The sequence below is a fragment of the Cololabis saira genome, chromosome 20 (genome assembly GCF_033807715.1).
Source record: "Cololabis saira isolate AMF1-May2022 chromosome 20, fColSai1.1, whole genome shotgun sequence".
NCBI classification, from domain to species: Eukaryota; Metazoa; Chordata; class Actinopteri; order Beloniformes; family Belonidae; genus Cololabis; species Cololabis saira.
This window is the reverse complement of record NC_084606.1, coordinates 38,003,984-38,134,585: the sequence shown is the minus strand read 5'-3', so window position 1 is coordinate 38,134,585 and position 130,602 is coordinate 38,003,984. Positions and strand designations below refer to the sequence as shown.

The 130,602-nt window shown below is 41.6% G+C and overlaps 3 protein-coding genes across 3 annotated transcripts; all 3 read right to left on the bottom strand.

Annotated features, from left to right (window-relative positions):
- Positions 1-14,241: 14,241 nt before the first annotated feature.
- Positions 14,242-33,986, bottom strand: LOC133420879 (protein C-ets-2-like). The gene is made up of 8 exons (XM_061710760.1): positions 33,929-33,986; positions 31,431-31,640; positions 29,833-30,036; positions 28,274-28,393; positions 26,177-26,338; positions 24,815-25,003; positions 20,843-20,961; positions 14,242-14,457 (listed from the first exon to the last, which is right to left on the bottom strand). The coding sequence occupies exons 1-8, from the start codon at positions 33,984-33,986 to the stop codon at positions 14,242-14,244; spliced, it is 1,278 nt and encodes a 425-aa protein (XP_061566744.1).
- Positions 33,987-42,151: 8,165 nt separating this feature from the next.
- Positions 42,152-89,752, bottom strand: LOC133419980 (glycogen phosphorylase, muscle form). The gene is made up of 20 exons (XM_061709503.1): positions 89,388-89,752; positions 83,617-83,718; positions 82,195-82,273; positions 81,292-81,395; positions 79,302-79,433; positions 78,493-78,604; positions 77,305-77,387; positions 73,423-73,566; positions 67,558-67,650; positions 65,199-65,345; positions 57,136-57,299; positions 56,234-56,348; positions 55,302-55,403; positions 55,070-55,217; positions 54,921-54,979; positions 54,150-54,291; positions 53,150-53,357; positions 49,715-49,849; positions 49,423-49,489; positions 42,152-43,277 (listed from the first exon to the last, which is right to left on the bottom strand). The coding sequence occupies exons 1-20, from the start codon at positions 89,628-89,630 to the stop codon at positions 43,128-43,130; spliced, it is 2,529 nt and encodes an 842-aa protein (XP_061565487.1). The 5' UTR covers positions 89,631-89,752; the 3' UTR covers positions 42,152-43,127.
- Positions 89,753-90,866: 1,114 nt separating this feature from the next.
- sf1 (splicing factor 1) lies at positions 90,867-118,056 on the bottom strand. The gene is made up of 12 exons (XM_061710720.1): positions 117,657-118,056; positions 115,184-115,318; positions 111,810-111,885; positions 108,268-108,420; positions 105,596-105,685; positions 105,318-105,501; positions 102,663-102,778; positions 101,460-101,567; positions 101,178-101,370; positions 98,411-98,633; positions 95,538-95,702; positions 90,867-92,475 (listed from the first exon to the last, which is right to left on the bottom strand). The coding sequence occupies exons 1-12, from the start codon at positions 117,919-117,921 to the stop codon at positions 92,141-92,143; spliced, it is 2,043 nt and encodes a 680-aa protein (XP_061566704.1). The 5' UTR covers positions 117,922-118,056; the 3' UTR covers positions 90,867-92,140.
- Between the last annotated feature and the right edge of the window lie 12,546 nt (positions 118,057-130,602).

The following is a 130,602-nucleotide window of genomic DNA, read 5'->3' as shown; positions in this document are numbered from 1 at the left end:
AATATATTACCTAGTCTTATTACATGCAAAGCAAGATATTTTGAACCTTTGTTATAATTTTGATGATGGAATTGTTTATTGATTTCATAAAATATTCTCTCATTTATTTTGTATTTGGGGTTTTCAAACTGTGAGCCATAATCAGAGAGCAGCGTCTTGCTGGTGCAGGAAACTGCTGCACGGAGATGAGTGAAGGACTTGGCTGATTTATGGTTCCGCGTTGCACCAACGCAGAGTTTACGGGGTAGGATACGCGGGGACGCGAACGTACGGTGTGCGTCGCACGCGTACCCATCGCCGTAGCCATGCCGTCGATTTAACGCGGAACCATAAATCGGGCTTAACGCTGGCTGCATTACAGAAAATAAAGAACTTTATCACAATATTCTAATTTTCTGAGACATTCCTGTATGGAATTAGCTTGAAATACCTAAAACAGCTTAAATGTCCGTTAGTTTCTGCTAAAAGTTCAGAGTAGTTCCAAACCGTACTGAGCTGTTGCACCTGATCCACTGACAACTGAAAAATAAAACTGAGAGAAAAATGATCATAAATGAATTATAAAGGAGAGATTGAATATGACGTTACAACTGACTAACAATCCTGGATCAAGATTGTTTTCTAGGTTTAGTTTTGTCTTTCTTTAAGTGCATATTGAATAATAGCATTCATAACAGACACACCAACTAACAGAGAAAGATACAGTGATTAGATGCAAGGATGCAGTCTGGACAGGAGGATTGTTCAGTACTCTGGTTTGGATGGGCTGGTTAAGAAGATGAAGCCATCATTGCTGCAAAGTACGACGGAGTATTAGGGCCAAACTAAGAAAAAAAAGAAGGAAATTACGAAAATAAAATCATACTAATATGAGAATAAAGTGGTAAAATTACGAGAATAAAGTCATAATGTTGCGAGAATAAAGTCGTAATATTAAATATATTATAAATATATTTTTTATTTATTTATTTCTCAGGACAATGCACATTGATGAACATATATACATATGTAAATGTGCCAGATTGTAGCACAAGGCTAGTTTCCATCCGTAGTCCAGTATAGGCAGGTAAGGTGTTAAAAGCAGAAAAGGTAAAAATGCAATAAGAAAAAGAATACAGAAACAAAGACAAGTACAATTAAAGCTGCAAGCAGCGATGAACGGGACCTCGCACGTACAATTTTTACCAATTGAGGTCAAGGACTCAAAACCAAGTCTGATGACACCACCCATGACGCTCTATGTCAAACCATTCAAAGGTTATAGCAGAAAATAAGGAAAACCAATCAGAAGAAGGGGTGGGGCTAATTTTCACCAATGATGGTCAAGGACTCAAAACCGAGTCCGATGACAACACCCACGACTCTCTATGCCAAACCATTCAAAAGTTATAGCAGAATCACATGTCGGCCAATCAGCTACTAGTATCACTTCCTGTTTAGCGTTGAAGTTTGACGCGGCGCCACGGCCACTCCATTTCACGAAAACTCACGATTTTGATAACTTTTCATCGTTAACCTCTTTTGTGTCTCCTGAGCGAGTTTTATGCTGAACGGACGATATTGCTAGGAGGAGTTCGTTAAAGTACGACACGTGAAAATGGCATAAAATTGCGCCAAAATGAGACGATTAATTCAAAATGGCCGACTTCCTGTTGGGTTTTGGCCATGGTGCCAAGAGACTTTTCTTTAAGTTGCGACATGATACAGGTGTGTACTGATTTTCGTTCATGTACTTCAAACCGTATCGTGGGGCTTGAAGCACAAAGTTTTCTAGGGGGCGCTGTTGAGCCATTAGGCCACGCCCCTTTTTGACACTATTAGAATACATAATTTTTTGCCACATGAGACGTGCTTGCCAAGTTTCACAACTTTTCGAGTAAGTTATGCAGCTCAAAAACGCAATTGTTTTCGGATAAAAGAATAATAATAATCTTAGCGATTTCAATAGGGCTTCACACAAGCCTCGCTGGTGCTCGGACCCTAATTAGTAAAGACAAGTTCAATTAGTAAAATGAGAATGATAAAAAAAAGGTAGTAGGTAGGAGGAGGCCCAAACACACATTAGTTTAATATTACGACTTTATTCTTGTAATATTACGACTTTATTCTCATAATATTACGACTTTATTCTCGTAATGTTACGACTTTATTCTCGTTATATTACGACTTTATTCTCGTAATATTACGACTTTATTCTATAACGACTTTATTCTCGCAACATTATGACTTTATTATCATAATTTTACGACTTTATTCTCATAATATTACGACTTTATTCTCATAATATTATGACTTTATTCTCGTAATTTCCAATTTCTTTTTTGTCTTAGTTTGGCCCTAATACTCCGTCGTAGCAAAGAGCTCAACATGAAACAGTTCAGATATAAATCACTTTCCACTGTGATTTCACTAACTGTTGACACAGACATCAGAGATTGTTGAAGTTGGAACGATGCCGTGATTATTAATTAGTTATGGCTGTATCATAAAATTGATTTTTTACTGGATGAAATCACATAGTTTAGTAATGTAAGACTTCATAAAGATCTATCATAACCATGAAATAAGCATGAATGGTGTATGGATTTATGTATGCTTTATTTGAAGCAACAGATAAAGATCTGGAATATGTATGACATGTAAAAGAGGGACTGAATATAAATGAGATGGATAAGTCCTAATATAAGTCAGCTCTGTTAAAGTGCAGATTTATGTGTTCAGTGCACAAGGTGGCGAGGTGTGAGGTTATTACAGCACACACACCCCCTGCTGCTCTTCACTGCTCACACACTTTCCTGCGTCTGGACTGAGGACAAACCCCCGAGCTGAGACCAGCCTGTCCCTGAGGACACAATGGTCCAGTCCCAATCCCCCCTACCCCGACTTTTCAGCACTACCCCTAAATTCTGCGCGTTCCCGTGAGGGTAGTGGTGTCCCAATTCCTCTTTGCATGTAGGGCTAGTGGACATAAGAGGGCTAGTATGTATCAATCTAGCCCTTCAGAGAGAGGGATTTCAGATGCTGACTCGCTGACAGAGGGCTAGAAAAATTTCCCAGAATGCTTTACGTCATCATTTACAGACTGAATCAAACAAAAAAACATGGCGGACATTTCTTATTTTTTAAGTGAATAAAATCAATATTTTGAGTTAGTTTCTGCATAAAAATGCGTTTTGATTACATTTCTAGCGAGAAATATATATTTTACTTTCATAATATTCACTCTTGGTCGTTGTTGCGAAATCTTTTTCAAACCTCGCCACAATAAAGGCTGATTTATGGTTCCGCGTTACACCAACGCAGAGCCTACAGCGTAGGTTACACGGCGACGCGCACCCTACGCCGTACGCCGTACCCTACGCCGTAGGCTCTGCGTCGATTTAACGCAGAACCATAAATCAGCTCCGGAGCCGGCGGCTCTTCTCATCCCGAAATTTTCAGATCAAGTTTCTTAACAGGCGTTATTTGGATAAACTGAGCCCAGGTTGGGGATCTTAACGGTTACTTTTACGCCTGAAAAAATATTAAAACTTAATAAAGTGCCATATCAACAGCGCTACAGCTGAAATTAAAACAGCTTTCATCTCTCAGCTTCCTGATATGGTGTGACGTATGTGCAAACGTAACTACGCAGTCGCTTACGCACCCGAACCTAAACCACGCAGTGACGTAGCAAGCTAAATTTAGGGGTGGTGCTGAAAAGTAGGGGTAGTGGGAGTATTGGGACAGGACCCTGGGAAGATTACAAGGGCCCTAAAATCTGTGGCTTCTTTTTTAGGGGTAGTGGTAGAAAGTAGGGGGTGTATTGGGATTGGCCCAAACAGTCATGGGACAAAGCAACACCTTCATTCTCCTCATTTGAGTTGTTACACATCTAAACATATCAAAAGAGGTTACCATTACCATTGGTAGTGGACCATTACTAAATACACTCCACACAGACGGCGGCATCGTCGTCTTAACTGGACCGGCGTGTGGAACAACTGAGGTGCATGACAGCAAAATCTCCCGCCACGTCTCCCGCCACGTCTCCTGCCACGTCTCTGCCACTGCCACGTCTCCCGCCACGTCTCTGCCACCGCCACCACGTCTCCTGCCACGTCTCCTGCCACGTCTCTGCCACCGCCACGTCTCCCGCCACGTCTCCTGCCACGTCTCTGCCACCGCCACGTCTCCCGCCACGTCTCCTGCCACCGCCACGTCTCCTGCCACCGCCACGTCTCGGCCACCGCCACGTCTCCCGCCACGTCTCGGCCACCGCCACGTCTCCCGCCACGTCTCGGCCACCGCCACGTCTCCCGCCACGTCTCTGCCACCGTCACGTCTCTGCCACGTCTCGGCCACCGCCACGTCTCCCGCCACGTCTCGGCCACCGCCACGTCTCCCGCCACGTCTCGGCCACCGCCACGTCTCCCGCCACGTCTCTGCCACCGCCACGTCTCCCGCCACGTCTCTGCCACCGCCACGTCTCTGCCACCGCCACGTCTCCCGCCACGTCTCTGCCACCGCCACGTCTCCCGCCACGTCTCTGCCACCGCCACGTCTCCCGCCACGTCTCGGCCACCGCCACGTCTCTGCCACCGCCACGTCTCCCGCCACTGCCACGTCTCTGCCACCGCCACGTCTCCCGCCACGTCTCTGCCACCGCCACGTCTCTGCCACCGCCACGTCTCCCGCCACGTCTCGGCCACCGCCACGTCTCCTGCCACGTCTCCTGCCACGTCTCCTGCCACGTCTCTGCCACTGCCACGTCTCCCGGCACGTCTCTGCCACCGCCACGTCTCCCGCCACGTCTCTGCCACCGCCACGTCTCCCGCCACGTCTCTGCCACCGCCACGTCTCCCGCCACGTCTCTGCCACCGCCACGTCTCTGCCACCGCCACGTCTCCCGCCACGTCTCTGCCACCGCCACGTCTCCCGCCACGTCTCTGCCACCGCCACGTCTCCCGCCACGTCTCTGCCACCGCCACGTCTCCCGCCACGTCTCGGCCACCGCCACGTCTCTGCCACCGCCACGTCTCCCGCCACGTCTCGGCCACCGCCACGTCTCTGCCACCGCCACGTCTCCCGCCACTGCCACGTCTCTGCCACCGCCACGTCTCCCGCCACGTCTCTGCCACCGCCACGTCTCTGCCACCGCCACGTCTCCCGCCACGTCTCGGCCACCGCCACGTCTCTACCACCGTCACGTCTCCCGCCACGTCTCGGCCACCGCCACGTCTCCCGCCACGTCTCTGCCACCGCCACGTCTCCCGCCACGTCTCTGCCACCGCCACGTCTCCCGCCACGTCTCTGCCACCGCCACGTCTCTGCCACCGCCACGTCTCCCGCCACGTCTCTGCCACCGCCACGTCTCCCGCCACGTCTCTGCCACCGCCACGTCTCCCGCCACGTCTCGGCCACCGCCACGTCTCTGCCACCGCCACGTCTCCCGCCACTGCCACGTCTCTGCCACCGCCACGTCTCCCGCCACGTCTCTGCCACCGCCACGTCTCTGCCACCGCCACGTCTCCCGCCACGTCTCGGCCACCGCCACGTCTCCTGCCACGTCTCCTGCCACGTCTCCTGCCACGTCTCTGCCACTGCCACGTCTCCCGGCACGTCTCTGCCACCGCCACGTCTCCCGCCACGTCTCTGCCACCGCCACGTCTCCCGCCACGTCTCTGCCACCGCCACGTCTCCCGCCACGTCTCTGCCACCGCCACGTCTCTGCCACCGCCACGTCTCCCGCCACGTCTCTGCCACCGCCACGTCTCCCGCCACGTCTCTGCCACCGCCACGTCTCCCGCCACGTCTCTGCCACCGCCACGTCTCCCGCCACGTCTCGGCCACCGCCACGTCTCTGCCACCGCCACGTCTCCCGCCACGTCTCGGCCACCGCCACGTCTCTGCCACCGCCACGTCTCCCGCCACTGCCACGTCTCTGCCACCGCCACGTCTCCCGCCACGTCTCTGCCACCGCCACGTCTCTGCCACCGCCACGTCTCCCGCCACGTCTCGGCCACCGCCACGTCTCTACCACCGTCACGTCTCCCGCCACGTCTCGGCCACCGCCACGTCTCCCGCCACGTCTCTGCCACCGCCACGTCTCCCGCCACGTCTCTGCCACCGCCACGTCTCCCGCCACGTCTCGGCCACCGCCACGTCTCCCGCCACGTCTCCCGCCACGTCTCTGCCACCGCCACGTCTCTGCCACCGCCACGTCTCTGCCACCGCCACGTCTCTGCCACCGCCACGTCTCTGCCACCGCCACGTCTCTGCCACCGCCACGTCTCTGCCACCGCCACGTCTCCTGCCACATGCACAGGACTGTTACTCAGAGGTACTGTAGCATCAGAACGGTATCAGTTGAAAGACGAATTACAGCCTTTCTATGTTACCAAACACTTATAAACAGATAACTAAACACAAGTACATGAACCTGTGAACCTTTGACTTAGTGCAGGGGTGGGCAACCCAAAATGTTTTAGAGCCATATTGGACCAAAAACACAAAAAACAAATATGTCTGGAGCCGCAAAAAATGAAAAGTCTTGTATCAGCCTTAGAATGAAGACAACACATGCTGCATGTTTCTATATTAGTTAGAACTGGGGGAAGATTTGTTTTTTCATTATGCACTTTGAGAAAAAAGTCGAAATGTCGAGAAAAAAGTCGAAATGTCAAGATTAACGTTGAAGTACAATTTTGAGACAAAAGTCGAAATGTCGAGGAAAAAGTTGAAATGTCGAGATTAAAAAGGAAAGGAAAAAGGAAGAAAAAAAGGAAAAAAAGAGAAAAAAGGGTACAAAAGAAAAAGAGAAGAAAAAAAGGAAAAAAAAAAGGTCAAACATTTTTGAAAAAGTTCCAGGAGCCACTAGGGCGGCGCTAAAGAGCTGCATGCGGCTCTAGAGCCACGGGTTGCCGACCCCTGACTTAGTGTAATGAGTGACCTTGATCTACTAGGAATATGATTAATGCTGCTCACCTCTGGCGTATAAGTGTTCCCGCAGTATGAAAGCAACCACATCAGTTGACTGGTGTGGTAAACTAAGAGCAGGATCGTCCAGCCGGACAGACCCCCGTCAGGGGGGGTGGGCAGAGATCAGCTGCTGGGGGCTGAGCTAATGGAGACCCCCCCTCAGCCAGCTATCTCAGCTTATTTGGGCGACTGCGATGGGTGTCCCCCACTGAGAAGTCAAGTGGTTTCATCTAACCCCGGTGAAGCAACACAAGGCTGCTTCATTGATTCTTACTCCAGCGGGGGTTGAGATGGTTCCTTGTGGTCCAATGAGTTTCCTTTACTGGACTGGTTTGTAATATAATATATTCATGTAAATAATCCATATAAGATTGAAGGGAAGGTTTATCAAGTTTGAATGAACTGACTCCTTATATTGGACATTTATGTTAGCAATGGAAAGACTGTGTGAATACGGCTCCTTCTTTGTTGGTGTTGATGGTTTTTACAGGTAAGGTAGAGGATCGGCTTACAGTTAGAGTTAAAAAGTAACAAAGAATAAAGGTAACTATATGAGAACTACGGAAGAGTATTAGGGCCAGGCAGGAGAAAAATAAAAAGAATATTTTAGAGGAGGGAGATTTTCTTTCATTATGCACTTCGAGAAAAAAGTCGAAATGTTGAGAAACAAAGTCAAGTTTTTGTGAATAAAGTTGAAATGTTGAGAAAAAAGTCGAAATGACGAGAAAAAAGTCGAAATGTGGAAAAAAGTCAAAATGTCGAGATTAATGTTGAAGTACAATTTTGAGATAAAATTTGAAATGTTGAGAAAAAAGTCGAAATGTCGAGATTAATGTTGAAGTACAATTTCGGGAAAAAAGTCAAAATTTTGTGAATAAAGTTGAAATGTCGAGAAAAAGTCGAAATGTTGAGAAAAAAGTAAAAATTTCGTGAATAAAGTTAAAATTTTGACTTTATTCTCGACATTTCGACTTTTTTCTCGACATTTCGACTTTTTTCTCAAAGTGCACAATAAAAAAAAAATGTTTTTTCTCCTGCATGGCCCTGATACTGTTCCGTAGAGAACAGTTCCTGAACAGTTCCTGAAAAATCCAAACCCACGGTGCCAAATGACCTGACTACCTCTGAAATCAGACGGAATGGAGACGAACGGGAACAACCGGAGGGGTAGGGGTGGTGGAGAACTGCTGCAGGACGCTGGAACCAACCTGGAATCACACATGACAGAGAGAGAGAGAAGAAGAAGAAGAAGGTGCTAATGCCTTTAATTTAAAATGGTCAGATGTGTCCTACATTAACCTTGTAGTGTCCTTGGATCAAAATGACCTCATTCTCCTGTTCCTTCTTTCCTCTTGCTCTCTCCTTCCTTCTTCCCTTCCTCTTTCCTCCCTTCCTTCCTTCCTTCCTTCTTTTCTCCCCTCGTACATTCTTTCCTTGTTTTCTCCTTTCCTTCCTTCCTTCTTTTTTCCCTTCCTTCCTTCTTTCCTCCCATCCTTCCTTCCTTCCTTCTTTTTTCCCTTCCTTCTTTCCTCCCTTCTTTCCTTCCTTCCTTCCTTCCTTCCTTCCTTCCTCCCTTCTTTCCTTCCTCCTTTCCTTCCTTCTTTTCTTCCTTCCTTCCTTCTTTTTTCCCTTCCTTCCTTCATTCCTCCCTTCTTTCCTTCTTTCCTTCCTTCCTTCTTTTCTCCCTACCTTTATTTCTTTTCTTCCTTCCTTCCTTCCTTCCTTCCTTCTTTTTTCCCTTCCTTCCTTCTTTCCTCCCTTCTTTCCTTCCTTCCCTCTTTTCTCCCTACCTTTATTTCTTTTCTTCCTTCCTTCCTTCCTTCCTTCCTTCCTTCCTTCCTTCCTTCCTTCCTTCCTTCCTTCCTTCCTTCCTTCCTTCTTTCCTCCCTTCCTTCCTTCTTTTCTTTCTTCCTTCCTTCTTTTCTTTCTTCTTCCCTTCCTCCTTCCTTGACCTGAAGACAGCACAAGGGTTAAAGGAAACAGTAAATAAGGCCTGCAGCTAGTTTCCTTAGCATTTAGATAATGTAATCAGCCTTTCCAGGTCAGTTTTGATACTTAGATGCTCATAGACAATATTTCTACTAGTTAGCATCAATTGCTAGCAGACATGTGAGAGAGATGTAATATTGTGGTGTTTTATTCACTTGTGTTTGACTGCTCACTCCAGAAATTAGATGTTTTTTCGTTTGATTGTGAATGAAAATAGATAATTAAAGTAAAATAACACTATCAGATATTACATTGCGTCTAGATCCAAGAAGAGTATGTGTTTTTCTATCCCTGATCCTCTGGTGGGGGATTGTGCTCTCTGGCCTGAGCTATAGCTGGGGTGGACTGCCATAAACGTCACAGAGAACATGCTTTAGTGGTTATGGTGGTCAGTCGTAGAGCACAGATGGAACTGGAAACTAAAAGGAAAGTGATGACGGTATAAGTCTTTGGTATAATTCAGTGTTGTTACACACTCACAGTCAGACAAAGACACACCACACACACCACACACACACACTCTCCCCCTCGCAGGTTCTTCCATTAGACGCTCTCGGGAGCATAAATAGTGGAAGTAATCCTCCCCTGTTCAAATCTGCTTTTCTGTGATGGATGAAATCACATCACAACTCAGGGCTTTGTTAGCAGAAATATTCTCCATATGTCCAAGCAGGTCCTTTAACTAGATCAGGGGTCGGCAACCCAAAATGTTTTAGAGTCATATTGGACCAAAAACACAAAAAACAAATTTGTCTGGAGCCGCAAAAAATGAAGTCTTGTATCAGAATTAGAATGAAGAAACACATGCTGCATGTTTCTATATTAGTTAGAACTGGGGGAATATTTGTTTTTTCATTATGCACTTCGAGAAAAAAGTCGAAATGTCGAGAAAAAAGTCTAAATGTCAAGATTAACGTTGAAGTACAATCTTGAGAAAAAAGTCAAAATGTCGAGAAAAAAGTCGAAATGTTGAGATTAAAAAGGAAAGAAAAAAGGAAGAAAAAAGGAAAAAAGAAGAAGAACAAAAGGAAAAAAAAGAGAAAGAGAAGAAAAAAAGGTAAAAAAAGAAAAAGAGAAGAAAAAAAGGAAAAAAAAAGGTCAAATATTTTTGAAAAAGCTCCAGGAGCCACTAGGGCGGCGCTAAAGAGCCGCATGCAGCTCTAGAGCCACGGGTTGCCGACCCCAGGTCTATATCATTTACATGCTGGAATAAACAGCGTAAAGCAAACCTTTATGCACTCAACTGGTTTTGATCACTGTCATTTTAATTCCCACCCTCCAAAAGCATGTTGGTTGCAGCAGGGCAGCATGGGGGAGTTGTTTTACATTTCAGCTGGGGTCTTACCGTTAAGAGTACTGTATGTTCTCCTCTCTGGGCACTCTGGCTTCCTCCCACGGTCCACAGACATTCATGCTTGGTTGACCGTGACACTCGTGAACGCAGTTGGTTGTTGAGGTGGATGAACACAAAACTAATGGCTTTTTCTTTTTTGTAATGGTGAAAAAAGCGATTGCAGGAACTACAGGGGCGGCAGTAGCTCCGGTGGTAGAGCGGGTCGTCCAATGATCGGAAGGTTGGCGGTTCCATGGTAAATGTCCGTTTTCCTCTGTTTACCAGCAAACGTGAAGACGGAGTTTTTGCAAATCTCCACTTTGGCCGGAGTTTTCAGGAATGATGGTTTTTGGAGACTTTGAGCTTCGTTTTCGTGTAAATGAATGGCCAAAACGCATGAAAACAGCACAGTTTTTGCTACGTGGAAACGGGGCCTAAATCCTCCACGGAGCTGGAGCTGGTGTTCTTTCACCTCCTCACAGACGGTTCTGGTTCAGATCATCATCACAACTCCTGTGACTCCAGCTGAATCTGAGAGCTGCTGATAGAAGAGAATCCAAACCTTCCTTAGGAACGCTGACAGCACCATCGTGCAGCGTTCCTGCTCCCTATGGAGAAGAAACTTGTCAAACATCCCGGACTTTAACCAGAATGTTATGGAGATATTTGCTTCTCTCAAGGATAGAAGGGCAAAATGTAGGTGGGTCAATGACGAATAAGGATTTTCAACAGGTCAATTTTAAAATAATAAAAAAAATATCTATTGCAGTAGTTCAAACATTAAGAATGTTGTGTACACATAAAATCATATGAAACTTTTAAATTAAGTGATTTCAGAGTTTTTTGTCAAGATGAATTGGCACTAGCCTTAAAAAAAAGTAATGTGGTGCAACCATGATTCATATTAAAATAAATTAATTTCCTTAACATCTTGACATCTTTTTTTTAATAGTTTTTAGTATTATACAAAAATGGATGTTTTTTTAATGTTCGCGCCACATGATATTTCATAAAATAGATATGAGTCAAACTTTGTATATTATGATGGAAATATAAATACAAATATGTTGCAATCCTACACACTACAAGACATTTCGGAAAGATTGACTTAAAAACATTTAGTGATTTCAAAAAAGGTTTTCAAAACCAGAGTCCTGGTTGGACGGTCGCACCACATGACATTTTGACGCTTAAAACAACAACAAAATCCCAAATAACTAGTATTTTTTGTAAAATTCAAGTGAGTCCATATGTGGGACAGGTAGGTCATATATATATATATATATATATATATATATATATATATATATATATATATATATATATATATATATATATATATATGGTATTTTTTATCCATTTAAACCTTTGTTGAATTGAAAAAAAATCTGTTTTTCAGAAAATATAGGCGTCACATCATTGACCCAGGTACAAAAAACCCCTGCATGTCATTGTTGTTTATACATTTCATTTATTCAAATACACTGATGTGATACTTTAGTACATTCTTTTCTTGTATGTCCATTTTGGAGTTTGGTATAGCCCCACCAGCCACCACTGATAAAACTGAGTTTATGTACAGTAATAAAATCATTGAGAATGTCGTGTTAAGAGTTGCGAACATTTAGAAGAGCCACCTTTTTTGTCAGTGGTGGGGACCTCACTACGACGGAGTATTAGGGCCAAACTGAGACAAAAAATAAAAAATAAAGTCGTAATATTACGAGAATAAAGTCGTAGTATTAAAGGAGCATGAGGCTCCTTTTAAGAAATGAGACTATCTAGCGCCACCCTTCACCACGACGGCCGTTGGGGGTACTGCAGCCAACAGCGAAGCCGGCACGGGAGAACGGGGAGAACACACATGCAGCGTCATGTGACGTCACATCCACAGGACAGTGCGGGAAATTTGGGCCCCTTTGTTCAAGGCAACGGAGAGATACACTAGAGGGCTCATTCTTTTGGGTTTGGAACGCTTCATCTGACATTATTACTAGAAAACCTAAAACGTATACGAATTTTTTTCATAAATCCTGCCTCAATCTCCTTTAAATATATTATAAATATATAAATATAACTTCACAAGATGCTCAATATTCCTCATTTTAACACAGGGAGAAGAAGCTCTTCCTGTTAGTTCTCATAAATTATATTCTCAAATATTACGACTTTATTCTCATAATATTACGATTTTATTCTCATAAATTACAACTTTATTCTCGTAATGTTACAACTTTATTCTCATAATATTACACCATAGTTTGGCCCTAATACTCCGTCGTACCTCATAGAGTTTATGGCAAAGAATGTTTAGCAAATCATTTCTCAGACCAGACGTACAAACACAGGAACAGAGACGACAGCAGATACTGCCCTTTAACCTGGGGCTCAACCTGTTCTACCACTTCTGACCTCCACAAACTTTTTACTTTACTCTTTACTAATAAAGACTAAGTCTTTATTAGTTGATTTCCAGCTATGTTATAAGCCCTGGGAAATGTGTCATCACTTTAATTTGTAATTTATGCTACACAATTCCATTTATTTCTTTTTTATACTGTATATAAATATATTTTAAGACCAAAATCAAATCCACTGGACAAGTAAGTTCAGTCTTGCGTAATAACCTAAACTTGTGAAACATGAGCCTAAGAGCTGATTTCATTATTATAAAATCTTTAAATATGAGACAGCTCTGCATAGTGGACTTTTCTACTGTTCCTTCTGTAAAATAAAGGAATGTCTGAAAGGTTTTGCTGTTAACCCAATGTTCTGGCATCAAGATGTTGCATCTCTGTTAATTATTTCAGATCAGAGAAATAAAGTAGTGACATCTATGGTGGACGAGACCCGCCATGGCTGAAAATAAAAGAAACGCTGCAAACAGAAACAAACGCCGCTGAAAATAAAATAAACACTTAGCAAATAAAATAAACGCTGCAAACAAAAAGAAACGCCGCTGCAAATAAAAGAAACGCTGCAAATATAAAGAAACCCCGCTGCAAATAAAATAAACGCTGCTGTAAATAAAATAAAAAAACGACGCAAATAAAAAAGCCACAACGGAAGTGATTTACCGGGGACTATTTATGCCGATGCACCGGTGTTGCACATTAAAAATGACACGTAGCGACGTTGAACACTAACCTTTTCACTTATTTTCTCATTCGTTGTTCTTCTTATTCCTCGCTCTTCTTATTTCTTCCTTTTCACTTACGTCTTCTTCGTCTTCTTCTTCTCCTCTCATGTAAAAAACACCGGTGCATCAGCAAAAATAGTCCCCAGTAATTCACTTCCGTTGTGGCTTTTTTATTTGCGTCGTTTTTTTATTTTCAGCAGTGTTTCTTTATATTTGCAGCGTTTCTTTTATTTGCAGCAACATTTGTTTTTATTTGCAGCGTTTATTTTATTTGCTAAGCGTTTATTTTATTTGCAGCAACGTTTACTTTTATTTGCAGCGTTTATTTTATTTGCAGCAACGTTTGTTTTTATTTGCAGCGTTTATTTTATTTGCAGCGGCGTTTGTTTTTATTTGCAGCGTTTATTTTATTTGCAGCGGCGTTTCTTTATATTTGCAGCATTTCTTTTATTTGCAGCGGCGTTTGTTTTTATTTGCAGCGTTTATTTTATTTGCAAAGCGTTTATTTTATTTGCAGCGGCGTTTGTTTTTATTTGCAGCGTTTATTTTATTTGCAGCGTTTATTTTATTTGCAGCGGCGTTTCTTTATATTTGCAGCATTTATTTTATTTGCAGCAGCGTTTGTTTTTATTTGCAGCGTTTCTTTTATTTGCAGCAGCATTTGTTTTTATTTGCAGCGTTTTCTTTAATTTTCAGCAATGGCGGGTCTCTGCCACCGTAGATAGAAACGTAATTTGCTATTAGTTTCATTTTTTGAAAATAGAAAAAAGCTGATATCAGCAGCAGGAGCGCTGAGGCTGCAGTGGGTTAACGTCCCGTCTCACGAGGGTTTCTTATCGCTGGAGTCCAGCATGGCGTGCAGCTCCCCGGGTCCGTATCCCAGCAGGCCTTGCAGGTTGCGGACGAAGCGGTAAACGTAGCGCTTCCCAGCCGTCTTGCGGATGATGTTCTTGTCGTAGTAGTAACGGAGGCCACGACTCAGTTTCTCATAGTTCATTTTAGGTTTGTTCTTCCTCTTCCCCCACAGCAGCGCCACCTGGAAACCAAACCACCAGCACTCCGTCAGCGTGTGTGTGTGTGTGTGTGTGTGTGTGTGTGTGTGTGTGTGTGTGTGTGTGTGTGTGTGTGTGTGTGTGTGTGTGTGTGTGTGTGTGTGTGTGTGTGTGTGTGTGTGTGTGTGTGTGTGTGGTCACAGTTATGTCCAGCTGTTACTCTTTTCATCAGTTAGCTTTCATAAGAAAAATAAATACTACAAAATATCATGTGGGGTAGGCCAATTTTTTTATTAAAAAAATGTTGCTTTTTTTTATCCTGTTTGATCCTCCCAAGCTTCATGTGCTCAAATCACTGAGTTCAAACACAAAATCAATATCTCAGATCTTTACAAATATAGGACTGTCTCAGAAAATTAGAATATTGTGATAAAGTCTTTTATTTTCTGTAATGCAATTAAAAAAACAAAAATGTCATACATTCTGGATTCATTACAAATCAACTGAAATATTGCAAGCATTTTATTATTTTAATATTGCTGATCATGGCTTACAGTTTAAGGCTATGTCCACACGTAGCCGGGTATTTTTAAAACCGAATATTTCCCCCCTCCGTTTATTAAATAATTTGTATCCACATTACATCGTTTAAAAAAAAAAAACCTTCCACACATAACCGAAGATCTGCGTTTTCGACCACATTCATAAGCATTCCAAACCTGTAGATGGCATTATTTCCGATATTTTCCCCAAATCCTACCCTATCAGAATAGCCCTCACGCCATTCCTCTGGGAGTACGACTTCAGTCTGGAAGTTTTCCCACCAGCTGGCAGTGCGTCCCGGTCTGACCCAAAAGCGACGTCGACGATTACGGCGAGGTTCATGCCTAGGTGGAGTGTCTAAGAGGGGGTAAATTACCGACCGCTATCTTGTCTATCGCCTGTGCTCTTGGAGCAGGAGTTGGGCGTGTAAAATAAAAGTAAACAACGCCCGCACAATAATTAGAACCACCGCAGTTTTCAAGGCATTCATGCTTCTGTAGTTCTGTAGTAAACAAAGGTCGCACGTTAGACGGCAGAGCAGATTTGTTGTTGTTTTGGCACATAATGTGACGTTCGAAAACGCAAAACTCTGGTTGTCTCTCTCTACACCAGGGGTCCGTCTCACAAAGCAGGTTCAACAAACTCTGAGTCTAATCCTGAACTCTTAGTTGATCTACTCTGAGATCGGAAACTCTGAGTTTTCGGTTCCAGAACAGCGGATTTGAGGTAATTTACTCAACTCTAAGGGCCTGATTTACTAAGATCCTAAATAAAGAGTACTAAATTGCGTGTGCACTGAAAAAGTTTGCACGTGCTGTTGTTGTGTGTTTTGCCGGTGATCAACTAAGAATGCTTGCGCAATTGATAACAGGTGCAAACCTCGGTATTTAAATGAGGTGTTGCGTGTCTTACGGTTTGCGCCATGGAGAGTCTGGATGGAAAGCAGGATAGTCGCAAGCGCAAAATGAAATTTGACGAGTTGGAGTTAGAGTTATTAGTGGAAGAGGCAAATAAACACATTCATGAACTACAGCAAAGACATTTAAACATTACCAAAAGAAACGCAATATGGGAGAAAATCTGCGATAGAATAAATGCAGTTGGTAAGACAAAAAGAACGGCAGATGAAGTTAAAAGAAGGTGGCAAGATATAAGGCGAAGAACTAAAGAAAAAGTGGCCTTTAATAAAACTTGTGCAACCATTTTTAAAATAGCATGCAGCAGAATAAAGACTCTCTCTGCGTATTCTTTGATTTTGGCGATGTCGCCTCCTTGCCACAATAACAGCAGCCATCGGTGCGTAATGCTGGGCAGATTAGCACCTTCCTTTTGAACGTATTAAATACAGACGCAATCACAATCCCCGCAGTAACTTTCAGGCTTGGTAAATCTCATTGCGTGTGGTAAATGAACCTATTTGCATTTTCCCCTCCCAGTATTTAGCGCTTTCTGGCGGGTACGCCCCATATTGATTATTCATCAGGGCAAAAGTACTAAATGAACAGCGTGTGCTATTTTGCTCATTTGAGAGGCGCAGTCCTCTTTGCACGCTGTTAGTAGATCAGCTGGCACTTTGGTTTGTGGGTGATGTCAAGTTTGCACACGTTTTTACGCACGCAAACCTTTAGTAAAACAGGCCCTAAGTAGTTTCACCTGGAGGTAAGCGCGTGCGTCACAACTATCAAAAGCCAGTATCTATAGAGCCCTTATACAACGATTCACCATGGCAACCGGTGACAACAACGGCAAAAGATCCACATACTTCACACCGTGTCCTTTTTCACCCAAATGGAATTAGAGATTTTAATGCGCGCATACGGCGAATTTGAACAAGTTTTTCGAAAAAAGAGTAACACTGCAGCACAGAATATAATATAAAATTAATTTAACAGATCTCTACATCATTCACCTGCTATCCTGTGGAACTCCTTGATGGCTTGGACAGGTTTATGATAATAGGCTCGCCACCCGTCCCTTGAAATACGTAATTATTCCGTAATTGGGAATTAAAAGTTGCGTTCCGTATTGAACCAATACAGAGACATATTATGCCAGGGTTCTCCAACTCCGGTCCTGGAGAGCAGCTATCCAGCATGTTTTAGATCTTTCCCTGCTTCAGAACACCATGATACAAGGAGCTGTGTCCGCAACAGAACTGTCCGGACCTTGATGACAAGTTAATGACGACCATTGATTAGAATCAGGTGTGTTCATGCAGGGAGACACCTAAAACATGCTGGATAGGTGGATCCAGGACCGGAGTTGGAGACCCCTGTATTATGCTCTTATTTATTAGAATTCAACCAGGTTAGATTCAGAGAGTCTGTTACTACGGTAACTGACCAGGTTAGGTTCAGAGAGTCTGTTACTACGGTAACTGACCAGGTTAGATTCAGAGAGTCTGTTACTACGGTAACTGACCAGGTTAGGTTCAGAGAGTCTGTTACTACGGTAACTGACCAGGTTAGGTTCAGAGAGTCTGTTACTACGGTAACTGCCCAGGTTCAGAGAGTCTGTTACTACGGTAACTGCCCAGGTTCAGAGAGTCTGTTACTACGGTAACTGACCAGGTTAGGTTCAGAGTCTGTTACTACGGTAACTGACCAGGTTAGGTTCAGAGAGTCTGTTACTACGGTAACTGACCAGGTTAGGTTCAGAGTCTGTTACTACGGTAACTGACCAGGTTAGATTCAGAGTCTGTTACTACGGTAACTGACCAGGTTAGGTTCAGAGAGTCTGTTACTACGGTAACTGACCAGGTTAGGTTCAGAGTCTGTTACTACGGTAACTGACCAGGTTAGGTTCAGAGAGTCTGTTACTACGGTAACTGACCAGGTTAGGTTCAGAGTCTGTTACTACGGTAACTGACCAGGTTAGGTTCAGAGAGTCTGTTACTACGGTAACTGACCAGGTTAGGTTCAGAGAGTCTGTTACTACGGTAACTGACCAGGTTAGGTTCAGAGTCTGTTACTACGGTAACTGACCAGGTTAGATTCAGAGCGTCTGTTACTACGGTAACTGACCAGAGCCACTTTTGCACTAGTATCGGATCAGCCCGGCTCTGCTCGGCGCGGCACGGCACGGTTCCACACGTGTGTTTTTCCACAGCCAGGGGAGAAGTGGGCAGGTTGGGGTGAAGCTGCTGTGACGTACTCGATTACGCAGCACCTTTGTTTGTCGGCGCTGATGAGAAATCAGCTGGAGCCGGGAGCGGCTGAGAGTAAAACAGCCCGTCTACATCGCTTTTTTATTTTTTTCTCGACAGCCACCAGGTTTATGAACATCTGCACCTCAGAGTTGGATCACCAAACAGACGTTTTATGCTTTATAATAAAATCGCCGCGAGTCCCCTCGCGCTGACTCCCGCTTCCTGATTCAAATGTCTGACGGCCCCGCCCCCGACCAATCAGAGGCGCGGAGGGTGGTGACGTCCCCGCCCCCCGACCAATCAGTGGCGAGGAGGTGGTGACGTCAGAAATAGTCCCTGCTCAGCCCGCTTTCAGAACCTCACTGAAATGGTTACAGAAAAAGGTATCGACTTGGAGCGGCTCTACTCGTCTCAGCCCTAATGCAAAAGCGCAAAACGGGTAGAACCGAGCTGAACAGATACTAATGCAAAAGCGCCACTGTTAGGTTAGGTTCAGAGCGTCTGTTACTACGGTAACTGACCAGGTTAGGTTCAGAGCGTCTGTTACTACGGTAACTGACCAGGTTAGGTTCAGAGAGTCTGTTACTACGGTAACTGACCAGGTTAGATTCAGAGAGTCTGTTACTACGGCAACTGACCAGGTTAGGTTCAGAGAGTCTGTTACTACGGCAACTGACCAGGTTAGATTCAGAGAGTCTGTTACTACGGTAACTGACCAGGTTAGGTTCAGAGAGTCTGTTACTACGGTAACTGACCAGGTTAGGTTCAGAGAGTCTGTTACTACGGTAACTGCCCAGGTTCAGAGAGTCTGTTACTACGGTAACTGACCAGGTTAGGTTCAGAGTCTGTTACTACGGTAACTGACCAGGTTAGGTTCAGAGAGTCTGTTACTACGGTAACTGACCAGGTTAGATTCAGAGAGTCTGTTACTACGGTGACTGACCAGGTTAGGTTCAGAGTCTGTTACTACGGTAACTGACCAGGTTAGATTCAGAGAGTCTGTTACTACGGTAACTGACCAGGTTAGATTCAGAGCGTCTGTTACTACGGTAACTGACCAGGTTAGATTCAGAGAGTCTGTTACTACGGTAACTGACCAGGTTAGATTCAGAGAGTCTGTTACTACGGTGACTGACCAGGTTAGGTTCAGAGCGTCTGTTACTACGGTAACTGACCAGGTTAGGTTCAGAGAGTCTGTTACTACGGTAACTGACCAGGTTAGATTCAGAGAGTCTGTTACTACGGCAACTGACCAGGTTAGGTTCAGAGAGTCTGTTACTACGGTAACTGACCAGGTTAGGTTCAGAGAGTCTGTTACTACGGTAACTGACCAGGTTAGATTCAGAGAGTCTGTTACTACGGTAACTGACCAGGTTAGGTTCAGAGAGTCTGTTACTACGGTAACTGACCAGGTTAGGTTCAGAGAGTCTGTTACTACGGTAACCAGGTTAGGTTCAGAGCGTCTGTTACTACGGTAACTGCCCAGGTTCAGAGAGTCTGTTACTACGGTAACTGCCCAGGTTCAGAGAGTCTGTTACTACGGTAACTGACCAGGTTAGGTTCAGAGTCTGTTACTACGGTAACTGACCAGGTTAGGTTCAGAGAGTCTGTTACTACGGTAACTGACCAGGTTAGGTTCAGAGAGTCTGTTACTACGGTAACTGACCAGGTTAGGTTCAGAGAGTCTGTTACTACGGTAACTGACCAGGTTAGATTCAGAGTCTGTTACTACGGTAACTGACCAGGTTAGGTTCAGAGCGTCTGTTACTACGGTAACTGACCAGGTTAGGTTCAGAGAGTCTGTTACTACGGTAACTGACCAGGTTAGATTCAGAGAGTCTGTTACTACGGTAACTGACCAGGTTAGATTCAGAGAGTCTGTTACTACGGTAACTGACCAGGTTAGATTCAGAGAGTCTGTTACTACGGTAACTGACCAGGTTAGGTTCAGAGCGTCTGTTACTACGGTAACTGACCAGGTTAGATTCAGAGAGTCTGTTACTACGGTAACTGACCAGGTTAGGTTCAGAGAGTCTGTTACTACGGTAACTGACCAGGTTAGGTTCAGAGAGTCTGTTACTACGGTAACTGACCAGGTTAGGTTCAGAGAGTCTGTTACTACGGTAATTGACCGAGAGCTTAAGTTACCTCTCTTTGTGAAACAGGCTAGAGTTACTCCTCTTTCTCTGGTTTGAGTTACCTCCCTTTGTGAAACGGAAAACTCAGAGTTTCCCTCATTTCAGGGTTAACAGACTCCGAGTTCTCACTAAACCTGCTTTGTGAAACGGACCCCTGGTCTACACGCATGTACATAAACGGAGTTTTCAAAAATCTTCACTTTGCCCAGAGTTTTTTTAAACATTCGTTTATTTGTGTTTTCATGTGGATGACAGGTCCAAACGTAGGAAAATATCTTTGGTTTAGCAGATACCCTGCTACGTGTGTACGGGAAAACTAAGAAAACTCAAATATCCTATCTCAAAAAATTCACAAGAATATTCTGGGAATCTTAATCTTAAACTGTAAGACATAATCATCAATATTAAAATAATAAAAGGCTTGCAATATTTCAGTTGATTTGTAATGAATCCAGAATGTATGACATTTTTGCTTTTTTTAATTGCATTACAGAAAATAAAGAACTTTATCACAATATTCTAATTTTCTGAGACAGTCCTGTGTATATTTTGTCATAGAAAGTTGGTACCAACGGTAAAATGTGATTATTGTGCTATCACCTCATCCGGGTCCTTGAGCTTGAACTCCCAGCCGTCTCCGGTCCAGCCGATACACGACTGGCAGCTCCGGTCGGTCAGCAGCTCCAGCAGGAACTGCCACAGCTGGATAGGACCAGTACCTGGAGAAACACCCACAACTTCATTAGGAATCTATCATCTACTGCTCATTTACCGTATTATCCACACTATAAGGTGCACCTTCAATGAATGACGCATTTTAAAACGTTTTCCATATATAAGGCGCACCGCATTATAAGGCGCTACAGTAGAGGCTGGGGTTACGTTATCATCCATTAGACCGGGGGTCTCAACCCGCGGCTCCGGAGCCTCTTTCATCCTTATACTGATACTCCGAGTGGCTTGGGAAAATAAATTACAAAAAAAAAAAAGTATTTAATGGAAGTGTATTTTATTTGTGTTAGTTCTTTAATATTTTAGTTCTAAATTGGAAGATTATTGTGATCTTGACATATTAGAATAAATATATTTTATTGTTTTTCGTCGCTCAAAATAAACGTCATACTCGCAAAATCCAAAACGCCATCCATTCGTCGCGACTTTCAACCCCAGCAAGGCCAAGTATGGAGAAATGTATGAAATGAATGTAAGAAAAGAAAAATATCTGAAGAAAATGGAACATTCCTTGGTGCCTGGGCAGATTCATTTGCATTTAGCTCTGATGAGAGCGGCCTACCAGTATGACTCATTTGTGGAGAAAAACTGTCTAACAATAAACGGTCAAATGTCGCAAGACATTTCAACAATACACACAGAGCCTTTGCTCAATATTGATCCATATATAAGGTGCACCGGATTATAAGGCGCATGGTCAGCTTTTGAAAGGCTTTTAGGTGCGCCTTATAGTGCAGAAAATACGGTATATTAAATCAAATAACTTATATTCTATTTTTATAAAAAAACATTGGGAAGGACATGCTCACAGCTAAAGTGCATCTTTATGCAGATGATACAATAATGTACTCTGTTGCCTCCAGACCTCCAACAGCTGCAGGCCTCATTATATGGTCTAAAGTTGGTTCTTAACGCTAAGAAAACCGAATTTATGATCTTTTCTAGAACTGGCTCCCAGATCTCAGGTAATGTTGGCATTCATACCTTAGGAGAGGACTCAATTGAAAGAGTATCATCCTTCAAATACTTGGGTTTTTGGGTGGATGATAGGCTCTCTGGGGGATTCTATGCAAAATAAAGCTGCATATTCTGAACAACAAATCACTGCAAACACTGTACTGTACACTGTTTTTACCATATCTGACTTATTGTGTTGAATTATGGGGGAACATCTACAGAAGCAACCTACAGACAATATACAACATGCAAAAGAGAGTAATAAGAATAGTAAATAATATAGAATATCATGAACACACAAATGCTCTGTTTTGAAAATCAAAGGCACTGGAATTCTGGGATTTGGTTGAGTACAAAACCACTCAAATTTTGTATAAAGCACAAAATAATTTACTTCCTGGCAATATACAAAAAATGTTTAGTAATAGAGAAGGAGGATTTGAGCTTAGAGGGAGATGGAATTTCAAACAACCGATTGTACATACTACTGGGAAAAGCATGTGTGTATCTGTGCATGGGGTGAAGCTGTGGAATAAGTTACCTGACAAGGTCAAAGAAAGTACAAATATTGTGCAATTCAAAAAATAATTTAAAAACAATATTCTGGATATGTACTGTATAGACATGATGGTATATAATCACGATTTAGGGGGCAATTGAACTGAATCTCTGGTATTACTGTATGTTTGGTATTAGCTGTGTTTGTGTATTTGCATGTATAGGTGGTAGGTATGTGTGTACGTGTGAAAATCTATGTGTATATGAGTATGTGCACTTTATATGGGTGTAGATGCATGAATGTATCAATGTGTATGTGTGCATACTGTATATACGTATGCTATATATGATTTGATGGTATAAAGGTTAGGGCATCTATAAGCTCGTTAGCTTAACCCCTTCGGTCAGACTTATGTACCCTTTCTTGTTTTGTTGGATGGACATTTTTTCAATGATTGCTGATCAAAATAAACTCAAACTCAAACTCAAACTGTCTTTCAGAGTGCATATTGAGAACCTAATGAAAAAACTAAAGTTTAGGCTGGGTTTTTATTATCAAAATAGGGCCTGCCTTAATTTAACAGTTAGGAAAACACTTATACAGGCTACGTTCTTAAGTGTTCTAGACTATGGGGATATTATTGACATGCGTGCTGCCTCCTCTACACTTCGCTCCCTCGACTCTGTGTATCACAATGCTTTACGTTTTATATCCAAGTCATTGTCCCAGACACATCACTGTGTACTTTAGGAGTGGGTTTCCTGGCCTTCATTAAGCCTAAGGAGGAAGCAGCATTGGGATGTTTTTATGTACGAAGCCACACTGGGTAAACTTCCTTCGTATCTGTGGAATCTCCCATCACTCACCAACAGTTGGTATAATCTTCGTTCCACTAGACCAGGGATTGGCAACCCAAAATGTTGAAAGAGCCATATTGGACCAAAAACACAAAAAACAAATATGTCTGGAGCCGCAAAAAATGAAAAGTCTTGTATAAGCCTTAGAATGAAGACAACACATGCTGCATGTTTCTATATTAGTTAGAACTGGGGGAAGATTTTTTTTTTCATTATGCACTTCGAGAGAAAAGTCGAAATGTCGCGAAAAAAGTTGAAATGTCGAGAAAAAAGTCGAAATTTTGAGATTAATGTTGAAGTACAATCTCGAGAAAAAAGTCGAAATGTCGAGAAAAAAGTTGAAATGTTGAGGAAAAAGTCAAAATGACGAGAAAAAAGACAAAAATGACGAGAAAAAAGTCAAAATGTCAAGAGAAAAGTCGAAATGTTGAGGAAAAAGACAAAAATGACGAGAAAAAAGTCGAAATGTCGAGAAAAAAAAGTCGAAATGTCGAAAAAAAGTCGAAATGTCGAGAAAAAAGTCGAAATTACGAGAAAAAAGACAAAAATGACGAGAAAAAAGTCGAAATGTCGAAAAAAAGTCGAAATGTCGAGAAAAAAGTCGAAATGTCAAAAAAAAGTCGAATTGGCGAGAAAAAAGTCGAAATGACAAGAGAATAGTCGAAATGTTGAGGAAAAAGTCAAAATGACGAGAAAAAAGTCGAAATGTCGAAAAAAAGTCGAAATGTCAAAAAAAAGTCGAAATGTCGAGAAAAAAGACAAAAATAACGAGAAAAAAGTCTTAATGTCAAAAAAAAGTCGAAATGTCGAGAAAAAAGTCGAAATGTCGAAAAAAAGTCGAATTGGCGAGAAAAAAGTCGAAATGTCGAAAAAAAGTCGAAATGTCAAAAATTAGTCGAAATGTCGAGAGAATAGTCGAAATGTCGAGGAAATAGTCAGAATTTCGTGATAGAAAAAAAAGAAAAAAAAAGAAAAAAGGAAAAAAGAAAAAGAGAAAAAAGGGAAAAAAGAGAAAAAAGGAGAAAAAAAGAAAAAAAAAAAGGAAAAAAAGAAAAATAAGAAAAAAAAAAATCTAACATTTTTTAAAAAGCTCCAGGATCCACTAGGGCGGCGCTAAAGAGCTGCATGCGGCTCTAGAGCCGCGGGTTGCCGACCCCTGCACTAGATGGATGTTCTACCAGGAACCAAGGATTTATACAGAACTTGGTAGAGCAGCTTTCTCCTATTTTGGTCATGGATCAATCTTCAGAACACATTACAGCTTAATGATTGGGTCTCCCTGTGAGAGTTCAAAGCTCTGATAAAAAACTGTGTAACTGAAGATTGCAATTGCTATTTCTGAACTGGATTTTGTTCTAGGCTATGTGTCTGTTTTTAACGTGTTTTTTAAAGTAATTTTTGTAACTCTGTAATGGTGTGCTATCTTGGCCAGGTCTCCCTCAAAAAAGAGATTTTAATGTAATTTAAGGACTTCCTGGTTAAATAAAAGTTAAATAAAATAAAATAAAATAAAGAATGTGCATTTACCAGTGTAACCAGCGAGCATCACCGGCATCACCGCCAGGCCCACATCAGCTGTGTGTCCTGCATATTCCTTGAAGCTCTTGTGTTTTTGCAGCAAAGCAAAGGCATCATCACACAGACTCTCCCCCGTTTCTGACTCCAGGTAACGGAGAGGAGCAGTCCAAGAGTCCCCGCTGAGAGAAACCTTCTCTTCTGAATGTACAAGAGCAGAAAAACACGACAAAGCCTTTCAATCTAGTTCTAGTTGTGAGGACAAAGTCATCAACTCCTGAAAAAGCTTTAAAGAAATGTTAGCATTTAACAAGTTAGTAAAAACTTTGCTATTTAAACATTTTAAACATTTTACGGAACATATCCTGACATATGACTTCACATCAAACAGAGTAAGTGAATACAGAGCAGACCAGAAATGACGACTTAGATCTTAGGTAGAGAAAAGTTTTCTAGGGGGCGCTGTTGAGCCATTTTGCCACGCCCATTAATGCAAACCATGAAATATCAAATTTATCACCAGGCCTGGCTTGGGTGCAAAATTTGGTGACTTTTGGGGAACTATCAAATATGGACCAATCAGATGAAGGAGGGGCGAGCTTTTTGGCGTCTAGCGCTGCCACGGTAACATTTTTGAAAGAGAAAAGTAATGTGCGTCGTCGCAGGATGGAAACGCACATTTTGATGTATAACACACCTGGGTGCACGTTACTGTTCGGGCCGTATTAACTGCCGAAGAAATGGCATAAATTGCTTCAAAATTACGCGATTAATTCAAAACGTTCAAAATGGCCGACTTCCTGTTCGGTTTGGGCCATGGCGCAAAGAGACTTTTCTTTAAGTTGTGCCATGATACAGGTGTGTGCCGATTTTCGTGCATGTACGTCAAACCGTATTGTGGGGCTTGAGGTACAAAGTTTTCTAGGGGGCGCTGTTGAGCCATTTTGCCACGCCCATTAATGCAAACCATTAAATATCAAATTTTTCGCCAGGCCTGACTTTCATGCAAAATTTGGTGACTTTTGGCGCACGTTTAGGGGGAAAAAAGGCCCTCCTTTTCATCAGAAGAAAGAAATAAAAGAAAGAAAGAAAGAAAGAAAGAAAGAAAGAAAGAAAGAAAGAAAGAAAGAAAGAAAGAAAGAAAGAAAGAAAGAAAGAAAGAAAGAAAGAAAGAAAGAAAGAAAGAAAGAAAGAAAGAAAGAAAGAAAGAAAGAAAGAAAGAAAGAAAGAAAATAAAAGAAATCCTACAGATACAATAGGGCCTTCGCACTGTAAGTGCTCAGGCCCTAATTATTAAAATTCATATATAAATGGTCTGTGGATGAGGTCCAGTAATGATGCAGTAAATGAGGGTAAAACACTAGGTTTTTTTACCAGGGTTCCAGCCCGTTCCGGGCGTCTCAGCAGCAGAGTTGTAGCCATCGTGCTCCGCAGCCACCGGCTCCAGAATCTGGAGGTTTGTGGCCTCCATGGGACGATACTGAATCTGGTAATTAAGTTCGTCTGAATAATCCTGAACATAGTCCGAATAGTTTTCTGAGGGGGGACAAACACATGCAATCTTATGTTATTACGTGTAATAAATCAGTTATATGTAAAAGTTATGAGAATGAAACTGAGAACAGGACATTTTCTACAAGGAAAGGTGCAACAATAGGTTTAAGACACCTTTTTATTAACAATGTTTTTGGTAATATTATTGACAGTTACTTCCTTCCTTCCTTCCTTCCTCTTTTCTCCCTTCCTTCCTTCCTTCCTTCCTTCCTTCCTTCCTTCCTTCCTTCCTTCCTTCCTTCCTTCCTTCCTTCCTTCCTTCCTTCCTTCATTTTTCCCTTCCTTCTTTCCTCCTGCTCTCTCCTTCCTTCTTCCCTTCCTCTTTTCTCCCTTCCTTCCTTCTTTCCTCCTGCTCTCTCCTTCCTTCTTCCCTTCCTCTTTTCTCCCTTCCTTCCTTCTTTGCTTGTTTTCTCCCTTCCTTCTCCCTTCCTTCCTTCTTTCCTCCCTCCCTTCTTTTCTCCCTTCCTTTTCTCCCATCCTCCCTTCCTTATTTTCTCCCTTCCTTCCTTCCTTCCTTCCTTCCTTCCTTCCTTCCTTCCTTCCTTCCTTCCTTCCTTCCTTCCTTCCTTCCTTCCTTCCTTCCTTCCTTCCTTTCTTCCTTCCTTCCTTCCTTCCTTCCTTCCTTCCTTCCTTCCTTCCTACCTTATTTCCTCCCTTCCTTCCTTCTTTCCTTCTTTTCTCCCTTCCTTTTCTCCCATCCTCCCTTCCTTATTTTATCCCTTCCTTCCTTCCTTCCTTCCTTCCTTCCTTCCTTCCTTCCTTCCTTCCTTCCTTCCTTCCTTCCTTCCTTCCTTCTTTCCTTCCTTCCTTCATTCCTTCCTTCCTTCCCTCCTTCTTTTCTCCCTTCCTTCCTTCTTTCTTTCCTTCTTTTCATTCTTCCTTCCTTCTTTCCTCCCTTTTTCTCTTCCTCCTTCCTTGACCCGAAGACAGCACAAGGATTAAGCAAATTGACAATAGTTTAGAGCTGCGTTGCTTGGAGGTAATACTTTTTGGAAAGAACAAATAGTGGTATTTGTTCTTCAGAAAAACCGATCTGAGGAGCTGATTGTGTCTGATGGTACAGTTGGAGTTACAGCACATTCAAGGTGACAGAAGTTAGTTTCCTTAAGTTTGGCTTTTGTTTTTCCTATTTTCTGAAGTATAGACTGCTACAGTACCAATACTAAGACTCAAACTAAGACGTACCATCGACATATGTAGTTAATAATGAATATTATGTTATTGATTGTTAGAGTAAACAGTGTTAGGCCTGTTAACCGGCTTCTATATATATCGGCAGCCCCCCATCAGAGCCTTTATGGACGATCTCACTGTCACCACTACATCGGTTCCCGGTGCGAGATGGATACTCCAGGGCCTGGAAAAGCTAATCTCCTGGGCAAGAATGAGCTTTAAACCAACAAAATCCAGGGCCATGGTGCTGAAGAAGGGAAAGGTGGTGGACAAGTTTCGCTTCTTTGTGGATGGCACAGCAATCCCATCAATCACCGAGAAACCGGTCAAGAGCCTGGGCAAGGTATTTGACTTTAGTCTCAGGGACACTGCAGCAGCCCAAACAACCATCAAGGAGCTTGAGACGTGGCTAACGGCTGTTGACAAGTCTGGCCTACCTGGGATGTTTAAGGCATGGATTTACCAGCATGGCGTCCTACCCCGGGTTCTCTGGCCTCTGTTGGTGTATGAAGTGCCCTTGTCTACAGTGGAGACTCTAAAGAGGAAGATCAGCAGCCACCGCCGTCGTTGGATGGGCTTTCCACGGAGCCTATGTAGTGCAGCTCTGTATGGGAAGACCAACAAACTCCAGCTCCCTTTCAGCAGCCTTGAAGACGAGTTCAGGGTCTCTCGCACAAGAGAAGCTTTGCTCTAGCAGGACTCCAAAGACTCGAAAGTGGCATCAGCGGGCATCGTGGTGCGAACCGGTAGGAAGTGGAGGGCTCAGGAAGGCCTGGAGGTAGCTGAGTCTTGGCTGAGACACAGGGCTCTGGTGGGCACTGTTGCAACAGGCCGTGCAGGACTGGGAGCCATTCCTCAAGCTCGCTATGAGAAGGTTCGAGGTAAGGAAAAACGCCAGCTAGTCCTGAAGGAGGTGCGGGCAGGGGTTGAGGAGGAACGGACCAGCAGGATGGTGAGCATCCAGCAGTAAGGAGCATGGACAAGATGGGAGGGAGCGTTGGAGAGGAAGGTGACCTGGTCTGAGTTCAGGCAGGCTGAACCCCAGCGCATCAAGTTCATGGTCCAAGCTGTCTACGATGTCTTACCCAGCCCAGCCAATCTCCATCTCTGGGGCATGGTTGACTCTCCTGCCTGTGCGCTGTGTTCCAGGAAAGGCTCTCTGGAACACATCTTAAGCAGCTGCTCTAAAGCCCTGGGGGAGGGCCGCTACCGTTGGCGGCACGACCAAGTGCTGAAGACAGTAGCTGAAGACATCTCCACCATCGTGGCCAAATGCAACAGCAGCAAGCAACAACCTGGCAAGAGGAACATTGCCTTCATCAGGGCTGGAGAGCAGCAGCAGTCACAGCCAAAACCAGCAGCCGGTCTCCTCACCCCAGCAGTTGACTGGGATCTACAAGTGGACTTGGGCAAGCAGCTCAAGTTTCCAGACCACATCACAACAACGTCTTTGAGGCCACACATCATGCTTTCATCAGTGTCTTCAAGGCAGGTGCTACTGATAGAACTGACAGTTCCCTGGGAGGACCGCATAGAGGAGGCGAAACGAGCGGAAGCGGTCGAAGTACCAAGAGCTGGTCGAACAATGCCAAAGAAGAGGCTGGAAGGCTGTGAGCCCATTGAAGTTGGCTGTAGAGGGTTTGCTGGCCGCTCGCTGTGCAAGGTGTTCACCCTACTTGGCATTACGAGGGCTGCAAAAAGGGAAGCCATCAAGTCCACCATGGAGGCAGCAGAGAGAGCCTCGAGATGGCTTTGGATCAGGAGGAGCCATCTGTGGGCCAATGCTACTGGGACACAAGTCGGGGCTTGTTCAACCCCGGCTGGGTCACTTGAAGGATGGGGTATGATTGTTGAAAGACCCGAAACCCCCGAAGATCTCAGGCACATCACTGATGATGTGTCCCAGTGCATCCTAGGATGTATCTTTTAGTAATTATATATATATATATATATATATATATACAATTTCAACTAAAAAAAGCCTAAGCTTATGACACCTACCCTTTTTTAATTCCATACAGTATTTATATAAGCAATAATACAATAATACAATAGTACATACACATACCTACACATATACATACATACCATACCATATATACATATACAGTACAAACACATACATAACATATATACATATATATATATACATACACCTACACACACATACATACACATGTCCATAGGTACATGCCTATGTGTATTATACCTTTGTTTTATATGTATTAATCATTTTGTATATTTGAATTGAAATAACGTGCTCCACATGTTCATGTCTGTATCCAGCTGTTCCCCAGGTTTACCGTCCTTCATGGACTCCAGGTGCTCCCAGAGGATCTCCCCCGCAGCGCGGTCCGTGGTGAGGCCCAGGAAGGCCTCCCTGTCCAGGCTGCACACCTCCCTGCCCTGCAGGCCCCGCAGCTCCGTGTGCAGGCCCTGGAACCCAAACTCAGCCCTGCACCAGTCCAGCCAGTGGCTCACCTCCCACTCAGACCACAGCCCGGGCTCTGCAAGGACACGCACAGGAAACACACTAGTCCCTTGCTTTGCTTTCTTTTCTTTTGCATTTATTTGTTATAGAGCAGGGGTCGGCAACCCAAAATGTTGAAAGAGCCGTATTGGATGAAAAACACAAAAGACAAATATGTCTGGAGCTGCAAAAAAGTCTTGTATAAGCCTTAGAATGAAGACAACACATGCTGCATGTTTCTATAATAGTTAGAGCTGGGGGAAGATGTTTTTTCATTATGAACTTAGAGAAAAAAGTCGAAATGTTGAGAAAAAAGTCGAAATGTCGAGAAAAAAGTTGAAATGTTGTGACTAAAAAGGAAAGGAAAAAGGAAAAAAATGAAAAAAGGAATGAAAGAAAAAAAAGAAGAAAAAAAGAGAAAAAAAGGAAAAAGGAGAAGAAAAAGAAAAAAAGAAGAAAAAAAGGAAAGAAAAGGTCAAACAATGTTGAAAAAGCTCCAGGAGCCACTAGGGTGGCGCTAAAGAGCCACATGCGGCTCTAGAGCCGCGGGTTGCCGACCCCTGTTATAGAGGGACAATGTACAGTATATTAATGAACATTTTAAAAATGTAAATGCACCCAATTGTAGCCGAAAGGCTAATTTCCATTGGCAGTCCGCAGTACTCGAGTTGTAAAAGAAAAATCAGTGGGGATGGTGGATTTTATCATATGGGGACAGATAATTTGTGCTGATTACAAATAATATAATATATTACAAATAATAGCAGTGACCAAAACAGCTGCAGAAATACTGCAGGAATGACATAGCAGCAGTTAAATGCAGCCTTCTGTAAGCTTTAAATATCCACTGGGCTTACATCAAATACATCAAAACACAACAATAAAAAACACTTTTCTGAACTTATCAATATGACTCTGTCCTTCACAGGATAAGTAACATGGATCACTGCAAAAACTCTAAATCTTAACAAGAATATTTGTCTTATTTCTAGTTAAAATGTCTCATTTAGTAAAAAAAAAAATCTCATTACACTTAAAACAAGACTCATCACTGGAAAAAACAACAATTTTTACCTGTTTCAAGTAGATTTTCACTTAAAATAAGTAGAAAAATCTGCCAGTGGAACAAGATTTTTTTGCTTTTACTTGCTTCAGAACGCCCGCCCTCCAAATCTACATACTCTAGGAACTACGAGTAAACCTGCACTCCGAGAACGGAGAACTCTGCCAGGAACATAAGGCACTATCAGGTCTTGCAAATAATGCAGAGCTAAGCCGTTTTGGGCTTTATTTGCAGTTATTCAATTTTAAATTGGATTCTGAATTTTACAGGTAGCCAATGGAGCGACGCTAACACGACTGGACACAAGATATGCAGGCATTAGTTTGCTCTCCCGTTGTCTCCTGACTGAAACCAGAGCTGGATCTCACCACGTGGGAAGTGACAGGTGATCCTCTCCTGGGCAAAGCCGGCAAAGCTGGCCTCCACCGCCCGGCTCAGGACCTCCGTACTGGCCGGGGTGAGAGGAGGGACCTCCAGGCTCAGGACGTCCGTACTGGCCGGGGTGAGAGGAGGGACCTCCAGGTTCAGGACCTCCGTACTGGCTGGGGTGAGAGGAGGGACCTCCAGGGAGGACAGGTCTGGGGCAGAAAGGAGGCATCAAGGAGTCAACTCCTCTGGAGTCACACTAAACCTGTTTCATTGTTTAATTAGGATCCCCATCAGTTACAGCATGACTGCAGCTATTTCCTACTTCCCGGGGTCCGCCAACATTTTAAAATAATATAGTACTAAAACATAACATAATAAAAGCGAACCACATACATTTCCGCTAGATAAAAAGAATATCAAATTAAAAATACTCTGCAAAAAAGAGACATTCCACAAAATGAAGACAGAGAAATGAGAACATAAAGCCGGGCATACACTGTGCGATTATCGGCTCGTTTTGAGCCGATTTCCCAGTCGTGCGACTTTTTTTTGATCGGGCCCGATTTTGACCCAATCGTTGCTCGTCCCTCGTGCAGTGTACGTGGGGTAACGACGAGAGATTAACACCTCACGACGAGCTCCCGATAACAAATCGTGAGGTCGCAAGAAAATCAAGCGTGTTTGAAATCCTGGTCGCTCTTCGTGAAGGAATCACAGTTGAAGCAGCTACGACCCGATTGGACTCATCCTTTCACAGAGAGCATGCGCAATATCTGATGTCACGTCAAAAACTATTATTTGTAGTTTAAAGTGTTGCAAATTCACATTACAAATCATGTTTTAATAGCAGAAAAAAAGACTGCATTTCCACGTACGGTGCGGGTCGCCGCGTACCCTGCGCCGTAGGCTCTGCGTTGGTGTAACGCGGAACCATAAATCAGCCTTTAGTGTGTGCACTGTCTGCTGTTCGGAACACCTATTTTTTCTCTTCTCATTTTGCTGGGACGCCGGGTCCCTCCGCCGAGACACAACTTTTGCAGTATGCGTTCTTTGTTGTGTCAAAAAATGATGCGCAGTTCCCGCCCAATCAGAAACGGTACAGATATTTTGGGATTTTTTTAATATATATATAAAAAAATAAAATTATAAAAAAATAAAGGATCCCCATAACCTTTGATCAGGTGGGCAGGACGCACGTTTGGGTGGACACAGCCCACTCCTGCCCCAAAACCGGCCTCGAGTTCCAGTAACAGAGGTCCGACGGGAGGATTATGATCGTATAGTGTGAGCAGACGTGAGGATTATGATCGTATAGTGTGAGCAGACGGAGCATCCGAGCATCGGGTCGTACAGTGTGAGACCATAAATCGTGGGCTGTGAACTTTTGAACTCAGCGATCTAGTCGTGCAGTTTGAGATGGGGCTGAATCAAACGATTTAAAATATCACACAGTGTATGCCCAGCTTAACAGGAAACAAAAACACTGCTCAGTTAAGAGTTCATCTGTGGTCGTCAAAGAGTCTGAAAAGCAGTCCACTATTTCATTTCATTTGCAGTCTAGAACTTCACAACTAATACAGAAAAAAAGAAAGAAAAAATACATTCAACAACAGTCAAAACCAACTATGTTTCCATTTCCAGCAGGTCAGACAATCAGTCTCAGCAGCTGCTGCTTTCAGTGAACTCTATTTCAATATTCTATAATTGTTACTTAGACTGATTCAAAAGATAATAATAATAATAATAATAATAATAATAATAATAATAATAATAATAATAATAATAATAATAATAATAATAATAATAATAATAATAATAATAATTTGAATGTTCTTATGCCGTTTGTTTGTGTGATGTGTTTGGGAAATGAATTCCACCCATTCATGGCCCTGTACACAATAGTCCTTTTACGAGCATTAGAATCACATTTGGCAGCAGAATATCCTCCAGCTGCATGTCTGGTGATATATTTTACATCTTCTCATGAAATGATCGTAACTAAAAATAAACAAGAGGAAAGATCATTCCAACTATCTACCACTATGTTGATCGATCTATTGGCAAGTTATCTTTTTTTCTTTTTTTTTTCCATTTGTTTGTTCGCTATTTAATTTAATTTTTACAAAATAAAACATTTCTGGTTTTCTCTAAAAAAAAAAAAAAATTAGTTTTGATGTTCTTGATCAACAAAGACAGGCATCAAATTATCATATTTAAGAATCAATATTAACGCTTTCAAACATACATTTAGTACGACGGAGTATTAGGGCCAAACTAAGACAAAAAAAATTTGGAAATTACGAGAATAAAGTTGTAATATTACGACTTTATTCTCGCAACATTATGACTTTATTCTCGTCATTTTACGACTTTATTCTCGTATTATTATGACTTTATTCTCATAATTTTACGACTTCATTCTCATATTATTATGACTTTATTCTCGTAATTTCCAATTTTCTTTTTGTCTTAGTTTGGCCCTAATACTCCGTCGTACCTGTAGACAGGAGACGCAGTATAAAAGTAACATTAACATCAACATCATCCTCGTCCATTTTATTTATACTTACATGACACAGTAACACAGTTCAAGTAAACTGAACGTAAGAAAATTTTTAAGGGTATTGATACATTTGTCAACAGTTTACAAGACAATGTCCTAAAAGATGATGCATCATTAACAAAATCATAAACAGTATAGTTGCATCATACCGTTAGAAAACCTAACTCATATCCTATGGACCTGGAAATAGTGTGAACTCATTAGTCTGACTGTGTTGTGACACAATTACAGTTTCTATACAGTTTATTTATTCATCTATTTGTATTTTACAGTGAGGAGTTAGCACGTGTGCTAAGCACCATAGGCGCCGGAACCGTGGGTGCTTCGGGGCCCGAGCACCCACGGAGATGGCCGAGCACCCACGGGGAGAGCCGAGTAGGGGAGCCCCCATGTCAACAATCACTGATTGGCTAAAGCGGTTTTCAAATAAAGGGCGCACAGCCGCCGCCGGCTTTCCCATTCAAGTGTATGTACTGCCGCTGCGCAAGAGCGCAGGGTCTGAGTGACGCAGAGCCTGCGCGCATACACCTGTGTACACATTTCTTGCAAGTTGCTTGGCGACTGAAAAAAAGTTTTTCCGGTCTGGCGCCGTTTTCCCACTCATTTGGACGTACAGTAGCTACAGCTCGGTTTGCAAAATGCATGTGTCCCTGATTCAAAGAAAAGCCCTGGCTTTAGTTCTTCTTCTGAGGAGGAGGAGACGAGCAGCAGCAGCAAGGAGGGGATGGGTCCATGAAATCCTCATGAAGACAGGATTTGGGGGAATAAAGGCTCGTTCGGGAGCTCCATGATGGCCAGGTCAGGCTGAATCATATTTTATTAAAAAACCTTTCTGAACTATGTTGTTTTTTTTAGCTCATGTCAGTCATTTTAGCGGACCTGTAGTGCTTCAGTTTGCAAAAGTATTGACACGTGGTCTTTTCATAACCATATATGATTCAATTGATCCCCAGATGAGGCATGGAAATGCTATATTTTATTTTAAATTAACATTTTATTGTTAAAAGAGCAAAAGTATATCACATTTCTACCACTTTTAAACACACCAGGTGTGTCCAAATTCTGGGAGATTTCTCTCCACTTTTGTCCCTTTTTATTGATGTCCCGATAGGCCTGCAGTCTCATCCCACAGGTCCTCACAGACTCACAGCCAAGATCATTCTTTCTTCCATGTTGATCGTCTCTGATCTACAAGCTGCAACTTTTTTTTCTCCCTCCACTTTCTCTCCTATTGGACACCGCCCAGATGCCGTCACAGGGCGCACGGTGAAATTAAAAAAATTCAATTCTACTGTTGTAGATTAGAAACGATCAAGATGGAAGAAAGAATGATCTTGGTTATGAACTATAGAAAAATAGCCTCCTTTTTCCTCAGATGAACACCCGAATTTGTTTTAGAATTTGATTATTATTTGTGTGTGTCTGTGTGTGTGTGCGTGCGGCGTTCATGTCCGTTACCGCTGTTAAATCTACGTTGCTGAATTGCTACACTACACTACATGACATTCAGCACCCACCAGCAAAAACATAATTCGGCGCCTATGCTAAGCACACACCTGAAAACCCAAAATAGTTTCACCAAAACAAGAGTTTTAACTTATTACTGACGTCTTTACGAGCTACTTATGCTCTAAAAACATATTTGATAACGCAAAGTGACGTCAGAGTAAATTTATCTATTAGGGACAAATGCCGCGTTCCATTTGTCCTCGGAAGTCGGAATTTCCCAGTTCTGAGTCGGAATTTTCAACTGGAACGCCTTTCGAAGTGGGATTTCATACTGGGAAAGTGGGAGAAAGCTTCACCACCCCCGAGTTACCATTCCCAAAATTGTTGCCATTCCCAGTTCCCAGTTCCGATTTCCGAGGTAAATGGAACGCGGCATAATACTGAACTACTAATATCTAAATACTGAAATGATTAATGTTAATTTTTAATCATCATTCATAGATTTAATCATCATTCATAGATGATATTTTAATAAAATATGAAAAAAAGAGTTAAAGTACGGAAGAGTATTAGGGCCAGGCAGGAGAAAAAATAAAATCATATTTAGGGGTGGAAGATTTTTTTTTCATTATGCACTTGGAGAAAAAAGTCGAAATGTCGAGAAAAAAGTCGAAATGTTGAGATTAATGTCGAAGTACAATTTCGAGAAAAAGTGAAATGTATTTCAACTTTATTCTTGAAATTCCGACTTTATTCACGAAATTTCGACTTTATACACGAAATTTCAACTTTATTCTTGAAATTGTATTTCAACATTTATCTCGACATTTCGACTTTTTTCTCAACATTTCAACTTTTTTCTCGAAGTGCACAATAAAAAAAATCTCTCAAATATTTTTTCTCCTGCATGGCCCTAATACTCTTCCGTATTAAAGTCTACGGCATGTTCTGAAATAAACTTTTATTGTAGATACTCATTATAGTTATATGGACAGTACTGTACTACGTTAAAAACTAGAACACACCTACATTTACAAAATACACCTTGTAAAAACATAAGAAAGATTTAAGAAAGAAATAGTGAGGAGACTTTCCTTGGTAAGGTATTACTTACTGCAATAATTGTAAGCATCTTTGAGATCTTTTAAAAGCGCTCTATAAATAAAATGTATATTATTATTATTATTATTATCATTATTAATTATTATTATTATTATTATTATTATTATTATTATTATTATTATTATTATTATTATTATTATTATTATTTTTACAAAGTTAAGTATTTTCCTTGATTTTAACCCTTGTTGTCTTTGGGTCAAAATGACCCAATTCTTCTATCCTTCTTTCCTCCTGCTCTCTCCTTCCTTCTTCCTTTCCTCTTTTCCTCCTTTTTTACCCTCCTTTACTCCTTTTTCTTCCTACTTCCCTTTCGTCATTCGTTCCTTTATTACCTTCTTTGTTTTTCCTTCCTTCTTTCCTTATTTTCTCCATTCCTTCCTTCTTCCCTCCCTCCTTTCCTTCCTTTCTCCCTGCAAATACCACTCAAGATAAACTGTCCCTAAAGATGCAAGATGCAAGATCCTGTGCAAGAGTTTTATTAGCTGTATGTTTATATTTTTAAGTGAATGATCAAAGAATTAGGGCTGGGCGGTATGGACTAAAAAATGTATCACGATAATTTCTGGCATTTATCCCCATAACGATTAGAATGACGATAAAAAAAATACCAATTCAACTCCATCTTTGTAACTATAAATCTATCTCTCTCTCAGATCCGCCATGTTTGTTACACAAAAACCTCATCAACGGGAATGTATCCTGTTTTCTTTCTTTCTTTCTTTCTTTCTTTTCTTTCTTTCTTTCTTTCTTTCTTTCTTTCTTTCTTTCTTTCTTTCTTTCTTTCCTTCCTTCCTTCCTTCCTTCCTTCCTTCCTTCCTTCCTTCCTTCCTTCCTTCCTTCCTTCCTTCCTTCCTTCCTTCCTTCCTTCCTTCCTTCCTTCCTTCCTTCCTTCCTTCCTCCTGCCCTCTCCTTCCTTCCTCCTTCCTTGTTTTCTCCTTCCTTCCTTCCTTCCTTCCTTCCTTCCTTCCTTCCTTCCTTCCTTCCTTCCTTACTTCCTTCCTTCCTTCCTTCCTTCCTTCCTTCCTTCCTTCCTTCCTCCTGCCCTCTCCTTCCTTCCTCCTTCCTTGTTTTCTCCTTCCTTCCTTCCTTCCTTCCTTCCTTCCTTCCTTCCTTCCTTCCTTCCTTCCTTCCTTCCTTCCTTCCTTCCTTCCTTCCTTCCTTCCTTCCTTCCTTCCTTCCTTCCTTCCTTCCTTCCTTCCTTCCTTCCCGTACATTGTGCGTGGATTTAACACAGAACCATAAATCATCTTTGCACAAAAACGTCATCAACGGGAATTAATCGTTTTTACCACGAGATACAAATTCTTACCGTGAGGAATTTATTTGACGGTAAAATATCACCCATTCCTACAAAGAATCTACAAAAACAGCAACACAGCATCAGTGTGTAAAGGCAATCACACTTATTTTCTTCAAGCCAGGTCCATACAGCCTTTATTTTGTACATTTACACAACTAACCCTACCTGGGAAAAACACAGCAACGCTAAGGATCTATAATCCATACTCAATCATTTCTTGTCTGTTTCTAATTGCAGATGCTTCACAGAAGTGGTAATTGTCGACTAATACAGGACTGTCTCAGAAAATTAGAATATTGTGATAAAGTCCTTTATTTTCTGTAATGCAAAAATGTCATACATTCTGGATTCATTACAAATCAACTGAAATATTGCAAGCCTTTTATTATTTTAATATTGCTGATTATGGTTTACAGCTTAAGAAAACTCAAATATCCTATCTCAAAAAATTAGAATATTCTGGGAATCTTAATCTTAAACTGTAAACCATAATCAGCAATATTAAAATAATAAAGGGCTTGCAATATTTCAGTTGATTTGTAATGAATCCAGAATGTATGACATTTTTCTTTTTTTAATTGCATTACAGAAAATAAAGAACTTTATCACAATATTCAATTTTTCTGAGACAGTCCTGTATGATCCATATTATCAAAAACATGTCTACTACATGTATGCTGCATAGTTATATAAGCAAATTAAGTATTTCCGTAACATCTAACATTCTGTGACGTTTGTTCTAATCTCTAGATTCAATCTAAGGTGAGTTCTTTGCTCTTAATGAAAGATAAAACGGAGAGCCTTACCATAAGCTGTGCTGTCCATCACTGCCAGGGTGAATTTGAGGGATTAGATGGACCAACCGAAGACCACACAGATGATCACGCAGATGATCAACCAGGGGGAATGAGCCTTTATACCTGGGGGGGATGAATGTCAATCATGTGCTTGTGGGTGGGACAGTGGAAATAGATCTGAGGCTTTAAAACGTTACGTCTATGAGATGCTAATACAATAAATAATTTAATTATTACAGAAAGTGACACTTTTGTTTTTTGGTTGTTTTCTTTGTTTCGGTGGGGTTTGTTTTGGAAGACGGCCCACTTCTCTTAGGTGTGTGACCCCACCCCCGGTCATCCCGTTGCTGCTTCCACCTGCCTGCGGTCCCCACCCCCGGTCATCCCACTGCTGCTTCCACCTGCCTGCTGTGCTGTTGACGTCCCCGACCCCCCAGTCTGGCCCTCGGCAGGAGGGTCCCCCCTTATGATCCAGGTCCTGGTCCAGGTTTCTACCCCCTTATGATCCTGGTCCTGGTCCAGGTTTCTTCCTCCTAAAGGGGAGTTTTTCTTGCCACTGTTTGGCTTAAGGTTTTTCTCCCACTAGGGGAGTTTTTACCTGCCATTGTTTATGTAATAACTGCTCGGGGGTTTATGTTTATGTTTACGTTTATGTTTATGTTTATGTTTATGTTCTGGATCTCTGGAAAGCGTCTAGAGACAAAATCTGTTGTATTAGACGCTATATAAATAAAATTGAATTGAATTGAATTGAATTGATTCCATCTTCACGTCCAAATCCTGGCAAGTCCTTGGACAGGAAGTCCCTGGACCCCTAACCCCTGGACCCCTGACCCCTGGACCCCTGACCCCTGGACCAGCCTTCCCTGGTGTGGATCAGAAACTCTTCTTGGACACATCACTGCAGGCTTCGTCCACTTTTACCTACACCTGGATGTTTCTGACAGATGAGCTAAAGCGGGAATTGTCTCTCCACAGATGTGCTGGGATTAAAGTCCTGGACGGATGGATGGACGGATGGACGGACGATGGATGGATGGACGGACGGACGGACGATGGATGGACGGACGGACAGATGGACGATGGATGGATGGACGGACGGATGGACGGTGGATGGATGGATGGACGGACGGACGATGGATGGATGGACGGTGGATGGATGGATGGACAGACGGACGATGGATGGATGGATGGATGGATGGATGGATGGATGGATGGATGGATGGATGGATGGATGGATGGACGGACGGACGGACGGACGGACGATGGATGGATGGACGGACGGACGGACGGACGGACGGACGGTGGATGGATGGACAGACGGACGGACGGACGGATGGATGGATGGATGGATGGATGGATGGATGGACGGACGGACGGACGATGGATGGATGGATGGACGGACGATGGATGGATGGATGGATGGATGGACGGACGGACGGACGGACGGATGGATGGATGGATGGATGGATGGATGGATGGACGGACGGACGGACGATGGATGGATGGATGGACGGACGGACGGACGATGGATGGATGGACGGCCGGACGGTGGATGGATGGATGGATGGATGGATGGATGGATGGACGGACGGACGATGGATCGATGGATGGACGGACGGACGGACGGACGGATGGACGATGGATGGACGGACGGACGGACGGACGATGGATGGATGGATGGACAGACGGACGGATGGATGGATGGACAGACGGACGGACGATGGATGGATGGATGGACAGACGGACGGATGGATGGATGGACAGACGGACGGACGGACGGTGGATGGATGGATGGACAGACGGACGGATGGATGGATGGATGGACGGACGGACGATGCATGGACGGACGGATGGATGGATGGACGGACGGACGGACGATGGACGGACGGACGGACGATGCATGGACGGATGGATGGACGGACGTACGATGGATGGATATAGATAGATAGATATGAACGTATGAAGGATCTTGCAGCAGCTACTTTTCACACATGTTTTAATCTAATAATTCTTAATCTTGTGTTTTAACCTAGCACACATTTTCATTTATCTTGTTGAGTGTTGAGTATTTTATGTATTTTATTGAGTGAGTTGCTGCTGTCTCGGCCAGGCTTCCCTTGAAAAAGAGCTCATTGTATCTCAACGGGTCCAACCTGCTTAAATAATAATAAAAAAATAAAAATCTTTCCTTCTTTATTCACAGTGTAAACGCATCAGACTCTTTTGCTGTTTGAGTTGTGTTTACTTTGTTTGTCTTGTCCTTGTTGTAGTTGTCTGCTAAATGCTCACCTGTCTTCTGAAATCAGCCTTTTTCCTATTGAAATACTTCTTTCCAAACGTCTCCTGAGTCCTGTATTTCTGTATTTGCCTGGTCTTTCCTTTGCATTGCATTTCCTGCAAACAATTCTGTTGCTGTAAGCTTGTAAGCTTTTGGTAGCTTTAATGAAAATAATTCAATACCCATTGTACATATTATATTCAATGTAATTTGTTGACATCTTTAATATGTTACTTGAGGTGTCCTCCACATTCACACACCTGTAATCCAGGAACGGTGTCGCCCTCTACTGGCAACGAGCAGAAAGTAGCTCAGATATGCTGAGAAAGATCAAATATATGCTGGGACAGGAAATAACACAGTTTCATTTCACTTCCATCTTTTGGAAGGTGCTGAGACTTCCAGCATCTACAGAGAAGCATCAGCTGCTGGAGGTAAAGCTTCTCACAAACTGGATTATCTGAATCAGGATACCTGCAAACTATGGTAAAAGAACGGTGATGTACAGAGCTGTGTCTGCATGGAACCCACTCCCAAACACCTTAAGCAAACTACTAACATAAAACTATTCTAATTGTTAGTAAAGAAACATCTCCTGAATATATATATATATATATAAAGTATTTAATTATTATTAAATGAATAAATAATGTAGATCGTATATGGGTATCATGTGTATATATATATATGTGTGTACTGTATGTATGTATGTACAGGACTGTCTCAGAAAATTAGAATATTGTGATAAAGTCCTTGATTTTCTGTAATACAAAAATGTCATACATTCTGGATTCATTACAAATCAACTGAAATATTGCAAGCCTTTTATTATTTTAATATTGCTGATCATGGCTTACAGCTTAAGAAAACTCAAATATCCTATCTCAAAAAATTAGAATATTCTGGGAATTTTAATCTTAAACTGTAAGCCATAATCAGCAATATTAAAATAATAAAAGGCTTGCAATATTTCAGTTGATTTGTAATAAATACAGAATGTATGACTTTTTTTTTTTTTTTTTTTTTTAAATTGCATTACAGAAAATAAAGAACTTTATCACAATATTCTAATTTTCTGAGACAGTCCTGTATTTCATCATTAGCTTCCCTGAGCCTGCACAGTCCTGTGGTGTCAGTCAGACATACTGTAGATTCATCTTTATTGCTCTCTGAACCCTTCTGTCAAAGAAATGTAAAACATTAGTAAATGGTTTTAGGTTTGTCTTTTAATGACTAAAAACCAGTGACAGTGACAGTGAGCTGATTCTGGATCCTCCAGTCATCAGACAGGAAGTGCATGAGTGGATGATATTACAGTACATTAATGCCGTTACAGTTACGGTGCCATGGAGTCAATGTTTTTACACACAAGTACAGCAGATAACACACATTTTTCAAAGATAGATTCATTTACTAAAGGTTTTAGGCAAAGAAGGTTTCATCATCAGGTCACTTTTGGGAACAAAGAGTACGAGAATAAGACACAAACATGCTGAGGAGGGTACGATCACATTCAAACCTGCACTGAAGGAAGGAAGGACCCGTCAGTCATGAATAACTACATTTATGACGACAACACGGACGTGGAAACATTCAACGAACACCGTCACAGGCCTACAGATCAGTCAAGGGTTTGCTGGGAATATGGACCAATGCCTTCCTCTCAAAGGCAGTGGGTTCATAGTGATGTCATAGTGATGTCACGAGGCTGTGGCCCGCGCAGACCACTTGGTCCCTCTCTCTTCATCGGAGGACGTGTTTGGTTTGAAAGACTTATGTCAAGTTTTGCTGGCTTTCTGCAGAAGAGGAATGTGAGGAATCTTTGTGAAAATGTCCATGTTTGGTTAAAAGGTTAAAAGTGCATCTTTAATCTTCCCCAATAATTATAGTGCTATTTGTAATAAAAATAAACCTTTGTTGTATATTGAGAGTAAGAACATTGCATCTTCTAGGAAACTATCTCACTAAATTAGATTCCTTATTCCTTCTTCTATGTTCAAATCTCTTCAGTGGAGACAGGCTGACGTGGAGCTACAAAGTGCAAGATGAAGTGTAAGCCTGGTTAAGGTTGCACAGAGATAAACAGTGTCAAAAAAATAATACCACAATGAAAAGAGAAGAAGCTACAATGTTTGTCTCCTTGGCTGGACCACGGGGGGAGCTACGCTGCGAGGATGCGAGGGTTTAGCGAGGATCGTCGGGGGCAGGGATCTTCTCCAGGCTGGGCTCGATCCCCCAGATCTCCCGGGCGTACTGGCTGATGGTGCGGTCGCTCGAGAACTTCCCACTGCCTGCAATGTTATGGATGACCTTCTTGGTCCACTCCAGGGGGTTCTGTTGAAAGACAGGACACATGGGGACATAATTACCGTATTTTCCACACTATAAGGCGCACCTAAAAGCCTTTAATTTTTTCAAAAGCTGACCATGCGCCTTATAATCCGGTGCGCCTTATATATGGATCAATATTGAGCCTTATATATGGATCAATATTGAGCCGCAACAGGTCTCGCACCCATAGACATGTATACGTAGACGCCTCATGACATGCTGGAACGTAATCCAGCGTGGCCGCCATATTGGATGGGTCTCCTCACTCCAGGCAAATGTTGTTTTTTTCTTTAGAACTAAGTATCCTTGTTAAATGTATTTATTAAGTGTTGAATGTGCAGTGTCTACAGTGTTATTAAAACCGTGAGGAGGGGAGTGCCGGGCCACGCGGGACAATGCCCCCAACGACCCGGACCCCCCGCCCCTTCGCCTATGTGCGTATGAATCGTGTAGGGGGGGAAGGAGGGGGAGCAGAGGCCGAAGCCAGGAGGCAGGACCAGCAGAGCCGGCCCTGGAAGGACGCCCACGCTCCCCCACCGGCCATCCAGTTGACGGGGGCCGGCCCTCCGAGCCGGGCCAGGGCCCCACCGTACCTCCACGGGCGCCCCCGGAGCCCCCAGACAGAGGGGGAAACGGTCCAACATCCCTCCATTCATACTGACAACATAAGACATAGACACCTGGGAATGGTGCCACCCCGCCGCCGCGCCCGCCTGTGCACCCCCCGGCCACGGGAGGCCCGCCCCCATGCCCACAGCCCAGCCACCCCTAGGAAAACCGGAGATGCCTTAGCCACAACCCCCCGCCCGAGCCCCCCCCAGCCCGAGCCCCCCCCAGCCACCCCCCCCACTGCCATGAGGTAACCCCCCCACAGGCCCCCAAGGCCCCCACCGGCTAGGGACAGGGCCCCACCCACCGCCCCCCAGGGGCCACCAGAGGCCCGTGCCCCAGACCCCCCAAGCCGACCCCCAACCCGAAGGGCTACGAGATCACCACCCCCCCGCCCCCACTAGGTAATGAAGCCAATAATTGGGGACCAGAGAGAGTGCAATTCATCCGAATGTTGTTCAGTGGAGGCAGACATTATCTCACTACTAATATGATCTGATAAAAGATTCCAGGCTAAATTAACTACACTGGAGTTACAGAGTTACAGTTACAGCCAGCACACGCACGAAGCTGCAAAACAGTTATTTTTCAAGGGTTTTAGCTCCCCAGCCCCAGTTGCAAGCCTAACAGGGAAGTATAAGACCCTGGAATTACCTGGATTTATTTTTATTTTTTTTTTATTGATATATTTATTTATTTTAGGTCTAATGGATGCATAACGTAACCCCGGCCTCTACTGTAGCGCCTTATAATGCGGTGCACCTTATATTTGGAAAAAGTTTTAAAATACGTAATTCATTGAAGGTGCGCCTTATAGTGCGGAAAATACGGAAAGTTCTTGTACAAACTAGAGATACTTGCAACTTTAATTAAAAGCCAGTGTTTTTTTGTTTTTTTTTAAAGTTGATATAGAGGGTCTGCAGTGACGTCACTTCCCCACTGGACCACCCCCTTACTCTCACTGAGTGGTAAAAACAGCTGCAACTAGTGGAGAAGACGGAATAACAGCTGATTATCAGCTTAAATTAAAGTCAGTTGGACTTGACAGTGACCCGTACAGTTACCCCAAGAACCAGTGGTCCATGGACATTAATATTTGGTACAGTTACCAAGAACCAGTGGTTCATGGACATTAATATTTGGTACAGTTACCAAGAACCAGTGGTCCATGGACATTAATATTTGGTACAGTTACCAAGAACCAGTGGTCCATGGACATTAATATTTGGTACAGTTACCAAGAACCAGTGGTTCATGGACATTAATATTTGGTACAGTTACCAAGAACCAGTGGTCCATGGACATTAATATTTGGTACAGTTACCAAGAACCAGTGGTCCATGGACATTAATATTTGGTAGAGTTACCAAGAACCAGTGGTCCATGGACATTAATATTTGGTACAGTTACCCCAAGAACCAGTGGTCCATGGACATTAATATTTGGTACAGTTACCCCAAGAACCAGTGGTCCATGGACATTAATATTTGGTACAGTTACCAAGAACCAGTGGTCCATGGACATTAATATTTGGTACAGTTATCAAGAACCAGTGGTCCATGGACATTAATATTTGGTACAGTTACCAAGAACCAGTGGTCCATGGACATTAATATTTGGTACAGTTACCAAGAACCAGTGGTCCATGGACATTAATATTTGGTACAGTTACCAAGAACCAGTGGTCCATGGACATTAATATTTGGTACAGTTACCAAGAACCAGTGGTCCATGGACATTAATATTTGGTACAGTTACCAAGAACCAGTGGTCCATGGACATTAATATTTGGTACAGTTACCCCAAGAACCAGTGGTCCATGGACATTAATATTTGGTATAGTTACCAAGAACCAGTGGTCCATGGACATTAATATTTGGCCATGAATCCAGTTTCCTGATATTTATATGTTCTTAATTTCTACGCCGGGGAAATACACGAAGCAAAGCTTGAAGGCTTACAAAAGTCTTGACGCTTGGTCCGACTTCAAGGCAGGATTTGTTGTAGAAATTAAAGTGATGAGGACACCGAACTTTATGATTTGACCGTTTAACGTTAGCTACCCAAAAATCCAACATTACCCGATACAAAATGGGAACCACAAATCCAAGTTTCGGTGTCTGGAATCCAGTTGTTTCTGTGAATTGCAGCGATCCTTTTGTCTCTCTTAAGCTTATTTTTATCAGTCTGTAAAACGATAACTCCGATTTCTTGCTAAATCTATGAGTACAGTCGATCGCACAACAGCTCTTTCCCATTTTAGATGTTTTCCAGTTGCTCAAACTGAAAGTTTACGCTGACACTCAGTCTTTCCGACACTCAGGGCCAAATCCACAAAGAATAGATTGCGCCCGCAAATAGAGCTGTGAATTGCGTCGCATTTGCGCCCGCAATTTGCCCCGCTTTAAGGTCCTATTCACAAAAGATTTTGCTCTAATGATATGCCGGCGCAAACACGCCCATAAAGTTTTGCAGCTGAGTGCAATTTGCACTTGTCTGAGTAAGTGAGCGGAGCTGTTTCCAGTGTTCTCCATATTTCAGCACACAGATTGGTCCATAATGAAAACTGCAGAAATAAAAAATAAAGCGAGTGAAAATAAAACGCTGTGAGGCGCAAGGGCGCAATTTCCACTGGGAACATGCCCCCCCACTTTTCAAACTCATGCTCTTGTCCCCCACCCCCCTTTTTTTTTTACAGTTTAAGAACGGTAGGCTCAGCCTGTAAATCATCAGGACACTGTGCGAAGATGGGACGGGAGCCCCGCTCCCCCTCCTCCCTCCTCCCTCCGTGCTGCTCAAGGATGATTTATGGTTCCGCGTTAAATCGACGCAGAGCATACGGCGTAGGTTACGCGGCCCGCGCACCGTCTTTCAGGCCCTTTTTGTGCGCAAGCAAGCTTTATAAATGAGGCCCCAGATCAGGATCTGACGGTAATGGCCCTTTGCGGGTGCTTTGTGAATTAGACGCTCTCTTTTTGTCTCATTTGCACCGGTTTAGCGGCCGCAAAAGCCGCGCAATCCTTTTGTGGATTTGGCCCTCAGTCTTTCCGACATTCAGTCTTTCCGACATTCAGTCTTTCCGACACTCAGTCTCTCCGACACTCAGTCTCTCCGACACTCAGTCTCTCCGACACTCAGTCTCTCCGACACTCAGTCTCTCCGACACTCAGTCTCTCCGACACTCAGTCTCTCCGACACTCAGTCTCTCCGACACTCAGTCTCTCCGACACTCAGTCTCTCCGACACTCAGTCTCTCCGACACTCAGTCTCTCCGACACTCAGTCTCTCCGACACTCAGTCTCTCCGACACTCAGTCTCTCCGACACTCAGTCTCTCCGACACTCAGTCTCTCCGACACTCAGTCTCTCCGACACTCAGTCTCTCCGACACTCAGTCTCTCCGACACTCAGTCTCTCCGACACTCAGTCTCTCCGACACTCAGTCTCTCCGACACTCAGTCTCTCCGACACTCAGTCTCTCCGACACTCAGTCTCTCCGACACTCAGTCTCTCCGACACTCAGTCTCTCCGACACTCAGTCTCTCCGACACTCAGTCTTTCCGACACTCAGTCTTTCCGACACTCAGTCTTTCCGACACTCAGTCTTTCCGACACTCAGTCTTTCCGACACTCAGTCTTTCCGACACTCAGGGCCAAATCCACAAAAGGATTGCGCAGCTTTTGCGGCGCTAAACCGGTGCAGATGAGACAAAAAGAGAGCGTCTAATTCACAAAGCACCCGCAAAGGGGGAATTGCTCCACAAACTGCGCTGCCAAGCAAATAGTGTCAGTCTGCGCCGGTACCATTTGCATGCATGCAAATTAGGTAATATTCATACATTCGGCGCAAAATTGCCCCTTCTCTATGCAAATAAGCCTCATTGCAAAAAGCGCCTAATTCAGGAAGGCCAGCGCTATTTGCCACACGCAAAAATAGTGGAGCAAATACCGTCTTTCAGAAGCGTGTATTAAACTGCGCGCAAACTCAGCTCATAAAAGTAACAGGACGGAGTTCAGGATTCATCCATACATAAGGGGCTGCTTTATTACAAACAATTCCACCATATAAACATATAAATCTAGAATGTGTGTGTTTAACAGCTGACCTGTAGGTGTGTGTAGCAAAACAAAGAACATGAATTACCATTAGATCCTGATCTGATCCCGATCCGGTGTTAATGAAGTTACTGGTGCTGTGCCTTGTGCGTAAATGCGCACAGCCTCTTAACATTTGACATTTCATTAGCTTATGTCATACAGACACTGAGGTCTTTTGATGTGTGTGTGGAGATGATGGCTATGTTCTACCACACGATGGTGGCCAGTGCACTCTTTTTTGCTGCTTTGTGTTGGGGGGGCAGCCTTGCAATCAAAAACACCAGGCGACTGAACAAACTGGTCAAAAAAGCGGGCTCAGTGTTGGGCAGGAGTCTGGACCCGCTAAGATCTGTGGTGGAGAGGGGCACACTGGAGAAGCAGGAGCAGCTGCAGCGGCCGGCTCCGCAGCCTCCGCTCACTGCGCTGCAGAACGAGCGGTTCAGGAGATCCTTGCGTCCCCGCAGCAATAAGACTGTTTAACTCGTCCTGAACTCAGTTTCACACACTCACCTCTGCCACAACTGGACTATATTTTAGTTTGCACTTTACATGATATTTGTTTAAAAACCTTATATGTTTATTTTAATATTATGAATGTGCTTGTATTGTCTGAATGGAAGTGTGGTTGATTTTTATGTTTATATTTTGATGAGCTGCTGGACGGTTGAATTTCCCTTTGGGGATGAATAAGGTTCTATCTATCTATCTATCTATCTATCTATCTATCTATCTATCTATCTATCTATCTGCATGCGAAATACTAGTACAAATAGTCTACGTGAAAGTTGAGGCTATTGTGCTCTCTGCAGTTTTCATTAGGGACCAATCTGTGTGCTGAAATACGGAGAACACTGTAAACAGCTCCGCTCACTCAGACAAGTGCAAATTGCACTCAGCCACAAAACGTTATGGTCGTGTTTGCTCCGGTATATCATTAGAGCAAAATCCTTTGTGAATAGGACCTTAAAGCGGGGCAAATTGCGGGCGCTAATGCAGCGCAATTCACAGCTCTATTTGCGGGCGCAATCTGTTCTTTGTGGATTTACCCCTTAGTCTCTCCGACGCTCAGTCTCTCCGACGCTCAGTCTCTCCGACGCTCAGTCTCTCCGACGCTCAGTCTCTCCGACGCTCAGTCTCTCCGACGCTCAGTCTCTCCGACGCTCAGTCTCTCCGACGCTCAGTCTCTCCGACGCTCAGTCTCTCCGACACTCAGTCTCTCCGACACTCAGTCTCTCCGACACTCAGTCTCTCCGACACTCAGTCAGCGTAACCCGCTGTGACGTCTTTCCCTCTATTCCAGCAGGATAGCGAGCCCACTAACCTCTAAGTAAAGGTCGTGGCAGATCACAGAACAGCCGATGCCGTGCTGAGCTGTTGTAGTGGTTCAGGATATCAGACTACCAAAGTTTGCTTCCTGGTTTATTCCTCGTGGACACACTGACCTTGTAGAGAGCGCTGACTTTCTCCTGACATTTGATGTAGTCCTCATAGTCTGCAAACACCTTGAACCTGCAGGACAGACGTGCAGTTACAGGGTTGATATTGAGGCGTCGACAAACATAGTCATTAGAGGCAGTAAAGTACAATCACCTATTCAGACGCCATAGTTCCAGTTTACATGCCGCTAACATGGGACAACTGAGGAAGTGTTCATGGCTTTGGTTCTGTTTTAGCCAGATAACATGTGGTCACCCTCAACATGGTGAAGGTTCCATGTGAGCGGTGACCTCTCACCTGTCGTGGTGGATCAGCATGTTGACCAGGTCTTTAAACAGGCCTGGTTGGCTGGGGCTGAAGAAACCTCCGGATATCTGGTCCACCGCCTGCTTCAGCTCGGGGATGCGGTTGTAGTAGGACACGGCATCGTAACTGGGGACGACAGGTCGTCATGAAACCCTATAACCTACAACACATCCATTCATCCATCCATGCATGATCTTTGCCCTTCCTGCAGATTCCCAGCAGGCGCTACACCCTTGACATTGGAGGACAGGAACAGGATTAATAAACGTATTAAAAAGGCCAGATCTGTCATTGGTATGAGCCCTTCTTCTCTGGAGGACTAGGAGGAAGCTCAGAGTTATCCTGTCCCAAGATGATCATCCCCTGTACAGCTTTTTTTCGAGCAGTAGCAGAAGTAGAAGCTTTTTTTGCCCAGATGCTCCACAGAGAGATTCAGGAAGTCCTTTGTTCCTGCAGCAACCAGACTTTTTAACTTGGACTGCTGATGTCATGTCTTGCTGCTATATTAAAAGGAGCCGTCTGTAAGAAATGGCCAAAACTGGTACTGCAGTCATTTTCAAAATATTGTTGAGCGGCGTGTACCCTCCCCCTCCTCCCCCCGACCAGAGGTTGCCAGGTAGGCTGCAGAATGCAGCAGGAACGTAGGCTGCCATGGCTGCCATAATTAGAGCCGAGCTGGCAACCCGGATGCCGAAACAATACTGACTTGGTGATTGGGAGATAGGTGGAGGGTGGAGCTTCAGAAACAATACTGACTTGGTGATTGGGAGATAGGTGGAGGGTGGAGCTTCAGAAACAATACTGACTTGGTGATTGGGAGATAGGTGGAGGGTGGAGCTTCAGAAACAATACTGACTTGGTGATTGGGAGATAGGTGGAGGGTGGAGCTTCAGAAACAATACTGACTTGGTGATTGGGAGATAGGTGGAGGGTGGAGCTTCAGAAACAATACTGACTTGGTGATTGAGAGATAGGTGGAGGGTGGAGCTTCAGAAACAATACTGACTTGGGGATTGAGAGATAGTTGGAGGGTGGAGCTTCAGAAACAATACTGACTTGGTGATTGGGAGATAGGTGGAGGGTGGAGCTTCAGAAACAATACTGACTTGGTGATTGGGAGATAGGTGGAGGGTGGAGCTTCAGAAACAATACTGACTTGGTGATTGGGAGATAGGTGGAGGTTGGAGCTTCAGAAACAATACTGACTTGGTGATTGGGAGATAGGTGGAGGGTGGAGCTTCAGAAACAATACTGACTTGGTGATTGGGAGATAGGTGGAGGGTGGAGCTTCAGGCCAAAACAAAAAATGACAACATAAACATCAGTTGAGGGCTGCAACTCCTCTTTTTAAACTGGAATATCCTGGCTTGAGTGCTGTTGGCAGTGACATAAGTATTTGAAATGAACATGATTTTTAAATGTCTGTTGACATATCGGGGTCATTTTATGATTCGTTTTATTATTGCTCTTACATACAGCTCCTTTAATATATACTAATACTAATATATATTAACCCTTGAACTGCACATTGCACTTTAAACTGCAGCAACTCTTTTAGACTGTCATAACTTGCTGCCATATTCTCTTGTACAGTGCACTTTTAATTGCAGCTATGTTCATAGCTGTTTAATTTGCTGCTATACTTGTCTTGCACATTGCACTTTTAAATGGATTTGTATTCTTTTTTTCTTTTATCTCACTTTTTTGGGGGGTCATTTTCTGGTTGTTTTCTGTTGTATTGATCCACTGCTGTCCCTAGGTGGAGACATGCTAATGTGTATTGTTGATTGTTTTATGTTGTATTGTTGTGGCCATGGTGGCAATGAAGTTTCCCCTCATAGCTGGGAGGGAGTTCATGAAAATCGTGCACTTGGTGACAAGTTTTTGATATTTGGGATGGTGTTAGTTATGAACATAAGGCTTTCAAAAACCACTGCAACAAATTGGGACGTCCCCCTAGAGGCCGGTTTGCAGAAAATGAAAAATGAATCAATAAGCGAGGCCATAGAGGAAGCATTGTAGGTTTTAGTGAGTTTAAATACGCAGAGCTGATGTTTTTTGTGTGTTATTTTAATAAAATCCTATTCTTTCACTGTGACTTAGTTCTGAGGTTCTGTTCATCTTAAGCCTGAATGAATGAATGAATGAAGCCACTGTTCTCACCCAATGAGATTGAAACTACAGCGATAGTGACCTGTACAATAACCAGAAAATTGCATTCCTTGGGGGTGAAAATATGGGTCTAGAGCCCTCTATAATCTTTCTCTGTAACTTAATTCTTAAGTTTTGGGGGCAAAAAATTACCTTGAAAATTAAAGTTGACCTTCAACAAGACCTTGAAATAGGACATTTATCTCAGAATTGAATTCCTAGCATGTATGTATGTAGAAAATGAAAATGAATGTAGAAAAAGTGACAATATACATCAATCTAGGAAGGAGGAAACAGAGACGGATGAAATCTGTTTTTAGTTTTTCCATTTTCTGTTTTTTTTGGGGGTTTTTAATCTTTGAAAATTTGGTTTTTAGCACTTTATGCAAGTGTAACTAGAGCTGGGTATCATCACTGACCTCCCGATACCGATACACTAGGTCCCAAGACGATACGATTTCCGATACGATACGATATGGATATTCTGGTTACAATAAGGGAATAACATGATCCTTCCACGCGCCACGTCCGGCCAGAGAAACCCCACCCTGCCTGGTGAAAAGAAGCAGCCTGCTCACTCCTCAAGTAAGGAGGAGACTTGAGCTCAGTGCAGGGCCTCCCGGGGTTGGTAGATGGAGCAATGCCCAGGACTGACTTAGGTAGGAGCACTGGGTGATAAAATGGGGGGAAAATCGGGATTAAAAAAAAAAAAAAAAAAAAAAAAAAAAAAAAAAAAAAAAAAAAATGTAAATCGATACTTGGATTTATGTATCGATAATCGTTCCTACACATGCATATCGATAAAATATCGATATTTTTAACCCACCCCTAAGTGTAACCCCAAGAAAGTATATAAAGCAATGAAATATAGACAATTTATGCAATTATAACTGAAAACTTGAATGTTTTCATACTTTTAAACATATTTAAAAGGGAAAAACATGGCAGTAGTTATTCTTGTGTCCAACAAAACATTCCTTTTTTGGGCATAAACAAAAAAATGTCAAAAGTTATTTGTATGAAATAAATAACTAAGAAATAAATAACTCAAATATTCAATATCCATTTAAAGTGAAGTGGATTAAAGTTCTCCAGGCGAAAATGTAATAATGAAAAAAATAAATAAATCGATCTTTAGACATACAAATCGACTTTTAGGAATTAATATGAGAATCGATTTAGAAATGGAAAATTTACTTTTCAACAGAGGCCTAACAGGATCCATTGCGACCTCCGTTGGGTGTAATGAATCTGTGCCACCACAGTGCAGCTCACCCCTTCTTATCCAGGGCCTCCACGTCCTGGACCCTCATCCCAAAGATGAAGAGGTTTTCCTCCCCGGCCTCCTCGGCCATCTCCACGTTGGCCCCGTCCATGGTGCCGATGGTGAGGGCTCCGTTCAGCATGAACTTCATGTTCCCGGTGCCGGAGGCCTCGGTGCCGGCGGTGGAGATCTGCTCCGACAGGTCTGCTGCAGGGATCACTGCAGAGAGAACAGTGCTGTTAGCTCGGGCTGCCTTCTGGGTCTGATGGGACACAATTTAATGCTATGGACCAATTAATCACAGCAGGTGTAAACAGTACTCGAGTTGTAAAAAAAAAAAAAGAATCAGGGGGGATGGTGGATTTCATCATATGGGGACAGATAATTTGTGCTGATTACAAATACTATAATATATTACAAATAATAGCAGTGACCAAAACACCTGCAGAAATACTGCAGGAATGACATAGCAGCAGTTAAATGCAGCCTTCTGTAAGCTTTAAATATCCACTGGGCTTACATCAAATACATCAAAACACAACAATAAAAAACACTTTTCTGAACTTATCAATATGACTCTGTCCTTCACAGGATAAGTAAAATGGATCACTGCAAAAACTCACAATCTTAACAAGAATATTTGTCTTATTTCTATTTAAAATGTCTCATTTTAGTAAAAAAATCTCATTACACTTAAAACAAGACTCATCACTGGAAAAAACAATTTTCACCTGTTTCAAGTAGATTTTCACTTAAAATAAGTAGAAAAATCTGTCAGTGGACAAGATTTGTGTAGTAAGAGTAACTCTATTTATTGTATTCCTTTCTAGCTCTTACGGTGTGTTTGCAGTGTATTTACATCCAAGGAATAAAAACATTGTGAAGCATCAGTTTGAGAGTCATCATCATCAGTCGGGGATGAAACAGCAGCTGCTCATTCAAAACATTACAATCTAACCAGCTATTTTAACCTTTATATGATATATCTTTAAAAAAGTCACCATTCCTTACCCTTCTCAGCCAGAGTAACTTTGTAGTTCTCCAGGAACACGACCTTAAGGCGGTCTCCCACCACAGGGTCGTTGTTGACGATGTCACCGATGGATGTGATCAGTTTGATGATCATCTTGGCCGTGTGGTAACCTGGAGCAGCCTGGAGACAACAACACACATTTATGGAAACCAGAAATACTAATCCATACAGAGGGGTTACTTTGTCATTATTTTGTCATGTTGTCTTTGTATGTTTATATACTTAGATATACGCATTATATTTATATCATATTTATGATAGAACTTACATCTTGGTTATTTTTGTAAAAATGATTTACAGGACTGTCTCAGAAAATTAGAATATTGTGATAAAGTCCTTTATTTTCTGTAATGCAAAAATGTCATACATTCTGGATTCATTATAAATCAACTGAAATATTGCAAGCCTTTTATTATTTTAATATTGCTGATCATGGATTACAGCTTAAGAAAACTCAAATATCCTATCTCAAAAAATTAGAATATTCTGGGAATCTTAATCTTAAACTGTAAACACTAATCAGCAATATTAAAATAATAAAAGGCTTGCAATATTTCAGTTGATTTATAATGAATCCAGAATGTATGACATTTTAGTTTTTTTTTTTTTTTTTGTTTTTTTTTTAAATTGCATTACAGAAAATAAAGAACTTTATCACAATATTCTAATTTTCTGAGACAGTCCTGTACATCCGTGTTAGGCTAGAATAAAAATGTGGTCTATTCTAACTAGAGCAAGCTGCTCCTCACCTTTCCTCCAATCATGACAGTCCTGGGCGTCCACTGCTTGTTGGGCTCCCTCTTGATGCCTAATGGAAGAGATTATTCTGTTTTGATATGAATCCATATTTTTTAAATAAAAGTCGCCATGAAATGAGCGTGAGAAAGCAGACACTCACGGTTGTACAGCGTGATGATGTGCAGGCAGTTCAGCAGCTGCCTCTTGTACTCGTGAATCCGCTTCACCTGCACGTCAAACATGGAGTTGGGGTTGATCTTCACCTTGTACTGCTCTTCCAGGAGAGCAGCAAACTTCATCTTGTTCTCCTGAAAAGTTCAACCAGAAGGAAGCATTTAGAAAACAAGAGTGAAAAATCCAATCGTCTTATTTTTTTTATTTTCAGCTCTCACTTGTTTGACTTTAGCAACGTCTCTAATGAAGGCGTTGTCGTCTACGAAGTCCAGCAGCTGCTTCAGCTGGTCCAGGTCACGCAGGTATTCCTCTCCGATCCTCTGGAGGGTAAAGGAGAGGGAAAACACTTCCTTTGTCAACTCCTGGGTGCTTTAGTACGGAAGAGTATTAGGGCCACTTAAAAGAAATAAAAAGAATTCTGAGAAAAAAGTCAGAATTCTGACTTTTTTCTCAGAATTCTGAGATTAAAGTCAGAATTCTGACTTTTTTCTCAGAATTCTGAGATTAAAGAATATATTATATATATATATATATTATATATTATATTTTTTTGAATATACAGGACTGTCTCAGAAAATTTGAATATTGTGATAAAGTCCTTTATTTTCTGTAATGCAATAAAAAAAAAAAAATAAAATGTCAGACATTCTGGATTCATTACAAATCAACTGAAATATTGCAAGCCTTTTATTATTTTAATATTGCTGATTAGTGTTTACAGTTTAAGATTAAGATTCACAGAATATTCACATTTTTTGAGATAGGATATTTGAGTTTTCTTAAACTGTAAGCCATAATCAGCAATATTAAAATAATAAAAGGCTTGCAATATTTCAGTTGATTTGTAATGAATCCAGAATGTATGACATTTTTGCATTACAGAAAATAAAGAACATAATCACAATATTCTAATTTTCTGAGACAGTCCTGTATTTATGTTAATGGAACCTCGTTGGGCATTATCGTACATGATTATTGGCCAGCTGGTACAGAACTGCACAACTGATGACAGTCTCATTGTTCAGACCCTCAAACTTCAGTTATCCCAGTAATTCAAGTTGAATGAGTTTTTGTCAGATACACAGTTAAGTAAAGCTTGTAGCGTTAAGCGTTACCTCCACATATTTAATATTTATATTTAGATACGTACCTCAGCGATGACCTCGGCCAGGCCGGGGTTGCACATGGCCAGCCAGCGCCGGGGCGTGATGCCGTTCGTCTTGTTCTGAAACTTCTCAGGGTCAATCTCATAGAAATCCTTGAACCTGGGAACGTTTTGAAGAGCCGTCAGAAACTCATGTGGGATCTACAGTAGTGACCCCAAATATTTACATTCAGAAACATTACATCAAATTTAACCCTGGTACTGTCTTTGGGTCAAAATGACCTAATTCTTCTATCCTTCTTTCCTCCTGCTCTCTCCTTCCTTCTTCCTTTCCTCTTTTCCACCATTTTTACCCTCCTTTACTCCTATTTCTTCCTACCTCCCTTTCGTCATTCGTTCCTTTATTACCTTCTTTGCTTTTCCTTCCTTCTTTCCTTATTTTATCCATCCCTTCCTTCTTCTCTCCCTTCTTTCCATTCCTTCCTCCCTCCCTCTCTTCTTTCCTTTTCTCCCTTCCTTCCATCTTTTCTCCCTTCCTTTCTCCTTTCTTCCATCCATCTTTTCTCCCTTCCTCCGTTCCATTTTTTCTCCTTTCCTTACTCCCTTTCCTACTTCCTTCTTTTCTTCCTTCCATCTTTTCTCCCTTCTTTACTCCCTTTCCTACTTCCTTCCTTCTTTTCTCCTTTCTTCCTTCTTCCCTCCCTTCCATCTTTTCTCCCTTCCTTCCTTCTTTTCTCCTTTCTTCCGTCTTTCCTCCCTCCCTTACTCCCTTTCCTACTTCCTTCTTTCTTTTCTCCTTTCTTCCTTACTTCCTTTCTTCCTTCATTCCTTCTTTTCTCCCTTCCCCCTCCCTTGACCCAAAGACATCACAAGGGTTAAAAAGAAAAAGTTGTTTTTTTGTTTCATGTTATCTTGTGTTTTCACAGAGAACTAAAGAGATTCCTTACACAGTCTTCCTGATGATTTCAGAGTGGATGCGAGCCACTCCGTTGACGGCGTGAGAGCCCACGATGCACAGGTGAGCCATGTTGATCTTCTTCACGTCTCCTTCCTCAATCAGGGACATCCTGCGCAGGCGGTCCGAGTCTCCAGGGTAGAGTTTGCTGATGCGCTGGAGGAACAACAACCATGCAGGCAGAAGAGGGAGAAAAATACTTTTCTTAAAGGCTAATTTCTGTTAAAAGTTTATCATGTGTTTTCAGAGGTGGTAGTAATGAGTTACATTTACTCCGTTACATTTACTTGAGTAGGTTTTGGGAAATGTTGTACTTTTAGGAGTAGTTTTGAATCACTATACTTTTTACTTTTACTTGAGTAGATTTGTGAAGAAGAAACTGTTCCTCTTCCTCCGCTACATTAGGCTACGTTGAGCTGTTACTTTTCTTTTATCCCTTTTATCCACGTACGCGTCAATCTCATGACATCACTGGGTGATTCTTTAGGAAAAATTTTTGTTTTTGCATGTTTTGTCACATTTACACAGACTCAAACACACACAGAGTTTCTATGAGTTCATGTTTGTTCTAGTTCTGCTGGTTAAAAAAGAAAAATACAAAGGCTGGAAATTTTGTGCTACTTGTGCTTCATTTATTTTTTTATTCTGTTATTTTATTATTTATTAAAGTACTTGAATTTACTTTAAACTTATTTTAATTGAAGCTATATTTTATTTTGTATTAATTTTAATTTATTTTATTGATGTAATTTGCCTGAAGATGATTATTTTGTACTTTTGTCTGTTTGAATGGTTGTGTTAAATAAATAAATCAGACGTTACTCAACAGTTACTCAGTACTTGAGTAGTTTTTTACTTTTACTCAAGTAATTATTTGGGTAACTACTTTTTACTTCTTGAGTCACATTATTCTGAAGTAACAGTACTTTTACTTGAGTACATTTTTGGCTCCTCTAGCAGCTCTGTGTGTTTTTGATGCTGTCAGTTCAACACTGGTCCTCCCTCCACTGCTGTTGCTTCAGTTATTATTGTTAAACTGCTGCTCTGCTGACCAGCTGCTCAATACCGGTTACTACCGGTTACTTAAGGCAGAATTACTTTGACCAGTTTTTCCTCCTCAGAAGAAAACCCCCAGGCCTTGGGAAACCAGCAGTTTGTGGCCTGCAAACTAGAACTAATGTGTGAAAGACTGGGCTGTGGCACCTCTGATATTGTACACTGTTTGGTCCTGATCTAAGTATTTGATTTGTATAAAAATGTTTGGTTTTAATCAGTACTCGAGTTGTAAAAAAACACCAGGGGGGATGGTGGATTTGATCATATGGGGACAGATAATTTGTGCTGATTACAAATAATATAATATATTACAAATAATAGCAGTGACCAAAACACCTGCAGAAATACTGCAGGAATGACATATAGACTAGACGGGATGTACCAAAAAGTGAATGTAAGGAGCATTTATGGGTACAAGTCGGGAACCGGCCTACTTTACATATTTCAAGGGTGCTGAATCCAAAAAAAACGGTACCCGAGCAAAATTTTGAGTTTTTGACCTTCTAATTTGCATATCAAAATGGCCGCCAAACTGCCTGTCTTGCTCAGTCGTTGGACCATTTTCCCCAAGTTTTTTTGTAAGTAGGCATTCAAAGATGATGAATTAAGTGTTTAGATCTATAGTCTAGGGTCAGAGCAAGGATATAGTGGAGGCTCAGTGCCTTTTTATGTATATATATATGCAAAATACCAACTTTTAAGGTGAAATTAAGCATTATTTGTGTCATTTTTTAAGGCCGACATAAATATTCAGTCAATATCACTCTTAAATGTTACCAGTGTGTATATGATATGTGATGTATTCCATATTACATAATAATTAAGAAAAACACCATTGCAAGTTGTCTGAGAATTCATTTTTTTATGCAAACACAGCATAATGCTCTTAATTCAAAAATCGAAAAATTTAAGTGAATAGGGAAAAAAAAACATGAAACTTCCCTTGAACAGTTCTACAGATCAGATCTTGTGTCTGTATATTTTCTTTCATGTTTCTAGCTGAATTGCTTTGCTTTCATCTCTCTTCTTCTGTAAGTTCCATAGGTCATTTGTTTTGGTAAATTGTTTTTATACCTTTCTAGTTTGCTTGTGTGCCATTTGTCTTTGGAATTTCATTTTGATTAGTATTTCTTTCTGCAGTCCTTTTCCAAGTTCTTTGGTTACCCATTGCCTTGGTATGCTTGAGGACTACAACTCCACATTTAAACAAGGACATTGGTCATCACTCTGACATGTACACATTGCAGTGCATAACAGCCCCAATGTTCGGCATTTGGCTATAGGTGGCTGTAGGTGGTTGTAGGTGGCTGTAGGTGGTTGTAGGTGGTTGTAGGTGGCTATAGGTGACTATAGGTGACTATAGGTGGCTGTAGGTGGCTGCAGGTGGCTATAGGTGGTTGCCGGTGGCTATAGGTGACTATAGGTGGCTGCAGGTGGCTATAGGTGGCTGTAGGTGGCTATATGTGGCTGCAGGTGGCTATAGGTGGCTGCAGGTGGCTGTAGGTGGCTGTAGGTGGCTATATGTGGCTGCAGGTGGCTATAAGTGGCTGCAGGTTGCTGTAGGTGGCTGCAGGTGGCTATAGGTGGTTGCAGGTTGCTGCAGGTTGCTGCAGGTGGCTGTAGGTGGATGAAGGTGGCTATAGGTGGCTGCAGGTGGCTAAGGGTGGCTGCAGGTGGCTATAGGTGGCTGCAGGTGGCTATAGGTGGCTGCAGGTGGCTATAAGTGGCTGCAGGTGGCTATAGGTGGCTGCAGGTGACTATAGGTGGCTGCAGGTGGCTATAGGTGACTATAGGTGGCTGCAGGTGGCTATAGGTGGCTGCAGGTGGGTATAGGTGGCTGCAGGTGACTATAGGTGGCTGCAGGTGGCTATAGGTGACTATAGGTGGCTGCAGGTGGCTATAGGTGACTATAGGTGGCTGCAGGTGGCTATAGGTGGCTGCAGGTGACTATAGGTGGCTGCAGGTGGCTATAGGTGGCTGCCGGTGGCTGCAGGTGGCTATAGGTGGTTGCCGGTGGCTATAGGTGACTATAGGTGGCTGCAGGTGGCTATAGGTGACTATAGGTGGCTGCAGGTGGCTGTAGGTGGCTATATGTGGCTGCAGGTGGCTATAGGTGACTATAGGTGGCTGCAGGTGGCTGTAGGTGGCTGTAGGTGGCTATATGTGGCTGCAGGGGGCTATAAGTGGCTGCAGGGGGCTATAAGTGGCTGCAGGGGGCTATAGGTGGCTGCAGGTTGCTGCAGGTTGCTGTAGGTGGCTGTAGGTGGATGAAGGTGGCTATAGGTGGTTGCAGGGGGCTATAGGTGGCTATAGGTGGTTGCAGGGGGCTATAGGTGGCTATAGGTGGTTGCAGGGGGCTATAGGTGGCTGCAGGTTGCTATAGGTGGCTGCAGGTGGCTATAGGTGGCTATAAATGGCTGCAGGCGGCTATGGGTGGCTGCAGGTGGCTATAGGTGGCTGCAGGTGGCTGTAGGTGGCTATAGGTGGTTGCAGGGGGCTATAGGTGGCTGCAGGTTGCTGCAGGTTGCTGTAGGTGGCTGTAGGTGGATGACGGTGGCTATAGGTGGTTGCAGGGGGCTATAGGTGGCTGTAGGTGGCTATAGGTGGTTGCAGGGGGCTATAGGTGGCTGCAGGTTGCTATAGGTGGCTGCAGGTGGCTATAGGTGGCTATAAATGGCTGCAGGCGGCTATGGGTGGCTGCAGGTGGCTGCAGGTGGCTGCAGGTGGCTATAGGTGGTTGCAGGGGGCTATAGGTGGCTGCAGGTTGCTATAGGTGGCTGCAGGTGGCTGCAGGTGGCTATAAGTGTCTATAAATGGCTGCAGGCGGCTATAAGTGGCTATAGGTGGCTGCAGGTGGCTATGGGTGGCTGCAGGTGACTATAGGTGGCTATAAATGGCTGCAGGCGGCTATGGGTGGCTGCAGGTGGCTATAGGTGGCTGTAGGTGGCTATAGGTGGTTGCAGGGGGCTATAGGTGGCTGCAGGTTGCTGCAGGTTGCTGTAGGTGGCTGTAGGTGGATGAAGGTGGCTGTAGGTGGTTGCAGGGGGCTATAGGTGGCTGTAGGTGGCTATAGGTGGCTGCAGGTTGCTATAGGTGGCTGCAGGTGGCTATAAGTGTCTATAAATGGCTGCAGGCGGCTATAGGTGGCTGCAGGCGGCTATAGGTGGTTGCAGGTGGCTATGGGTGGCTGCAGGTGACTATAGGTGGCTGCAGGTGACTATAGGTGGCTGCAGGTGACTATAAGTGGCTGCAGGTGGCTATAGGTGGTTGCAGGTGGCTATAGGTGACTATAGGTGGCTGCAGGTGGCTATAGGTGGCTGCAGGTGACTATAGGTGGCTGCAGGTGACTATAGGTGGCTGCAGGTGGCTATAGGTGGCTGAAGGTGGCTATAGGTGGCTGCAGGTGGCTATAGGTGGCTGCAGGTGACTATAGGTGGCTGCAGGTGACTATAGGTGGCTGCAGGTGACTATAGGTGGCTGCAGGTGGCTATAGGTGGCTGCAGGTGGCTATAGGTGGCTGCAGGTGACTATAGGTGGCTGCAGGTGGCTATAGGTGGCTGCAGGTGGCTATAGGTGGCTGCAGGTGGCTATAGGTGGCTGCAGGTGACTATAAGTGGCTGCAGGTGGCTATAGGTGGTTGCAGGTGGCTATAGGTGACTATAGGTGGCTGCAGGTGGCTGCAGGTGGCTATAGGTGGCTGCAGGTGACTATAGGTGGCTGCAGGTGACTATAAGTGGCTGCAGGTGGCTATAGGTACCAAAGCGTGTGAAACTGTTACGATCCTCTTTGCTGTTAATTCACCTCAGGCAAAGGGTCCTCAGTGATGGGACTGACCATGCTATGTACTGATCTAAATATTTAACTTGGTACGTTTCATGGTGGTCTCTTTTTGATTATTTTTCCCTATTTACATGGGTTTTTAGAAAATTTAGAGAACAAATGCTTAATTTGAAAAAAAAAAAAAAAACAAAAAAAAAAACATGAAATCTCAGACAACTTGCAATGGATTTTTTTCTTTGTTATCATATAATATGGTGTACATCATATGTCATATCAACAGGGAAAATTTCAGAGTAACTTTTATTTAATATTTATGTCGGCCTTAAAAAATGACACAAATAATGCTTAATTTCACCTTAAAAGTTGGTATTTTGCATATATATATACACAAAAAAGGCACTGAGCCTCCACTATATCCTTGTTTGACCCTTGACTATCGATCTAGAAACTTAATTTCCTCATCTTGATTGCCTACTTACAAAAAAAAATAGGAGGAAATGGTCCAATAACTGTGCAAGATGGGCAATTTGGCGGCCATTTTAATATGCAAATTAGAAGGTCAAAAACTCAAAATTTCACTCGGGTACCGTTTTTTTTGGACTCAGCACCCTTGAAATATGTAAGGTAGGCCGGTTCCCGGCTTGTACCCATAAATGCTCCTTACTTCTTATAAAAGGCCTTTTTTCTGAAATCCGTCTAGACTAATAGCAGCAGTTAAATGCAGCCTTCTGTAAGCTTTAAATATCCACTGGGCTTACATCAAATACATCAAAACACAACAATAAAAAACACTTTTCTGAACTTATCAATATGACTCTGTCCTTCACAGGATAAGTAACATGGATCACTGCAAAAACTCACAATCTTAACAAGAATATTTGTCTTATTTCTAGTTAAAATGTGTCATTTTAGTAAAAAAAACCTCATTACACTTAAAACAAGACTCATCACTGGAAAAAACAACAATTTTCACCTGTTTCAAGTAGATTTTTACTTGAAATAAGTAGATTTTTTTGCTTGTAATGAGAAGATAAATCTTGTCCCACTGGCAGATTTTTCTACTTATTTAAAGTGAAAATTTACTTGAAACAGGTGAAAATTGTCAAATAAGTTATTTTTCTGGTGATGACTCTAAATGTTGAAATAGCAGTAAAACCACATTCATTGATGAAATGACATAAGGGAAGGGATGGAAAGGAGGGATGGCAGTTTTACAGGGGGGGATGATTTGGACCGTTTTTATTTCAGGGGGGATGCCATCCCCCCTCATCCCCCCTCAACTTGAGTACTGGTTTTAATACTAGAGGAAGAAATCCAGTTATTCATCAGTCAATACCTATTTCAAGTGTGCAGATGTTGTTTTTTTATTAGCGGTAATATATAGGGACCTTTCCCTCCCCCACTTGTGAACTGTATTTACGAGCAACAACCTTTGACCAGTAGGTGTGACGGCCCCTATCAATAAATGTGTGAAGGCTGTGCAAACTGTCTCTATAGTGGACACAGAGAAAGTACATTGTTGTACATCTATTTTATTTATCTGAAGTCTGAACATGCTAATTAAATTAAGGTGCAGCAAAACTAGGCCTGTGTTGAAACGTTTTCAGATTCTAAATTGATTCTCATATTAATTCCTAAAAATCAATTCGTATGTCTAAAAATCGATTTTTTTTTTTCATCATTACAACTTTTGATACTTTTTTTGTTTATGCCCAAAAAAATATGTTTTGTTGGACACAATGTTTTTGCCTTTAAATACGTTTAAAAGGTATGAAAACATTAAAGTTTTCAGTTAGAATTGCATGAATTGTCTATATTTCATTACTTTATACAGGACTGTCTCAGAAAATTTGAATATTGTGATAAAGTTCTTTATTTTCTGTAATGCAATTAAAAAAACAAAAATGTCATACATTCTGGATTCATTACAAATCAACTGAAATATTACAAGCCTTTTATTATTTTAATATTGCTGATTATGGTTTACAGTTTAAGATTAAGATTCCCAGTCTATTCTAATTTTTGAGATAGGATATTTGAGTTTTCTTAAGCTGTAAGCCATGATCAGCAATACTAAAATAAAAAAAGGCTTGCAATATTTCAGTTGATTTGTAATGAATCCAGAATGTATGACATTTTTGTTTTTGTAATTGCATTCCAGAAAATCACAATATTCTAATTTTCTGAGACAGTCCTGTCTATGGTCTTGGGTTACATTTGCATTAAATGCTGAAAAAAAAACTTATTCTCAAAAATTTAAAACCGAAATAGACCGAAAATGGAATGTGGGAAAAAATTTAACTGATTTCCTCCGTCTCTGTTTCCTCCCTGGATCTGTTTGATAATTCTGCCCCACGATGTTTCTGTTCTTCAGTTCTATCAGCATTCTGGGAGCTGATTGGTCCTTACAGCATCATTAGCTGCAATACTTGCTGTTGAATCTCAATATAATACTAGTAGTAATATGTTGCAGAACTACAGTCATATCATTCATGCAACAGCTGAAAAAACAGTTTTAATAACACTAACCCAAATCAATATCGGAATCGGATCGAATCAAATCTTGATAATGGATTCTGAATCCACCCCATTGTTCCAATGCTTAAGTATTCTCCCTATTTCTGCTGTAAATGTTTTTTCAGATTTGTCTTTTTGTCTATCAATCCAGCCACGCTACAAGCTACCAACCTGTTTTCATTCTTTATTTCATTTCAATTCCCAAATGCATCACTTTAATACTAGGTCTGCAAACAATCTCCATCCCACCTTTTTCAGGACTACTCTTTATTGGAATACGTTACCACTAAATATTAGAGAATGCTTGAGCACAAATAATTTCAAAAAACAAATCACAACTTTTTTGCAAACCCAGCTTAGCAAAGCTTAACCACTCCTTTCCAGAACTTCTCTGCACATCCTCATCAGATTCCTGTTTTTCTAGTAATTTATCTTATTCTCCTTAGTTGTCCTATGTTTTACATATCTCTGTAGATAGTGTTTGTTTCATTATAGGAGGACCACTCGACAAGGGTTTTTTTGGTTCCTCCTGCACATTTTTTCTGTTACATTGTATTTCTTTTTGTTGTTTCCTTTTTTTTTCTACATACTGTTCGTCTGAATTTTTGGCGGTTGTATATTTTTTTTTTATGTGCAAATAAACTAAACTAAACTAAACTGAATGGATTCTTGACATCAGAGTGGATCCCCAGCCTCTCGTACCTCCAGGTGTCTCCTATTGATCTCGTAGATGATCTCCAGGTGTCGGGGCAGCAGGTTCTGGAAGAGGTCGACGGGCCAGCGCTCCAGGGCCTCCGGCAGCACCGTGTGGTTGGTGTAGGCGCAGGTCCGGACCACCACGTCCCAGGCCTGGATAAGACACAACACCGTTCACATACGCTGTACCCCGGACTGACGTCAACATGGAAACAAACATGGAATTAAAGCTGCAAGCAGCGATGAACGGGCCCTCACGCGTGCAATATTCACCAATGAAGGTCAAGGACTCAAACCTAAGTCTGATGACACCACCCATGACTCTCTATGTCAAACCATTCAAAAGTTATGGCAGAATCACATATCGGCCAATCAGCTACTAGTATCACTTCCTGTTATATATATCACTTCCTAGCGTTGAAGTTTGACGCGGCACCACGGCCACGCCATTTCACAAAAACTCACGATTTTGATAACTTCTCATCGCTAACGTCTTTTGTGTCTCCTGAGTGAGTTTTATGTGGAACGGACGATCCTGCTAGGAGGAGTTTGTTAAAGTACGACACGTGAAAATGGCATAAATTGCGTCAAAATTACACAATTAATTCAAAATGGCCGACTTCCTGTTGGGTTTCGGCCATGGTGCCAAGAGACTTTTCTTTAAGTTGTGCCATGATTGAGGCTTGAGGCACAAAGTTTTCTAGGGGGCGCTGTTGAGCCATTAGGCCACGCCCCTTTTTGACACTATTAGAATACGTAATTTTTCGCCACATGGGACGTGCGTGCCAAGTTTCACAACTTTTCGAGTAAGTTAAGCAGCTCAAAAACGCATTTTGTTTTCGGATAAAATAATAATAATCTTTGCGATTTCAATAGGGCTTCACCCAAGCCTCGCTGGTGCTCGGACCCTAATAAACACACGTGAAGTGACTACAGGGGACACACGCTGGAAACACCAGTGAGGGAGTTCGGCTACGCGTGAATCCTAGTAGATACTAGGGATGGGCGGTATGGACTAAAAAATGTATCACGATAATTTCTGGCATTTATCCTGATAACGATAAAAAAAAAAAAAAAAAACAATTCAACTCCACCTTTGTAACTATAAATCTATTAGATCCGCCATGTTTGTTACACAAAAACGTCATCAACAGGAATTTATCGTTTTTACCGCGAGATGACAAATTCTTATCGTGAGGAATTTTTTTGACGGTTTATCTTGAACGGTAAACTATCACCCATTCCTAGTAGATACAGAGTTGATTGGTTCTCGTTCTGTCACTGTTTTCCACTAAAGACTTTCAATGTAAGCAATTAACTCCTGGAAGTTTTCCGTCTTTTGAAAACTCCAGAGTCCTGTTTCTGGGTGTTTACAGCACAGACATATAAATGTAGACGCCGCATCCAGTGTTCTTGCTGCTGTTGCGATACGTCAACGTCACCGCCATATTGGATGTTCAAGACTGCGCTGTAAACTAATACAAGTAAATGGACTTATTTTCATAAAGCTCCTTTCTACAAAGAAATGTACGTTTTACGTCTCATTTATTCATTCACACACGCACTAATATACTTGGGAAACTGTTAGGCACCAAATATAATATATTTAATTTTCTCAGATGGCAAAAATAAGAACTTTATTGATCCCACATAGGAGTAATTCATGTTATATCAGCTATAGAGAACAAGGTAGTGCCGAAAAACAATATATATCCCCCTCACAAAAATAAGAAACATAGAGAAACATATTTTCTCATCAACAAAACATATTTAAAATTTTTCAAGTAACAAAATAACATATTTGAACCTTTTTAAAGATTTTTTTCAGCTATTTTATTGTCTGAAAAATGGTTCAAATGTTATTTTATTGTCTGAAATTTTTTTCAAATATGTTAAATTAAAATGTGTTTTGTTGATGAGAAAATATGTTTCAACCTATTCTCAGTTGCATTTGAATAAAGATCCAAATCTGTACGTTTACTTTTAAGTGAGTTTCAAAACCAGATCATATTTTAACCATTGATTTTTTTTCAATTGTTCTTTTTCTTTCTGTTTAAATTTTAATTCATGCTTTTCAATAGTTTTTTCTACTATGTGATGATGGTTTAATGTCTCTGTAAAGCCCTTTGAATCAACTTATTGTTGAATTTACTAAACAAATAAACTCGCCGTGCCTTGTGACACTGTCAGACTTGCGTAACAAATGGATCCATGTGCAGTTAAGGTGAAAACTTCAGACTGTTGCTTCAGCAGGGAAAGTGAGCAGGACCGGTAACAGGAGACGTGCAGGCGGGTTGCAGCACAGCCTTTATTTATTTATAAAGCACTTTAAAAACACCAACATGGTCGTCTCTTATTCCCCTACCTTCTCCCAGGAGAGCTTCTCCGTGTCCACCAGGATCCTCATCAGCTCGGGGATGGCCATGGCAGGGTGAGTGTCGTTCAGCTGGATGGCCACCTGAAGAGAAACGAGGAAAGGAACAAGTACAGAACGAGAAGCAAAGAGGAAACAAAGAGATACAGATTAAAAAAAAGGTTAAAAACTACAGAAGAGTATTACAGGACTGTCTCAGAAAATTAGAATATTGTGATTTTCTGTAATGCAATTACAAAAACAAAAATGTCATACATTCTGGATTCATTACAAATCAACTGAAATATTGCAAGCCTTTTATTATTTTAATATTGCTGATCATGGTTTACAGCTTAAGAAAACTCAAATATCCTATCTCAAAAAATCAGAATATTCTGGGAATCTTAATCTTAAACTGTAAGCCTTAATCAGCAATATTAAAATAATAAAAGGCTTGCAATATTTCAGTTGATTTGTAATGAATCCAGAATGTATGACATTTTTTTTTTATAAATTGCATTACAGAAAATAAAGAACTTTATCACAATATTCTAATTTTCTGAGACAGTCCTGTAGGGCCAGGCAGGAGAAAAATAAAAATACTTTTTTAGAGGAGGAAGGTTTTTTTTTCATTGTGCACTTCGAGAAAAAAGTAAAAAAAAAGGTTGAAATGTCGAGAATAATGTTGAAGTACAATTTCAAGAAAAAAGTCGAAATGTTGAGAAAAAAGTCAAAATTTGATGACACATATCACACATATGCAGTTGCATAACTTCAGAAACGTACCCTTAATGTTCCACTGCAAGGATGTAAGTTAGTTAGTTACCATATTTTCTGGACTATAAGCATCCACTCTATTTAAAAAAAAAAAAAAGATATTCAAGCCGCAGATATTTCTGTTGTTAGATTAGATATTTACTACATGTACAGAAGGATTTTGAACTGTAAATGATGTACAAGTTTGTACCTAAATAGATCTTTCCTAACAGTGTCTTTTAACACGGCAGCAACTTTGCTGATTAAAACGGGACAGAACCAATAGAAAATAACCAGTATTTATTTATCTGTTTATCTGTTTGAAATCTGCTTCTACTTCTATCTGCTAAAGAAGAAGTAGCGTATTCTTCTTTGCTTTATTTTGTCTTAGTTTTGATTCTAATTCCGGTTAGAGCGCCCCGAGCGGTGGAAGAAAAATCCACAGAATAGCTGCACCTTTGTATAAGCTGCATGGTTGAAAACCTAAGAAAAAAGTAGCGGTTTATAGTCCAGAAAATACGGTAGTTCCGGCTGCTGCTGCAGAGCTGTCAGTCGCTCTAACTGGATTTGATGGGCCAGAGGAGACATTTACACTTTACTCACCAAATTGTATTTCAACTTTATTCTCAAAATTTCAACTTTATTCTCGAAATTGTATTTCAACATTAATCTCGACATTTCAAGTTTCTTCTCGAAGTGCACACTAAAACAAAAACCTTCCCCTCTCAAATATTTTTTCTCCTGCATGGCTCTAATACTCTCCCGTAAAAAACAAAATGCTGCATAAAAATTTAAATGCGCTGCATGTTTAGCAAATAATATCCAAGCTACAGATGTCTGACGCTGCAGCTTGTACCAAACTAAATATGACATACAGGACTGTCTCAGAAAATTTGAATATTGTGATAAAGTTCTTTATTTTCTGTAATGCAATTAAAAAAAACAAAAAAAAATGTCATACATTCTGGATTCATTACAAATCAACTGAAATATTGCAAGCCTTTTATTATTTTAATATTGCTGATCATGGCTTACAGTTTAAGATTCCCAGAATATTCAAATATTTTGAGATAGGATATTTGAGTTTTCTTAAACTGTAATGAATCCAGAATGTATGACATTTTTGCATTACAGAAAATAAAAGGACTTTATCACAATATTCTAATTTTATGAGACAGTCCTGTACATCCTAGTGATTCAATGCTACAGAGAAAGGTTTTAGGGATGTGTGTGTGTGTGTGTGTGTGTGTGTGTGTGTGTGTGTAGAGCCGGATTAAATAAATGGACTTACACTAGGCAGACTGTGATTTTTGGGCCCCCCTCCATCGATGTTATTTATGAAATCTTAAACTTACCAAAGTTACTAATAAAACTTATTTCACATTTTACATAGCATAGTCATAGTCAAGTTGGTTCTTTGTATTACAAAATAAGTCATGTGTTGTATATTAAACAGTCTATCAGACTATTTTTAGATTTTTATTATTTATACGTTATTACAACGCTCTATTAAATGCTATTAAATTATCCTTATCTTATCGATTGTGAGCATTTTGCAGAAAATCTTAATTAAATGTGTTGATTAAATTGAATAGTTAAATAAGAAGTCAAATCTACAAAGACCAATAAAATTTGCACTAAGACAAAGTGTGCTGTAGTATGTATGTCTGTATGTGTATATGTATGTATGTGTATGCGTATGCAGAGCTGTTTGGGAGATTTGCGAGGCCCTGTGTGAAATGGCCAGGGGGGCCCTCGCGCGTGAGCCTAGCGAGCGAGCGCGCGCGCGCGCGAAATTTTTGGGTTTTTCGGGTCGGCTCGGGTGTCTATATGCGCAATTTTAAAGCAGCACAACGTAACTTTCAGCTTTTCTGGGTTTGGCGGAATCTTTTGGACAAAAGCGGTAGTGTTTTACCAGAAAGAACACTACGTTTCCCATGAGCACCAGCGCGTACTGCCGGAAAACTCCTGTCCCGTCACGTGCATTTGTTTTGATGAGAGGAGACGGGACGCTTTTCTGTTTCACCAAGTGAACAGACAGAACGCAAAAAAAAAGATGTTAAACTGCTGGAAAGGAACTGGAATTTACTGGGATACCTTAAACAAGGAAGCCAGGGAGCGGTATATGGAGAAAATAATGATTATTAATTATTATTAATAATAATAATAATAATAATAATGAATCCCTACTGAAGAGCCATGTGTTTCAATAAATTTGTATAATAGTACAACATACAGTACATGTTTTGTATCCCTCTTACTTCTCTTTTCTTTTTTTTTTGACTGCTATATTATGCTGAAGAGGCTCCGAGGCATGAGCAATATTTTTGTTTTCCTCGTGAGATAATTTTTTTCCTCTGCAGCTACAAATAAGAGTTAATATCTTTTCCTCAACAAACTAGTTTTATCTGAAGATTGGGGTTAATTGCACCGCAGAGAGCTGGCCAGCAACTGCGTTTAGCTGGAGAAGTGGGGAATAAAACCTGTGTTTTGATCCGACGTGTGAGTGTTTGTGGTTTAAGGCTGTTTATGGTTCTGCGTTAAATCGACGCAGAGCCTACGGCGTAGGGTACGCGGCGACACGCACCGTACGTTGCGCGTCGCCACGAACCCTACGCCGTAGGTCTGCGTCGATTTAACGCCTAACCATAATTCAGGCTTTACTGTGTGGAAGGTGTTTGGTCGTTACAGCCGCGATCCAAAGCGAGCCGACGACTCTTTCACTCTTTTACTTTGTTATATCAGATACTTGGCCTCCGTGGTTCTGCCTCCGAGCAGGAAACCGTTGAAAAGTTAAACTATTAGGATCTTTTCCCCACGTCTGTTATGTGGAGCTGCTGCAGCCACAACACAGCAACAGGTTCTGCTGAGCTCTGCGCTCCACGCCCCGCCCATTTTCGTCTCGACTGCGAATCGGGAAGGAGGGGGAAGTGACGTATGTGCCGTAAAGCAGTCAAAGTCGTAAAATTTGTAGTTTTTTAGTGTGGCAGGGTTCCTACCATGCTCCTCAAAGTTACATAGTGCCAGTGAAAGCAATACAGACCCCTCAGACCATGACAGAGGTTCATTAAACCTGTTGGAAGTTGATGTACTATCACAATGACTCTGGAAATATGATATTAAGGTGGAAAAGTTACGTAGTGTCGCTTTAACTCTCCAATTAGCAAAATACTGGATACCTTCCCCTGCCTCATCATCATCTGGGCTTGCCTCGACGCGGGGCCCCATGGCTGCTTGAGACCCGGGCGGATCGGTGATTTTTGTAACAAATTTATCAAACGTGCCTTTCAGAGAGGCATTAAACTCTTCCATTTTCTTTCGTTTTTTTCTTTTTTCATCCCCTGATGGAAATTTCCTGAATCTGTCTCGTTCTCTCGACACTGTGTGACAGTTTGTTCCAACTCCACCGTCTGGATCAGACTAGCTTGTGTCTGCGCTTGGTCTGATCAGTTGTATTGAACAACAGACACGCGCATCATTGCACATATATTTATTGATATGCACAGACTAGTACACATTTAGGTCTGTAATGGAATGTGACTGTTGATATTTATAAGGGAAAAAAAAACGAAAAAAAAAAAAAAAAATTTGGGGAAAAACAAAAATGGCCCATAGCGCCAGGCCCCTTAGGGCGCGAGGCCCCTTGGGGCGCCAGGCCCCGTGCGGTCGCACGGTTCGCACATCCCTTGCAGCGGCCCTGTGCGTATGCGTATGTGTATATATATATATATATATATATATATATATATATATATATATATATATATATATATATATATATATATATATATATATATATATATACTAGGGCTGTCAGCGTTAACGCGTTAATCGCGATTAGATTAATGCAATCCATAATGCGTTATTTTTTTTTAATCGCATTTTAATCGCAAACGTTTTTGTCCCTTCTACTCACCCGTAGTCGACTCTTCTGTAATGATCCAGAAGAGGGCGGTAATGCACCGGAAAAAAACTGGATGCCAACCGCCAATAAACCTCAAGAAGAAGAAGACTCCTCTAGCGCCATGTTTGCTGTTTCCTAAAGTAAACTTCCACCACCACCAACTACAAAGAGACGCCAAACTGAACCACTACCCGTGGATAGAAACAGAAAACGTGTGTTCGCCGAGAAGTGGCTGCATGATGTTACGCGGCGACGCGCACCGTACGTTCGCGCTCCCGCGTATCCTACCCCGTAAGCTCTGCGTTGGTGCAACGCGGAACCACAAATCAGCCAGCGTCCGTCACTGCGTGCAGCAGTTACCTGCAAGACGCTGCTCTGATTATGGCTCAAAGTTTATGAAAACCCCAAATAAAAAATAAATTAGAGAATATTTTATGAAATCAATAAACAATTCCATCATCAAAATTATAACAAATAAAGGTTCAACATATCTTGCTTTGAATGTAATAAGACTAAGTAATATATTGTTTCACCTTTTAAGTTGAATTATTGAAATAGATTAACTTTTACACCATATTCTAGTTGAATTATTGAAATAAATTAACTTTTACACCATATTCTAGTTGAATTATTGAAATAAATTAACTTTTACACCATATTCTAGTTGAATTATTGAAATAGATTAACTTTTACACCATATTCTAGTTGAATTATTGAAATAAATTAACTGTTACACCATATTCTAGTTGAATTATTGAAATAAATTAACTTTGTAAAGGACCATATTGAGCCATTCATCTTTATGCTTAAAACTGCCTTGAAATGCGAAATAACAGAATTTTAAACATGCAATTCAAAATGCGATTAATCGCGATTAACTTTTGAAATTCTGCGATTAATCGCGATTAAAAAAAATAATCGTTTGACAGCCCTAATATATACTAAATATAGTAATAATGCACATATATATGCCTTAGGTTTTTACCGGCATGTTATAAACCATTAATATGTGTGCAGACAAAAAAAAAAAAAAAAAAAAAAAATGTTTTTTTTTTTGTCCCTCTGTCTGGGCCCCCCCTGTCAATCGGGCCCTAGGCACATGCCTAGTTTGCCTTTGCGTTAATCCGGCTCTGTGTGTGTGTGTGTGTGTGTGTGTGTGTGTGTGTGTGTGTGTGTGTGTGTGTGTGTGTGTGTGTGTGTCTCTGCAGAGTCCTCACCTTGTCTGGCAGAGCAGAAAGGTCTAATCGCACAAACTCCGTGGAGCCAAATTGGGAGGCTTTGAATCTGCGTATGATGTCTTGAAGAGTCGCTGCCACGACAAAGTATTCCTGCTTTAGACGCAGCTCCTTCCCTTCAAAGAACTGAGACAGAGAGAGCTGGAATCAGTGGCATGGCATCTCTTTTTTATTTTTTCCATGTTTCTTTATTGGGTAGTCAATGTAATGCATATTACACAATAAACATTTTTTAAAGGATTCAACAGATTACCCCATTTTATATTTTACCACACAAAACAACAACAAAAAAAAAAAAAGTAAAATAAATAAAGACACAAAACTTAACATAACAAACCCCCCAAAACACACACACTGTAAAATATAATTATAAACAGGTCCCAAAGTAAGTACCAATTACCAGTCAAACTCTGACTGAAGACAATAATAATAATAATAATAATAATAATAATAATAATAATAATAAAGTAATAAAATATAGGACACACAAAACAACAAATAAAATAATAAAATAAAATAAATAAAAATTAAAATAAACAGACATAAGAGGAACCCTAAATAATATAGACATGGTTCGCAATATCATACTTCCCTATAATTAAATTAATCTTTCAAGGATGCCAAAGAATTAACAAGAGAAAGAGTGTAATGTCATTTCTGTAACATATACTGTATCAGTAAACTCTGGGAATATTTGGAATTATTGTGCTAGCTCTCCCCAACTAACGCCAACTAACTTCCTGTCATTCAGAAATCTTCTCTTTGGTCTGCAGCTTTGGTAGAAATACTGTAATATTTATAGGGTGTAGGTCAGTTGTGCACTGCAGTGCGCCAGCATCAAGCGTAGGTTTGTGAAAACTTGGACAGATGCTGCATCTGTGCATAAACCTCTAATGTGATCCCATTCGACCTGTATTGGGGGAAAAAAAAAAAAAAAAAAAAAAAAAAAAAAAAAAATCAATTTTCCGATTCTAAATCAATTCATATTAATTCCTAAAAATCGATTCGTATGTCTAAAGATCGATTTTTTTTCATCATTACAACTTTTGGTATTTTTTTGTTTATGCCCAAAAAAGGAATGTTTTGTTGGACACAAGAATAACTGGTGCCATGTTTTTGCATTTAATTATGTTTAAAAGTATGAAAACATTAAAGTTTTCAGTCATACAGGACTGTCTCAGAAAATTTGAACATTGTGATTTTCTGTAATGCAATTAAAAAAACAAAAATGTCATACATTCTGGATTCATTACAAATCAACTGAAATATTGCAAGCCTTTTATTATTTTAATATTGCTGATCATGGTTTACAGTTTAAGAAAACTCAAATATCCTATCTCAAAAAATTTGAATATTCTGGGAATCTTAATCTTAAACTGTAAACCATAATCAGCAATATTAAAATAATAAAAGGCTTGCAATATTTCAGTTGATTTGTAATGAATCCAGAATGTATGACATTTTAGTTGTTTTAATTGCATTACAGAAAATAAAGAACTTTATCACAATATTCTAATTTTCTGAGACAATCCTGTATTATATTATAATTCACGCAACAGCTCAAAAAACAGTTTTAATCACACTAACCGAAATCAATATCGGAATCGAATCTTGATTATCGATTCTGAATCTTAAGAATTGGAACGGACTTGATTCTTGACATTTGAATGGATCCCCAGCCCTCGATCCCGGAACCTTTTGCGTCCGTGGCAGACGGATGTCTCGAGTCGGGAAACTTAATGAATTGATGCAATCGTTGTTGCCCATCAATCTGGGAGGGAGTTAACCCTGGTACTGTCTTTGGGTCAAAATAACCTACTTCTCCTGTTCCTTCTTTCCTCCTGCTCTCTCCTTCTTTCTTCCTTCCTTTCTCCCTTCCTTCTTTGCTTTTTCCCTTCCCTTTTCCCTTCCTTCTTTCATCCCTTCCTTCCTTTATCTATTCCTTCCTTTTTCCCTTCCTTCCTTCCCTTCTTTCCTTCCTTCCTCCCTCCCTTTTTCCCTTCTTTCCTTCCTTCCTTCCTTCCCTTCTTTCCTTCCTTCCTTCCTTCCTTCCCTTCCTTCCTTTCTCTCTTCCTTCTTTTCTCCCTCCCCTCCCTCCCTTCCTTCCTTCCTTCCCTTTTTCCCTTCCTCCCTTCCTTCCTTTTTCCCTTCCTCCCTTCTTTCCTTCCCCCCCTTCCTTTTTCCCTCCCTTCTTTCCTCCCTCCCTTCCTCCCGTCCTCCCTCCCTCCCTCCCTCCCTCCCCTGACCTGAAGACAGCCCCAGGGTTAAGACCATTTCCTAACAATGTGGAGTTCATTATTCTATAAAGGGAAAGATTATTACAATAGAAAACAGACAGTTTTCAGTTTTTCCAGAGTGGACTGTGCAACGCTCAAAGGTTGTGCCTGGGATTTGCTTTGCAGCCTCTGGACTTTCTCCGGAATGTTTTTCTTTAAGCTCATTGTAATGTTGATGCTGCTATGTTTTTATACTGTAACTGTCATTAATAACAGATTGTGTGAGGCAGCGGTGAGCTGGGACCGACCCTCGCTGGAATCTGCTTCTCCTGCTGTTTCCCTCTGGGCGTGTTGCTGGCATCATTCTACATACGTTTAAGATTAAAGTCTAAACCTTATCAACTTGTTCAGTGAAGATACTGAAAACAAACCCATTGTTATTTATCTGTTAAATAAAGGCTCACAAATTATTTACAGACTACGTTTCCATGCAGTCAAAATTGGGGTTAAGGTCAATATTCCGTTTACTGAAACATTGGGAATATTCTGTCTCCACGCAACTTTTCCCTCAGCTTCTTGTAAATCTTCTATCCCGGTACTTTGTACCGTCTACAAATGCAGAAATGTTCATATCCTTCATTACATTTATGAAGTGATTAGTCTCCTCCTGGTCTTGGTTTCTCCGTGTTTATAAGAACTTCCTGGACTCAAAAGACCAGGATTCTTTGTGAACAGAGCATGTGCAGAAAACACATTCCTGTTCCGTTTGATGGGGATATTCTGTTTGGCGTTTACATGACCCAATATTCGGAGTAACCCAGGGGTCATATTCAGGTTTTTAAAAACCGGATTATGAGCAAATTCCGGTTATTCAAAGGGGTTATTGGTGTTTACATGGCCGTGCAAATTCGGATTAGAAAAGGGTTATAGACTGTGTTTCCATGCATCAATAACCCTTTTAAAACCTGAATATTAGCAATAACCCCAATTTGCACGGACATGTAAACACCAATAACCCCTTTGAATAATTAGAATTTGCTCATATTCTGGTTTTTAAAAACCCCAATATGAGCCCTGGGTTACTCCTTTTAAAACCTGAATATTGGGTCATGTAAACACCAAACGGAATATCCCCATCAAACGGAACAGGAATTTGTTTTCTGCACATGCTCTGTTCACAAGGAATCCTGGTCTTTTGAGTCCAGGAAGTTCTTCTAAACACGGAGAAACAAGACCAGGAGGAGACTAATCACTTCATAAATGTAATAAAGGATATGAACATTTCTGCATTTGTAGACGGTAGAAAGTACCGGGATAGAAGATTTACAAGAAGGTGAGAGAAAAGTTGCACAAAGCAGCATTTGTTTTGAATTTGGATACAGGAAGAAGAAGCAGAAATGAGGGGAATTGCGTCATGATGTTCTCCGTGCGTCGCTGGTTTGATCCAGATATCCTGAATGATTAATCACCATGTAAACGGAATATTCCCAATGTTTCAGTAACCGGAATATTAGCAATAACCGGAATTTTGACTGCATGTAAACGTAGGTACAGATTTGTGTTTTTGTTAGAATTTTAAATCTTTTGTAAGCTAGGTTTGTCATGTTATCGTCTCGTGTGAGCAGGTTCAACAGGGACGTGCACTCACGTTGTCGTTGGGGTAGAGGACTCTGGAGATGTTCTCCGCCAGGTTCCTATCCAGCACAGCTTGAATGTAGCCCCCGACGTTAACTGTGGGACGACAGCACAGTCAGCAGCTTATTCTAGTGTTACACTCTTTAAAACATATACAGCAGCCAACGGTTCCTTGAGCAGGAGAGAGAGCGACTAAGAAAACACAATATTCACAACGCAGCCAGCAGGCACACTAGGGAGCACCCACTCCCCGACATCTGGTCCCTGTTGGTATTTAACCCTGGTGCTGTCTCTGGGTCAAGGGAGGGGGAAGGGAGGAAAGAAGGAAGGAAGGAAGGGAGAAAAGATGGAAGGAAGGAAAGAAGGAAGTAAGGAATAAAGAAGGAAAGAAGGAAGGAAGTAGGAAAGGGAATAAGGAAGGGAGAAAAGAAGGAAGTAAGGAAGAAAGGGAGTAAGGAAGGGAGAAAAGATGGAAAGAAGGAAAGAAAGAAGGAAAAAAGGAGAAAAGAAGGAAGGAAGTAGGAAAGGGAGTAAGGAAAGGAGAAAAGATGGAAGGAAGGAAAGAAAGAAGTAAGGAAGAAAGGAAGTAGGAAAGGGAGTAAGGAAGGGAAAAAAGATGGAAGGAAGGAAAAAAGGAAGGGAGAAAGGAAAAAGAAGGAAGGAAGTAGGAAAGGGAGTAAGGAAGTGAAAAAAGATGGAAGGAAGGAAAGAAGGAAGTAAGGAAGAAAGGAGAAAAGAAGGAAGGAAGTAGGAAAGGGAGGAAAGAAGGGAGAAAAGATGGAAGGAAGGAAGGAAAAAAGGAGAAAAGAAGGAGGGGAGTAGGAAAGTGAGTAAGGAAGGGAGAAAAGATGGAAGGAAGGGAGAAAAGGAAAGAAAGAAGGAAAAGCAATGAAGGTAATAAAGGAACGAATGACGAAAGGGAGGTAGGAAGAAAAAGGAGTAAAGGAGGGTAAAAAAGGAGGAAAAGAGGAAAGGAAGAAGGAAGGAGAGAGCAGGAGGAAAGAAGGATAGAAGAATTGGGTCATTTTGACCCCAAGACAGCACAAGGGTTAATGAAATCCGAGCATGTGCAGGACATCAGGAACAGAAATAAGAGAAGGAGGAAGGAAGGAAGGAAGGAAGGAAGGAAGGAAGGAAGGAAGGAAGGAAGGAAGGAAGGAAGGAAGGAAGGAAGGAAGGAAGGAAGGAAGGAAGGACTCACAGTCCTTCAGGTTGAAGTCGCAGGGGGCCTTGGCCGACCAGAGTCTCATGGTGTTGACGATGTTGTTCCTGTAACCGGGGACTGGGGTGTCGTAGGGGAGAGCTAGGACCACCTGCAGCACAACAGAACACCTGGGATCAATGTCAACACACTTTTACTCTGGCTACGTTTTAGTTTGATAATTACAGATGTCAAGCACTTTGGACCCAGTTGATTGTTAACTAATGTAAATTAGCATACATTCCTATGAAAGGAAAATAATAAATTAACTGTCTCTGCTTTCTTTTTTTCGATTACCGTATTTTCTGGACTATAAGCCGCTACTTTTTTCATAGGTTTTCAACCATGCAGCTTATACAAAGGTGCAGCTATTCTGTGGATTTTTCTTCCACCGCTCGGGGCGCTCTAACCGGAATTAGAATCAAAACTAAGACAAAATAAAGCAAAGAAGAAAAGGCTACTTCTTCTTTAGGAGATAGAAGTAGAAGCAGATAAATAAATAGCGGTTATTTTCTCTTGGTTGTGTCCCGTTTTAATCAGCAAAGTTGCTGCCGTGTTAAAAGACACTGTTAGGAAAGGATCTATTTAGGTACAAACATGTACATCATTTACAGTTCTAAATCCTTCTGTACATGTAGTAAATATCTAATCTAACAACAATATCTGCGGCTTGCATATCTTTTCTTTTAAATAGAGCAGATGCAGCTTGTATGCAGGTGCGGCTTATAGTCCAGAAAATACGGTATTTCAACAGTTTCTTCTAATTTAATTATTCTGAATTTTTCTCGTTTGCATCTGTTTCTACGAACCTGAGTGTCGACCCACTTCACTCCCTCGGCGGTGTGGTCCACCCGGCCGTAGAAGTGGACTGGACGCATGTACTCGGGCCGGGCCTTCTCCCAGGGGTTACCGTAGCGCAGCCAGTCGTCCGCCTCCTCCACCTGCCCCAGACAACACCCAGACAACACCCAGACAACACCCGCACCATTAACCGGAGTCACGGAGCCACGTCCACGCTGGAGCAACTAACTAAAACCATTTTGTGGTAGTTTTTGTATTCCAGCTGTCATGAAGCTCTTCATACTGAGCAGGAGCGTGTGGTCAGGGGAGGCAGGGGAGGCAGAGCCTCACCTGTCATCATGACAAGTAAAAAAAATAATTATAACATCAAATTTATACTAATATTTGTCCACTGATCTTTATGTATGTAATTTCGAACATTTTTTATAGTCAAAATCGCTGAATTTGCCTATTTCCTGTTCAAATACGGGGCTGAAACGTGTGATTGGCGCGTGCTGGCTGCTTTATCTCTGCATGTCCCAATATAATGTTTGCAGATACGTTTATTTGACCTGATTTTACACAGTCTGGCTAATGTCTTTAAACATTAAAGTTTAATGTTTGTTAGTGACATATTTAGTTTTGCTGATGGGAAATAAAAGCGCAGTGAAAAAGGCCCAGGGTGAGGCAGACAATACTCTGCCTCACCTGAAGGGGGCGTAGGTGAGTCCACGGGTACAAACACTTTTGATTTCAATCTTATAAAAAAGAGATTAGACTAAGAAAAATACAATAGAATATTTAAAAACTAAATTTTGGCCTCAAATAAAATATTCTTTGTTTTTCTTTTCATGCTTTTTGTTGAGCAATCTGTATTAAATTGATTAAAATATCAGAATTAAACGTTTTAAAAACAACTGAATATTTCACTAAAGGTCAAAATTTAAATGTGTTTTTTTTTGTACACCAGTCTATACTCTCATTTATGTTGTATGAATTATAGAATTGCGACAGCCAACACATGGAGGGTGTAGAGCAAATGCACGTTTTTTCTTACCTTTACGTATCTGTAATATGTACCGTGTGTCCGAGTGTTTTTTTGTGAAGAATGCTGATGAGATATGAAATAACCAGTAGCCAATTGAATAAGCTTCCCTTTTTGGTTTATATATTTGTAAATCTGACAGTAAAGGGGTCAGTGCCTCATCAACCATGAACCTCACTGCACGTCACTGATACTGAGCATTAATTAACTCAAGTAAAATCCTGCCGGATCAATGTGTGCCATGATTCAGAAGTGTGAAACCAGGGCCAGGCCTGACTGATCACCTTAGACTCAAACCAACAACCCAAAACAGTCCCTGGTAAAGACATTAGGAGTTGGAAACCAGCGCTCCTCACAAACCACAATGATTTCAGTAGAAAGAGGAAAACAGAAGCCTGTTACAGCAAAGTGTGTCGAGCATTTGGATAAAGGTTTGCAAACTACAGGACTGTCTCAGAAAATTTGAATATTGTGATTTTCTGTAATGCAATTACAAAAACAAAAATGTCATACATTCTGGATTCATTACAAATCAACTGAAATATTGCAAGCCTTTTATTATTTTAATATTGCTGATCATGGCTTACAGCTTAAGAAAACTCAAATATCCTATCTAAAAAAATTAGAATATTCTGGGAATCTTAATCTTAAACTGTAAACCATAATCAGCAATATTAAAATAATAAAAGGATTGCAATATTTCAGTTGATTTGTAATGAATCCAGAATGTATGACTTTTTTTTTTTTTTTTTTAATAAATTGCATTACAGAAAAAAAAGAACTTTATCACAATATTCTGAAAATATCAAAATCAAAAAAAGTGATCGGATCGGGAAAAATCGGGCTCAGCAGATACTCAAACTCAAGTGATCGGGAGCTAAAAGATCCTGATGGGGACAACCCTAGTGGAAATGATCCTAAATTCAGGAGACGGCAGTCGTCCACTGGAGGACGGCAGGATAAACTGGACGTACCTGCCATCCGTTGATGATTTTCTGATTGAAGATGCCAAACTCGTAGCGGATGCCGTAGCCGTAGGCGGCCAGGCCCAGAGACGCCATGGAGTCCAGGAAACAAGCTGAGGGAAAGCACAATCGCTCGGTGAGAACGGGCCGTCGACCGCTGAGACAAGTCTGCTCAGAGCAAGGGTTAGGTTTGGTCTCAACTTGGTAGGGACGATATAACAGCAGAACCTGCATGTTCACGGGACATTAATAAGACCAAACAGATGGGTGAACGGGGGTCAGGGCTACATTTGTCACGAATATGAACCTAATTAATTGATTGGCTAAATCAGGGGTCGGACGGCAACCCAACATGTTTTAGATCCATATTGGACCAAAAACACAAAAAACAAATATGTCTGGAGCCGCAAAAAATGAAGTGTCTTGTATCAGCCTTAGAATGAAGACAAACACATGCTGCATGTATCTATATTAGTTAGAACTGGGGGAAGATCTTTTTTTTTCATGATGAGAAAAAAGTGGAAATGTCGAGAAAAAAGTCAAAATGTCGAGATTAAAAAAAAAGAAAAAAAGAGAAAAAAGGAAAAAAAAGAAAAAATAAGGAAAAAAAGAAAAAAAAGAAGAAAAAAAAAGGTAATTTTTGAAAAAGGTCCAGGAGCCACTAGGGCGGCGCTAAAGCGCATGCCCGCATTTAGCGCATGCGGCTCTGGAGCCGCATGCGCTAAATGATCAATGCAAAATAAATCTGCATTGACTTATACCAACTTTCATGTGTATTGGTTCACCTGATACACGGTTCCATTCAAACCTTTGTTTTTAAAAACTACTAAAGAAACATTTTGAAAACTTCCAGAATATTCCAGGATTTTATTAGAACTTCAGAGAAGTTTCAGCAGCCGATCCGGAGCTCACCGGCCAGGCGTCCCAGTCCCCCGTTCCCCAGACCAGCGTCCTCCTCGATGTCCTGCAGCTCCTCCATGTCCAGGCCCAGCTGGAGAACAACAACACATGTGACATCAGCTCCACCGGGGACAGGAATGGACAGTAAAGATGTGAGGTTTGTGGAAATAGTATCCGGTTTGTACGCGTGTCTGTGGATAAAAGCCCCAGAGTGCTAGATCCAGAATATTACCACGAGTGTTGGGGCCAAACTAAGGCAAAAAAAAAATGTGGAAACTGGAATAAAGTCGTAATGTTGCGAGAATAAAGTCGTAATGTTGCGAGAATAAAGTCATAATATTACGAGAATAAAGTCGTAATTCATGAGAACTCTAACAGGAAGAGCACATACGTCTATGTGGAAGAGGAGCTGTCTGATATAGTACAGTACAGTACACTGACGGGAGTGGAACTCTGTACAAGCCCTCTGGGCTTCGTTTCCTCCTTGCACTATTTTTTTTAAATTGTGCTAAATAAATAAATAGAAAATACAAATACAGTACAGTACAGTATAGTATAGTAGCGGTGATTCCATCTGCTTCCATTCAAAGAGGTTTTGTTGTTTCTCAGGAAACAATGAGGACGATCAGAAATATTTTCCTCTTCTACAAAAGACACAATTTCTTCCAAGTCTGTGGTTCCTTCTTCAAAATCGTTTCACAATCGTTTAAAGTCCTTATACTGATAATAATTCCATGCTGATGTGCCAAAAGATTAATTATTTCCTTATTTGTGAAACCGATACCTTCACAAGATGCTCAATATTCCTCATTTTAACACAGGGAGAAGAAGCTCTTCCTGTTAAGAGTTCTCAAATTATATTCTCATAATATTAAAACTTTATTCTCGCAACATTACGACTTTATTCTCATAATATTACGACTTTATTCTCGCAACATTACGACTTTATTCTCATAATATTACGACTTTATTCTCGCAACATTACGACTTTATTCTCATAATATTACAACTTTATTCTCGCAACATTACGACTTTATTCTCGCAACATTACGACTTTATTCTCGCAACATTACGACTTTATTCTCGCAACATTATGACTATTCTCGTAATATTGCAACTTTATTCTTGTAATTTTACGACTTTATTCTCATAATATTACGATTTTATTCTCATAATATTACGATTTTATTCTCATAATTTCCAATTGTTTTTTTGTCTTAGTTTGGCCCTAATACTCTGCATTGGTGCTCACAATTTCTCATCTGCTACAAACGATGGTTGATATGACGGATTCTTTAGGACAAGACTCGGCTTTCTCCACATAATTCAATATAAACTGACTGAGATGTACCGGTACACAGACAGAGAAACTTCAGCCTTTTCTCATAGTTTGAAAGCACAGACACTTGGTTGGACATCACTGGCTCTTTGTACCTGATACGTGGCTTCATCACAGGCGTTCTCCAGGGCCAGGTTCACCATGGTGTTCTGCAGAGTCCGGCCCATGTAGAACTCCAGGGAGAGGTAGTAGACGCGCTGAGGGAAACCAGAGAACAACCTGTAAATACCTTGTGCTACTAGGAATGGGTGATATTTCACCGTTCACGATATACCGTCAAAAAAATCCCCCACGGTAAGAATTTGTCATCTCGCGGTAAAAAACGATAAACTCCCGTTGATGACGTTTTGGTGTAAGGCTGATTTATGGTTCTGCATTAACTCGACGTAGAGCCTACAGCGTAGGCTCTACGTCGAGTTAATGCAGAACCATAAATCAGCCTTAACAGACATGGCGTTAGGCGGATCTGAGAGCGAGGAGCTCGTTGTTAAACGAGGCTCTAGCTCCGTTATCTGGAACTGGTTTGGATTTAAAAAGAGACATCATCATCTATTATATGCAGAGTCTGCAAAAACAGAAGGAAATGGTTGTTACATTTTGAACATAACGTTTGACTATTACGAAAAAAAATTGCAATAGTATCTAACTTGTGGCATGTTCCAACCACAGGTTAATCTGCACATTTTATTTATATTAGAAGAGGTCATCACTGATAGGATTTTATTTTCAGTGAACTTTTATTTATTTGTCCTGTTTCTTTATTTATCAGGTTGTATTATTTTCTACTTTGTGATTTTATAAGCTAATAAAACTTGAAGGACAATGATACTTTTGCTGTTTGCACTTTTATCCCACTGTTTAAGCCATACAGTTAGAATAAATGTTGAATCTGTTCTTACATTTCAAACTTGTTTCATTTGAGTCATTCCAGTTTTGCAGTACAGGTGTACTAATTTAATTGGTTTTTATTAATTCAATTTAATTGGTGTAGTTTAGTAGCATTTAGTATCTTTTAGAGCAGTGTTTTGGCTCCAAAGACTGAATGTGGTGATAGATTTATAGTTACAAAGATGGATTTGAATTGGTATTTTTTTTATCGTAATTTTTATCGTTATCGGGATAAATGCCATAAATTATCGTAATACATTTTTTAGTCCATACCGCCCAACCCTACATGCTACGTCCTCTTTCTGGACCTGTTCTCATCAACACTGCTGAAAATTAGGTTGTATTTCATTAAAGGAGCATGAGGCTCCTTTTAAGAAATGAGACTCTCTAGCGCCACCCTTCACCACGATGGCCGTTGGGGGTACTGCAGCCAACAGTGAAGCCGGCACGGGAGAACGGGGAGAACGCACATGCAGCGTCATGTGACGTCACATCCGCCGCCCAGCGCGGGAAATTTGGGCCCGAATTGCAGCACATTTTGCAGCACACAGCCTGTTCAAGGCAACGGAGAGATACACTAGAGGAAACATTCTTTTTGGTTTGGAACGCTTCATCTGACATTATTACTAGAAAACTTAAAACGTATACAATTTTTTTTCATAAATCCTGCCTCAAGCTCCTTTAACTAATGCAAATGTATATGGGTCAATGACGTGACGCCTATATTTTCCGAAAAACTGATTTCTTTTCAATTCAAAAAAGGTTTAAATGAATAAGAAAATACCATATATATGACCTTCCTGTCCCATTTTGTTGTTGTTTTAAGCGTCACAATGTCATGTGGTGCGACCGTCCGACCAGGACTCTGGTTTGAAATCACTCTAAATGTTTTTAAATCAATCTTCTTCTATCTGGCATGATTTCTGAAGTGTCTTGTAGTGTGTAAGATTTATACACATTTCTATTCATATTTCCATCATAATATACAAACAAAGTTTGACTGATGTTTTATGAAATATCATGTGACGCGACCATTAAAATAACCATTTTTGTATAATATTGAAAACGGATGTCAAGATGTTAAGGAAATTAATTTATTTTAATATGAATCATGGTTGCACCACATTACTTTTTTTAAGGCTAGTGCCAATTCATCTTGACAAAAATCACTTAATTTAAAAGTTTTATATGAATTTATGTGTATACAACATTCTTAATCTTTGAACTACTGCAATAGATATTCTTTTTTTTATCATGTTAAAATTGACCTGTTGAAAGTGCTTATTGGTCATTGACCCATGTGTGATGTTTTGCTCCAGAACGGTATTTGAATATTAAACAGATGCTGCTGATAGAGACGTCTGGAGCAGAGCTGCTACGGCCCTTTTTCTCCTTTTCACTTCACCAAGAAGAAAGGGAAAACGCGGCTAATAATAATAAAAATCTGGATTCAAAAACTGCTTTTTGTGTTTACTTGTGTTATCTTTGTCTAATATTTACATTTGTTTGATGATCTGAAACATTTAAGTGCGACAAACATGCAAAAAATAAGAAATCAGGAAGGATCAAACACTTTTTCACACAACTGTAAATCATCACTGAAAGTACGTTGGACTTCCATCTCATCAAGAAACTCAATCAGTTTTTTTTCCTCAAGCTGCGTCCGAAATTCCATCCTTCCTCCTAATGAGTAGCAAACACAGTACGTGAGATTCTTTAGTGCGTCCGACACATTAGAACGTACTCAGTAGTATGTACTATCCATACTCATTCCTGAGAAATGTATTAGTATGGATTGATGGACACTAGCTGAGCAGAAACTTCCCACAATGCAATGCAGCGGTGTTTGGTTGCTAAGTGATACGTATATGTCATAAGTATATTATATAATAATAATTATATAATGTCATCTCGGGATGGGCGGTGTGGACTAAAAAATGTATCACGATAATTTCTAGCATTTATCCCGATAACGATAAAAATGACAATAAAAAAAATACCAATTCAACTCCACCTTTGTAACTATAAATCTATCACCACATTCAGTCTTTGGAGCCAAAACACTGCTCTAAAAGATACTGAATACTACTAAACATTATCAATGGGAATTTATCGTTTTTTCTTTCTTTTTTTATCCTTCCTTCCTTCCTTCCTTCCTTCCTTCCTTCCTTCCTTCCTTCCTTCCTTCCTTCCTTCCTTCCTTCCTTCCTTCCTTCCTTCCTTCCTTCCTTCCTTCCTTCCTTCCTTCCTTCCTTCCTTCCTTCCTTCCTTCCTTCCTTCCTTCCTCCCTTCCTTCCTCCCTCCCTCCCTCCCTCCCTCCCTCCCTCCCTCCCTCCCTCCCTCCCTCCCTCCCGCGTGGATTTAACACAGAACCATAAATCAGTTTTACACCAAAACATCATCAACAGGAATTTATCATTTTTACCGTGAGATACAAATTCTTACCGTGGGGAATTTTTTTGACGGTTTATCGTGAACGGTAAAATATCACCCATTCCTAATATCATCTTGTTTGGGCCAGGATAAACTGGAAAGAGTGGAGCGGTGCTGCTACTGCTGCTGTTACCATGGTAACAGCTGCTACTGCTGCTGTGACAGGAGTCAGCACCACTCAAGGTGACCAAACTTACTTATAATTTTTGAAAAGATCCATGTCTGTAGATGATATTCTGGTATGATAACCTTCCTGAGTGGCAGCTGATCATAGTTATATCAGCTCATGGAGTTACCACCCCCTTCAGGTTAATTGATGATTCTAAATTGGGTGTATTATACATTTCCTGAATCCTTATGGACCTGTGAGTATTCCAGCTTTTGTATTTTGTGTCTCTGTTGTTCTTAGATGACACAGGGCTAAAAGATAGTATATCATTTAGGTGAAAATTGTGTAAGAATGTGTGTTGTTTATAGTTTAAAGAGCTGCAGTGACCTCTATGTTGGTCAGAAAGATTCACATCATAGCTTGAATGAATGCTTTAAAGGTCTCCTTTAAAATGATACCAAAGACAATATAGTGAAACATTGACAGATTTCCTGAACATGAGTCTAAACCAGGACATGCAGCAGCATCTAAAATGTAATTTTCTGAAGGGGTTTTAACTTCATGAGCTGATAACTCTGATCCAGCTGCCACTCAGGAAGGTTATCAGACCAGAATATCTATAGACATGTATCTTTTCAGAAATTATAATAAGTTTGGTCACCTTGAGTGGTGCTGACCAGTGAAATGTTGGGCTCTGGCCCCTGGACTATTGTTGCCATGGTAACACATCCCCCTCTCAACAACAGGAACTACCATGTCTCTCTGAGTAACACGTCCCAATTAATGCACACTACTGATATTTACTCAAAAGTATGCTGAACTTAAATATACTTTCTGAGTATATACTGTTTAGTGTGGCATTTGGGACGCAGCGTCAGACTGTCCTTTTTAGGCCATTTTGGGATGTAATGTTGGAGGGTCGACCAGCCATTACATAATCATGTCTCTCTCTCCTACACACACTAGGGAGTATCTGTCATCTGCCATGGTGCGCGCTGATCAGCTGCGCACACACACACACACACACACACACTCACTCACACACACGTGAGAACAACAGGCTCGAAGGTGACTATAAATGGATAAAGGACAGAGCTGCAGAGGCCGCCTGTCAAGCCTGATTTATGGTCCGCGTTAAATCGACGGCGAGGGGACGCGGCGACGCACAACGTAAGGTGTGCGTCGCCGCGTACTCTACGTCGTAGGCTCTGCGTAGCTGTGACGCGGAACCATAAATTAGCCTTCATACTGCACCACATCTGCGCTGCTGCCCCGCCCCCCCCGGACGTGTTCTGTTGATTTCTGCTACCCGTCGAGAACCGCTACTTTGTGTTTCTGCGCACGCGCAGTCGATTTTCAAAGTTTGATTGCCACGCCCATCATTTCTTGCATCCCTTCAGTGTGTGCAGTTACTTTTATTTCTTATTATTTTATACTTATCGATCAAAAAAATTGTGATTACAATCCAAAAATAGTGATTACAAAATTGATAAATTGGGGGGTGTAAGTTGCTGACATTCATCCTGCAGTGGCAGTGAGTTGATTAGAATCTTACCTGAATGCATTAAGTGATGGGAGCATTATTTGATAGAATGTTACTGGACTATCAAATTTTGCTACCCCTGAAATATTGATAATATGGGATGTTGAGTATTTGATCCTTCAAAATACACTACCAATGATATGAATTGCATTTCACTTTGTGAACATTATACGATAAAGAGAGGGAAAAAACAATTCTATGGCTTTATTTGATATTCATTCAGTCATTCGTCTTTATTTAAGCAGGCAGGTCATTAAGAACATTCTTATTTACAATGACGGCCTGGCAAGAGACAAGGAAGTGGTCTACGGAGTAAAACAGTAAAAATGAAGCCCTACAAAAGGTAGAAAACCATTAGGGAGCATTTTTTGATGGGGTAGCAAAAATCGACAGAACAGCCGGACGGTGTTCTGCCAATTTCTGCTGTTTTGCCAAAAACGCTCACTAATGGTTTTCCACCTTTTGTAGAGCTACAATTCTACTGTGTTTTACCCCCTAGCCCACTTCTCCCCCCCCCCCCCCCAAGTGGTCCTTGTCTCTTGCCAGGCCGTCATTGTAAATAAGAATGTTCTTAATGACCTGCCTGGTTAAATAAAGGCCAATGACTGAATGAATATCAAATAAAGCCATAGAATTGTTTTTTTTCTCTTTATCGTATAATGTGTACAAAGTGTAATGCAATACATGTCATGGGTCGTGTATATTGAAGGATAAAATACTCAACATCCCATATTATTTATTTGACGTCGTGCAAGAAATGATTGGAAACTTTGAAAATCGACTGTGCGCATGCGCAGAACCCCAAAGTAGCAGTTCTCGGCAGGGAGCAGAAGTCGACAGAACACCGGACTGCGGCACCGCAGGACGGTTAGAACCAGAATCCTCTTTATTACCTTGGGGTCCTTGTCGTAGTAGTGCTGCTGGGTGCGGATCCAGCGGCCCACCAGGTGGTCCCGGACCGTGTTGGCCAGGGCGAAGTAATAGTCTCGTTTGGTGGCCACATTGCGGTCCTTCACCAGGGTGAAGTGGAGGTGCCTGTTGAAGTTAGTCTTCAGGTCTGTGACGTTCTCCACCCCGGCCAGTCCCCGCACCGAGATCTGCTTCCTCCGGTCCTGGTCCGTCAGGGGCTTGGCCATAGTCCCGGGTTATACTGGTTTATTGGGGGGGGTTTAAACGTGGAGCTGGAGCTCTGCAGCTTCGACCTTCAGCTGGACAGCTGATGCTGCAGCATCAGCTTCCTTTATATGTCACGCCTCGCTGTTAACAAACCTTTTCCGGTTAGTCGTTTCAAAATAAAGCTTCCTTTATATGTCACGCCCACGCCTCGCTGTTAAACATGTGGGGGAAACCTTTTCCGGTTAGTCGTTTCAAAATAAAGCTAATTTTTCCTGCAAATTCGTAAGTGCGTCACGCGCAGTGCTGGAGTTGAGGGGGGATGAGATCCGCCCCCTGAAATAAAAACGGTCCAAATCATCCCCCCCTGAAATAAAAACGGTCCAAATCATCCCTCCTGTAAAACTGACATCCCTCCTTTCCATCCCTTATGTCATTTCATCAATGAATGTGGTTTTACTGCTATTTCAACATTTAGAGTCATCACCAGAAAAATAACACCAGAAAATAACTTATTTGACTATTTTCACCTGTTTCAAGTCAATTTTCACTTGAAATAAGTAGAAGAATCTGCCAGTGGGACAAGATTTATCTTCTCATTACAAGCAAAAAAAAAAAAAAGCTTGTTCCACTGGCAGATTTTTCTACTTATTTCAAGTGAAAATCTACTTGAAACAGGTGAAAATTGTTGTTTTTTTCCAGTGATGAGTCTTGTTTTAAGTGTAATGAGATTTTTTTTACTAAAATGAGACATTTTAACTAGAAATAAGACAAATATTCTTGTTAAGATTGTGAGTTTTTGCAGTGATCCATTTTACTTATCCTGTGAAGGACAGTCATATTGATAAGTTCAGAAAAGTGTTTTTTATTGTTGTGTTTTGATGTATTTGATGTAAGCCCAGTGGATATTTAAAGCTTACAGAAGGCTGCATTTAACTGCTGCTATGTCATTCCTGCAGTATTTCTGCAGGTGTTTTGGTCACTGCTATTATTTGTAATATATTATTTGTAATCAGCACAAATTATCTGTCCCCATATGATAAAATCCACCATTCCCCCTGATGTTTTTTTTTTTACAACTCGAGTACTGAATATACTCATCTCAATTACATTTGCAAAACTCAAAACATGTTCAAATATAAATTTGCAGTAAACTTAAGTTGCTTTAATTAACCTTAGAACGAATTTCCAAGCCATGGAAAGTCGTATGAGAGAGAAAATACTAATTTCTATAAATTATACAAAAAAAAAAAAAAAAAGACAGTGCACCACACCATTTATTCAACCAAAAGTTCAAATAATTTCTTTCCTCCCATTTTCATAACATCTGATCTTATATCTGTAACTGACAAAACCATAACATTACAAATTCCAATTGACACTAGTTAATGGATTATTTTATCAAAGAAAAAAAAATATCCATGGTGCTGAAACAAGAATCCCCTACTTGTATAACTAAATAAAATATGTCATTCAAAGTAGATATAATTTGGTGTGGCAAGAAGCAGTTGGGTAAATCCTATTTAAGAAAAAAAAAGCAGACAATCTTAACAAAACTGTTTACAAAACAACACACTTTTGGGAAACCAAAGAAATTCCTAGTAAGTGGAAGGATGGGAAAAAAAAACAAAAAACAAACAGACGATATCTGAGTGGATATCTGACCTGAAAAGAGAAACCAGGACACTGGTGATGTAAAAGGGGAAGCTGAAACAGTTTTAATACTAAACCAAGCAGAATTCAACAACTACTCATTCAGGCTAGCGCAATAAGACTGATTCCAAGAAAAACTAACATTTCTTGCTCTAATAACTTGAGGGACAAAAAAATATTACCCCTTGTAGAAGCAACACAAACACTGCACCGTTTCCTCAGAACAGAGGTGCAGAAAACAAGGGAGTATTGTAGCGGCCCCGAGGTTCCCCCCTTTAAACTCAACGTTACAACCAAGACGCAGGCTGGTGAAATCAAGATAGAAATTGTGCATTTTTGAAAAATCAATCTCAGAACTAAAAATGTCTTACAGAACTAAGATCCACTCCACTTATTACAAAAATATTTCTTATTCGGCTCAAAACCAAGACAAGAAACAAGACAGTAATACAAGTTTGTTACATGGAAAGAATGAGGCATTTAAACAGGATCATGCAAGTTGAGCTTCGATAGATTAAAACCAAAGTGTTCCGGTTTTTGCTTATAAGACTGTTGAGCACAAATTAAACCTGGACCAGTCTGAGCAAATTCATTCAGTTCACGAGAAACATGACAAAATAGCATTGCGAACATCTAATAGTGCCAGTGTCTGCACACCAAGATCTTTGTGTTAATAGAAACTTTAAAAAGAACCAACAGAGCCTTTTTGTGTCAGCTAGGTCTTCACAATGAGAAGGATCAATACAAATTAAAGCACTGGTCATATTGGTCTTCCGTGAGCGAATGGAAACTGAAAACATGTGTCTACATCTGTCTTGGTAGCAGGTGTAGAATGTGCTGCAGGATGTGTGAAGACAATTCCTTGTGTGTGGTGGATTCATTAATTCTGCGGGGGCGGAGGCGGCGGTGCAGGCGGCATGCCGAAGGGCGGCATGGCCGGAACCCCCATCCCCATCATGGTCACAAAGTTAGAGGGGTCCATGGGCGGTGGGGGGGGCGGGGGGGCGTACATCATGCTGGTGGAGCCTGGAGGGGGTGGAGGGGGAGGAGGGGGGGCCCCGGGGGGCAGCGGGGGCTGGACTCCCGGGGGAGGAGGGACCATGGACGGGGTTCCCATGGGCAGGGGGGGCTGGGCAGCGGAGGCTGCCGGCTGCTGGGGCTGCTGCCACGGAGGCAGAGATCCGGAACCAGAGCTGCACGTGGTGGTGGGGGTGTCTGCAACCAGGGGGGACAACCGGAGGTTAATACAACATCACTGGATGCTTTTCCAAGTATCGTACAGAAACAAGCCATGCTTTTTGGTCCGTGGACTTCGCGGCCATCCGTTTTTTGTTTTGAAATGACAATAAAAATAGAGAAATAATCCAAAATAATCAGTTTGCCGTTTTTTGTTTTGATAATAAAAAACGAAAAACGGGTCGTTATCCGTTATCCGATTTGTCATTGATGTGTTTGAAAATCTAATAAATGAAGAAAGTTGTTTCTGATTCTTTCGTTGATCAGATTGAAAATGAAAAGTTTTAGATTTTTTTAATGTTGAAACAGAAAATAAATCAAATATGAAACCTGGGAGTGAAACATGAGTTTAATCTGTAATCTGTCTTCACTCCGTCAGGAAACTGCAGTGATGTTGTGACAGTCCGTTCAGCTGCAGCGTCAAAAGAAAGCAGCGTCCAATCAATTACATGTACTGAACTCTAACATACTGCCCCCCCCCGTTGGAAACGAATAGGAAATAGAGAAAAGAGTTTTCCACTCGCTGTTTTAATTCCCAATTTCGATTTTCAAAATAGTCGAAATGTTGAGAAAAAAGTCGGAATGTCGCGAAAAAAGTCGAATTAGAGATTAATGTTGAAGTACAATCTCGAGAAAAAAAGTGGAAATGTTGAGAAAAAAGTGGAAATGTCAAGAAAAAAGTGGAAATGTTGAGGAAAAAAGTCAAAATGTCGAGAAAAAAGTCGAAATGTCGAGAAACGAAATGTCGTTAAAAAAATCTAAATTTCAAGAAAAAAGTGGAAATGTCGAGATTAATGTTGGAGTACAATTTCAAAACATGAGTTTAATCTGTAATCTGTCTTCACTCCGTCATGAAACTGCAGTGATGTTGTGACAGTTCGTTCAGCTGCAGCGTCAAAAAAAGCAGCGTCCAATCAATAACATGAACTTAACTCTAACATAGTGCGCCCCCCTCGTGTTCGGACTGATTTGGGGAAAAAAGCTTTTAGTTTCTCTGCACCCTCTGCGTGGAATATCCTCCAATTTGAACTGAAAATGCCTGAACTTGTTTCATTTGAAGCCTTTCGCTCACTTCTTAAAAACCCACAAGGGGAATCCTTTCGGCAGTGCCCGTGTTCTTAAATTTTAAATTATTTCTGAAGTTGTTGTTTTTACATATTATTGAAGTCACCACTATTGCACTTTATTTGCTAAACAGTTTGCACTCTCATTTTAATGTTTATTTCGTGATTGCTGTTATTTGTGTGTTATTTGTGGACGTGTGCTGCTGCTTCCTTGGCCAGGTCACCCTTGGAAAAGAGGTCTTGACCTCAATGGGTCTTTATCTGGTTAAATAAAGGTGAAATAAAATAAAATTGTGATCAACTGCTCACAGCAACATGACCAGAGAAAGACGACGGAGGCTGCATGTTCCACTACCGTTATTCTGAGCTTCACAGCACTGGGCATGCTCGGGAAGGCAATGCTGTTGCACGTGCCAGGTTATATTTGTTATCCCAAATGTTTTGTTGGTTGTTCCTGCAGGTTATTTTTCCCTTACAGATTGTATAAATGAACAATTTTGGTTATTCTATAACTGCAGTGGGGGAGAACAAAAGGTGGAAATACATGGCAGTGCACTGCCCAAAACAGACTCCACATAACTAATAACTAGGGCTGGAACAATATATCGGGCCATGAAATTTCGCGATACAAAAACATCACGATACGTGTCGTGGAGGTGACAAACTGTAGCTGATATTGGGTTATTAATATGAATATATTGTTTACTAGTAACACCCTATTGGTGCAGCGGGATCACGTGACGACCTCGACCCGCGGAACAAAATCTGACTACACTCAGAAGAAACTAAAGTTCCTTTTGGCCCCGATCACGGGACTCTTGGGGGTTTTGAGCTCTGAACTTTTACTTATAAAAGGTGAGCATGAATCAATGTTTTTAATGATGTAAAAATGTATTTATTTACTTTTATTTATTTATTTAATTTTAGTTGTTAAATTTCCAGAAAAGAAAAAAGTCAAGTCAAACATGAGAGAAACTATTCAGTTTGTGTCTAAATATTTGTACTTGTATGAAACTGAAGATCATAATGCAAACCTGACATTTACTTTTAGTTCAGTTTGTGGAAAATGGTTGGCCTGGCTTTCTCTTTAAAACAGTTATAAAGCATTACAAACTATAATAGGGCAAATTTTGTGTCTTTCAAATAAAAGACCATTTTTTTCAAGTCATATGTTCCTCATTCAAGGTTGTTAAAAAAATACTGCTATAATATCGTATCGTGTATCGTATCGTGAGATTAGTGTATCGTTACACCCCTGCTAATAACACAATGAAACTTTTAACTTATGTAGTGAGGAACATCTTTTTCACTTTCTATAAAAAGAACATTTTCATAGAAAACTGTGCATTGTCATAAGCAAAAAAAAAAAAAAAAAAAAAGTGTAATTACAGTGGCCGAGACCCGCCATTGCTGAAAATTAAAGAAACACTGCAGATAAAAACAAACGCCACTGCAAATAAAATAAACGCTTTGCAAATAAAAGAAACGCTGCTGCAAATTAAAAAACGACGCAAATAAAAAAGCCACAACGGAAGTGAATTACTGGGACTATTTTTGCTGATGCACCGGTGTTGTTTACGTGAGAGGAGAAGAAGAAGACGAAGAGGACGCAAGTGAAAAGGAAGAAATAAGAAGAGCGAGGAATAAGAAGAACAACGAACGAGAAAATAAGTGAAAAGGTTAGCGTTCAACGTTGCTACGTGTAATTTTTAATGTGCAGCATATTTTATTTGCAGCAGCGTTTCTTTTTGTTTGCAGCGTTTATTTTATTTACTAAGCGTTTATTTTATTTGCAGCGGCGTTTGTTTCTGTTTGCAGCGTTACTTTTATTTTCAGCAGTGGCGGGTCTCGGCCAGTGTAAGTAATAGCCTGTAATGTAAAAAGTGTAGGAAACAGCATTTCCCCGTGCATCCTAAACAGGGGATGTGTATGGGCCGTGACTCAGCGCCTCTGAATAAATGCTTTGTGGGCTCTTACTCTGTTGCCAGGGCAGTGGTGAACTGGTGGCCATGCTGCTGGTGGGTGGGGGCGGTGGAGCTTGTTGCTGCCAGGGGGGCAGGGGCCCGGAGGGGGGAGGGGGGGGCTGGTTGCTGGGGGGAGGAGGCGGGGGAGGCATCATACCCATCGGAGGAGGGAGCAGACCTAAAACAAGAGGAAAGTGGTGGAGTCAAAAAGGTTTTACATGTATCCTTTACATATTGTTAGCTCAGAATGACAGTGTCTGTGGCACTTTTCCTGGACTCAAAGAACACTTTTGGCTGATGAGATTCCAGTTGGAGTCATTCTGTGTTTGCATAAGTTTGCATTTTCTCCCCGTGTTTGCATATATGGACTGGTGAGCTGTCCAGGGTGAACCCCTGCCTTTTGCCTGTAATAAGCTGGGATAGGCTCCAGCAGACCCCGTGACCCTGTACAGCAGTGATTCCCCAACCTTTTCTGTACCAGGACCGGTTTAATGTCTGACAATATTTTCACGGCCCAATCTAAAGGTGTAGCTGAAACTAAATAAAATGACAAGATCGGCATTAAAAACTGTGGGATTTTCTCTATTGTAATAATAATAATATTTAATAATACGTCATTTTCGAAAAAATTAAATAAAAATGGAAATTGTAAATTACCTTTAATATGAGTATTTCTGTCAATGTGTTTTTATGTTTGTTTTCTCATTAACATTCTTTAAAGCCAGGCTATTATTTTATTTGTTATATATTAAGGAGACCAATATTTAGCGCTTTTATTTTGAAGGCGTCTCACCGAGACCTTGTAAACATCCGGCGCTTCGGACTTTAACGGTAAAAGTTTAACGGCAGTAGAAAGCGTGTCTAAAAGACTAAACGAGTGTCAGGAATGTTAAAGTGGAGCCTAACTGACACAAAAATCACCTGCTGATGAAGATTTGTTTTCTTTGCAAATGTTATGCCGTATTTATGTCCGGCTTGAGTTTGGTTGCCATGGTTACTGTCATGGTTACTGTCACCGACTGTGTCGGTCTGTATTTAAGTTAAATGAAACTTATATGAATGTAGTAAGACTAACTATTTTATTGTATTCCTTTATAGCTCTTACGGTGTGTTCGCAGTGTATTTACATCCAAGGAATAAAAACATTGTGAACCATCAGTTTGAGAGTCATCATCATCAGTCGGGGATTCTACAGAAATTATTTTTCTCTCTGTGCGACCCGGTACCAAATGACCCACGGCCCGGGGGTTGGAGACCACTGCTGTACAGGATTAAGTGGATATTAAAAATAAAAATGGATTGATGGATGGATGATTCCACTGCTGTTTTTAAATCTAAAATCAGCTCCTTGCATTTCAACAGCCAAATAAATGGCTGCTCAAAGAACAGCAAAAACTCGGCCAATATAGATCTAAATGTACAAACAGAATGGATTACCAATAACTAGGGCTGGGGATCGATTCAAATATCAAGAATCGAATCGATTCCGATTCAGAATCGATTATCCCGATCCAGAATCGATTATCCCGATCCAGAATCCGATTCGATCCGGGTTACAAAATATTCCTTTTTGGACATAAACAAAAAAGTAATGTAAAAAGCTGTAATGTAGTGATGGAAAAAAAGATTTATTTTTTTTTTTAATAAATCGATCTTTAGACATATGAATCGATTTTTAGGAATTAATATGGGAATCGATTTAAAATCGAAGAATCGATTTTTTCAGCACAGGCCTACCAATAACTACCACATAACTATAGAAATACCCCCATGTACTTCAAAGAGCAATTTAAAAATTGGTCTCAACAAAAGTTGGAGCAGCAGCAAAGTCTATAAAGTCATAACATCCATCAATATAATTTGCCATTTATAATTTCCCCATGTAATTTTCCATATTGGGGAAATTACATTTCCCCAATATGTGTGCATAAAAAGTATTTAGTTGCACCTTAGGGACCACACAATAGTTGCATAACATCCCTACTGTCTAGAAATGCTAATGAACTCTCATAGATACTGCCCAGTTTCATAAAAAGGTCCTCAGAAGTAGGAATGGGCGATATTTTACCGTTCACGATGTACCGTCAAAACAATTCCCCACGGTAAGAATTTGTATCTCACGGTAAAAACTATAAATTCCCGTTGATGACGTTTTTGTGTAAAGCCGGATTTATGTTTCTGCGTTAAATCGCTGCATACCCTACGCCGTAGCTCTGCGTCGATTTAACGCAGAACCATAAATCAGGCTTAACAAACATGGCGGAAGGCGGGTCTGAGAGAGAGGAGCTTGCTGTTAACCGAGGCTCCAGCTCCGTTATCTGGAACTGGTTTGGATTTAAAGAGTGACGAGGAGCAAACATCATCTATTATATGCAGAGTCTGCAAATAAACAGTGAGTGCAAAGGATGGCTTTTACTTATTTGTCCTGTTTCTTAATGTATCAGATTGTATCTTTTTTCTACTTTGTGATTTTATAAGCTTGGAAAACTTGAAGGACAATGATACTTTTGCTGTTTGCACTTTTATCCCACTGTTTAAGCCATACAGTTAGAATAAATGTTGAATCTGTTCTTACATTTCAAACTTGTTTCATTCAGTTTTGCAGTACAGGTGTACTAATTTATTTGGTTTTTATCAATTTAATTGGTGTAGTTTAGTAGCATTTAGTATCTTTTAGAGCAGTGTTTTGGGGGCTCCAAAGACTGAATGTGGTGATAGATTTATAGTTACAAAGGTGGAGTTGAATTGGTATTTTTTTTATTGTTATCGGGATAAATGTCAGAAATTATCGTGATACATTTTTTAGTCCATACCGCCTATCCCTACTCAGAAGTACCAATTGCTGATGTGAACAGTGTTGAACAGTTAATCCAGCTCAGCTCCTACCTATTGGGTGTCCGTGAGGTCCAGGGGCCTGGCCCATGGGAGGTGGAGGGGGCTGCATCCAGGGGGGAGGAAGGCCGTTGGGGTTAGGGGGCATGGGTGGACCCCCCATGCTGGGGATGGGCGGGGGGAAGTTATGAGGTCCTCCAGGGCCCGTGGGCCCTCCGTGCATCCCATGATAGTTCCTGCTCTCACTGGGACTGGAGTTCATCCAGGGAGGCCGGTTCTGGGGAAAACACAAGAAAAGGAATCTCAGACATTTGTGTGTGATAATGAGGATGCTGAATTGTGTATCTAATGGTGGTTTTCCACTAGTACCTACTAGGGTTGTCACGATACCAAATTTCTGTTTCGATACCGATACCAATATGTATTTCGATACTTTTCGATACTTTTTGTAAAAAGGTGGAACACTCTCAAATGTCAATATTTTCCTTTATTTTAAAGCAGACTTTGGCAACAATAACAACAATGAATATAATAAATAATTGGCATGGGATATTAAAATGTTCAAACCTTTAGAACAGTGTGAACAAGTCAAATAAAGCAATGCCATTCAAATTAAATTCACCATGTTAAATAAAATACTGTAGCAGCAAAAACTCCTGCTTCTGAGTGGGTGGTGTCACCCTCTTTGAGCCAGGAGCACTAGATTTCTGTAATTGGGGGAGGGAGGGGGTACAGTATTTTAATTAACATGGTCATTTTAATTTAAATGCCCTTGCTTTATTTTACTTGTTCTCATTGTTCAAAAGGTTTGTGTTTTGAAACTATAGGCCACATGAAACATTAAATGGGCATAACTAGATAAATAAATTGAGGCTCATTCTATCATCTACAGGACTGTCTCAGAAAATTAGAATATTGTGATTTTCTGTAATGCAATTACAAAAACAAAAATGTCATACATTCCGGATTCATTACAAATCAACTGAATAATGCAAGCCTTTTATTATTTTAATATTGCTGATCATGGCTTACACCTTAAGAAAACTCAAATATCCTATCTAATAAAAATTTGAATATTCTGGGAATCTTAATCTTAAACTGTAAGCCATAATAATCAATATTAAAATAATAAAAGGCTTGCAATATTTCAGTTGATTTGTAATGAATCCAGAATGTATGACATTTTTGTTTTTTAAATTGCATTACAGAAAATAAAGAACTTCATCACAATATTCAAATTTTCTGAGACAGTCCTTTAGGATAGGATTAGATATTGTAGGCTAATGGAATGTTTTACAAAAGTGTGTTTTAATAATATTAATTAATATAATTAATTGCCTTAATGGTTTATAATATATATGAAACATTAAATAATATTAAAATATAAAAAATATATTAAAGTTATATTCTAGTCTGTGGAATTTATTTAAATATTTTAAGAATGTAATTTTTTTTTTTTTTAATATTTAAAAAATTGCATTTAATAACCATGGACCTGTTTTAACTCTGTATGTAGGCTACTGTAGGTTTACTACGGGGCTGGGAGAGGCTTTGTACTGCTTTCATTGACATGACAGTGCAGTGAACTGGTGAACAAAGTTATCAGCTGTCGTTCTTTACTGAAGTCGGGGAACAAGTCCGCGTGGTTGTCCTTTTAATGTTTGGACAAGTTTGAAGTGTTGCTTCCTTTTGCGAGACACGCGTTGTAGCAGCGCTTGCACTGCGGTGCGTCTGGTTCAGTGGCTCGCCCTTATCGCTCGGTTTGAACCCGAAATATTTCCACACCCTACTTCGGTCCCCCATTTTGTCCAAAAGTACGGGCTTTTCTTCAGCTGCCATCTCTATTTATTTCAACTTTATTTCAACCCGCTCTGTCTGTCTAACATGCGACTTCTCGTTTCTCTCTCCTCCGCATGCGAGTGGGAGGGGGAGGCGGCTCTGCTTCTGCAACTACGTCACACTCGCTGACCTCGCCGTGCTTAAAGAGACAGGCTCCAATTTACCAATTCGTTTGCATAGAAAAAATATATAAAAGTACCGTTTGTTTTTAAATGCTGGTATAGTACCGTTTTCAAAACTCTAGTACCGCGGTACTATACTGGTACCGGTATACCGTGCAACCCTAGTACCTACTCAGCCCGGCTCAGCTCGCCCCGTTTTGGTTCTTTCCCTCTAGGGGTCTAATGTGCCGAGTTGATACTTTTTCTGTAACTATTCTGCCGAGGTTCTAAGCTGCCGAGTCGGCTGTATCTGACATCATCACACTACAGGCCACCGATTGGTCGGGGGGTTGGAGTCAGACGTTTGAATCAGGAGGAGGAAATCAGAGAAAGAGACTGACAGATTCTTGTTCATTTTATTCAACCAGTAATGGCAGCAAAAGTCTGTTTCATGATCCAACTCTGAGTGTCAGATGTTCATAAACCTGGTGCTGAGGAGAGAATTAAAAATGGATCTAGACAGCGATAAGGAACGACCAGATCTACCAGGAGATCTGTCTCTTCATAGCTGCTCACGGCTCCAGCTGACTTTTCAGCAGCACAGAGACAAACTAACAAATTTAAAAGCGTCGCCGCTTGAAGTTTCTCACTCTCATTTTTTAACTTGATATCGAACACAAACCACAGATCCAGCAGCACATCTATCATCTCCTCCAGGTTCTACATCTTTAGTGTTGTTGTCTTCTTCGTTTAGATCACACAATCAAATACGTCACAGCAGCTTCACTCCAACCTCCTACTTCTGATCTGGTTATTGAAAACAAACGAGGGCGAGTCGAGTCGCGCTGAGTAGGTACTAGTATAAAAGCGAAATAACTTACTGGTGGCGGCTGGTTACTGTTGGGGCCCGAGCCCCGGGGTCCGGACTGAGAACTAGAGTGTCCTCCTCCAGAAGAGGGGACTGGAGCTTCCCCCAGTTCAGCCATGAGGGACAGGTACTCCTTGTCCATCCGAGCTTTGTCCTGCGCTGACTGAGGCGGCTCGCCGCCCGTCGCTCTGTGGGCGGCAAACGTGCTGCACGAGACAAAAAAGCAAACACCGTTTTCAATCTTGAACCACCGACACCACAAAATAGTGAACTGTGAAATTCAAGGTTCCATTACCTGGTATACTTGCAGTCAGAGGAGATGTGACCTGCTCCACCGCACTTTGTACAGAGGGTGGTGTTGGTGATGCTGCGTGGCTCAGAATTCTGCCAAGGACGGAGAATCCTGCAAAGAAAAAGTTCTTCAGTGGTTCTCTTTCACAGAAAGACTGAGTGTCAGAAAGACTGAGTGTCAGAAAGACTGAGTGTCAGAAAGACTGAGTGACAGCTTAGACTTTCAGTTTGAGCAACTGGAAAACATCTAAAATGGGAAAGAGCTGTTGTGCGATCGACTGTACTCATAGATTTAGCAAGAAATCAGAGTTATCGTTTTACAGACTGATGAAAAATAAGCTTAAGAGAGAGCAATTCACAGAAACAACTGGATTCCAGACACCGAAACGTGGATTTGTGGTTCCCATTTTGTATCAGGTAATGTTGGATTTTTGGGTAGCTAACGTTAAACGGTCAAATCATAAAGTTCGGTGTCCTCATCACTTTAATTTCTACAACAAATCCTGCCTTGAAGTCGGACCAAGCGTCAAGACTTTTGTATGCCTTCAAGCTTTGCTTCGTGTATTTCCCCGGCGTAGAAATTAAGTACATATAAATATCAGGAAACTGGATTGGTGGCCAAATATTAATGTCCATGGACCACTGGTTCTTGGTAACTGTACCAAATATTAATGTTCATGGACCACTGGTTCTTGGTAACTGTACCAAATATTAATGTCCATGGACCACTGGTTCTTGGTAACTGTACCAAATATTAATGTCCATGGACCACTGGTTCTTGGTAACTGTACCAAATATTAATGTCCATGGACCTCTGGTTCTTGGTAACTGTACCAAATATTAATGTCCATGGACCACTGGTTCTTGGGGTAACTGTACGGGTCACTGTCAAGTCCAACTGCCTTTAATTTAAGCTGATAATCAGCTGTTATTCCGTCTTCTCCACTAGTTGCAGCTGTTTTTACCACTCAGTGAGAGTAAGGGGGCTGGTCCAGTGGGGAAGTGACATCAATGCCCCCCCACCACCCGTTTCCTGTCTAACTACTTTCTCAATAAAAGGCCACTAGCGCCACAAAAACCTTTAAAAAAATAAAAAACTTCAATCTATACCATCCTTACTTTCTGGAACCAAAGTGAGAGCAGAATCTGATCTGGCTCCCATAAACCGTGCTAACACTGAGATGTGAATAAAGCCGGTCCCACAGACCTGTTGTCGTCTTCCCTCAGCGTGCCGTTGAGTCTGGCCAGCTCCCTCAGCTGCATCTTCCGTAGGTCGTTCTGGTCCTCCGGCGTCTCAATGCCCTGCTTCAGGATATTGCGGATCTGTGGACACATTTCTCTATTAATACAAACTGTGTTCTGTAAGACAGGGGTCCCCAACCTTTTCTGCACCACGGACGGGTTTAATGTCTGACAATACTTTCACGGCCCAATCTAAAGGTGTAGCTGATAAAAACTAAATAAAATGATAAGATCGGCATTAAAAACTGTGGGATTTTCTCTATAATAATAATAATAATAATAATAATAATAAAACATAATTTTCGAAAAATAAATGTGTTTTTATGTCTCATTAACGTTATTTAAAGCCAGGCTTTTATTTTATTTGTTATATATTAAAGAGACCGATATTTAGTGCTTTTATTTTGAAGGTGTCTCGCCGAGACCTTGTAAACATCCGGAGCTTTGGACGGTAAAAGTTTAACGGCAGTAGAAAGTGTGTCTGAAAGACTAAACTAGTGTCAGGAATGCTAAAGTGGAGCCTAACCGACACAAAAATCACCTGCTGATAAGGATTTGTTTTCTTTGCAAATGTTATGCCGTATTTATGTCCAGCTTGAGTTTGGTTGCCATGGTTACTCATGTATTGTGGTTAACGGTAGCTGTTATTAACGACCGAGCAGCTGTGTCGGTCTGTATTTAAGTTAAATGAAACTTATATGAATGTAGAAAGACTAACTATTTTATTCTATTGTATTCGCAGTGTATTTACATCCAAGGAATAAAAACATTGTGAACCAGGGGTTTGAGAGTCAACCGTCATCAGTCGGGGATTCTACAGAAATTATTTTGTCTTTCTGTGCGGCCCGGTACCAAATGACCCACGGGGGTTAGAGACCCCTGCTGTAAGGGACAGGAAGGTGGGAGCGGATGTTGGAATGTACAGCATCAGAAGTGGCCACTTGTGATCTAATCTCTCAATAAGGGCTGGGGATCCATTCAAATGTCAAGAATCGATTATAAAGATTTGATTCAATCCGATTCCGATATTGATTTGGGTTAAAACGTTTATTTCAGTTGTTGCATGAATTATATGACTGTAATTCTGCAACATATTACTACTAGTATTATATTGAGATTCAACAGCAAGTACTGCAGCTAATGATGCTGTAAGGACCAATCAGCTCCCAGAATGCTGATAGAACTGCTTTCAGAAACATCGTGTGGGTCAGAATTACCAAACAGATCCAGGGAGGAAACAGAGACGGAGGAAATCAGTTTTATTCTTTCCCAGATTACGTTTTTATTTTTTCCATTTTCTGTCTTTTTTGGGTTTTTAATTTTTGAGAATTTGGTTTTTTGCATTTTATGCAAATGTAACCCAAGGCAGTATATACAGGACTGTCTCAGAAAATTAGAATATTGTCATAAAGTTCTTTATTTTCTGTAATGCAATTAAAAAAAAACAAAAATGTCATACATTCTGGATTCATTACAAATCAACTGAAATATTGCAAGCCTTTTATTATTTTAATATTGCAGTTTAAGATTCCCAGAATATTCAAATTTTTTTAGATAGGATATTTGAGTTTTCTTAAGCTGTAAGCCATGATCAGCAATATTAAAATAATAAAAGGCTTGCAATATTTCAGTTGATTTGTAATGAATCCAGAATGTAAGGGTGCTTTCACACCTGTGGCCCGTTTGTTTTGTTCCGTTTCAGGGGCTAAATCGATACAGTTGTTCCGTTTCTCGTTCGTGGGGTTTGTGTTCACAAGGCAAACGTCTGTACCGTTTCAAAGCTGTTAACAAATTCCATGCGCTAACCAGCTGCTCTCTGATTGGTCAAATGAACGCGGAAGGAGTTTTCTCTTCCGCACCCCGGGAAAAACAACACGCTCCTTTCAGCGCAGCGCAGACCGCAGCCGTTGGCTTTGGCTGATTTATGGTACCGCCTTCCGCGTTACACCAACGTAGAGCCTACGGCGTAAAGTACGGCGTAGTTACTGCGTCGATTTAACGCGGAACCATAAATCAGGCTTATGCGCTCGGCGCAGAGCGGAGCCCGGCAGCGGACGAGAGGCCGCCTGCTGCAGCCGGGTTTGCGCTGCGCAAACCCTGCCCGAATTGAACATTGTTTAATTTCATACAATGTTTAATTTGTGCTGTGCTGGGACGACATCTCGGCATGAGAGAAGGTGGTGGAGGCTGCACCGACTCTTCTTGCGCCGCGGCAGCACACACACAATGAATGGAGTTGTATCGGTTGCTGTGTGGATTATGTTCTCACTACAAATAAAAAAAAATTAACCGTTTCAGGTCTCGTTTTAGAGCGCAATTGCTGTGTTCACATATACCAAACGTTCCGATCTTTAGTGGGAAACGTTCCCTGTTCCGGAACAACTGCTTGAAACGGTACAGGTGTGAAAGCACCCTATGACATTTTTGTTTTTGTAATTGCATTACAGAAAATCACAATATTCTAATTTTCTGAGACAGTCCTGTATATGAGAATTGATTTGGAACCGGAAAATCAACACCGGCCTACTCTCAATACTGATTTCTAAGAACGGTCTGACTGGGGTTTGGTGACGTTGCCGTACGTCAACAGTACGTGAGGAGAGCTGAGATGAACTCTGACCTGCTCCACTGCTTTCTTGACGTTCTCCATGGTGTTGGCTGTGACCAGCGCGTGCAGAGGCTCGTCTTCTCCCGGCAGCATCTGACCGTCTTTACGGCCAACCTTCCCTTCTTTCACAGAGCCTTTCCCTCGGATCATGATCTTAGCACAGCACTCCTTCTCAATGTTCTTCAGGGTGTTACCGCTGAGAGAATGAAGAGGAAAAAAACTAATCAATCTGGTCCTAAATCAAAGTATGTTAAACAAGATGCGTAAATGTAAACTGAAGTGTCACTTACCGCGGCCCAATGAGCAGACCAACAAAGTTGATTTCAGGGTATTCGTCCTGTGGGATCATGACTTTGTCGCTGACTCTGGTAGCAGGGGGCCTGGAAGACACGGAAGGTTGTGAAGGTTAAACAAAGATATTTTGATGAGCAAATCCACCTGATATCTTTCATATCCTCGCATTTAACTCGTTGCCGCACGGAGGCTCGCCGTCGCCCCCGCCAGCCCATATTCGGTGCACACTCACGCCAAAATTTACAACACTAGGTCATTTACAAATCTTGTACAAACCAAATGTCTATTACAGGGGTGTCAAATGTGCGGCCCGAGAGAGATTTTCATGCGGCCCGCGAGAGGTTTCCAACGCAAAAAAAAGAAATGATATTTACTAAAAAAGGAAGGCATAAATAATTGCCATGAATCTCAGCATATCCGATGATATATTTTACAAATCCATCGTTATTCCACAAAGAGAGCAGTTTGACATTTTTTCAGTTTTCCAGAATGCATTTGCTGATTTTATTTCTTTGTAGACGGTCGTTTATTTTTATTAACTGACTACTATTATACTTATATATTTTCGCAGGAAAAATAGCACTGCTAAAAAAGATGATAGAAGATATTTATTCGGATAATTTCAGTTTTGAATACGAGGATAGTGACAAAGTAAAACAGTTAAAAAAGAAGTGCTGACTTTTTCGGCACACTGGCGTAAATATCCGCGCCAATTTTTAAAAATAAATACACTTAATTGTACTGTAAAAATCTCTAAATCACAAAGAAACACTCTCGGATGTAATAAGAAAGATTTTGCATTTAATTAAATTTCCTATAAAAAAGCGAAATATAAAAAAACATACTTGTTTCTGTTTATCTTTGTAAAATGATATTAAAAGTATCTTACATAATTTGAAAAAAAAAAAAAAGAGAAATTTCAAGAAAAGATCCTGAAGAAATATATTTTACATAATTAGAGTGTAAACAAAGTGCATATTTCCTTTAAAATTAACTAAACTGATATTGGATTAGATAACAATAGTAAAAAAAAAGAATTAGAAAAAAGATTTTTCGCACCGTTTTTATTTTGAACGTGCGGCCCGCAAGAAAAAAAAATTGGTCAAATCCGGCCTGCCAAGCAAAATTAGTTGGACACCCCTGGTCTATTAGATCCTATCCAGTAAAGTATTTAGTCCAAAATACATTATACCAGTAAATATCAACAAACAGCCGCTCTTCATCTCCACCGTCATCGAAGAACAAAATGTTATTATTTGTTTACACTCTGTAACTCCTCCGTCCTGCACGTTTTCAGACGGGAGAGCGCGATGCTAAAATGGAGCGTATGCTCTACATTGATTGACAGCTCATCCGGCCAATCAGGAGCCTCCTGTCCCCTCATAGCGAATGAGCGCCGTGTTGGGGCGGGACGAGCACGTCCGGCTTTTGTCATGAGAAAAACCTCGGCAATTGCAGCATTCGCCCAGAAGATGGTGCAGTTGTAGAGCAAATGAAATGCTGAACACAACGATATATAGGCTATATGTACGTGGTAAATTGGTAATACGGTTCAAAAGTTATGCCCATGGGACATAATTGTTATAATAAAACTCTTTGTAAAACATAGTCTTACAAAAACATGTGTAAAATACTCATTTTTTGTGGTATTGTTATCAAATTTGAACTTGCACTAGATAAGGCTTCAGGCTGTGTCTCAGTGGGTTTTAAAAACAATAAGTCACAGATTCATCTGCAGACATCTGATTACAAAACAAATTTCCGGCTGAAATAAAAACCTTCTATTTCAGTGTGTTCAAACTGAGACTACTGAATAATAGTAGCAGTTACAGTGATTCTGACAGTCAGGGGAAGAACTTCAGAGTGTTACCTTTCAAAAGATACCAGAACCATTATTTATTAATTTAAATACATTAAAATTCTGGGATCTAGTTAACCTTCAAACCTTATTGATTATATATAAAGCACATCATAATCTCCTCCCAAGATGTTCTCAGAGGCTGTTCCAAATCCACAAGAGTAAATATGAACTAAGGAACACAGGTATGTTTAAGAAGGCATGGGGAAGAACCAAAAGTAAAGAAAACGGTTTCCGTGAAAGGTGTCAAATTGTGGAATTGCTGTGATAAGGATTTAAGAACGTGTACCTCAATTTATGTTTTCAAAAAAATGTTTAAATATAAAATGATAAACAGTTATAAAGAAATCTGTTAATTATGTTGGTATAGCCTATTATAGATTAACATGAAAATAGCACCACTATATACCCCTTTTTGAATTATTGGTATTACTATTTTTATATAACATAATGCAATGACAGTTTCTCTTTGTTTTCTTTTTATATATTTCTTTTCATATTTGTGTATTATTATCCACCGGATGCCATATTGTGTGAATGATACACGCTGCACAGGATAGGCTAGAATAAGCCCTCGGCTTCAGCCTACTCCTTTTTTGGACATTTCTATTTACCTTTTATTTTATTTGTGAAATGAACATGTAAATGTTTCAATGTATTCTGTCCGAAATAAACCATCCATTCATTCATTCATTCATTCATTCATTCAAAAAAAACTACTTCAAACGGTTCAAGAACAGCTTTACATTTACTTTGGGCGACTTTTACAAGTGCGGCAACAAGTTAAGCGTAGACATAAGGGGTACATACTTATAGTCTGCAGGGGGCTTGAAGTCTGGATTGAGTCCAACCATTTCAGTGATAAGGGCATGGCGCTCCTCCTCAATCTTCTTTCGCGTGCGATACTCGCGGGTATTTAGCCTTTTGCCCTCACTGTTATAGATGGGCTCTGGAGAGGGAGACCTGAGAGCAGCAGACAAAATACAGGAGAGACAACGTTGATACCAGTGATTGTAAACGGGGAGCTTTGCACTTCAGTCACATACACATCCTACATTATGATTTTGACAAAAATAGTCTTGAGTAATGCATAAATTAGAGAAGGGAAAAAAACTGCTCTAAAAATCTGTATCCTTGAGGAAAATGCTCAGAATTATTGCTTTTGAAAAAAGCAAAACCTAAAATATATATAGAAACTGCACCAAAATATAGAAGGCCACAGTCCGTTGTTTAGTAAAGTTCAGGGTAAGAAGGGACCAGTCAAAGCTGCATGGAGGTAATTAACCCAATACACTGAGGGGGGTCAACCACAGAGAAGGAACAGACACACAACCAATATAATATATATATATATATATATGTAAATATATATATAAAAATGTTCAATCCTAGACAGAGAGGCTGGCTTTGAGAGATGCTTGGTGCTGACGTGGTGGGAGAGGTCCGTACCTCCCCTGGGATGCTGAAAACCTGTGTCACTGCGATAAGGAGGCTCTGTGCTTGAAAAAGGGTTAGGCTGACGTTGGGTAATTTGGGTTAGAGGAAAAGAATTAAGATTAGATGTTCACCTTTTCCTATGCTCTCCCCTTACAGTTTTGTGAACATGTGAATAATAAAAGGAAAAAAAAGCCCCCCACCCCCTCCCTTTAAGCTTCAAAACTTCCAACGGTGACAACAACCTGAAACACCTCCCAAGTTTGTCACAATAGAGGGGAATGCAGCTTTGCCTTCATTTTGGAGGGTTTTTTATGTCAGCTGTGGAAAATCTTTGAAAAAAAGTCTCCAAGTGAAAAGGGTCTAAACTAGCAGTGGTCAAATCCATACACACTTGAGGGCAAGCCACTTCCTGTGGGAACAGAGCCTTATGACTAGGTTAAAGGCCGGCCCGCTCTCGTCCAGAATATTGTAGAATTCTGGCAGTTTTCTTGCAGAACAAGAGTCCAGAGGAAAAGCTGGAACATGATCCCCCTAACCCTGGTAGAAATGTTTAACGCCACCGTCTGGCCAGCATCAAAATCTGGTGGCAGTGGAGTACAAAGCCTTTTAATAACTGGTATGTTATGAAATAAACTAAATGTTATGAGCTCAGCTCAGATGTACCAAATGTATGCATGCATTCAAATAAAAAAAATAAAATTATATAAATAAAAATGCCAGTGGTTGGTGTTGATTTTTACCCAGTTATTATTCCCAAAAGAGCCAAACAATTCAACTGCATTACTTCAGTTAAAACAAAAAAAAAGCTAAATAATAACTGTCAAAAATAGAGTATAACAAGTACCAATCCCTGTTTCAAAAGGGACTGTTTATACATCATGTGTAATTTTGCACATTTACAGCACTATAAATCAGAAAACACAAGCAGTGGGTAAAGCAATAGTCATAGGAAGCTAAATATAAAAGAATTCCTCCTATCTAGTATCCTGAAAAATGGCTTGTTAAAAAGGAAGAAATATCCCAGACAATTTTCTTCTTACCTCAGTTTTTCAGTTTTCTACATTGGACAAAAGAAAAACATCCCATCTCAGCTAGCACTGACTTATATACAGATCTAAGCTACTGATACCATTTCTGATGAAGTCTTTTCTAATTAACTTTTTTTGTTTTAACCCAAGATTAAACGATGTTCAACACTCAAGTGTTTGTTTTTTTTTGACGACGTCAATCCATCTCACAATTCAAAAAGGCAATGAAATCAGAGCTCGAGTTTATGTATTTTTGGTCAAACTGAAATGTTCACAATAAGGAACTTTACTGGTAATCTGCTTTCAGTGACTGTAGAACATTTCTGATCATCTAAATTGGAGCGATATCTGTTTGGATTAGTTATTGCTTTTTACAATTCAATATGCAAAAAAACAAGAAAAATATCTTTTCACTTCAATCTTATTAAAAACAATTGGCGCTTTTCCACTAGAACCTACTCAGCCCGACTCGACTCGCCCCGGTTTTGCGCGTCTCCACTACGGGTGGAGGCGAGTAGATACTCCTCTGTATCTATTCTGCCGAGGTTCTAAGCGGCTGAGTCGGCTGTATCTGACATCATCACACTACAGGCCACCGATTGGTCGGGGGGTTGGAGTCAGACGTCTGAGTCAGGAGGAGGAAATCAGTGACTGTGTTTCCAGCATCAATAACCCTTTTAAAACCCGAATATTGGCAATAACACGAATTTGCACGACCATGTAAACACCAATAACCCCTTTGAATAACCAGAATTTGCTCATATTCCGGTTTTTAAAAACCTGAATATGACTCCTGGGTTATTCCTTTTCTAACCTGAATATTGGGTCATGTAAACGCCAAACAGAATATCCCCATCAAACGGAACAGGAATTTGTTTTCTGCACATGCTCTGTTCACAAGGAATCCTGGTCTTTTGAGTCCAGGAAGTTCTTATAAACACGGAGAAACCAAGACCAGGAGGAGACGAATCACTTCATAAATGTAATGAAGGATATGAACATTTCTGCATTTGTAGATGGTAGAAAGTACCGGGATAGAAGATTTACAAGAAGGTGAGAGAAAAGTTGCGCGAAGCAGCATTTGTTTTGAATTTGGATACAGGAAGAAGCAGCAGAAATGACGGGAATTGTGTCATGATGTTCTCCGTGCGTCGCTGGTTTGATCCAGATATCCCAAATGATTAAGCACCATGTAAACGGAATATTCCCAATGTTTCAGTAACCGGAATATTAGCAATAACCGGAATTTGGACTGCATGTAAACGTAGTCATTATTACTTGAAGCTTCTCTCATTCTCATTTTTTAACTTGATATCAAACACGAGCCACAGACCCAGCAGCACATCTATCATCTCCTCCAGGTTCTACATCTTTAGTGTTGTTGTCTTCTCCGTTTAGATACACAATCAAATACGTCACAGCAGCTTCTCCAACCTCCTACTTCTGCTCTGGGTACCGAAAATAAACAAGGGCAAGGCGACTGGAGACGAGGCGAGTCACGCTGAGTAGGTACTAGTGGAAAAGCGCCAAATGTGTACTTGTCTTGGGTTAAAAAAAAAAAAAAAAAAGCCCAATTCTCAAGCTACAAATACGGACAAGTGCAAAATGCTGCACACTTGCTGGTATAGTGAGCAGATTTCCAGTTTAGTAACTGAAGAAGTCAATTTAACATCACTTCTCTGACAAGGAAAAGACCTCAGGCATTGTACATAACACCGTCCTTCGTTTAGGACCTATATAAACTAGAGTCTACACTCTTAAACTAATACTCATGTGTAAATGCGAGATAAGCTAGCAACCACAGTAATGAAAAATCAACATTTGTCTTCCAAATAGTCAAGAAGGTAGAGAAAGTGTTACTGTTCAAGGGTTTAATCTTTTTCCGACCTGTCCTCAGGGTTTACAGGGATTCCCAGGTCTCCTGTACGCAGTTTACGAGTCAGGTCTTCAATCTGCAGTTGGACTGGAAGAATTCAGGTTAGGAAAGAAAAACAAGGATGGAGAGAAATGTGGTTACCAGAACAACATTAGAGAGAGACAACGCTCTGCACATTAGAGCAACGTCTCATTCATTATTGCAGTAGAACAATTGATAACTGTTAAATTAAAAAGGAAGGTCAAATAAACATCTGATAACACTTAAAACATGAAACCACTTACTCATGTGTGTGCTCACACATGCTCGTCTAGGAATAAGCTTTAAATTAGGACTAAGATCGGCCCTTTCTTGGACAATGATTAAGCGTGACAATATGACAGATGATAAAACTGATTCCTACAAAAGCTCTCCATAACATTAGCACTATAAAAAACAATTTTAAGATCAAGTTTCCTTAAACACAGGGTTTCAGTTATTGCAGTGCATTTTGTTTCAGGTTTTTTGGCATCTTAAGAATGAAACAGATTCATTTGTTTCGCAGGTTTCAATATCAAAACACGTAATCTTAAATCACTTTCTGCACCCCACAGATCTAACAATGAGGGTCTGCTGTGACACAGAAACAAATCTTGCAATTAAAAGGCAAATGGGGAAAAAAAAATTCATTACATGCACATTATGAAGGTTGTGACGGTGCATCCCCTTGAACACAGATTAATTGGTCACTGAAATGATGTTATCCAGATGAAAACAGGGCCCATGGCTTGTGGTTCACAGTAATTTCAGCTAAAAAAAAGCTTGTTTTAGGGGATCTACTGAATGAGCAAAGGAAAAAAAAGTGACAGCGGAAGATAGGCACAAATGAATGTTTACATACCAAGGAAGAACAACCATTACCAAAGAGAGGACAACATCAGTAAGGATGTCGATTATCGAATAATAATCATGTACTACTGAAGAAAATAAAGGCTGTGTACTGGTGCCACGCTGCTGTTGAAAGGCACATGTGGTTAAAACATTCCAGATACAGATATATTTTATTCAAAACCAATTAAACTAATAATGTGGCTTAAAAAAAAAACAAACACAAAGCATGCAGACTGTTTGCAGAGCAGCTTTTACAATGCTGCAGTTCCACTCTAGTCAAAAAATGTTACATCAAGACTTAAAAGGTGGTTAGTTGTGCAAATGCACCAGAGAAATTCATTCTGCAATCTTCCCATATCAGAGATTAGGTGTTGTGGCACCTTGTACACTGAAATTGGTCTTGGTGTTTTATTTTTAAATTTGAATTTCAACAACTGGTGTGCAGGAAGCAGTGCAACTATAAAGGACTGTCTCAGAAAATTAGAATATTGTGATAAAGTTCTTTATTTTCTGTAATGCAATTTAAAAAAACTAAAATGTCATACATTCTGGATTCATTACAAATCAACTGAAATATTGCAAGCCTTTTATTATTTTAATATTGCTGATTATGGCTTACAGTTTAAGATTAAGATTCCCAGAATATTCAAATTTTTTGAGATAGGATATTTGAGTTTTCTTAAGCTGTAAGCCATGATCAGCAATATTAAAATAAAAGGCTTGCAATATTTCAGTTGATTTGTAATGAATCCAGAATGTATGACGTTTTTGCATTACAGAAAATAAAGGACTTTATCACAATATTCTAATTTTCTGAGACAGTCCTGTATATCTATTCTGCTGCAGGATGTTAATGGTACTACGGACATACATTAGTGTTGCCACGGTTACACCTGGACATGTACAGATTCATCCGCTGGTGATCAGGTTTGGACAATAAGCAGTTTATGAAGAATTTCTTACATTCATAAGTGTATATGCTACACACACCACTGATATTTATTTTTTCCATAACTTATCAGAAAGTGTGTCTAGTAATCAGGAAGACTGCTGTTCATGTGGAAAGTTTTACCACTATAATAGTATTTGAGTGTTTCAAGCAAAGCTATGAAGCCAGCAAAGTCTAAAAGGTTAAAAATAAAGCTAATGCAGCACACAATCAGCAGCCACTATTATATATTACTGGGTAATTATCTGTTTTTTACGACGGAGTATTAGGGCCAAACTAAGACAAAAAAAAATGGAAATTACGAGAATAAAGTCATAATATGAGAATAAAGTCGTAAAATTACGAAAATAAAGTCGTAATATTTTGAGAATAAAGTTTTAATATTACAAGAATAAAGTCGTAATATTAAATATAACTTCACAAGATGCTCAATATTCCTCATTTTAACACAGGGAAAAGATGCTCTTCCTGTTAGAGTTCTCATAAATCTCATAATGTTACGACTTTATTCTCGTAATGTTACGACTTTATTCTCGTAATGTTATGACTTTATTGTCGTAATATTACGACTTTATTCTCGCAACTTTATGACTTTATTCTCGTAATTTCCTTTTTTTTGTCTTAGTTTAGCCCTAATACTCTGTCGTGGTTTTTTGGCTGACTGTAGTTCTCCAATTTTTTTTTTTAAATCAGCGGTGTACCTGAAACAAAATTAAAACTCGGCCAAGAAACCTGCAATCGGAGCACCTCTACACCTCCTTAGTCTTACTCCCTTAGTAAATGTTTGTTGTGAAGTTTAATTACACTGGAAAACGTTGGAATTTTACAGCACAGTTTTGAGGTTCAATTGTGCATGTGTTGCACGTTGAATGAAGCTATGGGTAAGAGCATGAACACGATCCTCAGTTGTTCCTCAGACTACAATACCCATGAAAACACTTGGTTGAGTTGTGCTAGGGCAAGGAATTGTTCTGCTATGAAAGCAGCGTCCTTCATATTTAAAATCAATCTTGTGGAATAACAGTTGTGTTATGTAAAGACATGGTGATGCCTCCATGCACAGGAACAAGAGCGAAGGTGTTGGGGGTCAGGCATGACCTGCAGCAGGGAGTGGCGTTCAATCAACTATCAAAAAGTCCTCTTGCTAATGGGTGCCCAATGGTATGCAAACCAAAATACTACAAAACACAGCAGAACCACTTAAAGAGAAGTTAACTCAACATCTCATATAAACATGTTAATCATTGCTCATTAGAAATGATTGATTTGTCTCAACAGTTGGAGCAAAAATTAGACATTCTTCTTTTTGGAAAAAACACAAAAGTGGGTAGTAGATACACAAGAAATATTATTCACAGATTTTAGTTAACAATTCATTTTGTAGTTGCCTTTAGAAAGCTCTAACTGTTGGGGATTTAGCAAACAAGACATAACAGTAATAATGGCATGACACATCAGAAGAGAACCTTAAGCATAACTGACGAAAACGTGAGGAAAAACTCAATCAATCATATAAACAATTACAAACATTAGTAGACAGGAAACAAAAAGATAATTAACATTTACCTATGTATGCTCTCTCTTGGTCTCTAGTGAGTCCCGGGGGAATGACGGTGGGCATTCCCGGGATGACTGTCTTCTGGTCTGGTGTCTCGCTGCTCCAGCGACTCTTTTTTCTTGCTTTCTTCTGTGCAAAATCCACTGAGAAAAACACAATATGGGACCTTCAACTTTGATGTGTCACAGTGCGGGAAAGACGTCAACAAAGGGCCTTGGCAAAAGCTGGAGTTTATTTTAACAGCGCCAGGTGGATTTATTTTCCTAGCATTTGCTTTGATTATAATTCATTATCTAAAAAAAAAAAGTAATCAAAAATGTATCATGAATAATTAACTCACTTTATAAACATACATCTATGTTTTTGCACATTAACATTTTAAAACTGTTATGTCGATTAAGGTTTTTTTGTCCAACTGAGAACATTATTATAGATTCGCCAATAAGATTTGCCTCTGGAGACTATCGGTAAAAATAAAAGATCAAACCTTCAGAAATTACATTTACAAGACGATAACCGTATGTGATTTTTATTTTATACACAGAAAAAAAGTTTAATTATATGTGTATGTATGTAAATATATATATATGTGTGTGTGTGTGTGTGTGTGTGTGTAAGTAGATATATACATAGATATAGAGCAGATGGAGTTGATATAGAGATAGTATGGTGTAAATAATAATAGTTATACATGTTAATAAATGATTAGTGAATGGGGGCAGGATTAAATAAGTTTACACTTCTTCCTACTCCTTTTTGCACATTAAGACATTAAGTGTTAAAGTATGAAATTCTTTGTTTTGTTTTCTTATCTTCTCTTTAATTGTTGTTTTTACATGTACAAAATATTTTTTTTTTATTTGATTTTTGTACATGTAAAAAAAAAAAAAAGAAACAACACTTCATGAGAAGTTTAAGAAAACAAAAACAAAACAAAGAATGTCATCCTTTAAAACTTGCTATCTTGATTTACATGTGCCAAAAAAGGAGTAGGAAGAAGTGTAAACTTATTTAGTCCTACCCCCATTCACTGATCATTTAACCTGTATTTATAAATATTCACACACTGTACTCACACTGCTAAATAACAGTATTATTATTATTATTATTATTATTAAAATCAAATCAAAGTGTGGTTAAGTTTATAGTCAGTACTGGAGATGAGGGGGGATGGCATCCCTCCTGAAATAAAAACGGTCCAAATCATTCCCCCTGTAAAACTGCCATCCCTCCTTTCCATCCCTTATGTCATTTCATCAATGAATGTGGTTTTACTGCTATTTCAACATTTAGAGTCATCACCAGAAAAATAACTTATTTGACAATTTATCTGTTTCAGGTAAATTTTCACTTGAAATAAGTAGAAAAATCTGCAAGTGGGACAAGATTTATCTTCTTATTACAAGCAAAAATATCCTGTTCCACTGGCAGATTTTTCCCTGAAATAAAAACGGTCCAAATCATCCCCCCCTGAAATAAAAACGGTCCAAATCATCCCCCCCTGAAATAAAAACGGTCCAAATCATCCCCCCTGAAATAAAAACGGTCCAAATCATCCCCCCTGTAAAACTGCCACCCCCCTTTCCATCCCTTATGTCATTTCATCAATGAATGTGGTTTTACTGCTATTTCAACATTTAGAGTCATCACCAGAAAAATAACTTTTCACCTGTTTCAAGTACATTTTTACTTGATACAAGTAGAAAACCAGTGGGACAAGATTTATCTTCTCATTACAAGCAAAAAAATCCCTGGTTCCACTGGCAGATTTTTCTACTTATTTCAAGTGAAAATCTACTTGAAACAGGTGGAAATTGTTTTTTCCAGTGATGAGTCTTGTTTTAAGTGTAATGAGATTTTTTTTTACTAAAATGAGACATTTTAACTAGAAATAAGACAAATATTCTTGTTAAGATTTTGAGTTTTTGCAGTGATCCATTTTACTTATCCTGTAAAGGACAGAGTCATATTGATAAGTTCAGAAAAGTGTTTTTTATTGTTGTGTTTTGATGTATTTGATGTAAGCCCAGTGGATATTTAAAGCTTACAGAAGGCTGCATTTAACTGCTGCTATGTCATTCCTGCAGTATTTCTGCAGGTGTTTTGGTCAGTGCTATTATTTATAATATATTATATTATTTGTAATCAACACAAATTATCTGTCCCCATATGATCAAATCCACCATCCCCCCCCTGATTTTACAACTCGAGTACTGCTTGTAGGCAGGATTTGTTTTCCAACTGCCGCCAACGGCGTGGTCTCCATTTTGTGCAAGGCCGGGACTTAACTTGACATTAAAGGCTGATTTATGGTTCCGCGTTACACCGACGCAGAACCTACGGCGTAGGGTACGCGGCGACGCGCACCGTACGGTGTGCGTCGCCGCGTACCCTACGGCGTAGGCTCTGCGTCGGTGTAACGCGGAACCATAAACCAGCCCCGTGTCTCCAATGGTCGCTGCTGCGGGGGTAATAACTCACCAGCGGCGGCCAGGCTGGCCGCGGCAGAAGGCGGCTGCGGCTGCGCCGGGGCCGGGAAGCCCGTGCCCGGGTTGAAGGGGTGCGACTGAGGGAAGGTGGTGGCCGGCAGCGGCGGCTGGAACGCCTGCAGAGCGGGGAAGGGTCCCGGCGGCGCCGGCGTCGGCATCAGCCCGTTCCCAGCACCAGGCCCGGCGTCGAAGCCTCGCTTAGCGCCGATGCTCGGGTGCAACTTCCCCAGAGGAGTCGCGTTTGCTCCCGTGGCCATATCCAGTAGATTGAAATGGCTTTGTTCCCGCCACACAGCAACTCACTCGGGTATAAATGTGTGTTCTTTTCGAAGAGGAGGATGTAGAAGCAGAACAGACGGAGTGCAGCGCTGCTCTCAAAATGGCGACCGGGGAAATTTCACAAAGGCTGACGGTTCTTCTTCTTCTTCTTTGCGTTTATTGGCGGGTGGCAAACCAACTGTAAGCTCCATACCGCCACCTACTGACCCGGAATATGTAGGACGGGATCTAGTTGTCTATAGCTTTACATTAAATTATCTAATATAATCAGTACTCGAGTTGTAAAAAGAAATCAGTGGGGGTGTTGGATTTTATCATATGGGGACAGATAATTTGTGCTGATTACAAGTAATATAATAAATTACAAATAATAGCAGTGACCAAAACACCTGCAGAAATACTGCAGGAATGACATAGCAGCAGTTAAATGCAGCCTTCTGTAAGCTTTAAATATCCACTGGGCTTACATCAAATACATCAAAACACAACAATAAAAAACACTTTTCTGAACTTATCAATATGACTCTGTCCTTCACAGGATAAGTAACATGGATCACTGCAAAAACTCAAAATCTTAACAAGAATATTTGTCTTATTTCTAGTTAAAATGTCTAATTTTAGTAAAAAAAATCTCATTACACTTAAATCAAGACTCATCACTGGAAAAAACAATTTTCACCTGTTTCAAGTAGATTTTCACTTGAAATAAGTAGAAAAATCTGCCAGTGGAACCAGGGATTTTTTTGCTTGTAATGAGAAGATAAATCTTGTCCCACTGGCAGATTTTTCTACTTCATCAAGTAAAAATGTACTTGAAACAGGTGAAAAGTTATTTTTCTGGTGTTATTTTTCTGGTGATGACTCTAAATGTTGAAATAGCAGTAAAACCACATTCATTCATGAAATGACATAAGGGATGGAAAGGAGGGATGGCAGTTTTACAGGGGGGATGATTTGGACCGTTTTTATTTCAGGGGGGGAGGATTTGGACCGTTTTTATTTCAGGGGGGATGATTTGGAGGGCAGCACGGTGGTTTAGTGGTCAGCACTGTTGCCTCACAGCAAGAAGGTCCCCGGTTTGACTCCCCGGCCCGGCAGGGTCTTTCTGTGTGGAGTTTGCATGTTCTCCCCATGCTTGTGTGGGTTCTCTCCGGGTACTCCGGCTTCCTCCCACAGTCCAAGAACATGCATATTAGGTTAATTGGTGATCCTAAATAGCCCGTAGGTGTGAGCGTGTCTGGTTGTTTGTCTGTATATGTGGCCCTGTGATGGACTGGTGACCTGTCCAGGGTGTAACCCCTGCCTCTCACCTGAAAATAGCTGGGATAGGCTCCAGCAGACCCCCGTGACCCCGCAGAGGATAAAGCAGGTATAGAAAATGGATGGATGGATGGAAAATAAAACAAATAAACCGCTATATACTCACTTTATCCTGTAAAACAAGCCAGTGTTTCTTAGAAACTCTACAGGACTGTCTCAGAAATACAAATATGTAAATATAGTGCTTTTGTAAAAATCTAAAAAATCTCTCTCTCTCTCTCTCTCTCTCTCTCTCTCTCTCTCTCTCTCTCTCTCTCTCTCTCTCTCTCTCTCTCTCTCTCTCAATTCAATTCAATTCAATTCAATTCAATTCAAATTGTCTTTATTAGCATGAATAGTAACCATTGTTGCTGAAAGCATACATATACATACAATAAATCACGACACAATCAACACACGAAACACCAATACAACTACAACAAATACCCAACACCAAATATCTAACACATGCATACAATATATATACAGTATACAGAACTATGTACATGAATAGGCAGGGAGACTGTATAAGGAGACTGTATAGTCTGGTTGTGTTTCTCTCCATCTGACATGTGCTCTCTCTCTCTCTCTCTCTCTCTCTCTCTAATAAATACTTTGTAATTGGTTGAATTGTCAGTGTCATGTGTCAAATCTTTTCTGCAAGTCTGAGCAATTATTATTAACAACAAAAGAACACAAATAATAATAAGTTGGTCCGTGGGCATACAGCAGGGGCGGGGCGGGCCAGGGCTGCTGGGGGGATACATAGATATATATAAAGGCTTTTATATATATATCTATGGGGGGATATGTCACTCTTGCCTGTCTTCAAAACTTGAAAACCCCGAAGTTTAATTTCAGCAGCTTGCTTTTTGTATTTTCTTTCCAGATTATCTGCCACAACGTTTCTATTTCCGGCTAATATTTGTATTTGTTTTTTTTTTTGTTCTAAAAAATCCAACAAAACCTTTTTCATTTGTGTATTCCACATGATTTTTTTCTAGCCTTAACCCTTGTACTGTCTTTGGGTCAAAATCACCCAATTCTTCTATCCTTCTTTCCTCCTGCCATGCTCTCTCCTTCCTTCTTCCTTTCCTCTTTTCCTCCTTTACTCCTTTTTCTTCATACCTCCCTTTCGTCATCCGTTCCTTTATTACCTTCTTTGCTTTTCCTTCCTTCTTTCCTTATTTTCTCCATTCCGCCCTTCTTTCTTTCCTTTTCTCCATTCCTTCCTCCCTCCCTTCTTTCCTTTTCTCCCTTCTTTCCTTCCTTTCTCCCTTCCTTCCATCTTTTCTCCCTTCCTTACTCCCTTTCCTACTTCCTTCCTTCCTTCCTTCCTTCCTTCTTTTCTCCTTTCTTCCTTCTTTCCTTCCTTCCATCTTTTCTCCCTTCCTTCATTCCTTCTTTCCTCCCTTCCATCTTTCCTCCTTTCTCCCTCCCTTCCTTCTTTTCTCCCTTCTTTCATTCCTTCTCTTCTCCCTTCACCCTCCCTTGACCCAAAGACAGCACAAGGGTTAATTGCTTACGAGAGAAACGCGGAGAAACGACGGGTTAACGTCTTCACGAAGCCAGCGCCATTTTATTTCTGACGGCCCGTTGGGCTTGTGGAAACCACAGAAGCGCTCGAGCGCCATCTACTGACTTGGAAGGGTAACTTCCCGCTACTGCGAGTCCTCCAGCCAGTTCAGCTCTCAACAAGACAACCCAAAAACAATAATGGGAGGCGACTGTTTTATATTAAAACACATTTCCTTAGTCTCTTACAACAGCACAACCAGAAGGTTCTCCTGTTAGCTGCTAACAGCTAGCATCCCTCCATTGACTCCCTGTCAGAATCCAGTTCAAAATTATATTATTTGTGTATAAAAGCCCTAAATGGCGTAGCTCCGGGATATTTGCAAGACCCAATAGCACTTTATGTCCCTAACAGAGCTCTCCATTCTCAGAGGGCAGGTTTACATGTGTGTATGATCCAAAAGTAGAGGACGGTTCTTCTGCTATCAGGCACCATTACTATGGAACCAACTTCCAATCTGGGTTAAGGAGGCTGACACCACCTCCACCTTTAAAACCAAATTTAAAACTGTTAATTAAAGCTTATATTTATTGTTGATTAAACCTCTAGTTATTGTAAACTCTAGTGTGTTAGGGCCAGTAGTCATAGCTGCAGCTACAGTATAGGACACGACTAAAACAGTTCTTTGTTGTAAATATGCTGCTATAGAGCTACGCTGCAGGTGGGCACCAACATGATCCACTGAGCGGTCACACACATATACAGACAGAAAAACCATGCCCACTCACATTCACACCTGCTGGCAATTTGTAATCATCAATTAACCTACTGTACTATGCATGTTTTTGGACTGTGGGAGGAGCCCGGAGTACCCGGAGGGAACCCACGCATACTATCAATCTATCAGTCATATCTACACAGAGCTTAGTTCTCCAGCTAAAGGAAAATCAATACTAATATATATGTCTTTTTTACCTTTGACAATATATCTGTTTCTCACCTCGCTCTGTTCTTCATTTTTTCTTTCTGATCTGTCTTTTCCTCCTTTACCCCCTTATAATCCAGGTCCTGCTCAAGGTTTCTTCCCTCTTAAAGGGGAGTTTTTACCTGCCATTGTTTATGTAATTGTTCAGGGATCATTCTCTAGGTCTCTGGAAAGCTTTTAGAGGCCACTTGTATTGTAATAGACACTATATGAATACCATTTTATAAAAATAAAATGTTATTGAGCTGGACAAAATGGAAACACTATTAGGATAAAACCTTTTCTGCCTAAATTGAAACATGGAAGCGCAACTGAACTCCAGAAACTTGCATCACAACAAACCACACACACAGTAAAACAAAGTAGTTTGACCCCAATGCAAGCGCCATGCTTGTCAAAAACCACACACAGAATTTCAGTAAGAAAAAAAAAAGACACCTCATACCCACTGTAAAGCACAAGGGTGGAGGAATGATCATTTGGGGTCACAGGACCAGGGGCCTCATTTATAAAGCCTGCGTGCGCTCAAATAATACCACTGATCATGCTTGGTTCTTTTAAAAGCTTTGGAGTGTTGTTTTTGTTTTCTTCTTCTCATGCTGCAGTTTCTATTTGTGCCATTTCTTCCTTTCACAATCCTCCTGGCATGTCTGTCAGTATTCAGTCACTGGGACCGGCGTCATCTCCATCCTCAGACTGCAACACGGCCCAGTGCTCTCCCAGAGTCTCTGCTGCCCTCCTGTGTTGGTCCCATGGATCTATTAATAAAATATATATATATATATATATATATATATATATATATATATATATATATATATATATATATATATATATATATATATATATATATATATATATATATATATATATATATTAATAATACTGAGGTTGGTCCCTCAGTACTTCCTGGTTTTGAAATGACGCCAAAAGAGCTGAATCTCAGCAGTTCATCTGCATTTGCAGGTCACTCAGCAAGTTGACCTCTCGTATATTTGTAAAACTCTAGTGTCCACATCTTAAAGTGCATAATCTGTTGTCCTGTACTACTTCTGCTTTTGGCTGTATCCTTGTCACTGAAGCTGTCTCTTTTCACAGGAGGAGAAATTCCCTGACAGGATTTTTCCATCCAGAGAGGTCAGATGTTAAAATAAAATATCTAGCATGACATTAAACCACAAAAACATAAAGTTGAGCTAAAAGTCCCCCCCCCATCACAAAAATAGAGACATATCTTTTCATCAACAAAACAAATTTAAAAAAAATCAAATAACAAAATAACATATTTGAACCATTTTTCAGACAATAAAATAACAATACCAATAAAATGTAATGTCCATCCATCCATTATCTATACCTGCTTTATCCCTTGCGGGGTCACGAGGGTCTGCTGGAGCCTATCCCAGCTCATTTCAGGTGAGAATAAAATAAATAATAAATAAATAAAATGTAATGTAATGTATAAAAATGTAAAATATGCTTTGTTAATGAGAGAATATGTTTCTTTATTTTTCTTATTTTTGTGAGGGGGATATATATTGTTTTTCGGCACTACTTTGTTCTCTATAGCTGATATAACATGAATTACTCCTATGTGGGATCAATAAAGTTCTTATTTTAGCCGTCTGAGAAAATTAAACATATTATCTTTGGTGCCTAACTGTTTCCCAAGTATATTAGTGCGTGTGTGAATGAATAAATGAGACGTAAAACGTACATTTCTTTGTAGAAAGGAGCTTTATGAAAATAAGTCCATTTACTTGTATTAGTTTGCAGCCCAGTCTTGAACATCCAATATGGCGGGGACGTCAGTAGGAGTTGCAATGTGCTGATTGGCTCTCCAGAAACGCTTTGAAACCCGTGCCAAAGATCGCTGATTGGCTCTTAGTTTTGGCACGTCAAAACACTGCCATAACTCGTAGTTGTAAAAAAAGTTTGTAGCTTTTGAAAAAAAGTTTGTAGCTTTTGTAAAAAAGTTTGTAGCTTTGTAAAAAGTTTGTACCTTTTGTAAAAAAGTACAAGTACAAATATTTTTTGCACATGCACACAAAATATTTCTACAAGTACAAAGTTTATTTACAGATACAAAATACTTATGGCATTAATTTGAGCCCATAAGCCAAGGCCCAAAACTGTCTCGCCGGTCCGCCCGATCCCGTGGGCGACCCCCCCGAATTGTCTCGCCGGTCCGCTCGATCCCGTGGGCGACCCCCCTGAACTGTCTCGCCGGTCTGCCCGACCCCGTGGGCGACCCCCCCGAACTGTCTCGCCGGTCTGCCCGACCCCGTGGGCGACCCCCCCCCCGAACTGTCTCGCCGGTCCGCCCGGTCCCGTGGGCGACCCCCCCCGAACTGTCTCGCCGGTCTGCCCGGCCCCGTGGGCGACCCCCCCGAACTGTCTCGCCGGTCTGCCCGACCCCGTGGGCGACCCCCCCGAACTGTTTCGCCGGTCTGCCCGGCCTCGTGGGCGACCCCCCCGAGCTGTCTCGCTGGTATGCCCGGCCTCGTGGGCGACCCCCCCGAACTGTCTCGCCGGTCTGCCCGGCCCCGTGGGCGACCCCCCCGAGCTGTCTCGCTGGTATGCCCGGCCCCGTGGGCGACCCCCCCGAACTGTCTCGCCGGTCTACCCGGCCCCGTGGGCGACCCCCCCGAACTGTCTCGCTGGTCTGCCCGGCCCCGTGGGCGACCCCCCCCCGAACTGTCTCGCCGGTCTACCCGGCCCCGTGGGCGACCCCCCCGAACTGTCTCGCTGGTCTGCTTGGCCTCGTGGGCGACCCCCCCGAACTGTCTCGCTGGTCTGCCCGGCCCCGTGGGCGACCCCCCGAACTGTCTCGCTGGTCTGCCCGGCCCCGTGGGCGACCCCCCGAACTGTCTCGCCGGTCTGCCCGGTCCCGAGGATGGCCCCCAGAACTTTGGCCTGGATGTCTTCTTTCTTTTGCCTCTTTTTCGGCATTAATTTCCTTGGCCTGCTGCTCAGCAAACCCATCCATCCATCCATCCATCCATCCATTGTCCACCGCATTATCCGAGTCCGGGTCGCGGGGGCAGCAGTCGGAGCAGGGATCCCCAGACTTCCCTCTCCCCGGACACTTCCTCCAGCTCTTCCGGGGGGACTCCAAGGCGTTCCCAGGCCAGCCGAGTGACGTAGTCACTCCAGCGTGTCCTGGGTCTTCCTCGGGGCCTCTTCCCGGTGGGACATGCCCGGAACACCTCACGAGGGAGGCGTCCAGGGGGCATCCTATACAGGTGCCCGAGCCACCTCAGCTGGCTCCTCTCGATGTGAAGGAGCAGCGGCTCTACTCCGAGCTCCTCCCGGGTGACAGAGCTCCTCACCCTATCTCTAAGGCAGTGATTCTTAACCATAGGGCCGCGGCCCACACTTGGGCCGCGAGCGCCATCTAGTGGGCCGCAAAAAGAAATTCAGTTTTGTACGTGTGGGCCGCGAGGGCCGCGGGACTGCATAGCAACTCCTAACCAAATGAGGAGAAGAAGACACTCAGCTAGCTGTACGTGTAATAGTAAGAGAAATGGTGTGTCTTTACAGAGAAAATCCTTCATTTTGCACAGAGTAGGTTTAGATCCGCCAGGATCAGGGATCGATTAATTGGGTCTGCGCCCAGAGCGAGCGAGCGCGGCGTGCTCATTTATCCCGGCGCGTGCCCGCGGCCGGGGAGGTCGGCTGAGGCTGCCGCTCGGGCGGTGGGCTCCGTCGTTACTGCTGAAGGATGGTAGATGTAGATGCGTGGGCTGTCGTGTCTGCTGGACTGGACTGTTCGGGCTTTCTCAAAAGCATCAGAAAGTAACTGCTGCAGCGCGACCAGAGAGCTGCGGTGCGGGCTGTGCCCGTCTCAGCTGATCAGGCTCGGATGAACCCGACACACTGAGTCCTGACAACTTATTAATGTAAATAACTTAAAGTAAAATCAAACTAAGTTTTGTCCTCGCTGTATTTTTAAATATGCAACCCGGAATGGACAAATTCATCCTGTTCAGTCTTCCCACTGGGACAAAACCAGTGTCTCATACGTTCAGAGACCGTGGCGTTCAAAGTGCGAAAGTGAAACGCCACTGAAACAAAACACAAAGTTTTTCATCAAACATATCCACTCAAGTCTGAACTGAAGTCACAGAAAAATAAGCTGAGCATCTTAAAACACCCATGTTTGGGTCCAGATACAGCTGTGAAGCAGCTTTCTCCACAGTGAACATAATTAAAACTAAATATCGTTTCAGGCTCATCAATGACATGAGCACCTCCACATGCATATGAAAACCTGAACCTGAACCTTAAATTGTTAAGATGTGTTTATATTAATTTAGTATAAAAATGTGTTGAGACAATTAACAAAGAAAAGGGGAAATTCAAACTGCTGGTAGAGAAATAAAATAAGATAGCATTTGAAAAATAAAATAAAATCGACTTTATTTTTAAGAGAAAAAAATATGTTTAATTCAAGTTAAACATGTTAATTGGCAAATATGTACTTTTTTTAATATAAAAGTCAGATGCAGATGTTGATACAACTATGAGGCTACTTGAATATATATACACACACACACACACATATATATATATATATATATATATATATATATATATATATATATATATATATATATATATATATATATATATATATATATATATATATATATATATATATATTATGATGTTCTGGACCTTCGCTTGAGTAAATTTTCTCTAAATGGACCTCTTAAAGTTGAATACCCCTGCTATACATTGTTTATATTTAATGGGCCCCGGGCCACTCTGTACTGAAAATATTGGGCCCCAAGGTCAGAAAGGTTAAGAACCCCTGCTCTAAGGGAGCGCCCCGCCACCCTGCGGAGGAAACTCATTTCGGCCGCTTGTATCCGGGATCCCGTTCTTTCGGTCATGACCCAGAGTTCATGACCATAGGTGAGGGTGGGAACGTAGATCGACCGGTAAACCGAGAGCTTTGCCTTTCGGCTCAGCTCCCTCTTCACCACGACGGACCGATACAATGACCGCATTACTGCGGCCGCCGCACCGATCCGCCTGTCGATCTTGCGCTCCGTTCTCCCCTCACTCGTGAACAAGACCCCAAGATACTTAAACTCCTCCACCTGAGGCAGGAACTCTCCCCCGACCTGGAGGGTGCAAGCCACCTTTTTCCGGGCGAGAACCATGGCCTCAGACTTAGAGGTGCTGATTCTCATCCCAGCCGCTTCACACTCGGCTGCAAACCGCCCCAGTGCATGCTGAAGGTCCTGGCTCGAGGGAGCCAACAAGACCACATCATCTGCAAAAAGCAGAGATGAAATCAAGTGGCTCCCGAACCGTACCCCCTCCGGCCCCTGGCTGTGCCTAGAAATTCTGTCCATAAAAATAATGAACAGAACTGGTGACAAAGGGCAGCCCTGCCGGAGTCCAACACGCACCGGGAATAGGTCTGACTTACTGCCGGCAATGCGAACCAGACTCCTGCTCCGGTCATACAGGGACCGTACAGCCCTCAGCAGAGGGCCTCCGACCCCATACTCTCGGAGCACCCCCCACAGGATGCCACGTGGGACACGGTCGAAAGCCTTCTCCAGGTCCACAAAACACATGTGGACTGGTTGGGCAAACTCCCATGCGCCCTCGAGCACCCTGCGGAGGGTGTAGAGCTGGTCCAGCGTTCCACGGCCAGGGCGAAAACCGCATTGTTCCTCTTGAATCCGAGGTTCGACTATCGGCCGAATTCTCCTCTCCAGCACCCTGGAATAGACTTTCCCCGGGAGGCTGAGGAGTGTGATTCCCCGGTAGTTGGAACACACCCTCCGGTCCCCCTTTTTGAAGAGAGGGACCACCACCCCGGTCTGCCAGTCCAGAGGCACTGTCCCCGACTGCCACGCGATGCTGCAGAGGCGTGTCAGCCACGACAGCCCCGCAACATCCAGAGACTTGAGGTACTCAGGGCGGATCTCATCCACCCCCGGTGCCTTGCCACCGAGGAGCTTCCGAACTACCTCGGTGACTTCAGCTTGGGTGATGAATGAATCAACCTCTGAATCCTCAGCCTCTGCTTCCTCGACGGAAGGCGTGTCAGTGGGATTGAGGAGATCCTCGAAGTATTCCTTCCACCGCCCGACGATGTCCCCAGTCGAGGTCAACAGCTCCCCTCCTCCACTGTAAACAGTGTTGGCGGAGCACTGCTTCCCCCTCCTGAGGCGCCGGATGGTTTGCCAGAATTTCCTCGAGGCCGACCGGTAGTCCTCCTCCATGGCCTCCCCGAACTTTTCCCAGACCCGAGTTTTTGCTTCCGCGACCGCCCGGGCTGCAGCCCGCTTGGCCTGCCGGTACCCGTCAGCTGCCTCGGGAGTCCGCCGAGCTAGCCAGGCTCGGTAGGACTCCTTCTTCAGCTTGACGGCATCCCTTACTTCCGGTGTCCACCACCGGGTTCGGGGATTGCCGCCGCGACAGGCGCCGGAGACCTTACGGCCGCAGCTCCGGACGGCCGCGTCAACAATGGAAGTGGAGAACATGGTCCATTCGGACTCAATGTCTCCGGCCTCCCTCGGAATCCGGTCAAAGCTCTCCCGGAGGTGGGAGTTGAAGACCCCCCTGACAGGGGAATCTGCCAGATGTTCCCAGCAGACCCTCACGATACGCTTGGGTCTTCCAGGTCTGACCAGCTTCCTCCCCTGCCAGCGGATCCAACTCACCACCAGGTGGTGATCGGTTGACAGCTCAGCCCCTCTCTTCACCCGAGTGTCCAAGACATACGGCCGGAGGTCAGATGAAACGACAACAAAGTCGATCATTGACCTCCGGCCTAGGGTGTCCTGGTGCCACGTACACTGATGGACACCCTTATGCTTGAACATGGTGTTCGTTATGGACAGACTGTGGCTAGCACAGAAGTCCAATAACAGAACACCACTCGGGTTCAGATCGGGGAGGCCGTTCCTCCCAATCACACCTCTCCAGGTAACACTGTCGCTGCCCACGTGAGCGTTGAAGTCCCCCAACAGAACGATGGAGTCCCCAGTTGGGGCACTTTCCAGCACCCCTCCCAGGGCCTCCAGGAAGGCCGGGTACTCTGCACTGCCGTTCGGCCCGTAGGCCGAAACGACAGTGAGAGACCTATCCCCGACCCGAAGGCGCAGGGAAGCGACCCTCTCGTTAAGTGGGGAGAACTCCAACACATGGCGGCTGAGCTGGGGAGCTATGAGCAAGCCCACACCAGCTCGCCGCCTCTCACCATGGGCAGCTCCAGAGTGGAAGAGAGTCCAACCTCTCTCAAGGAGTTGGGTTCCAGAGCCCAGGCTGTGCGTGGAGGTGAGCCCGACTATCTCTAGTCGATACCTCTCAGCCTCCCGCACAAGCTCAGGCTCCTTCCCCCCCAGCGAGGTGACATTCCATGTCCCTAAAGCCAGAGTCGTCATCCGGGGATTGGGTCGCCGGGGCCCCCGCCCATGGCTGCCACCCAAATCACACGGCACCTGTGTCCCCTTATGAACCCTCCCGCGGGTGGTGGGCCTACGGGAGAGCGGGCCCATGTCGCTCGTTCGGGCTGCGCCCGGCCGGGTCCCGTGGGCCAAGACCCGGCCACCAGACGCTCGCCTGCGAGCCCCGACCCCAGGCCTGGCTCCAGGGTGGGGCCCCGGTGACGCCAGTCCGGGCGACGTACACTTCCTTGTTGTTTTTTCTTTCATAAGGGGCTTTGAACCGCTCTTTGTCTGACCCGTCACCTAGGACCTGTTTGCCTTGGGAGACCCTACCAGGGGCATTAAGCCCCGGACAACATAGCTCCTCGGATCATTTGGGTGCTCAAACCCCTCCACCACGGTAAGGTGGCGGTTCAACTCAGCAAACGCTCAGCAAACGTCTTCTCAAATTTTTGGTCATCAAGTTTAATTTCAGCAGCTTGCTTTTTGTATTTTCTTTCCAGATTATCTGCCACAACGTTTCTATTTCCGGCTAATATTTCAGTTTTGTCTTTGGACGATTTGGGCTAATTGGGGTAATTGGGGGTAATTGTCCATGATATGGCTGTTGACGGTTTACAACCTGATTGGTTTTAATTAATTTGTTTTCAGGGAGCCTAGGCCGACTGGTTAAGCGCTCTCTATTACTACGTATTACGTACTCTGAATTATCAGTTGGAAGGAAAGTTGCATTTATCTGACTAGCATTCTGCGCAGGTGGAAGTCTCTCCCCCCATGGTAGCCATGGCTTATTTGGAAAAATGGCTGTTCCCATTTTCGACCGAAAGTCTTTCTTCTGATAGGATTCAACCATTTTAGGTGATTTCCCAACAGTCCTTGTGCTGCTGGATTTAGAACCATATATGTTTTTCAGATAATTTGTCAAAACTCCGGTTAATATTTCAGCTCCAGAGTTTTTTCTTTGGAAAATGTTGGGTAATTTTCCATGATATGGCAGTTGATCATTTACAACCTGATTGGTTTTAATTAATTTGTTTTCAGGGGGCCTACCTGGACTGGTTAAGATGTTGCCATGTACGTCACCAGGGGCGGATCTAGGATGTCAGGAGATCCGGGGCTTGTAGCTCTGCAAAAGGTAGAAAACCATTAAGGAACTTTTTCTGATAGGGTAGCAAAACTCGACAGATAGACGCTATCGGTTTATGCCGTGGTAGCATTTTTCGACGAAGCCGCAGAAATCGACAGATCACCGGCTCGGTCTGCGCTTTGCCACCGAGCCCCACCGAGCTCGGCGGCGCGAGACGGCACCTGCCGCGGTGTTTGCGCCCCAATTGAACGTTTAGACCAGACGATTTTTTTTGTTTTTTTGTTTTTTCAGATCCGGACACTTGCGCCGTCTCTGCTCCGAGTCTGCGCCCAACCCGGCGGTGTGCGCCGACCTCGG

Excerpts from the sequence above, each read along its gene's own strand:
- LOC133420879 (XM_061710760.1), bottom strand. The coding sequence starts at position 33,986 with ATGGACGAGGATGATGTTGATGTTAATGTTACTTTTATACTGCGTCTC. Across the intron at positions 25,004-26,176 it reads CGGAACGGGCTGGAACCCTG|AAGAGAAGGTTTCTCTCAGC; the intron begins GTAAAAAAACCT and ends TTGTACATTCAG. Across the intron at positions 14,458-20,842 it reads AGCTCAAGGACCCGGATGAG|GTGGCGCTGCTGTGGGGGAA; the intron begins GTGATAGCACAA and ends TTTGGTTTCCAG.
- LOC133419980 (XM_061709503.1), bottom strand. The coding sequence starts at position 89,630 with ATGGCCAAGCCCCTGACGGACCAGGACCGGAGGAAGCAGATCTCGGTG. Across the intron at positions 56,349-57,135 it reads GAAATCATCAGGAAGACTGT|GTTCAAGGATTTCTATGAGA; the intron begins GTAAGGAATCTC and ends AAACGTTCCCAG. Across the intron at positions 43,278-49,422 it reads AAGTCAGCGCTCTCTACAAG|AACCCCCTGGAGTGGACCAA; the intron begins GTCAGTGTGTCC and ends GTCTTTCAACAG.
- sf1 (XM_061710720.1), bottom strand. The coding sequence starts at position 117,921 with ATGGCCACGGGAGCAAACGCGACTCCTCTGGGGAAGTTGCACCCGAGC. Across the intron at positions 105,686-108,267 it reads AAGCCCCCTGCAGACTATAA|GCCCCCTGCTACCAGAGTCA; the intron begins GTATGTACCCCT and ends CGTGTCTTCCAG. Across the intron at positions 101,568-102,662 it reads CTGAGGGAAGACGACAACAG|GATTCTCCGTCCTTGGCAGA; the intron begins GTCTGTGGGACC and ends TTTTCTTTGCAG.